This window comes from Prionailurus bengalensis, chromosome A3, assembly GCF_016509475.1.
Source record: "Prionailurus bengalensis isolate Pbe53 chromosome A3, Fcat_Pben_1.1_paternal_pri, whole genome shotgun sequence".
NCBI classification, from domain to species: domain Eukaryota; kingdom Metazoa; phylum Chordata; class Mammalia; order Carnivora; family Felidae; genus Prionailurus; species Prionailurus bengalensis.
The window spans coordinates 14,914,227-15,054,721 of NC_057354.1; the positions used below are offsets into that span (position 1 = coordinate 14,914,227).

The following is a 140,495-nucleotide window of genomic DNA, read 5'->3' on the forward strand; positions in this document are numbered from 1 at the left end:
GTGGAGCCTGCTTGAGACTCTTTCTCTCTCTCCCTCTGCCTCTGTCCCCCTCTTTCACTCTCTCTCCCTCTCTCTCTAAAAAAAAATACTTTAAAGATGTTTCTAATTAAATAATGGTTTTATTGAGCTATCGTTCACATGGCATAAAATCCACCCTTTTGAAGCATACAATTCAGTGGTTTTCGGCATATTCACAGGGTTGGGCATCCGTCGCTGCCCTCTGATTTCCGAACCTGTTCAACACCCCCCACAAGAAATCCTGTGCCCATTATCAGTTACTCCCCATCCCGTGCCCCCGCTAATCTGTTTTCTGCTTCTGTTCACCCACTCTGGATATTTCATATGAACGGAGTCATACAGGATGTGGCCTTTTCTGACTGGCTGTTTTCAAGCAGCAAACTGGTTTCACGATTCATCCACGTTGTAACATGCATCAGGGCCCCATCCCTTTTTATTGCCGACATTCACGAGCAAGTTTTTGTGCCCGTGTCTGCTTTCAGTTCCCCTGGGTATATAGCTAGGGGTGGAATTGCTGGGTCACAACGGTAACCCTGTGTTTCACTTTCTGAGGAAGAGGAAATGCCCAACGACCTCCAAAGTGGCTGCACCATTTGGCAATTTCACTGGCAACGGGCGAGCACTCCAGCTGTTCCGCACCCTTGCCTGCGCTTGTTACTGTCTGTCGTGTTCATTTCAGCCGTCCTGCAGCTAAATTCTAATGCGTGTCGAGTGGCAGCTCGTTGTGGTTTGATTTGCATTTTCCCTAATGACCGGTGGTGTTGAGCATCTTTTCATGTGCCTGTTGGCCATTTGTATGTCACCTTGGGAGAAGTGTCTATTTAAATCCTTCACTCATCTCTAGGGGTGTCTGGGTGGCTCAGTGGGTTAAGCGTCTGACTTCGGCTCAGGTCCTGATCTCACACTCGGTGAGTTCGAGCCCCACGTGGGGCTCTGTGCTGACAGCTCGCAGCCTGGAGCCTGCTTCCGCTTCTGTGTCTCCCTCTCTCTTTGGCCCTCCCCAGCTTGTGCTCTGTCTCGCTGTCTCTCAAATAAATAAACATGAAAAAAAAATTTTTTTTTAATCCTTTGCCCATTTTTAAATTGTGGTATTTGTCCCTTATGGTTAAGTTGTAAGAGTTCTTTATGTATTTTGGATACAAGTCGCTTATGAGTTGTTTTTTTTTTTTTTTCACAAAAGGAATATTTATATCACTGTCAAAAGTGGAAAAAACAGGGGACTCCTGGATGGCTCAGTCAGTCAAGCATACCACTTTTGACTTCAGCTGGGGTCATGATGCCTAGGTTCGTCAGTTTGAGCCCTGCATCGGACTCTCTGCAGTCAACTCCAAGCCTGCTTCGGATCCTCTGACTCCGTCTCTCTCTACACCTTCCCGCCTCTCTCTTTCTCTCTCTCTCTCAAAAATAAAATAAACATTAAAAATAATAAAATAAAATAGAGGCACACGTGGTCCTGTGTGGGGGTGACTGTATCGTTGGATGGTCAGGGAGGGCCTCTCTGAGGAGGTGGCCCTCAAGCGGATAGCTAGAGGGAGAGGAGGCACCAGGCATGCGAAGATCAAGGGGAAGAGAATTCTGGATGAGAGAACAAGGCGGAACTGAGTCGCATGTGACTGGAACAGAGTGGGCAAGGGGGCAATCAGACGGGATGAAGAGGGAGAGACAGACAAAAAGACCCCAGTCACGTGGGGACTTGTAAACCAGAGCAAAGAGCTTGGATTTGTTGTAAGCACAGAAAATGCCCTTTGAGACTTTTAAGCAGTGGAGTGATGTAATCTAATTAATGGGGTTTCTTTTCCAGTGTTTATTTTTTATTTTGGGAAGAGAAAGAGAGAGAGCAGGGGAGGGGCAGAGAGAGAGAAGGGGTCAGAGGAGCCGAGGTGAGCTCCGCACTGACAGCAGAGAGCCTGACGTGGGGCTCGAACTCGTGAACCGTGAGATTGTGAACCTGAGCCGAAGTTGGACGCTTCACCGACTGAGCCACCCGGGTGCCCCCTCTGATTAATGTTTTTGAAAGCCGCTCCGGTGTGGTGGATTGTTGGGGTGCAAGGCAGCAGCAGTGAGACCGGTGTGGAGGTTACGATGTGCAGTAAAGGGTGATAACGGCTCGGACCAGGGCAAGGAGCGATAAAGAGAAGCGGTATTTCAGAATATGTTTCACCAGTGACAATGACAGGTGTGGCCGACGGATTGGATGGGGCAGGCAAGCAAGAGAGGGCAGCCAAGGATGACTCCTGGGTGTTCAGCCATCTCCTCATCTCCTGCGACAGCCGGCAGGAGGGGAGGCAGAGCTGGGGGGGTACCTCAAGCCTCTAGTTTGGACTTCTCGGGAGAGACACCTGTTGACATCTAAGTGGAGACGTCAAAAGGCAGCTGGAAAATTCTGAGTCTGGAGAGACGCATCGGGGTATCACGGGTGGTGTTCACAGGACTGGATAGAGTCCCAGACAAGAAGGGGCCCCAAGCAGCTCTAGAGGGCCAGCTGCGGAGGAGGAACGGAAACGGGAGACTGGGGAGGAGCAGTCAGTGAGCAGGAGGCAACCGAGAAAGGGTGGAGTTAGAAGCCGAGAGGAGAAGGTGTTTTGAGAAGAAGGAAATGGTTGGAGAAATCTACCTTTCAAACATCGTGTTCCTGAGTTCCAAGCAGATGCAGCTGTTCGCATGGCTCTGAGTCTGAGCCTGATGTCCCCGTGGCAAGAGGTGTGAAAGACAAACCACCCCCAAACTGAGATGTCCTCCCTGGCACTGAAAGCGAACTGGGAAGTCCCCAGGGGACACCAGATCATGGTCCACCTGATGTTATCCCTCAGCTTCCCGGGGTCTCCTGCTGCACTGGGGGAACCACTTCTATGGGCAAAGGGGAGCCATGGAGGGCTGTGGATGAGGGCAGTGATGGGGTCAGATTAATGAGGGAGGAGGAGAGACTAGGCAGGAAGAGAAGGGAGGAGGGAGGAGCAGTGGCCAGGAGGGACATAGGAGGTCTGGACTAAAGCAGAGGAGACTGAGCCTAGACATCAGAGGGTCACCTGCACCCCCACACAACCCTTCAAGCCTCAGAGCATTTCCACCTTGCTTTCTGCTCACCTCAAGTCCCATGCCTCCCACCAGCAGTCTCTGACCCTCCACACCTACCCATCCATTCGCACTCTGCCCCAGACGCTACAATGCTAAAGTTTATTGAGTCCTTACTATGTGTCAGGCACTGTCCTAAGCACTTCACATGCACTACCCATTCAATCCTCACACTTCTCCATTTTACACATGAGAAAGCTGAAGCACAGAGGGGACTAGCAGGTTGCCCAACGTCACACAGTAAATGAACAGTGGGGCCGGGATTCAAACCCAGGAGCTCTGACTCAAGTCCATATTATAGCGATAGAGAAAACGGAAGCCAGTTTCCCATCCTGCAAGAAGCCCGTTGTCAGTGAGTCACCCCTTGCATACCTCCAGTGATGGGCAGTTCACCACCTCCCAGTCAGTCTGCTTTGCCGATCAGATTGATTCCTAAATCTCCCTTTTTCTATCCCTGCAATCTGTCCCCTGTAACTTCTTCTGCAGGTGATACAGCAAAAGGCTTGGGGGTGGTATGGCGGCATAAAGGTTAAAAGGAGGGCCCTGGGGGCACCTGGGCAGCTCAGTCGGTTAAGCATCTGACTTCGGCTCAGGTCATGATCTCACAATTCATGAACTCAAGCCCTGCTTCAATTAGCCCTGCTCGCTCTCTTGCTCTCTCTCTCTCCTCCCCTCTCTCTCTCTCTCTCAAAAAAAAAAAAACAACAACAAAACAAAACAAAAAAGGAGGGCCCTAAAGTCGAGTTGACCTGGATTAGTAGCTGTGCTGCCTTAAGCAAGTCCCCTCACCTCTCTGGGCACCCGTTTCTTCATTTGGGAACCTGGCTAATGATGGAACACACCTCCATGTTGTGAGCATTATGTGACGGGTGCTTAGCCTGTGGCCTGGCCCTCTGCGAGCTCTGGGCAGGTGGCAGCTCCTGGGGTGATGGTGATGTCTGCTCTGCACAGACTGTCTGTCCCCTCCTCCCCTGAGACCCCTATCCCCTGTCCTCAAGGTCCTCAGCCTCAGGCCCTGCTTAAGTTCGGCCCCTTCCCATCCCCGGGGTTCCCCCTCTGCCCAGGCTACCTAGCATGACTCAGGTGAGCCTGGCTGCACCTGCTCTCTAACCAGGTCGCCAGGAGCCCCCACCCCCTGCAGGGCCCTGCAAGCCTCCTCTCTAATTCCCCTTCCTCAATCAGCCAGCACTCTAGCGGCCTCTCCGCTGATGGCCCCTCTGTCCCCTGCCAGGCCCATGCCACCTCTAGGGCCTGGCTCACCCCACACGGCCCCCTGCATGCCCAGCCCACCAGGCTCTGTCCCTTAGTCTGTGTCTGGGCCTGCAGGCTTCTGAAGGGGCTGGAGCGTGACTGGGGCGTGTACAAACAAAGCCACCAGGAGCGTGTAGTTGTGCACGTACGTGCGCACACACACGCTAAAGAGAAATATCAACACAGAAGGGCAGGAAGCAAAGCACTTGCACGCATCCTTTTAAAAGACATCCACCCTAATGAGGAAGATACACATGGTTTTGGAGGCAAAAACACACAAATACATACCACCCAGGTGCATGCGCGCACACACTCCAGCAGGCACTCTGTCCGTTCCAGCCGATTTCAGCTCCCCCCGCCCCTCCCACCTCTTAACTCTGTGGATGGGTTAGTTAATGCCCAAGGCCCTCAGCCTGAGCCAGCACAGATAACAAGGCAAATCTCATTTCCAGAGCGAGTCTGTTTCGGGCTGTCCCCCCCCCCCCCCGCCACCTCACTCCCGTGTACCTTGGGGCGGCACTCACAACCGGCCCCCCACCAAGCTTGCAACATCAGTAGGTGCTGATGGTCTGGCTGTCTGGCCCTTCTCATCCCCCAAAGTCATCGTGCCCCTTTCTGGGAAGAGGAGGCGAAGGAGGTAAGACCGGGACAAGCTGGGGGGAGGGCTGTCCTGCCAGGTGACCCCAGCAGGGCCTCAGCCCTCATTGTTTCCCTCTGGCTAGGACTGGCCTTGCTCAGGAAGCGGATGATCGCATCCCAGCCGGCTGGCTGCGTCCACTTCCAGCCCAGTGCTCAGGGTGGATGGGGGTCCCCTGAGAGCCGGGAGCAGGAGGCAGGAAGGCACTCTGGGCTTGGCAAGTCCCTGTGTGCCCTTCAGCACTGGGCCCATCCCCTGATTCACTGGGCCTGAAGCCCAGAGGTCATGCGAGGTGTTGGGGGTGGGGGGGATGGGGCGGGGAACCAGATACTGCTGGCCAAAAGGGAGGGAAATGGGGCACCAGAGCTCTTGGGACCCGCTGCCCCAACCCTTGCCCTGTGCCAAGACTGACTTTCAGGTGAAACACACCAGTCCTGCTGTAGAAGGTGTTAAAGTACTGAGCTACTTCCAACATGTTGGCCAAGAGGTGCTGCCTCAAGCTCTCCAAGTGGCCCCACGCGCTGGTCCCTTCCCTGGCTCTCTCCTCCTTCCCAGATATGAAAGAGTCAACACTTGGCTCAGCAGGGAGCCTCCAAGGACTGGGCCCCTCCCAAGACCCTTTGATTGAGCATCAGGTGGGTAACGAAAGGTGTGGAGCGTTACCCAGGACCACTGTCCTACCCTAACTCTGTTACCCCCACCCCCTTACCCTGGACCCAATCCTTCCCCTCTCCTCCCCTGGTCTAGCTCTCCAGTTCAGTTGGTCCTGCCCCTTTCTCTGACTCTGGGAGTCTGGAAGTGTGGGTGACTTGGGACCCAATCACAAATCTGAGGGCCCCGCATCCAGCCCCATATCCTATCATGCAGGGGGGGGGGGGGCGGGGTTGAAGGAAGCGTTGGAGGCATAAATGGAACACAGCCCCCTCCCCCAGTCAAAGATTTCAAAGGGAGGAAAGTCAGCAGAGTCCTCTCTCTGGGTCTCAGCCAAGGGGGAGTGGCTGCCAATGGCCCCCCACCGGCGCCTCAGCTTCCTCTGCCACTCACACTCTTTGCCGCCCCCGCCCCCATCAGTACCTCCATCATCTATACAGATTTATTTCACGATAATTTCATTTCGTCCCTGGCTCCAGAAAGATGAATTGCCCGGCGAGGTGATTGGGGAATCTGTGTTGGGCTCATAAATTTGCTGCCCCTCTATGAAGCTCCCATGAAGTGTCCCGCACTTGGGGAGGGCGGATGGAGAGGGGTTAGTGTGACCACCGTCCATCTCTCTCCCTGCCACCTAGGGGTGAGGGGTGGCAGGAAAGCACGGGAAAGGGGGAATGCCCCCGTCTTAGAACCAGTAGGGCTCTCTCTCTCCACCTTTGTGACAAACAAGGCTATTTGTCACTTGGCTGGCAAGATGACCGGCCTCTCTCCACCCCTCACCAGCCCCCGCCACCAGGGGAGGCCTTCTCCCACTGAGCACTGGAGCTGACGGAGGGAAGCGGATCCAGAAGCAGGAGCGGCTGCCCCCTCCTCCCTCCTCTCACTGGTCGGCAGGAGGCACTGTGCTAGGACGGAGTGGGAAGCTTATTGACAGCTAGCCCCTTTCAGAAGGGAGAACACACACACACGCGCGCGCGCACACACACACACACACACACACATCTAACAAGCACGCACACACACGCAGAATAGTAGCACGCCCACACTGACACCTGCTAGAAAGATTACAAACGCAATAGCAAAATCGCAGCAGCGTGGAAGAAAGGAGCATGGGATTTGGAATCCAGGAGAGCCAGAAATTGGATACTGGGTGTCCTGTGTTCCCTTGGACCGCTAACTCAACCTTTCTGAGCCTCACCTTGATCCTCTGTAAGGATAAGTAATATTCCCTCAAAGGGTTGTCGTCAGGATCAAATGACATGATATGTGAGGGGTGCCTGGCATATAAATGGTAGGCAGAATCACGATTCCGGTGCCCGCGTGCACACACACGCACACGCACATGTGCACGCACACTCGCCTCTTTCTGCACCTCTCCATAGCCTGATTCGCCCCTCTTTCCGTTGCTGCACAGTCCCTAACTGATCTCTCCTTTCTGATCTCAAGGAACAGCCCAGAATGGTGCAGCTCAGATTCCCCTGGGAGTCTGTTCCTTCGCCTTCCTCTCCAACCCAAGCCACCTTTATCAGCCCAAGCCACACAGTCCTTCCTGCCCCCATCCTTCCTGCTCCTGGGGGTCAGGGAACTGGTGACAGGTATGGCTAGGGCTTGGGGGTCACATGGGACCAACAGGATGAGAGGACAGACGTGAATAAAGGAAAGGAAGCCACAAAGGGCACAAATTCACAAAAATTCAAAACTGCCGAGCAGAGACTCTGGTAGTGAACTAAGGTCAGAGCCAGTGGTCTTCAGTTCCCGGTCAAGTGTTAGAATCACCAGGAAGCTCTGAAAAAAATACCGATCCCTAAACTACCAGCATCACGCCCCCAGCCCACAGACACTTTATGTAATTGGTCAGGGATGAGGCCTGGGTCATTCTAGGGGTCAGGACCTGGGGCTTCGTAGCTGGGTGGGGACTGAGCCCCGGCTCTGTCCCCACGCTGGCTCTGAGCCAGGACGAACCCCTCCCCTCTCTGACCCTGTTTTCCTCACTGGAGAGGAGGAGGCTGCTGACCCACCTGCTGCGGAGAGAATGGTGGGTTTCAGGCTCCAGCACAGGGTCTGGCCCTGGTGGCGCTGGGGAGGAGAGGGGACCTTCCTGAGACCCAGCCAGTCCCCTCAGCTCTGGGCGGGGACTGAGATGTCTTGCCACCCTACCACCCACCCCCAGCCCAGCATGTCCCCCGCAGGCCCCACCTGCTGTGCCCTCCTGCCTCTCTCCTTATAACGAATTAGCTCCCTGCCTGCCTCCCTCCTTATTACGAATTAGCCTCCCTGCCTGCCTCCAGCCCCAACATTTCATCCCCAGCCCGCCTCCTCACGTTAACCCTTCCCTGGGGTCCAGGGTGACCAGGCCTGTGGTTATATTCACACAAGGTTTGCCCTCAGCTTCCCGGGGGGGGGGGGGGGACAGGAGAGGCGCTCTGTCCCTGATTGTATCCTGTCGCTCCTGCCTAATTAGTATTCCGCAGAGAGCTGGCTCCACAGGCCTCGGGATTTGTTTGCCGGCCGGCCAGTTCCCTGTCTCCCCAGTTCAGAGTGAGTAATTCTGTCCCTCCCAGGCCCATTTAAGGGAGTGAATAATTAGTTACATTCAATTAGGCCTCTCCACTGCCACTGTGGCTCCTGCCTGCCTCACTTGGGGGGACAGGCGCACTAATGAGCCAGCGCCTGTCTGACACGGGGGAGCGGGCATTAAACACCGACGATTCCCTCCACCCCTCCACCCCTCCACCCCTCCACCGGGTGAGGGCTTGGAGGGAATGGGGGGCAGGAGAGGAGAAAGGAGGGTGGGACCCTGGAGGTGAAGATGGGAGAGGAGGTGGGGCAGAATGAGGAGAGGCAAAGGGGGGAAGCAGGTAGGGACTCCAGAGGAAAAGGAAAGAGAGAAGCCGCGTAAAAGTCCCTCTACATGGCATCCTTAGGTGAATCAGGCTCAGCCCTACACGGAATCCTATGCAGCACTTAAAAAGCATGTTGCCGATCTATTATTTATCGGCATGGAGAGACGCCCACTGTATCCCTCTAGGCAAAGATGGCTGCATACAACATAGTGTACGTAATAATAGCCCAGGTTAAAAAAAATAGTTTTGGCACAGAAAACAAGTCTGGAAGGACCTGTAACTTGTGGTTGGTGGGGGTGGTGGGAAGGCTTACAGGTGGTCTTATTTTCATGTTTATTGCTTAGATGGGGGCGGTGCATTGCACAGGTATGATTTTCATAATTAGCCAAAATAACACTTGTTCGAAAGAGAACAGGGGGAGATGGAATTGCCGGGGGAAGGAAGGAGGTGGGTGGGTAGGGAGCAGGCAGACCGCGGGGAGGGGGGTAGAGGGACGGGCAGGGACTGCGGGTGGGGTGGGCAGAGCCCTGGAGGGAGGCAGAGGCTGGGAACTAGCTGGGCGCCTAAGCCCAGCGGGATGTGCCAGTCTGCAGGGAGAGAGGCAGAGAGCCCCAGGGATAGAAAGGGGGGTAGGAATGGACGAGCGGTTCCCCTCCTACTGGCCCCATCTGTCTGGGCAGAATCTGCCCAGTGACCCTGCTGAGCCCCTCCCAGAGCCCTTGTCCCTTAACGGTGCTACACCTGCTGTAGGCAGGTGCTGTAGGCTGTAGGCTCGAGGAGCCTCCCCAAGTTGTCCCCAACCCCAGCCCCCAGACTCCAGGACCACAGCACGTGGGGTTTTTTTTCTTTCTTTCTTTCTTTGTTTTTTTTACAAATTAAAACTGTATCTCCCCACCCCTGCAGGTGGCTTTGTAATTTTCTGTGTCAGAATCACTCTGGGGGAGAGAAATCCTTCGGGGCAGAGTCTTTAATAACTTCTGCTGCCCAAGGAATCCACCACAGGACCTGAAGGCTGAAGGGGAGGGTATGTGCGTGCCTGCTAGGGAGGAGGGGGGCTGGAGGGGGGGCGGGGAGGGGGTTGCTGGCAGGGGACAGGACGGGGGTGTATTACAGAATTAAAAGGACACATACACCCGGCTCAGCCCCAGTCCCAAGGCAATTGCCTCGGTCCCAGAGCTTCCATCCTTTATTCACCCGGTGGAGCCTGAGCCCCCAGGAGCCTCTCCAGCCTCCCAGCTGGGATGCAGAGGAAGAGACAAGCTGCATATGACACTTGGCCTAACTCGGTTCTGGGCCTTCCCAGGGCCTCAGTTTCCACATATATGAAACAAAGGGATTGGACACAATGTCATTCCCAGTCTCTCTTAAATTCCAATCCTCTGTGACATGCTTTCTTGGGTTCTCACTGACTTTTCCAGTTCTTGGAATTGGTAGGATTTCAGCATTGGGAGAATCCACACGGAAATCTGGATTCTCGGTGATAATCTGGATTCTCAGGAACTCCCGTTCCTGCAGGGCAGCGTTGGAGAGGACTGATGGACGCTGCCCCCCCCCCCGATAGATAGAGCCTCCCCACTCACTCGGCTATAGTCTCTGCCGTCCTGATCCCGACCTGGCCTGCCTCACTCTGTAGCTCCTGTGCAGGAGCAAAAACCAGAGGCTTTGGGTCAGCCTCATTAGGTCCAAATCCCAGCTCTAACCCTCCAGACCTTAGCACATCATTTAGCCTCTGAGCCTCATCTGTAAAATGGGTTATGAGACTGCGCGTTACGTAGGGTCGCCCTACACACTAAGACAATACATAGAAAGTTCTTAGCATTGTGCCTTAGTACGTAGTGAGCACTCGATCCTTGCACGCTCTTAGGGTCACTGTGCACAACCCTAGCTAAGGATGAGGCCACAGTGAGAATGCAGTCGATGCTTGTCAAATCGGGGAAGCAGTGGAGAGGGAGGCCTCCGCTGGGGAACGGATGAAGTTTCAGAATACAGGTTGCAGGAGGCTCAGGCCTTTGGGGCCCCAGAGAGGAAAGGCCTCTTCTCCAAAGGGAGGGTGGGATGCAGCTTGAAAGTCCACGAAAAGCGGCCGCCGGGGTCTTCGCACGTTACTTTGGCGCCACCTTCTGGCTGATACATGCCTCACACCCACCCTCCTCCAAGCGCAGGCCAGAGCCGCTCCTACAGCGGGTTGACCTTCTTCACGTATTTTTAGATTTGGCGGGGCCCTTAGAACTCCTAGGGCACCAGCCCTTCATCACACATCGGGAGGGAAAATTTCCAGAACCAGAGCGTAACTTTCCCAAGGTCACACAGAAAGTTTCTGGCTGAGCTCCATTGAGAACCCAGAACTCGCTACACTTGCCAAGAACCCCTTCCCTTTATCAGGGACTCTAAGATACACAAAATTGTGCCTTCCCACGTATGCATTCTGCTGGTTCTTAGGGGGAACCTCTCCCAGAAACAGACTCTGTGGCAAGGAAGGAATGCAGGTAGTTTATTCTGGGGTCGAACTCAAGAAGCACCAGTGGGGGAGTGGGGAAGTGAGACGGGGGGAAGGGGGGGGGAGCCAATGGCAGAGGGGCACGGGGGCTCGAGGCCTTCAGATTTGTCCCTCCCAAGGGCGAGGAGGCTGGGGCATCTACTCTCCACCTTTCATTCCTATTCAGTGGAGAGTATTCTGGGTCATCAACTCCCCTGGGTAGATCTGACCACCGCACACCTGCACCCAATACCGGGGGGAGCCCCAAGGCAATCGATCTCCAGTGTTTGTAATAGGAAACTCATGGCTCATCTGGACATAGCAATGTAGGAATGCCGAGGGAGGGGCGGTACTTCTCAAAGTGTGGTCCCTGGACCAGCAGCATTAGCGTCACCTAGGGATCTTGCTAGAAATGAACATTCCCGAGCTCCATCCAGACTTACCCCAACACTGGCCATGGGGGCCCAGCAATCTTTTAGCAAGTCAGGTTTTGATCAGGTGGTCTGACACATGTTCAAGATTGAAAACCTCTGACCCAGGAGAAAACAAAGAAGACTCAATACCATCTACTATGGGTATTATCCCCATTTGCCAGATAAGGAAACTGAGCTGGTCCGAGATGAAAATGACGTACCCAAGGTCACACAGACAGCAGGTGACAGAGGAGGGTCTCTTGCCTCTTACCACCATACTGCCACGCGCAGAAGTGAGTGACACTAGTCTTCGGACTCTAGGTAGAGAATAAGGGTGAGGTCCCAAAGCTCCCCTCCCCCCCCCCCACCCCATGACGCCACCACTTTGTTCTGCTTTCTAAACCAACCGTCTCCACCTGGTGCATCCAAATTGTTCTCAAAGCCCTTCTGGGAAGCCTGCCAAGCCAGGTGCCCCTCTCTCGGCTTGCAGCTGCCCTCAGTCTCCATCCAGGATAAGCCCTCTCCACCCCCACCCTCCAGCCAGCAGGACACACGGGAAATCCAAAAGCAGCTTTGTACTGGGGAAAAGGTTGAGATCCCTGGGTGAAAACAGCCCGGTCTCATCTTCACTGTGAATCTCTGCGCAGGGGCTTTGCGTGGCTCTTCCCTCTCCTCGTCCTACAACCTTCCTCCCCTCCCCTCCCTTCCCCTCTGCTCCCACCCCATCTGCTGCTCCTCCTGGCTAGGCTCCCCCTCAGTTGGCACAGCAGGAAAAGAGAACAGGATGGTTTATTTTTAACCTCAGATACTGCTGGGGGGTTGGGGGGGGAAGGGGGCACCATCTGACCAAGAAGCTGCAAGCTCCTGTAGCAGTCGGGAGGTCAGAAGGAGGTGGGAGGCCCAGGAGCTCCCCAGGAAGGAGCCACAGATGTAGGTTCCAGAGAGCAGGAAGATCTGGAAGCAGCAGCACAGGACAGAGAGTGGGGAGCTCTGAGTGGCATCTCTAAGAATTGCTGTGTGGCCACAGGCAAGTGGCTTCACCTCTCTGGGCTTCCATTTTCACCTCTGTTCAAGAGGGAGGGATGTGGAACCCCGGCTGCCCTCAAGGCCGTTTTTTGACGAACATAAGTAAAATGAAGACAGCGCTTTGCAAAACACAACGCCAAATGCGAGCACACATGGAAACCGCCCTGGAAGGACAGCAGCCTGGGGACATTGTTATTATCCTCAGAAAGTGCCCTAATTCTGTGAGCCTGACAGTAAGTTAAACAGCTCATGTCATCGAGCATTTCCACCCCCGTTTTCCTTTATACATGTTTGATGACTTTTTAATTACATAAGCATTGTATGAACTCACTCTCCGTTTGGGGGGGGGGGGAAGCCAATTCTTCCTTTAACCCTTCGCCAACCCTTCTTCCCCAACCCAGACATTACAACTCCTGGAACCGTGCGTTTTCTGTGTATCCTTCTGAACACTGGCTATACCTACACATACACGGGTGTGTTCTGTGCCTACACATAACCCCAGACGACATATCATGCTGTTGGGGGTGTGTGTGTTTTTAAAGAAATGCTTTCATACCCATCATTCTGCAACCTGCTTTTTTTGTTGTTGTTGTTCCACAACAGTGTTCTTGAGATCTTGTTGTATAAAATATATTACACTTTTATTTAGCCAGTCCCCTGCTGCTGGACAATTAAGTGGCTTCCAGTTGTCCACTGTCACAAACAACACCGCGACGGATATTCACGTATCCGTCTTCCTGGGCTCGTCGAAACCACCATGATACATCTCTGGCCACTGAACTCTGGGCGGGAGGATTTGGGTGGATATTCCTACACGGCCCCCCAAAAGTTTTGCCTCCGCCTTTACAAGCAAGTCGGGGGATCAGTGGGCTCCAGGGCGGGGTGGAAGGTTCTGTTTCTGCACCACAGGGGTGCAGGCCGGGGGTGCCCCCCGCACCCTCCCTCTGCAGCACCAGCAGCTCCAGGCTCTCCGGCCACGTGCCCGTTTCCCATGCCGCCACACTCCTGGGCACACACCGCCTCATACTCTCTCCTGCACCGAGATGCGGCTCTCTTTGCCGTCCTCCTGGGTGACCGGCTGGCACCCGTGTAAGGTCTCCTGCACCGGAGCAATGGGGTGGAGGGGGACAGGAAGGACCTCCAAGTCCTCCACAGGGTCCTGCGACACAGCCTTAGGCTGGAGGACCTGGGGAGCCAAGGCGGGAGGTTACCCCCGGCAATCCTGCAGAAGGGGACCCCCCCAACACGTGCGCGCGCGCGCACACGCACACACGCACACACGGAAGCCCCTTCCCCTTTCCCAAAAGGAGGGTCGGTGCTGAGTCAGTGGGTGCCTCCTGCCCCCTGCTGGCCACACAGAGCGTGTCAAGAGGCTTCCAGAGCGGGAGGCTTTGGATCCAAGGAGCAGGGGGGCTGGAGAGGGGGCCCCACCTCCTGACCGCTGACCAAGGCCACAGAGACGTGGTTCCCCACGTATCAAATGCCGGGAAGGAACAGCAAATGTCAGATTTTACCAGCGGTGCCAGGGCTGTTCTGTGGGGAGGTGAGCTCACGAGATGCCGGAATTTGGTGGTACAGGGGAGTGAACGGGAAGAGCCCTCCGGCCAGCACTGGGGGCGGGGGCATGGGGGGGGGGAGGGGTTGGTGGGGGGAGAGGAGCCAGTCCTGCCGCCTCCCCACTGGCCACAGGGGCAGACCCTGAATCAGTGTTACTGCCATAGAGGCAACAATGAATCAGGCTTTCTTTCCAGTTTGCCAAAACCCTCAGCCGGTGCCCAGGGTTGACCTACCTTATTCTCTGGCTTCCTGGTCACCTTTCCTAGAGAGAGAGAGAGAAGGAAAAAACCAAATGGGAGGGGGAGTTGGCAAAGCCAATCTCTCCCCCTTCCCTCATCACCTCCCCACCTGGGGACTCACTGATATACGCAGACACCAACAAGACAGCAAGCAGGACCACCATCGTGATGGGGATCACCACCAGGGCTCTTATCCGATCCTGGAAACCTGGAGAAATCAAGACTTCGGTGACGGCCTCCCACCCGCAGCGGCCCCCTACCCCCGTGCCTCAAGCTGCTCTGTCCCTGGCCGGACTCTCAAATCCTCCAGTGTCTGAGCTCAGCTGTATCACAGGATTCAAACAGGTGGCCCTGACAAAATGTGGCCAGTGTGACCAGCACTGAGTAGCGATACAGCTGTCTCTCCCGGCTCCCCACACGCCCCTTCCCTCCCTACTCCCTGCCCAATGCTGAGGTCCATCGACACTCATGTCTGCATTGCTGCCTTTGTTATAGAAGGATGGAGGGGAAAGTAAAGGGTTTCCTGTACCTAAGTCTCTATCCTAAATGGGAAAATGACGACAAAAAAAAAAAAAAAAGACCAAGATGCATGGCAGGAACTAGGGGAAGGCAAGTGAGACATTCACCTTGCAACAAAATTTAAGGGAACACCAAAAAAACCTCAGTAATCAAGAAGAGTAATGTTTTAATGTCATGTTTTGAAAAATCATATCAACAAGCTGTGGCCCACAGGCTGGCTGCCTGCTTTGTATTTTATTTTTATTTATTTTATTTTGTTTTTTTAACTGAGCAGGCTCCATGCCCGACATGGGGCTTGAGCTCATGACCCTGAGATCAAGAGTCACATGCTTTACCAGCTGAGCCAGCCAGGCGTCAACAGATGTCTGTTTTTTAAATAAAGTTCTGTTGGGGGTGCCTGGGTGGCTCAGTCGGTTGAGCATCTGACTTCAGCTCAGGTCATGATCTCACGGTCCATGAGTTCGAGCCCCGCGTCGGGCTCTGTGCTGACAGCTCGGAGCCTGGAGCCTGCTTTGGATTCTGGGTCTCCCTCTCTCTCTGCCCCTCCCCCGCTCATGCTCTGTCTCAAAAATAAATAAACATTGGGGCGCCTGGGTGGCGCAGTCGGTTAAGCGTCCAACTTCGGCCAGGTCATGATCTCGCGGTCCGTGAGTTCAAGCCCCACGTCGGGCTCTGGGCTGATGGCTCGGAGCCTGGAGCCTGTTTCCGATTCTGTGTCTCTCTCTCTCTCTGCCCCTCCCCCGTTCATGCTCTATCTCTCTCTGTCCCAAAAATAAATAAACGTTGAAAAAAAAAATTAAAAATAAATAAATAAATAAACAAACAAACAAACATTAAATAAAGTTTTATTAGAACCAGGGCTGGGATTAGGCTGAGGCAAGTGAGACAGGGTTGGGTCATGTTTTTATGTAAATTTTGATATTGTATTCTTTCTAGACTTGTTTTTACATTAGCTTTGTTTTTTTAAAAAAATGTATCTAACGTTATTTATCTTGATTACTGCATTTTCTGCCTGCCCACCTGCCTGCCTCGCTCACCTCACTCCAGTCCCAGCCCTGCCAAGAGGAAAGTGGGTCTGAAGAAGAAACAGAGTTTATTCTTCTTACCCCTGACTCTTTTGCTCATTAACATGACCTGCCTAGTCCCTGCAGCTATTTGGGCCTGTGGCCTGTGCTACTGTAGGCCAACCTCCTCGTTATAAAATCAAAACCAAGGCTCTGAGAGGAAACAGTGGCACGCCCACGCTGGTGTTGAAATGCAGGGTGGAGTATCTCCAAAGTGCAGGAACCCATGCCAGGCACTCCCCCCAACCAACGAAGGGAAGTGCTGTCATCAGCCCATTTCACAGATGAAGAAACTGAGGCTCAGAGTGGGGAGGGGACTTGCCCAGGCTCCACAGGTAAGTGGCAAAGCTAGGACACCTCAGTCCCAAACTGCCTCCTCTCACTTCACCTCTCTCTTTCCGCACCGGGTGTCTCTGCAACCCTGCGTCCCCTGTCAGCTCGCCACCTTCCCGGCCTGCTGCCACAGTCCCTTCTCTAAGACTCACCGCAGACGGCATCCGTCTTGTTGGTCCCCGCCTGAAGCTCCACCAGGCCTTTGGTCTCACACCTGTGCACAGACAGGTGCACGCACATGTGCACACACGGACACACAGTGAGAGAAAGAGACATTACATTTCCCCAACCGTAAGATTTCCAACCCCGGAGGGAGACCATCAAAACCAACAAGTTCAGGTTCACTGAGCACGTATTGTGTGCAATCCCCTGTGCTGGTTATTATGGGAATGACACAGATTCTGTTCTTAGGGAAGTCATGAGTGCAGAGAAAACATTATTGCGCATCTTCAAGGAGGAATAATAGGCCAAAGTTTGTCACATAGGTCAAAGTGAACTGGGAATCGTTCAGAGAAGGGGAGACAAAGCCCACAGTGGCTGGAATAGAGGGGTGATGAATTCAGTTTAAGGCAGGGCTTCTCAGCCTCAGCACTACTGACGTGTGGGGCCACATAACTCTCTGTTGTGGGACTGTCCTATGCACTGTAGGACACTCAGCAACACCCCCGGCCTCCACCCACTAGTTGCCAGTAGCAGCCCCTCCTCAGTTGTGACAACCAAAACGTCTCCAGATATTGCCAGATGTCCCCTGGGGAGAAAAATCGCTCAGTTGAGAATCTCTGGGTTAAAGGCTCGTCCAGAAAGACTTCCCTAGGGAAGGGCGATCTGAGCGGCCCTGAAGGATGTAAACTTAGAGCAGCAGAACACTCTAGCTGAAGCAGGACAATGTGATTTGAGGGATTAGGTGGGGGAGGGGGGCGTGCCAAACGGTATTAGGGAACTATGGAAAATTGGGTCTTTAGAACCAGATCACCGGTAATCAGCCATGAAGGTTTCAACTGGATTCAGCTGGGAAGTCACATCAGCACCCAACCAGACGCCCCAACAGTGAGAGGACTCACTTGGCCGGAGAGCTTGCAGGAGGAGAAATTATGGAAGAGTGGACAGCTGGGAGGCCTGCGCAGGAGTCTCAATATGGGATGATGAAGATGTGGTCGCTGGAGGGGTGGGGAGGAACGGATAGAAAAGGACACCACGAAGAAAAAAAACATCTAAAGTGGGAAAAGGGTGAGAAGCTTCAAAGAAAGCACATACATAAGAATGCTTAGGTGTCTACAAGGCACCCCTACATGTCTTTTCCTCATGCCTTGTGAGATGAAGGTCATTCCCATTCTCCAAGTGAGGGCACTGAGGCTCAGAGGGTCGCAAACTTTCTAAGCTGCAGTGAGGCTGGAACTCAGGGCTCTGATCTTATTAACCAGGGTGCCCCCAGTTATCATTCAACATTTATCGGTAAAGATTAATTGAGCACTTACTATGCATGGACACTGTCCTAGGCATAAGGAATGCATCACCGGAAGAAAAAAAAAAAAAAAAAGGCCAAGTCCCTACACTGAAGGAATCTGCAGTCTACTGGAGCAAGGCAGACAGTAAACAAATAGCAAAGTATATACGAGATGCTAGTATTTGTGTGGAAAATACGTGTTTGCATGCGTGTGCATTTATTTATTTGTACATAGACTCTCTGGCAGGACACACAGGGGGAAGAGCTGCTTCCAGGGAGGAGAACTGAGTGGCCAAGGAACAGAAACTCATCACCATAGGCTCTCTCGTGCCTTGTGTTTCATGAGCCTCTCTTACCCATTTTTTTTTTTTAATTAAATGTAAAAAATAATTGGGCAGGTGTTTAAGGGTATTCCAGGCAGGAGAGTTTGATGCAAGAGGACAAACCGCACATTGAGGGCATCGCAAGTAGCATGTGGGGAAAAGTCAGGAAATGGTGCCGCAAGTTAGGGGATCAGGTGAAGGAGTCTGCGTTTCATCCTAAAGGCACAGGGAGTCACGAAGCCTTTTAAATAGGGAGCACCGTGATTTGAAATAAACTAGAAAGCTCGCTTTGGCAAGAGGATAGAGACACAGCTGAAGAGGAGAGACCAGAGGCAGGGAGGCTGGTGAGGAGGTGAAGGCACCATCCAGACCACAGGGATGACCACAGGGATGACCACCGGAGAGAAAAGGAATCCCCAAACATTTGGAAGGCTAGATAGACAGGACCTGGTCCCTGATGTGGGCTTGGAGGTGAGGGAGGGACCACGGGACAAGTGCCCAAACACAAGTGAGTGTCTTCCCAGAGGGTGAGAGGGGCGGGCAAGTGAGTCCATTTGGTGCCTGTGGGTCAACTGCGTGGAGTTGGACCCTTGGTGGTGGCATGTTACTGTCTTGGACCCAGGAGACAGATCCAGACAATAGATGTTGATTGGGAACCACGGAGACGGATGAGATGCCCGGGGGAGGCGGGCAAAGTGACTGGGGAGCAGAGCCTAGAACAAAGGCCAAGGAAATCAGTTAGGAGGAGGAGCAGAGGAGAAGTAGAAGGAAAGCAAGAGAGGTGTCCCGGTGCCCCCAAGAAGGGAGTTCCGTGAAGATCAAGAGGTCAGCAGTATCTGTTACCGCCAAGACAGAGCAGAAAAAAAAAAAAAAAATGCTGAAAAGTGGCCTTTGGGTCAACCATGTGGACACTCTAGAAGTTCTCTATGTGCACAAGTGTGTGGACATGGGGAGCAGGGGCTGAAGGACAGGTGGCCGGGTAGAATAGAAGTAGTCCCACACCCCTCTTAGGGCAGGAAACAAGGGGTGAATCCTTGTACCTCGTCCAAGGGTGACACTTTTCCGAAGCAGATGACACATTGGAGAAGAAGCCGGCTGGGCACGGGTGGCAGATGGTATCAGAAACCCCTGTAGCTGGAAGGGAGGAGGTGGCTTTCGTCATCACAGGGGACCACCCACCCGACTCTCAAGGAAACAGGCGGACAGGAAGGGCCAGAAGAACTATCTATGTCAAGTGCTGTCCCCCAGCACAGAGCTTCCCCGACTGCTGCAGCCCCTAAGAAGCCTCCTCCCACTGCCCAACCAAGGCAGATACCCAGGGCTGGAGGCAGGACGAGAAAGGTGCCATTTCCTGCTCACCAAGCAGAGATAGCAATGCAGGGTGGCCCCTCCACCTCCGAGACCGAGCGCCCACTGCCCAATCCCTCACCGTGAGTGTCAGCTCCTCTCTCCTGCCCGCAGAGCCAATTCCCGGACAGGCCACTTACCAACCTGCTTGACTCCAAGGCCAGGGGGGCACAGGGTGTGCTGGATGCAGCTTTCACAGGCGTCGCTGGTACAGTGTAGACCTTCGTCACACGTGCAAGTGGTGTCAGTTTCTGAGGTGCCTTCCCTCTGGACCTGGAGCCCTTGGTCTGAGCAGAGATGGCAGGAAGGATGGGGACCCCTTACGAGCCATGCTTGGGGGATCTGCCCCTCACACTTCCTGCTTTTATCAGACCCTCTTCCAAGTAGGGATAGGAATCAAATTATTTAACAACCGGTACAACCCAGACTCCAACCAATCAGAACAGACCCTGGCTATTAAAAAGCAACGGCTGCACTGTCAGGAATAAGTTAGACTATCAGCCTGACTCCCCGCGCACCCCTTCCCCAGCAGCCCACGCACTGGGGTCGCAGTACTTGTGCTGGTGACAGTGTCTCTCTATGTTCCAAGTGTCTAGGAATTCGCCTTTTTTGCAAGGAAGGCATTCCGTGGAGGTGACCTCTGTGCAGTCATTCACCAGTTTCTCTCCTGGAAAACATCAGGAAATGAAGCAGCTCCAGACGGCTCAATGAGTCAAGACATTTATCAAAAACTGATCAGGCTGGGTTTTAGGGCAGGGGATTCAAAGATGACAGTCTCGGACCCTTCTAGACTTCATAGTCTGGTGGGGGACATGGGAGAGATAGGAGCCCCACTCCCGGGTAGGCAGAGAGGGGACCCAGGACATTCTGGCTGCAGGGCGGGGATGGGGAAAATCCCAGGGGTCATTTGAGACTCGAGTTTACAGTTGACACACGGGGCCTGCACCCACCAGGAAGCCAGGAAGGGTCCCGCTGTGGGGCTGGAGGGTGAGCCGCTCACCTGGCTGGCACTTATCACAGCACCGACTGTTTATCAGGTACTGGTTTTCTCTGCACGTAGTGCGTGATTCTGGGTGGACCTAAAAACAGAATTGGACGATTTGAGGGGATCTCGAAATCTCTACTGCAGCCTCTATGGCAGGAAGGTGGAAGTCAGCCAGCACAGAGGTTAGAACCGAAGTGGAAGTCCAAAGCAGAAAACTGGAGCCTGCACATTACTTGGTGTGTTTGTTTTTAACTAAACTGCCAACTGACGTGATTATAAAAGCACCCAGAGGATCGGTCTGGCATTTTACAAAGCGATTGCACTGGGACATCGCAATATTCTCGGCACTAAACAGATCTTCCTTTTGGCTTGACGCCTGAGTCTTTCCTCTTCCCAAACACCCAGGAGCACACGAGGGCTCCGGTACCTCCCCTGGCGTCCTGAGGCTGGCTAGGCAGCTGGTCCTAGGCCTGGCTGAGGCTATATTTAGCACTTGGCCGCTTCCTTCAATTCTTCTGCTCCCCACCCCTTTTCCCTCTCCAAACCCTCATCATCTGATTATCCAACCCCTCTCTCATGAAATGCCAGGACTGTGAAGCTGGAAGGGAAAAAATCCAACTTTTTTGCTTTACAAATGGTAAGGCTAAGGACCAGAGAGGTTGGGTCACCTGCCCAGGGTCACACAGTGATAGAATCTGAATAAGAACTCAGCTGTCAATACTCCCCCTCTCCGTCAACTGCACTATTTTTTACTCCATCCAGGTACCATTAATTTAAGTACATTTGTTTTATTTTTTAACCATTGTGATTTTTATTTATTTTTAAGTTTATTTATTTATTTTGAGAGAGAGAATGCGCACGCTCGTATAAGCGGGGGAGGGATAGAAGGAGGGGATGGGGAGAGAGAATCCCAAGCAGGCTCCGCACCATCAGCGCAGAGCCCGATGCAGGGCTCGTACTCACAAACCATGAGATCGTGACCTGAGCTGAACTCAAGAGTCAGACGCCCAACTGACTGGGTCACCTAGGCACCCCTTATTTTATTTCTTTTTAATGCTTATTTATTTTTGAGAGAGAGAGAGAGAGAGAGAGAGAGAGAGAGAGAGAGAACACAAGCAGGGGAGGGGCAGAGAAGAGGAGGAGACAGAGGGTCCGAAGCAGGCTCTACGTCGACAGCAGTGAGCCCAATGCAGGGCTCCGAATCACGAACCACGAGATGGTGACCTGAGTGGAAGCTGGACAGTTAACCAACTGAGCCACCCAGGTGCCCCTGCATACGTTTATTTTAAATGTGAACCTTATAGCGCTGCCATCAGAGAAGAACCAGTATCACTTCTCATAAATAAAAGGCAACCCTAAAAATAAATTCAACAGAAGCAAAACAATGTTATTAAAACCCAGCCGGTTGCTTTGCTTGCTGACCTTGGCTTTTGTTTCAAAAAGCGGGCACCTGGGTGGCCCAGTCAGTTGAGTGACTGACTCTTGATTTCGGCTCAGATCAGGGTTGTGGGATTGAGCCCCGCATGGGGTCAGCGCTGAGAGTGGAACCGGTGCTGAGCGGTAACCTGCTCAAGATTGTCTCTCCCTCTCCCTCCGCCCCTCTCCCCTGCTCGTGCTCACGCGCGCGCGCGCGCTCTCTCTCTCTCTCTCTCTCTCTCTCTCTCTCTCTCAAATAAAATAAATAAATAATTTTAAAAATAAAGAAATAAAGAAATAATAAAAAAAAGGAGGATTAGCAATCTTGACGTCATAACACTTACTAGTTATGTTGTCTCTTAGCCTCAGTTTCCGCATCTCTAAAATGGGAGTGATGCCTGCCCCACAGATTCGGTTGTGAAAATCAGAATGAATATATGTATATGGCCTGGCACGGCAGCTAGAACATAGGAGGTGCTCTTTAAAAGGCACTTTTAATTATCATATATATGTGAATATCTGTTTGGATGACTACCGCCCTGGCTAACTGGCTGGCTGTCCAGGATTCTGCCTAATTGGTGGCTCTCATTCAGTGAGAAAATTACCTACAGAAGTGAATCTTACTCCAAATGGAGAAGGAAGTATGAAGGTCTGTTGCCTCCACCACCACATCCTGTGAATGTTCTTCCTACAACCCTGTGGACTTTCCCACTAGACTCCCAGGGCAACGAAAGTCCTTTATGCCATGTTCAAATCTATGAGAAATACGGCTTCTTCTCTGAAAGTTTGTCAATCTCCAGCTCCCACTCCATAGCTCTAATCCTTCTGACAAAGCAGCTCAGGACCTAGGCTTGGGGAGGCGGGCGTGGGCATCAGGCAGACGTAGATTTACATCCAGGTTCCACCTAGCTGTGAGGACTCTGGCAAGTTCTTTCCTCTCTCTGAGCCTCCGTTTGCTCATCTGTACAATGGGAGAGTCAAAAAAAATCGGACCAAGAATGCATGTAAAGCATTTTGCTCGGAGCCTGACAGAAAGGAAAGTCTCAAAAACAGTCCCTGCTATTGTCATAGCCCAGTCTCTACCTGGTAGTGTGCTCTTGAGAAGCCCAGACCACCCTTCTTCCTGAATCCCCTGGCTCTCCCTCCAATCCTCCTACAAGAGCCCTCTTCCTCCTCTCACTAGCTCCAACACCGCCCCGCCCCCCCCCCCAACTCCCTTCTCCCTAAGAACCATTGCTTAGAGTGAAAATGAAAGTTCTGGGACAAAAGCAGCTTCCCCAACTGCTCTCTTCCCTTGCTGCTGACTCCCCTCCCCTGCGCCTCCATGGGTCTTTCCTGCCCAGACTTCATGCCAGAAACTACGGCCCTTGAAAGCAGGGGGAGGCCGGAGAGGTTGGAATGAGAGCGGCAGGTACTTGGGGGGATGCCCAGCCTCCAGAATGAGGAACTACAAAAATACATTTGAACAAAAAGTGAGTCAAGTGTGGGCCTCTGAAAATCCCGGAGATGTGCTTGGTTGGGCATAACTGAGACTTTCTGGTGCCTGGAGAAACCCCTGCTGGTCTCCTCACCCCTCCCTGGGTCCCATGAATTATTCATCTCCCCCAGGGGTCCTCTATGTCATCTTAAATTCAGGAGGCAGAGACACAGCCTTGGGTATTCCTCCTAGGTTGGATCACCTAGGATTTGGGGGTCGAGGTGGGGTGGGAGTGTTAAAAACCCCTTGCCTTCTCAAAGAAGTACCTGGGCCTCTGCACCCACCCTTGTTCCCACAAGATACCCCGCAAGAAGGCGGCCCCAGGGGGCCAGGACATGATAACCGCTCAGAGAGGCTGCCTGCCATCTGTCCACAATGTTAAAGGGACAGGAAACCTGCCAGACCCGCCCCTGCCCTTGCCCGGCCTCCCTTCTCATCTCTGAAACCCCTCAGCAGTCTCCGCGTGGCCAGCCTCTGAGGCAAACCCAGACTCCAGCCTCCCGACCAAATAAAGGCTTGAGTCTCCCAAAATCCCAACCCCGTCCACGCCGCAGGTGCACGTTTCCTGCAGTGCCCCCCCCCACCACCACGCGCCCTCTTGGGGCTACCTGGGACCCCAACCTGGGATGACACAGAAGCAGCCGGGACCCGGGGTACCTTACGCACCTTCTACCCCGTCTTCTATCCCCCAAAATCAGCTAGGAAGTTGCCTTCCCCGAAATATTGCTTCTCTTCCCATTCTCCACTCTCAAATCCCCAAATCCCCTGTCGGGTCGGAGCAGAAACTCAACTTACCGCGGTCAACACGCAGCCCCAGAGGAGACAGCGCAGAGGCAGAAGAACCATGGCGAGGTGAGTACCTAGCGGCGGAGTACGGGTGCGGGCCCTGCCAGCGTAGTAACTCCCTCGGCCCGTGCCCCACCCCACGCGCGCCCGCCCTGGAAATGGGCGGGGTCTTCGGGGACCAATCGCGGCCAGCATCGTTGGGGGAGGCGGAGCTCCTGACAACGCTGCGCGCCGGGATTTCCCCTGAAAGTTCCTAGGAGTCGAATCTCCCGGGAGAGTAGGGACTTGCTTTCGGCGAGGGGGAGGGCGCGTGGTCCCTGGAAGTGCACTTCCTCCTCGCCCCTGGGACTCAGAGGCCAAGCTGAAGAGGGCAAGGAGCTAGCAGTGTTCCCGGAGCGCGAAGGCAGAAAAGAGAGATCCCCCGCGTGCTGGGAAGAAGCCCCAGGGACACCCCCCCCCCCCCCCGCAGCCTCCGGGAATTCCGGCAGAACCGAAAGTGTCCCCACCGCGGATGCAGAGGCCTGAGGAAGTTCCCCGCATCCCAGAAACCGGGAAGGCCATAGCTGGGGTGTGGGGGAGAGGAGGGCTCCGGTGGCGTTTCAAGGAAAACAGTTTCCCAGCTTAAAGTTTCCCTCTCTTTCAAAGGAAATTCCCTCCTGTGGATGCAGCGTCCCAGCCTCCCCATCCATCCATCCATCCATCCATCCATTCATGCGTCTCCACCAGATTCTATTCCAACGCCCCCGTTCCCACCTGTCACCTGGAGACAGGCATTTGGAGTAGCACATCAGCCTTTGTGTGGGAGCGCAGGACCCCGTGAGAATCTCAGGAGACTCGGGACTCTTTCCTTCTGCAGAAACACACACACCCTTGTGCCCACATTGCCCAGGTTCTGGCCCTTCTTCAACCAGTGTTAACACGGTCTACTCAGCAGCATAGAATCCCTGAATTCTGACTGAGACTCTCCTTCTGATGGGTTGACTTCCCTTGAGCTTTGGTTGTCGCCAGTGCAACCTGAGGAGCGTGAACTAGACAGCTGGTTGTCGGGGTGACGACACTCCACGTTCTGCATTTCTGGGCCAGGCCAAAAGGCCAGGCTGCATGGAATCAGACAGGATGGGAGACGAAGGGGCTGTTAACTCCACTCTCCTGGCTCCTGCTGCAAAGGGCACCCTCCTTTCCGTCACCTCCACCACTGATTCACAGGCTTATCATCTCTCACCTGGGCTGTCCCAACAGCCTCCCTCCTTCACTAGGTACCTTTTGAGCCCCTACTATGGGCCAGGCCACTCTCAACTAACTAACCGTCCCCCACTCCCTCCTTCTCTCGTTGTTCATACTGTTGCAATTCTCTTTGCAAACCCCAGGTCTGATCTGCTCCGGGCACTTCCCTGCTGAATAACCTCTTTGGGCTCCCCATCCTCAAGATGGTCCAAACCCCTCCTCCTGACCCAGCAAGCTCTTCTCCACTCTACCCCCACCTGTCTCCCCACGCTCACTCCCTGCCATGTCCTCCCATGCACACTGGCTTCCACCATACTCTCCTTCTCCCCAAGTTCAAACGATCTTGTGTTCTTACTGTGTCTTGCTGTTTCCTTCTTTCCCCTCTCCTTCCTGGAACCAGTTTAAGTTTCACCTTCTCTTTGGTTAAACCTCCTCTTAACTTCCTGCGCCCCTTCCTTAGCCCCTTCTCCATGTTCCCACAGCATTAGCCTGCTGGACTAGAACTCCATCTGTCTGGCCCCATTGGACCGTGAGCTTCTTGAAGGCAAGGCTGACGTCATCCCAGTCCGGGGCACGTAATAGGACACCAATACATATTTGCTGAGTGAATAAATAAGTGGGTTCAGTAACTTCTCATTTGTAGTACATCCTCCATCAGGAAGGATGTGGGGGGCAGGAGATGCAAAGCTGATTGGTAGCCGCAACACATCACAAGCTGGTGGCCAGACACCGATAAGCCAGGAACGCTTGAAATCAGAGTCCAGGGGACTTCACGAAAGCCACCAAACATGCCTGGGATGAAGAGAATATTAAACTATCTTTTCCCTTTTTAACCCACTTCAAAAAGCAAACACAGCTTTAATTCCTTTGGGAGGGGGGAGGGCGTTGCTATAATAACTTCAGCCATTACTTACTCTTTATTTGCTTGATTCCAAAATTGGGCCCTTCACAAAACTGCCTTGGGAAGCAAGTACACAGAATTAAAACGTTAATTATATTATATAAAACATATCATGGTCGTAATTAAAGCTGCTTAAATTAATGTGTGGAAGAATAAATAGTAGCCTTCGGGTTGCCCCATGGGGTGAAGACCAGATAAGATAAAGGGAAGATATTTTAGTATATGCATATCCCAAGGAGACATGTGCTGTGGGGAGAGGCTAAGAGAAGGCATAGAATCCTCCTGGGCTGAGAAAAATATACTGGAAGAGGAAAGCGAGATGATTTATGGGGAGGATGGCAGTATTTCAGAGTCCTGTCAAAGAGGGGAACTATTTAGGAAGGGTTCAAAGATAGGACAAAGGACATTCCAGGAGTGGGGACCCAGGATTTTGGAATGACAAGATATGCCCTTTGCAGGAGGAGGTGGGGAGGGGGGCAGTCACGGGGCCACATGGATGGGTAAGAAGCAGGCCTGGAGGTCAAGTCCACAACATAGCCAGAATCTGGTGAGCAGATGATTCTAATATGAAAATCCCATTGTGTTGCTCTTAGGTTTGAAGCAACTCCCTAGAGCCCTCACTCCTTAAGCTCACAGGACCTCAAGGCCATGGGCTCCTTCTGCCCTCAACTTTCTGCTCCAGACTGTGCCACCACCTCTGCCGGAAAGACCTTCTCCATTCTCCTTTCATTGGATCAACCCCTTCTCATCTTTCAAGTCTCAGCTCAGGTGCTGAAGCAGAGCCCTCTGCAGCAGCCCTCTGCAAACCCGGAAAGCCCTCTGCATCAGCCACCCTGGAATGTGCACCCACCTACCTCCCCTTGCCCTCTCAGAACCCTGTGGCTGCTTACCTAAGCAAGCCTCCAGCCCTACCACACTGTATTTCAGTTATTCTGTTTACTCACGGAACCGGTATACTGAGGCGACTCGACTTGATAGGGCATAATAATGAAGCTTTCCCCCCTAATCTCTACCTTCAGCTATGCTGTGGTGAATGTCCCTTTTCCATCCCTTAATGACATCTTGGGCAGATTGCATTACTTTGGGATCACTTTCTGTTGTTAAACCTCCATCCTTGAAAGCTTTATTCTCAAACTCAATTTAAATCTCATTCTGTCTTCTCCCTTACTCATCCAAGGGTTGACTGGAGCCAGGATCCTGCCAGTTCGAATAAAGGGTGGGGGAGGGGAGCCTAGCCGGCTTGGAAACATGCCCCAGCACCCTCCCCCTTGTTGAAATTGGGAAAGGGGGAATGGGAAAAGCCCTCCACAGTAGCTCCCTCCCTGTGGGTTGACCCTGTTTCCCGGGCTAACCTGGAGTACAAGTGTTGACAAATGGTTTCTCATGGGGCACATGAGTATATCTCTGTGGGCTTCCCCATTGCACAGTCCTCTGACAGGGGGCGTCCGGCTCAGGTTTCAGCTTCCCCACCTTGCCCCGCCACCTCTGCTTCTGCCTCTGGTGGGACCCTCTTGCTCTGCAGTCAGCCTGCTCCGGTGGAACACTAGGAGCTTCGCTAACTACTACTGGGTCCACTTGACCCAGAGAAACTCAAGACGTCCTGGCCAGCGGCTCCACGGTGACCCCTCTCTCCACCTCTCTCTTCCCCTGCTCAGACAGACCCAGGGGGACATCAGCAAGTCCACTACCAAGTTGACCCCCACTGAGGAACAGCATCCCAGCATCCCCTTTTTGCAGCCACCCCTCAATCTCCAGAAGGGACTCCCAACGAAAAGGGGGAGAAAAGGGAATTGCTTTCACAATAAACACTATATTCCTCATCAAAACCAAAGAACGCCTCTCTCCCCAGTATTACTGTTTGGGCAAGGAAGAGGAAAGTGAGCTTATAGCTAGGGGATCTGAGCCATTCGTGCCCCCTTTAGTAAACCTTGCAGGCTCCATTCAGAATGCGGGTTACACAGGGCCTGTTTGCTTTGGCCGTGGGACATGGTACCAATTCCTGAGTAATGGGGAGTTCCCACTCAGTAACCTTTGGATTGGGCCATCCTTCATGCCTAACTTGATGCTTGGAGAGGACGGTCTTTGTAGCCTGAGGCCCACACAGAGCCCAGGCACATGCTAGATGCTGAGCAAGTATTTGTTGAGTGAACGTGGGACTATAAAGTAATGAGACTGTAGGGCTCCATCGCTTCTACCTGATCATTCTCACACTGTCTGGGGAGCTGCTCATCTCCCTCCACCAGAGAACCAGGCTCTCTAGCTAGGATTCCCAGGCCCAACTGTAAACACAAATCTCTCCTTTCAGCTCAGCATAGTTGGGGTGGGATTTATCAAAAGGACTATGAAACTCAGAAAAGAACCCAACCTGGGGCGCCTGGGTGGCGCAGTCGGTTAAGCGTCCGACTTCAGCCAGGTCACGATCTCGCGGTCCGGGAGTTCGAGCCCCGCGTCGGGCTCTGGGCTGATGGCTCAGAGCCTGGAGCCTGTTTCCGATTCTGTGTCTCCCTCTCTCTCTGCCCCTCCCCCGTTCATGCTCTGTCTCTCTCTGTCTCAAAAATAAATAAATAAATGTTAAAAAAAAAAAAAAAAAAAAAAAAAAAGAAAAGAACCCAACCATAAGTTAAGAAAACCTGAGAGCCAGCAAAAAAAAAAGATGGATGAACTGACAAGTTATAGACATTTTTTAGCATGATCTGGTCAAAGCCACTTACTGACTTGGCTGATCCTGATTTCCTAGACCTCGGGGTCTTGTCCTCAACCTTGTCAAGCTTTGATGTCTGGAATGTGAGATGGCTTTGGTTGGGGGAGAGGATCCAAATCCCTTACAGTGGCCTCAAGATCTTGAGTAATCTGACTTCTGATGATAGTACCTTCTACACACCCACTTGCAGGCTACACCCTAGCCATCCAGTCTTCTTGGTTCACCTCAGAGCCTTTGTCTGTGCTGTTCCCTCTGCCGGAAAGACCCCTCCTCCCACTCTTCATCTGCTGACTCTTCATCACCATTCAGATCTCCGGGCAAATGACACCCTCAGAGAGTTCTTCCCTGATAACCTGCTGCAACCCACTTCCCCACCACTGTCCTCTCTCATGGCACCTGTTCTAGTCACAGTTGTCATTGCAAGCAAGACAAGACGGAGCTGGTGAACTTAAATAGAAGAGAACATTGTTGGAGGGTGTCAGGTGGCTCATAGAACTGACAGGAAGGCTGAAGGACCAAACTCCAGCAGGAACCGCAGGAGGCAGGACATAGTCAAGACTCTGCTACAGGTCTTACAGGTCTTACAAACCAGCTCTGTGTTAGCCAACCTCCAAGATGGCCCCCAATGACCCCACCTCCTGGTCTTCACAACCTCTGTGGTCCCCACCCTCACGGTACCGAGGTTGGTCTGTGTAACCAATAGAAACAAGGGGAAATGATGGCACGTCACTTCTAAGATTAGGTCATAAAACTGAGATTTCAGGCTTCTGTGCTCTATAGAATACTCTCTCTCTCTCTCTCTCTCTCTCTCTCTCTCCCTCTCTCTCTCTCTCCCTCTCTCACCTTCCCCCTTTCCCCTTTCCCTTCCCCTCCCCCTCCTCCTCTCCTCTCTTCTTTCTTCCCTTGTCAGACCCACCTGGGAAGCCAGCTGTCCTGTCAGAAAAATGTTCAGGCAGTCTATAGAGAGGCCCACATGGTGAGGATCTGGCAATTCTGGCCATCAGCCACACAAGACGAGTGGACCCTCCAGGCCCAGTCAAGTCTCAGATAAGCGAAGCCCCAGCTGACACCTTGACTGGAGATTTGTGAGCTCATAAATGTTTCATTATTTCAAGTCGCTAAGTTTTAGGATAATTTCTTACACGGCAATAGAAATAGATAACTAACACGGTCAGTAAGTGACCCTGACCTTGAGCATCAATCCCTCGAAGTTCAGTGTCTTGGGAAGGGACATTAGAGTGGCCACACTTGGCTTACACCCCATATTCTGGCTGCCAGGGGGTGGGAAGAACTATCTGAGTCCTCCTGGCCCCTGGTGAGTCCTGCCCTTCGACGTTCCCCTCAAATAAGAAGGATGTTCCTAGGCTAAATGGTCAAAGCGGTCCACTTGCACTGCAATGTTTCGTCACATTACCACCAGCTGCAGTTCCCTGCACAGAAAGGCCTTTTTTCTCCTTTCTCCCTCCCTCCCCTCCTAATCTTGGGCACACAGCAAGGCCCCAGAACTAAAGGAAGCAGATACTCTCTTGGCCAATAGTACAGAGGAAATATCCCTCAAAAATCAAAAGTCCGAGTGTCTTAAAAATGTCAAACCCTGAGGGCAACCTCTTCTCAGTGGATTAGTGGGGGGGGGGGGGGGGGGGGGGGGGGGCGGAGAGAATAGTTTGGGAATCAGGATCAAAAGATCCAATTCTGCATCTTTTCGTATAGCCAAAGCCCAATGAATAATCAAACCATTCCTGCTCAAGATACACAAACGAAAGAGATACTTCAAAATAGACCAAAAAATTAGCTATGGTCCCATTCCAAAATTAAATCAGTTTTGTATTTGTACATGTCACCTTGATTTTTCTTTTCTGAGGATATCCTAGATAGATTTCCTGTTTTACGTTTTTCAATAGCATGGTATCATATGCATTATTTCCACTTCTGTAAATACCTGGGTTTTTTTTCTTTATCTTTACGCCCCCCCCCGCCCTTCCATAACAGCTTGATAGGTATCCTTCTACATATTTATAAATATATTTGTTCCTTCCATAAGAAAAGGAATGTTTGCCATTTTTTGGCCCTTTTCTCACTTAACTCTGTCATGGCAATCATTCCAGGTTAGCAGACACAGATCTGACACATTCTTTTTTTTTTCAACGTTTTTGTTTTTGTTTTTTGTTTTTTTAATTTATTTTTTTGGGGGGACAGAGAGAGACAGAGCATGAACGGGGGAGGGGCAGAGAGAGAGGGAGACACAGAATCGGAAACAGGCTCCAGGCTCTGAGCCATCAGCCCAGAGCCTGACGCGGGGCTCGAACTCACGCGAGATCACTCGAGATCTCGCGAGATCGTGAACTCCCGGACCGCGAGATCGTGACCTGGCTGAAGTCGGACGCTTAACCGACTGCGCCACCCAGGCGCCCCCACATTCCTTTTTTTAATAACTGGGTAACATTCTGTGATGGGGGCTTGTCACAACTGATTCAATCATTCTTCTTTTGATGTACATTCAGGCTGCATCCAGGTTTTTACTGCTGCGAAGCATGCTGTAACCACGTGTACCCATACGCTTAGGCATTTGTGCTTCTATTTCTATAGATTTCTAGAAGTGGAATTTGCAGATATGTGTATTGTAAATGGGAACAGTATTTACAAAACACTTGGGAAATGTACAAGTGTGAAGGGACCTTTGCTTTGTATGCTCTCTATCACTAGATGTTGTCATTCATTTTAATATTTGACAGTTAATGGGTGAAGAGAGAGGTCTCATGGCTTTGATTTACATTTTCTCAGTTATAATTGAAATTGAGCATCCTATCAAATGCTTACTAACCATTTGGGTTTCCTCCTTCATGAACTAACTGAATGTATCCTTTGCCCATTGTTTTACTGAATGTCTTTTTCTTAACAGTTTCATTCATTCATGTGTTCATTCAACAAATATTCATTGAGCATTTGCTATATGTCACTTTTGAGGTTATAGCATTGAATTAGATAAGTCCCAGCCCTAATGAAGAGCTGTTTGTATGATTTCAATGTTAACCCTTTACTATGTCACCCATATTTTTAACTTTTTTAATGCTTATTTATTTTTGAGAGAGACAGAGCGTGAGCAGGGGAGGGGCAGAGAGAGAGGGAGACACAGAATCCGAAGCAGGCTCCAGGCTCTGAGCTGTCAGCACAGAGCCCAGTGTGGGCCTTGAACTCACAAACCGTGAGATCATGACCTGAGCTGAAGTCTGATGCTTAACCGACTGAGCCACCCAGGCACCCCATACTGTGTCACCCATCTTGAAAATCAGCTCAGATGTCTGATTGTACCTCGAGGCTCTCCCCATAGCCGTGCTCTGGAAGACTGCTAATCTTTATAGTTTCAGATTTTATGATGTAAAATACCTAATATCAAGCACCACTAGCCGCTAGTTTGTTAGAGCAGAAAGACCACTTATACAATCCCCTAGGTAGCACCTTGCTGCTACCCCACTTTTATGTCCTCCACATTCACTCTTCCTGTCCCCCCTTCAAGCACCTGTGACCTCCTCCTGAAGGGCCTTTTAAGGCCGCCTGAGCATATTTAGCCCTTGAAGGGGGCAGGACAGAAGTGCCTGGGGGAATGCCCCTGGGAGCAGCCTTCTACCAATGACAGACAAAGAGTCAGCGAGTGAGTACCCCAGTTCCCTAGTCCCTTGAGTGGGATAACTCAGCGGTGTGTGTTCTACACTACCGCCCCGTGAAGGTTAACCCCCAGTTGTCCACGCCACAATCAGCACATGAACCTAGCCCGTAATGGCTTCCTTCCCTCCCTGTTTCACTTCCCCACACCCCCACTGATGCTTCGTGGGGTCACCTTCCAAATTACTTGCACTCAAATCCTTATCTCAGTTTCTGTTTCTGCGAGACTTCCAACTACGTAAGACCTCTTGGTTTGCAGATGAGAAACTAGCAGCAGAAGACCGTGTAGACTGATGAACAGAAATGCGGCCTCTGAAGTCAGAAGCCTGGGTGCAAAGCCTTCTTCTGCTCCTGACTGTGCCCTTGAGTACACTCTTTCCTTTTTCTTTTTTATTTATTTATTTTTGAGAGAGAGAGAGAGAGAGCACGAGTGGAGGGGCAGAGAGAGAGGGGGAGAGACAATCCCAAGCAGGCTCCACACTGTCAGCACAGAGCCTGACGCAGGGTTCAATCTCATGAACCCGTGATATCATGACCCGAACCGAAATCAAGACTCAGATGCTTCACCAGCTGAGCCACCCAGGCGCCCCCTTGAGTACATCTTTATTTTTTTTATTATGAGATTTATTGTCAAACTGGTTTCCATACAACACCCAGTGCTCATCCCAACAGGTGCCCTCCTCAATACCCATCACCCACCCACCCCTCCCTCCGAGTACATCTTTAATCTCTGGTTTCTCCTCTGTAAAATGGACCTAATAGCTCACACGGTTGTTATAAGGATTAATTAATTATGTAATTTTCTTGTAATATCCAGTAAAAAATGTTATTAATCATTAATATTAGAAATAGAACAAAACTGCATCCTAGAGAGTACAGGTAGCTCACCTAAGGTGAGACGGAATGTGGGACGCGTGTGCCATTTCAGAAGACTCTAATCCTCTACCTTCCCATTGGCCAGGGATGTTACAGCCATCGGGTTCCACTCGTCCTGGACTTTGAATGCTCCTAGACTCATGGGAGGAATTGGGTATTTATCAACACTGTCCAACAGAAACTTCTGTGCTGATGCCAACACTCCAGATCTGTATCGAATGTGAGAGCGGCTAGCAAAGCTATATGTGCCTATTAACTTGGAATATACTTAACGCAGCTAAGGCCGTGGGTATTTAATTCCATTTACTCTTAATAAATGTAAATCGTCACACATCGCTAGTTAGACAGCTCAGGTCTAGAGAATGGGGGTTGGGCAATGACAGGAAGAGTCTTCTAAGTTCTTTTCTTCTCCCCTCCTCTTCTCTCTGCTCTTCTGCCTTCTCCCGCAGCACCAGCCATTCAGCACCCCCCTCAAGGCACCCTCTGCCTTTCCCTCCTTCGTACAGGCTGGGCTCTATGAGAGGAAGCAGAAGGGACTGTGACAAGCCTTGTGCTTTCATACACCCAGCAAGGTGAGACAAGCCCCTTTGTGGTCCCCGTATTGAAAGACCAGATGAATACCTGCTATAAATAAAGCTGAATAAAGATCCTTTTCTAGATGGCTTCCATTGTTCCCTGTTCCCTTATGGTATTCACGCCGAGATAATTTCCAGCTTCTCAGACCCTCAATAGTTATAAAACATACCATTACCTCATTTTCATTTCATTAGATTTACAGGTCACAAGACCACTTTGATCCTCACCAACTTCATCTTTAATGGTTTCAAAATCATGGTTCTGTTTCAGTGTGAGGCCGACACAGAACTTCCTACTTGTGTATTCTCACATCTCCGGCTTCCCACTTTTAACTCTCTGTCTAGACAATAGTGGCTAATGGAGTTTCCCAAATGCCAGTGTGTATTTCACATCCATGAAGACGCGCCCCGTGTTGCTCTGTAACCCCACAGCATGAGCAGTAAAAGCAGTCATTTCTTTCCAAACCGTCTAATCCTGATGGATGGCATAGAAAGGTCTACCTGAGTCATATATCTGATAAACTGTCAGTTCTCCCAGGCTACATTTGCACAGCACCTTGAATTCGCTCTGCAGAGCACAGTGGAACACGTGCGCTTTGGAGCCTGACAGATGTGGGTTTGAATCCTATATTGCTTAACTGTGAGGAAAGATAACTTATTCTCTTTGAGACTCAGTTTCCCCATCTGCCAAATGAAAGAATGGGAGAATTGCTTTGCAGGATAGTGGGAGGACTAGATTTACATGGAAAGCAGGATGTTGGAGGCATTAAAAGCATGAACTCGACCACTGGTACACTGCTCTGTGACCGCAGGTAATTTACCCAATTACCCAAGCTTCAATTTTCTTCCCTACATCCCAGGGATAGTAATAATGCCTACCTCTTAAAATGCTGGGAGGATTAAATAAGGATATATATATAGAGAGAGAGAGAGAGAGTCCTCAGAGAGTGCTGACTCAAAGAAAGTGCTCACCTCTTAGAACGCCCTAAGGAGAGCTTCTCATCCCAGGTATTAACTACTTTCTTTAGAGCAGGATTCGCCTGTGTGTGTGTGTGTGTGTGTGTGTGTGTGTGTGTGTGTGTGTGTTGTGGAGTCCTCTGACCATATGGAGAAGCCTTTGGACCCTTTTTAGAAAAACATTTCTAAATGCATAAAATATGATAAATAGAGGTACAAAGAAAACCAATTATGTATATTGAAATACAGTCATCAAAATAGTAAAAAGACAAATCTGTGATGTAGCACTGAGCATCTTCATTAATGGATTACATAATAAGATCTAGTGGCAAGTCTAAAATTTCCATAATTTCAAAGCAGTGATGAGTGCAAACAATAATTCAAGACATCTGCAATAATTGTAATGTGATATGAAATATCTGTGATTTCTACTGGAGACAGTGTAGCAGGCTCTGACAGTATCACGGTTTGTTGCTTGCATTCATAAGTGAAAGAAACGCTTTGGGGCACCTGGGTGGCTCAGCTGGTTGAGCATCCGATTCTTGATTTTGGCTCAGGTCATGATCCCAGGGTTGTGGGACTGAGCTCCCATTGGGCCCCATGCTGAGCATGGAAACTGCTTAAGATTCCTTCTCTCTCTCCCTCTCTCTCCTTCTTCCCCTCTCCCCTGTTCATGCAAAAGAAAGAAAGAAAGAAAGAAAGAAAGAAAGAAAGAAAGAAAGAAAGAAAGAAAGAAAGAAAGAAAGAAAGAAAAAAGGAAGATAGAAAGGCTTCATTTTAGTCAGAGGTAAATGAAAGTAAAGAAGCAGTTTTTTCCCATCCAAGTTCATGAACCCCGGGTTAAAGCCTCTGCTTTATAAAATATCTAGCACCCCTTTATCCTCAGCTGTGGGTCCAAAGTCACAGATTAGGAGGTACTCCCCAAATTCTCCTCACATCCCATTAAATGGCCTCTGATTGGAAGAGTAATTTCAAGACAGAAGTGCACAGTTCTACACGAGTGGGCAACAGGCTGACAAACCACGACCAGCTAATGCTTATTGTGCAGTCCACGACAAGCACTAAGTGTGCTAAGTGTTTTTCGTGGGTTTTTTTTTAAATAGGCTTCATGCCCAACATGGAGCCCAATGCAGGACTTGAACTCAGGACTCTGAGATCAAGAGCTGAGATCAAGAGTTGGACGCTTAACTGACTGACCCACCCAGGCAGGTGCCCCGTAAGTGTTCTAAGTGTTTTACAGATATTGACTTACATATGTGGGTTTGAACATTCACAATAATCCTTTTAGATAGATAGATCCTATTACTATCTCTGTTTTACAAAGGAGAAAACTGAGGCACAGAGAGGTTAGGCAACATGTCCTAAGTCACACAGTGAGCAGATGGTAGAGCCAGAATTTGTACTCAAGTAGTCTGAATCCATAGTCTGTGATCCTAGCTACCAGGCTATACTGTCTCTCTATTCTAGTGGAGAGGGGGAGTACGATTTAAAGAAAATTTTATTAACCTTAAAAATAAAATAGCCAGTTATTTTACCAAAAAAAAAAAAATGAGTTTATTTGGGAACTGCAGAGGAATTTATTTGGGACATACAAGCTATGGTAAACCGAGGGTGAGTCTGGAGAACAAAATGGGGGAACATTACTCCGTGGAGAGAAAGGAGGAAGTTGGAGGGGGCTTCTCTGAACAAAATTCCCTTGGAGCAAAGCAGGAGTTCAGGGTGGTAATGGTTTCTCATTGGCTGAGTGGTGGCAGTTTCTCATTGGCTGGGCTGTTGCTGGGCAAGGAGGAAATCTTCCTTCTTCCTGTTGGGGTAGTCCAGTGGATTTCTTCCTGCCCAGGAAAGCAAAAGGATCTGCACTGGAAAGTTTGTGGGTGAGAGCTTCCCCTTGAGAGCTTCCCAACTCCACTCTAAGTGAGGTTTCCCTTTAATTACTTTCACAACCTTAAGGATGAATAGAATTAGTCAAAGAGGTGGCAGAGAAGGGAGGAGGGAGGATGGTGATGCAGGGAAAGGGTTGGGAGAGTATTTAAGTGGAGGCAACAGGAGGTACAAAGGCCCTGAGGTGGAAAGAATGTGGTGAATGTAGAGCCTGAAATGATACCAGTGGGGTTGCAGGTTGGAAAACAAGGAAGACAGTGCATAATGTGAGTCTGAATGGCAAAGTTCCAGATCATCAGGACCAGCTTTATCACTATCCCAAGGACAGTGGGGAGTGACAATAGATTTGTTGTATAAAAATATTCTAGCTATAGAAGAGAAAGAACTGGAGAGAAGAAAAGGTGAAAGCAAGGAGCCTAGTTTGGAGATAAGCAAAGAGGTGCAAGCTAGGAGTGCTGACAGCTTGAACTAGGTGGTGGTCAGGGCGGACCCATTCGAGAAACGTTAGGGGGAAGGATCTGGTGCACTGGATATGGGGACGAGGGATAACTCTGTGGCCGACTGTATTCCCTAAAGGTGGCCACAGCTTCATCTTCCACCCACAGGCTCTGCTCCCAGCGAGTCCTTGCTATTCCTCCCATTGAGTGGAGGGCCTTGAATATGACAAGCATTATGAGGCTATATGACTTCTGAGACTATGTCACAGAAGGCAATACAGCTCCTGCCTGGTTCTTTCAGCCACTCTCCCAGGGCCCTGAGCACCATGTAAGCAGCATAACTGCTCTGAGATCACCATGCTATGAGGAAGCCCAAAGTAGCCCATGCAGAGACTACATGGAAAGACCCAGAGACTATGTGGGGAGAGAAAGATGTCCAGCCAGCCTCCAGCTGCTCCAGCCCCCCCTGCTGTTCCAGCTGCAGCTACTGTCTAACTCAGAGCCACAACCACTCAACCAAGCCCTTCCCGAATTCCTGGGCCCCAGAAACTATGAACAAGAATAAAATGCTTTTTTGCTTTACATCATCAAGTTTTGAATCTGGAACATTCACCCTTCAGATTCTGCCTCTACTGACTCAGCCAGTTATCCAGTTCCAACTCTCATTCTCAGTTTGAGTAATGTGTGAGAGACCCTGAAACATGGTAAATGCCTTTTAGGTATGTTATCTCTGTAATCACCAAGCCCCATGGTGTGTACACCTGGGAGGAGAGTTTTGTTGTTGTTGCTGTTGTTATTGTTAAGTATTCTACCCTAGACTCACTGAACCAGAATCTCCAGGAAACAATGAGCCAGGACTCGACCGAACTGTCCTACTCTCTGCCATCATCCTTAACCATTTTTATAATTATTATACTTGTGTTGTATTTCTATACCCCAACATATGAAGGCAAATTTAGAGATGGATCCTTTGAGAATTTCATGTGAAGGGAGGGATTAATCAGATTGCCCTGGCAATCTGAGTAGCATAAAAGATTTATTTATCTGCTCTTTAAACATTTTCTCTCTTTAAACATTACCTGCTCTTTAAACACTCTCATAAGTATATTTCACTTGGCTCTGGAAACAAAACAACTAAATATGTGCTATCTAGAGTAATAATAATTGAAACTCTGTGAATTGTCTCCAAAAGAAAGAGATATTACAGAATCAATGAGGAGCCCTGAATTTAATCCTCCTATAAAAAGTGCTATATGATAGAGAAGAGATACAAAAATGGTTTGGAGCTGTTATTTGGTGTTGAAATAGCTTGGGGAAAGAAGGAATCTAATTTGGAATCAAAAATAACACATAATGTATGATGTGACAGCATACATCAAAATCAATGTTAATCAGATTAAATTATTAAAAGGGGAAAGATAAACCATGGTAACATTAGAAAAGGAAAATATATATTTATTAAGTTTTCTGAAGGGAGGAAAGTCAAAAGTTAAAAATGAGTCAGCAAGGCTGTGTTCCTTCTAGAGTTTCTAGGGATAAATCTGTTTTCTTGCCTTTTCCAGCTTCTAGAGGCCTCCTGCATTCCTTGTCTCAAGGCCCCATCCTCCACCTTCAAAGCCAGTAGTGTAGTAACATCTTCCTCTCTCTCTCTCTCTCTCTCTCTCTCTCTCTTTCTCCCTCACTACCCCCTGCTTTCATCATCACATCTCTGACTCTGACCGCCTACTCCCCTCTTATAAGGACCCTTGTGATGATATTGGGCCCACCTGGGTAATTCAGAATCCTCTTCCAATCTCAAGGTCCTTAACCTAATGACATCTGCAAAACACCTGTTGCCATGTAAGGGGATACACTCACAGGCTCCAGAGATTAGTACATGGACACCCTTCAGAGGTCATTACTCTGACTTCCACAGCTGTACAAAACGGTACTGACATTGATGGCTGTGTCATAGAGACTGGTCTCCCTGATGGCTGAAAGGAGTCTTAGAGCGGCTATTCCATAGTTCCCTGAGCCACTCCTTTCAACATACAACAGAACTTGTTGAGTGGGGATAGGCCCATTCTGATCCACTTTGTTGACAGAATCTTGCTCTGAGGAGCTATTAGCTCTTGTTGGGGTTCACCAGGAACTTAATATCACAACAAAGTCCCCTCCACTCCCACCCCAGTGTCCTGGGGAACAAGGACTCGTTGATCAACTCCCAGTGACATTTATTCTATTTATTCCACCTGTGAACAGAGTAGCCGATGAAAACCCAAGGGCCGCTGTTTTCTAGGGATGTCTCACAAACTGTGAACACAAACAAATCTATACAAAGACACAGACCGTGGGATCATAAGAAATCTATGAGCTGATGAACCTGCACGATGAGCTAAGCATGAATCTAAGAGCTTTGTGTATGATACTTACTACCTAATTTAACTTCACACTGACTTTATGAGGCACGTGCTATTCTTTTTTAATTTTTTTGTTTATTTATTTTTGAGAGAGAGAGAGACAGAGTGTGAGTGGAGGAGGAGCAGAGACACCAGGAGACGCAGATTCCTTAGCAGGCTCCAGGCTCTGAGCTGTCAGCACAGAGCTCGATACGGGGCTCGAACTCACCGACCGCAAGATCACCACCCTGGGTGAAGTTGGACGCTTAACCGAGTAAGCCATCCAGGCGCCCCAGAGGCACGTGCTATTATCATCCTTATTGTACAGATGAAGAAAATGAGCCATGATGAATTTTGTATTAAAGATCTAAAGACCAAGTGTATTTGTCCATAGGCATCAGGCACACCCTGCATTTGTCACAGGTGAGAAAAACTAGACAATACAATGCATCCCTGTTTCCTTCCTTCAAGCATTTACCTGTAATTACACACTCAAGTGTGATAATTCACCTATTTTCTCTTTCCACTAGGCAATAATCTCCAAGATAGAAGACATGGGTCTGCATTTGCTCATGATAGTGCTTTGAAAGTAGGTGTCTAATAAAGCATAGGGCCACCTAGTAAGTGTAAACATTCAATGAGCAAACGAGTGAAGGGATGAGCAAATGAGTGGTTGTCAGAGAAATCTGACTTCCCATAGCGTTCAAATTCCACAGCCACCGTGTTTGCTTGGCATGCACTGTTCACAAGGAGAAAAACTAGACCCTCACAGGGTGTGAGGCATTTCCTAACTAATAAAAAAGCCTACCTGATTCATATAGCAATAGCTGTGATTATAATATTTACAATCATGTGAGCAAACTCCATTCCCTCCGACAAATTATTCTGGGAGTTAAATGAACGATACAACATTTTACATGCTTCACAGTCAGCACCTACATTCCGTGAATTTTTTTTTGACGTTGAATAAATATTCCAGGAAGAAATAACTCGAAAAGAACCTGTGACTCTATCACCAGAAGCTGCCTCTTGCCAGCGAAATTAATAGGGTACACTGCCTATTTAAATGTGAATTTAAATAAAACATTTTCTCTACCTCTCTGCTGTCTTTGTTCCTTGAGATCCGGAGGTTGCAGGAGTATGTACGCTACTCTCCAATACACATATCTAACGGTGTTTCGGGTTTTGTTTCGTTTTATGAAAAACTAAATAAAGTATTTCAGGATTTAAGTGAGCCGTTTCCACAGTTAGAATGGAAGGAAGACGCTCCGAAGACTAGAAGAAAGGCGCAGCCTCTTGGGATCAGGGAACTAGGCCCGGGACCCATCCTTAGCGGGGGACGCCGTTACTAGGCAACCCCTAGCGTTCTCAACCGCCGCCCCATAGCTACTTCCTCTCTCTCATTGCTAAGGAGATCGACGCCCAACTCAGCCCTGCCGTAAACCCGCGCGCTCTTGCGACATTGCCGCGCCTGCCGCTGCGTGCGCGCCCTCTGCCCCCACTCTCCGCCCCGGCCGCCATTGCCTCGTGCCCGCGCCGGTCGGTTGGTGGCGCCTTTGTCCTACGGCGGGCAGGTGGGCTGAGGTGGAGGCGGCAGGGGCGGGCCTGAGGCGAAGGAGCGGCCGAGAGCCCGCCGCGCTGGTAGCGGTGAGTGCCGGGATGCGGTGGCCGTCTGCCGAGGCGTGGGGCTTGCGGCCGACGGTTGAGGGGGCCGGGGCCGGATGGGGAGGCTGAGGCGGGAGGGCCCGCTCGACGCGCGGCCGCGGCCGCGGCCTCGGCTTCTCTCCGGGTGCGCGCGGAGCTGCGCATGCCCGGTGCGGGGCGCGGCCTCTGGCTCCCGTCAAGCCCAGGCCCGGCCGGCCCGGGCGGCCCGTGGTGGGCTCCGGTCCGGGCGGCGCCGCACCGCGGCCGCCTCTCTGTGCGCGAACCGCCGACCGTAGTCCTCCGAGCTTCTCTGTAGGGTAGGGCTGCACACCCCGCGCCCCTTTCTCGAAACGGTGAAGTCGCTCGCCTGCGGGTCCTCAGCGAGTCGGTGGCGCAGGCGGGATTCGAACTCGGAGCGAGGCGGCCAGCCTCTCCGGGCGTTCTACGGGGCGTGCAGCGCCGTGCGGCGAACCGAGCGCTGGTCCCTGTCGCCGCCTCCTCGCCGCCCCTTGACAGCATCCTCGAGGCGCCTCCGTGTCGTGTGACGCCCCCACCCATTTTGTAACGCGGACCCCGGCCCAAAAGGACGGGGAAAGAAACTGTGCCCGAGGTTCTCGCGGAAATTAGCGACAGAGCCAGCGCCCCAAGTGTGACCCAGGGCACTCCGCTCCCGACTACCCGCCGGGGGCTTTTTTTTTTTTTTTTTTTTTTTTTTTTTTTTAAAGACGGCGCTTCCCAGATTTCAGTCTCTCGCGTTGCACCTCTACGTCCGTGTACCATCTGTACTGCTGTTTATTTCCCAAATGTTAATTTTTTCCTTTGAACTGCCTCTATTTTCCTCCTTCCTAAATACATTTGTTTAAGGTGGAAACGTAAATCCCAAACCGTATGATGGAAAGCCAGTTATTTTTCCAATGCTCATAAAAAAAAAAATAATAAATACCTGTCTATTAAAATAAACAGCGCGTCCTTGTTCCTGCTGAAATTATTGTGCGTTCCACGCTTTGGGAAACGCTGCCCTGCGAGTGTGGGGTTCATTGCGGTCCTGGCTTTCGCTCTGTGCACAGGATTTCTCTCTGAAGCCTGGCGGATTCCGTGAAATGCCCCCCAGGATCTTCGGGGGTGGTAACACGAGCAGCTTTCTCGTTGCAAACTGTTGTCGGTGTTGACCTACAAGTGGCAGTCCCACGGAGTTGCACGAAGCGTCGGCTCGAGCGCACGGGGTGTGCCGCCTCCGTTTTCTCGTTGCGTGTTGTGGTGTGGTAGCCTCCTGACCCTTTCTGCACCCGACGATGGAGCCGTTTGGGCTTTTGACGACTGTAGATGTAATGTTTTGTGTGTGAGTCGGTCTGGGTGTGAAAACTAACTTTCACGTTGCCTTTTTCCAACCCGTAAAACCCAAGCTTTTGCACTGTGGGTATTGGAGATAACGCGGCTGTTTAACATGTTTCTTCCCGTGTTCTGGTTTCTTTGTGTTTCTTTCAGCTCCTCTTGTCACCGTCCAGATGCTCTTTGAAACCTCTGGCACGATCTTTTAACCTAAAGCATAGAAACGGTAATTTTCCTTGTAGAATGTGCCGGAGAAACCGTATTTCAAGGCCCCGTGGAAAAATTTTTCCTAGGTGCAGGTTGTCCAATGTTACAGGCAGGTGAACACCATACGTTTAAGGAAGGCATTAGGCTGGGGCGCCTGGGTGGCTCAGTGGGTTGAGCGTCCGCCCTCGGCTCAGGTCACCACCTCGCAGTCTGGGAGTTCAAGCCCCGCATCGGGCTCTCCCTCCGCCCCTCCCCCACTCAGGCTCTGTCTCTCTCAAAAATGAATATACTTTAGGGGCACCTGGGTGGCTCAGTCGGTGGAGCGTCCGACTTCGGCTCAGGTCATGATCTCACGATCCGTGGGTTCGAGCCTCGCGTCGGGCTCTGTGCTGACCGCTCAGAGCCTGGAACCTGCTTCGGATTCTGGGTCCCTCTCTCTCTCTCTGCCCGTAACCCACTCTCGTTATGTCTCTGTCTCTCTCAAAAATAAATAAAACATTAAAAAAAAAAAAAGGGAAGGCATTAGGAGCTCCTTTTGATTTGCTAGGTCATATTGGTGAATTGTTGAATAAAGCTAATTAGGTCCTCCAAAGAAAGGGAGGCATTGACTGGTTAACTTATGTAAACAGCCTGTTCTGTTTGTAGTCAGTTCATAAACTTAATGTGTGAGAGAGCAGATTTACTCTAATTCATTGAAAGGAAACTCAAAAAAGTCTGTTCGGATCATTAAAGTGTTTCCTCAAGGGCTGTATTAAAAAAAAAAAAATCCATACTCCTTGGGGTTACTTTGGTATGAGCACAATGTAGTACTTACAGAAGGCCAGAGTGATTTTCTTCACATTTCTCAGCGTTGGTCCTGTGTAGAGAAGACAGGAGAACTTTTTACTCATGTCAGTTTCAGAACTTCAGCAAAAGTAGCCTCGGTCTCCCTGTGCTCAAAAGCTAAGTCCGTTGCAGAGGCTACAGGCGTGTGCTGAACAGGAGCGCCTGGTGGCTTGAAACTTCATTCTTAAGAACCGTTGCAAGCATTCCATCCCTGTGGCCTGCAGATGGCAGTGCTTTTGTATGGCTTGTTACTGCTGTGAGAATTACTGGAATTCAGTTGTGCTTTTAAGAATGAGAAACCGTTGGAGGAAATGTATTTAATATTCTCTTCAACTATCGTTGCTTCTTTGTTTTTGACTCCCCACGTAGAGAATGAAAGGTCTGTTCCTAAACTCACTATCACTCTTAGTGGTAATGAAAGCATACAACCAGCAGCACGTATGATTTACAAAGCAGGTGTACGATACCAACGCGTTTGTTCCCGCCAATCTTGTGAGATAGGTAGGCTGATGTTGTATCTTCTTTGCGTATGAGGAAATAATGACTCAGGTTAGATTTCTTGCCCAAATCACATATTTAGTAGAACATATTCAAGGTATTGTTGAAGATAAAAGATTTTGTGGTCAAGCAAAATTGGGAAATTTTGAGATAAAGAGGTTAATATGCTAAACATGGGCGCTATAGATGTCCAAGAGAGGAAAATATCATTGGTGCCTTTCTCTTGCTATCCTCCTACAAACATCTTGGGCCCTAGTGTTCTCCCAAACCTGACTACTCTTTCTGCCACACTGTTTCTTCTCTGTACCTTGTGGGTTACTAATGATTACCGTGTGTCTTTGAGACAAGTGCTTCTAAAGCTCAGTCAGCTTTTTTTGTGCCAAAAGATTTGTCCTGTCAACAGCATAGGCATTTGTGCAGACTATTTGGCTTAAGCAGAGTTAAACTCTCAAGAAGTTAAAAGGGCAGTGACCAACAGAAAATTACCCTCTATTCCACTTTCATTAATGAGAAGTGTTAATGAAAGGATCAGGGTAAGGCCACTGTCTGAAGCAGCAGCACATTAGGGAAATATGAAGTATACTGACAGCTAAATATATAATACCAGCATGCCTGCTGCTTTTTAAATGGTGGTTTTATTACCACCAGATATGAATATTTATAGGGATGGTCATTTTCATTCTTTATGCTTTCATTCTTTATCACTAAAAAAATAAGAGATAATAGGTCAGCTGGACGAATTACTTTTTTGTTAAGAAAATAATTCTCTTCAAAGAATCAGCACTTTTGCACACCATAAGACTCTTTTCCCTTTATTTCAATTCAAAACAACATTATTACTGACCTGCCTAAAGACCGACAACTTTAGGGAAAGATCAGGAAAACTTAGGTTGCATTGGAGAGCATTTATAAAGCAGTCTTATACCTTTATCTCTATAAAATATCTTGAGTGGTTCCCTGGTTTGGATCTAGAATGATTGAATTACTGAAGATTAGGTTGATCCTACAGTTAGTGGGCAAGCTTTGGAGAACTTTGAATTATGAGTAATTTGGCCTTCAGTGGATATACTTAATTATGCAGTTGGAGATTGAGATAATAATAACATGTATTTAGCATCAGAGATGATACAAGAAATTTATTTTTAAATCTCTCTTTGGAAATTATTCTTGATATCAAAAAGAAAAACTAAGAAAAACGTGATTCCGTTCAGTACAAAAACTTAAGATTATGAACTGAACCTTTTTTTGGAAAAGTTATAGTAGGACAGCATCAGAGTCACTAGAACAGCTAGTTGGAAATACATATCCGTGGATGCAGCTTGCCACCCCCTCCCCTGCTAACTGAACAGTCTCTGGAGGGGCTCTGGGGGCTACAGAATCTGCCTTTCAGAACCCACCCCTGCGGTTGTTACGTACATTAAAGGTTTGAGGACCTCTGATTTAGGCTTTAGAAAATGAGTTTTCACTGGAAATAGAAGTTTGAAGTAGATTCTAGTACTAATCTGTTCGTATCTCAGATTACTAATAGGAGTTAACAACTCTGGTTTATGGTTGTATACATTTTAAGCAAAACTGTAATTTAAAATGTTTTTTGGCTTGATAGTCTGGACTAGAGGTAATAGCAATAGTTAGAATATCTGTGCAGTTTTCAATATTATAATTCCTTCCATTCACATCAGTAGGATGATTTCACTTTCATGTGAACAAAGACAGCAGACTTACCAAGATTCCATGGTCTGCTTATTAAATTTAGGTTTGCTCCACTTTGCTTTTAGCGGTGTGGATATGAAATTCTGTGTGTGACCATTTTTCTCTTCTTGCAGAGAGATGCATTTAGATATGAAAACCAGTTGCCTCAGAAGAAGCAGGAGTTTCAGCCCCTGCCAGCAAACCAATACCAACAAGTCTAGTTGGCAGAATTTAGAGAAAACTTTAGTTGGTAGTTTGCCATTTATTAGCCAAAGAAGTGGATAATATGCTATCAAAAAGTGGCAAGCTCGAGGGGCGCCTGGGTGGCGCAGTCGGTTAAGCGTCCGACTTCAGCCAGGTCACGATCTCGCGGTCCGTGAGTTCGAGCCCTGCGTCAGGCTCTGGGCTGATGGCTCGGAGCCTGGAGCCTGTTTCCGATTCTGTGTCTCCCTCTCTCTCTGCCCCCCCCCCCCCCCCGTTCATGCTCTGTCTCTCTCTGTCCCCCAAAAAATAAATAAACATTGAAAAAAAAGTGGCAAGCTCAGTGGTTAATATTTTTCTTGCTATTTCATAACTAGGTAATAGGGAAAAGACACGTAAGTTTTCAGGGTACTTTTTAAAATGGTCAGATGAAATCGAAGAGAAGGTGTTGGTGCACACTCCTCCTTGGGGAGCAGGGGCACAGACCTTATAATTGGATACTATCTTTAGTACTATGGAAACTTGGGTTGATGATTCCATTTCCTTTGGGGATAGCTATGTGATTATGTTTACTGTTTCCAGCGGTTGTACTTTGACAGATTTTAACCATTGTCATGACATTTTCTTTGTAACAGATTATGTTCATGGGTTATTACCCCTTGAATACAGGAGTTTAAAGAGGTTTCTAAATGGAGGATCTAAGTATATGTTGTACATAAGCTAAAGGGATAAACAGAATATGGTTCTCAAATACCTGCCAAGAATCACCTGAGAAGCTTGTTCAAATACAGATTCCTAGGCTTCATCCTCAGATTCTAAAAGTTTGCGATGGGGCCTGAAAATGTGTTTAACTATCTTCTCAGGTGGTGCTGATACATCTTCAGTAAAGGAGTGCAGTGTGAAGAGTGAAAAAATGTGTATGTATACAAACGCGGAGAGGGGAGATGGGGAATTGTTTACTGGATGTAAGGAGTTGCAGTTTTATGAGATGAAAAAGTTCTGGAGATCTGTTGTACAACAGTATGAATAAACTTAATATGCTCACTTAAAAATAGTTAATATGAGGGGGGCCTAGCTGGCTCAGTCAGTAGAACCTGCTACTTTTGATCCTTAGTTCAACCCTCATGTTGGGTGTAGAGCTTGCTTTTTAAGAAAATAATAGTCAATATGATAAATTGTATATTGTGTGTTTTTTACCACATTACATTTTTTAAAAGATATTAGAAGAAAACTAAGGAAGGGTGCTTGGTTGTCCGTTTCTTCCTGAACGGTGGGTTTAACTCATTTTTGTTAGCTATTAATTACTGACTCTGGCCCTCAGTTTATTTTATATCCCTTTACTGAAGATAACCTTTTAAATATTTGCCTCGTACCTGAATAGGCAATATTTTTAAGGTGTGAGGTTTAAATACTCTTGCCTGCCCCCCCCCCTTTTAGATAATATACATACAGTAAGCCTTCATTAGTTTGGCTTCATTGAGACTCTGTTATGGTAGCTCAATTTATATAGGCCCTCTTGCCACCAATCTCTTGCTTTTCAGTAACAAAGTTTTTTGTGACCTTTTTCCGATTCTGGCTTGCATCTGTAATTCCTCTTTTCTTCCTCTTATCCCCCTACTCCCTACACTAAACTTCCTATAGTATTTCTAATTATGTTCTTCACGCCATTCCTTCACTTTTGCATGTGCCAAATGACTTCTCTCTTTCTGGTAAACTCCTATTCATCTTCCAGGACTCAGTTTAGATGTTACTTTTAGGCCATCCCTGCCCCTTACTCTTTCCAGTCTCCTCTCTGTCCTGTTCCTCTCCCCTGCGACACCCATGTACACAGAGTTAGGCCTTTATTATCTCTGCTATAAACCCATTTTAGATTATATTATGATTATCTGTATGTGTCCTGCTCTCCTTTATTAAGCAGCGAACTCCTTTAAAGCAGAGACTTTACCCTTTTTATTTCCATATGTCTAAGGCATGGTACATAGTACATAGTAGGCCTAGATGCATTTGGTGTGCTGGTTATGAACTATCCTTTCCAGTTTATTAATTTAGTTCTATAAGGATCTCTACTTGTACAGTTTAGTTGAAATTTTACCTGTGTTAAATAAACCTATACTTGAAATTTTTTGTAGCTCAGACTATTTTACTAGTTTAGATTAGCTCAATCTTTGTGAATCCAAATTAGTGAGTTTTTTTCTCTTAGCTGATGTTCTCCTTGAAGCAACATAACCAACACAGGTGGAATATCCACTTCATCAGATTCAGAGAAATCAAATGACTTGACTAACCACATCCCACACACACACACCAAGTAGAACTAGAACTCTGATATGCTGATCCCAGGCAAGTGTTCTTTCCTGAAAAGAAGTAAAAGGGGTAGGAAATTAAATGTTGGTAGAGAATGTTTGTCTGAAGTGTTGAAGTGAATAGAATATCAGTAGCAAAGCCAGAAACATTGTACAGTTGACCCTTGAACAACATGGGTTTAAACTGTGTGGCTTCTTATGTGCAAAAATTTTTTTGGTACTGTAAATGATTTCTTTCATAACATCTTTTCTCTAGCCTACTTTATGGTAAGAATACATTATATAATACATATAACATACAAAAATATGTGTTCATCAACTGTTTATATTATCGGTAAGGCTTCCGGTTACCAATAGGCTATTGTTAAGTTTTGGGGGTCCTTGGGGCTCAGTGCCCCTAACCCCTGCATTGTTCAAGGACCAACACTGGTTTGAGGTGATAGGTGGGTGTCTGGGGTACTTAAACATTGGAGTGACTAGCATAGACTGGGCCTTTTCCAGGTTCTATCAGTTTGATCCTTAGCAAGTGTTCATAATGGAAACCCTGTCTTTCCACTCCCTGTTGGGGCAGCATAGCATAATGTTTAAGCACTTTGGTGTCCGACAGACCTAGATTTGAATCCTAGCTCTGTCTCCTGATGATCATGTGACCTAAGATAAGTCATTTAATTTCTCTAAACTTCAAATTTTCTCATGCACAAAATAGAGATCATAATAGTACTTAACTCCAAGAGTTGTAGAAAGGATTGAATGAGGTAATGCACATAATGTTCTTAGTTCAGACTCTGGGACAGAGTCAGCATTCTGTAAATATAAGTTATCATTGTTTCCCCCGTTCCTATACTGAGGAATAATAATCTAATACAGTTAAAGATAGAATAATTATTTTAATTAGAGAATGAAGGAGATAATCAAATAAGAGGGAATGCATGGTTTTTAAAGTGAGCTTAAAGGGTTGATTTAGAAACCACAAGCAGAGCAGTCTCTTATCCTTAACTCATTATAGTATAACTGGTTATAATATTCCTGATGTTATACCGTCAACGTCATCTTCACAAGTATAGTTTAAATGAGAAGTGCTGTCCTTTCCTCTCCCGATTTGGGGCATTTGATGTGTGATAACCACTTTATTGTCAGTGTGATTTTCCAAGTGGCATTATCTTTATAATCATATATTTTCAATTTAGTGGTAACTGATTTTTAGGTGGTTTCAGCTAAGGCTTTGGAGAATTTTATTTCATTTGTAATCACTTGACAAAATTGTGTAGGCTTCTGGATTCTTTCAACAGCCAATGGTGGTAGTGTCACTAAGTGCAGCGATTCATACTGCACTTATTTAGCGTAGTCTTTATGGTTTTCCATTGTGATAGCTTGTGATAAAAATTGATTTTAAGGGGCACCTGGGTGATTCAGTCAGTTAAGCGTCCGACTTTGGCTCAGGTCATGATCTCACAGTTCATGGGTTCGAGCCCCACGTTGGGCTCTGTGCAGACAGCTCAGAGCCTGGAGCCTGTCTTTGGATTCTGTGTCTCCCTCTCTCTGTCCCTCCCCTGCTCTCACTGTCTTTCTCTCTCTCTCTCTCTCTCTCTCTCTCTGTCTCAGAAATTAAAAAAAAATAATAATAATTGGTTTTAAGTTGAAAGGAATTGATTTTATGATAGTACAATTAAAGGGGCACCTGGGTGGCTCAGTCGGTTGAGCGTCTGACTTCGGCTCAGGTCATGATCTTGCGGTTCATGGGTTTGAGCCCTGCGTCAGGCTCTGTGCTGACAGCTCAGAGCCTACAGCCCACCTTGGATTCTGTGTCTCCCTCTTTCTCTGCTCCTCCTTACATTCCTTCTCTCTCTCTCTCTCTCTCTCTCTCTCTCTCAAAAAAGAAAAAAAAAAATTAAAAAAAATTTTTAATAAAAAGAGCAAAGCAGCTCTTGGTGCTGTGAATGAAACATGCGTTTTTATTTATAGCATTATACAAAAACCATTGTGTGAACCTTGTCTAGCATATTAGTCTAAAATAAAATTGTACATTAGGCATTGTGTTGTTCTTTGAAAGTTCTTTAACCCAGTCTTTTGTGACTTAAAACAGCTCTGCCACTTCCTCTGTGACATCATGTTTTCTAGATTATTTTCTAATTTTTTTCCTTTTATGTAGATCCCTTCAGTTGGTGTTATTTTTCTTGTCTAAAAATCCTTACCTGAAAAGTGCTTTTAACCATTTTCAGAAAACCACTTAGAAAATATTCAGGCCAAAGTACCTCGTAGTGATGGTGATTTCCAGTGGTGCTCACATTGCTAGTATAGTTAACAAAGTATAGAGGTACCAACCAGGCCGAGGTGAAAGAGGCGCTAAGAGACTGACTTTTGATCTTACAGGCATTTGGCCAGAATGAGATAGAACAGGAGGAGAAAGAAGCATTAAAGTTTCCACTACCCTCTTGTTGGTTACATTTTCTCCCATTATGTTCCCTACCTAATGTCCAGAAAGGTGCCCAAATTGTCTTTCCTTCTTTTTTTTCTTTTCCTTTACATTAATGTCATTTCTATTTCCTTGGCATAGGACTATGTGTCTCTGAAAGGATGTAGGAAGAAAATAATCTGATTCAACTAATTAATACAAAAGCCCTCTTTCCCAGTCCCAGTATTTGCATTTTCAAAGAGAAACTTGTTCAAATGAACCTCCAGCCTCCCAGTTGATGGGTTATTAAGTTGTATAACAAAAAATTGTAAAAAAAAAAAAAAAAGTAATGGGGCAAGGGTTTTTTCCCTTGACTTTTTAAATCTTTGCTATACTGTCTGATCAGCTCCCTGAAGTTATTTGTACTTTTGTAGCTTCTCTATTCTTCCTGTATTTCTGAACTCATAGGTTTTGCAGAAGTTCTGGGTGACCATGTGTTAGGATGTTTTGTGTATTGGGATTGGTGGTGACGATAGTTTTGTTTTCATAACTCTCACTGAAACCTGCCCCCCAGCTCTCCTGTAACCTGAGCAGCCCTCTTGGGTGGCACTGAAACGATCAGAAATTTCCAGGTCTCATTTTCTCTATAACTCATCCAAGATGGAAGTATAAGGAACTCTTAAATAGCTGTGAATAACCAAACACTTGGCGTAAGGGAAAAAAGAAAATGGTCTGAGAGTTCTCTTTTTTGCAGAACATAAGTCACATCATCAAAGTATAATTGCCTTAGACTCTTCGATGAGGAGGCAAATTACAATCAAAATTATTTAAAGATACAATAATCTTGGGATGCCTGGGTGGCTCAGTAGGTTGAGCGTCCGTCCAACTCTTGATGTCAGCTCAGGTCATGATCCTGGGGTCGTGGGATTGAACCCTGCGTCAGGCTCCACACTGAGCATGGAGCCTACTTAAGATTCTCTCTCTCCCTATGCGCTTCTCCCCCGCTTGTGCATGTGCTCTCTCTAAAAACTAAAAATAAGTAAAAAACAAAAAGATAAATTATTCTTGAATTTTAAATAATATTTCAAATAATTACAAAAACTTTTCACTAACTTCAAAGTAAAATATTTACCTCCTTCAGTCTAACTGGAACCAGTTTTGCCCCAGAGGTATGTCATACATGACTGCTTTGGTCTCTGCAGTCCTATATGTAGGTGCTCACAGAACAGGATATAATTATACAATGTAATAGTCCTTTTCATATCATATGGGCAAATTATATGGCATTGATAGAAACTTCCCTACTAAAAGAGTACCCTATGTTCTGTACTCTAACATAATCAATGTTCAAGTCAATCAATGTTTAGGTGAGTTTTCTTTATTCACAACCAATTAATAATATATAGAATCCTACTGGGAGTTACAGTGTTTATTTAGGAGAAATCTTTATACCACCACCACCACCCTCAGTGTATTCCAGAGATACTCTGAAAACTACCTCAACAATCGAAGAGATTACATTTCTCTCTGAATCATAGTCACTCCATATTAAAGAGCAGACTAGGTCAGTAGGCCCTTCTAAACCTGAACTGATATTCTTCACAATTACATAGAAGAGAGTTAGGTGTTCCTTGTAAGGCCTATCATTATATAATGCGTAATTCAGATGTTCATTAACTTTGAGGGTTATAAATTGCGAAAGTGCCACTTGCCATACCAAAGCCATGATCAGAGATTATAGGCCAAGTCCTATATAGATATTATTTTCTGATTTTTTTTTATTAGTAGTTCATTTATTTCTGTTGTTGAGTAGTATTCCATTTTATAGATATAACACATTTTGATTATCCATTCACCAGTTGACCGACGTTTGAAATGTTTCCAGTTTTGAATATGTTATTATGTGTAATGCTACTATGAAAGTTTGCATATAAGTCTTTGTGTGGACACATGTTTTCATTTCTCTTGGATATATAGCTGGATGATAGCTTGTGTCTGCTTAATGAAAATGTGAGAGGCAGTTTAGGGTGGACTGTGCTTCTCTTACTGTTTAAATTTATGTTACCTTCAATTTATCAAAAGTCATTCTTCTCCTAGACATAATAGAAACTCTGACTTAAAATGGAAGTGAAGATCGTTCTCACTTGAACGGGAACTCAAAAGTTGACAAATAGCGGGGTAAAGTCTGTGCCAGACCTCTTAAATTTCTGGTTATTACTATAGTCTCTCACACCATAGGACTCTGGTTGGAATTTTTTAAATACATAATTACAATTTTAAAGCACTCTAATTATGTGAGTGCTTAATACCATTTAATGTCATTAGATACACTACTAATCACTTAATACGGAACAAGGGGAACAAAACTACACCATAGCAGGACACAGTTTTATTTCTTCATTCAACTAAAGAATGAAATTATGAATGAATTTATTCATTTTTAAGTCATATAAAAATTGGTCTGTGTTATCTTTGGACATAGATGGGTACATTTCTTTAGATACTTCATCATTTCTTTCTTATACATGGTGTTTTTATTATTCACTTCATTTTTGCAAAGCAGATTTGTATTTAGCAAGCAGGCTTTAACTGCACAAATTGGCTTTTCTAAGTAAGTTTGTACGATTCCACTGTTCTCCCTTACCTAGTTGTAAATGCCAGTCTTCTCTAATGAAAACTTCTTATGTGAAGTGTTTTGTTATCTAACCCTATTATACCAAATGCCAATTCTTATTCTTAGCTACTTATCTGTGAGGGCTATAGATGTTAACATATAATATACTTTGTTTAGGAAGAAAATTAATTTCCTACATGTCATTCTGGAAGATTCTATCTAATGGGATGCAACACAAGGCACATTAAAAGTAGGCCTGCTTCATGGGATATTGGAAGTTTTAAGACAGCAGGGTCCAGTTGTTACTTCTTTGTCACATAAAGTGGAATTATTTGCCTTTGTTCTTTTTTTTTTAAACTCTCTCCTCTTTCTCCCACTCTCCTTCCCTCAAAAAAGAATCTCAGAGCTGGCTCTCCAAGAGTTTAGAAGACAACCGTTTCCCCTTTTGGAAGGGGCAGTTGTTAAGTTTGTGACTTGGCAGAGTGTTAAGCATTGACATAACCCGTTTTATACAAACTGTGTCAGCTAGAAAACTGAGGGACGTTCCTTACGAAACCGTGACAATGTACTGCCGTAACTTAATAAAAATTGCCCAAGTGACAGTGTGTCTGCTGAATGGATTTTCTTACACCATCTGGTTGTCATTGTAGTTTTTTTGTTGTTGCTTTCATTTGAAATGTGCTGATGATTTTGTTTTTATTCCGTAGCATTGAACAGATGGGTTGATTATTCTTTTCAGATATTAATAAGGCAGCGGAAAGAAGAAATATGAATACGGCTCCATCAAGACCCAGCCCCACACGAAGGTAAAGTACCCTGAAGCAGTGAGTTACCTTGGGAGAGTTGGGCTCTGGGGAGTTAAGCCCAACTTCGTACATCAAGGGTCTTTTCTTCCCCCCAACAAATCAGAAACGCTCAAGCAAACAATAAGAACATGAACCTTGTGTGAAAGGCCTTGCTGCTTTTTTTAAACATACATCAGGAGATGCAGAGAAGCTTTGTGTTTTCGGTGACAAACCCAGCAAGTTCAGCCTGCAACATGAGTTGCAGGCAATTGGAAGAGGATAAACCTCTCTGTCCCCAGCTCACGTGTCAATGGGAGCCTCCACAGCAGGAGGAGTGCCCCGGGGTCGTTGGTGTGTGCTTTGCTGCACTGCAGCGAGCATCAGAGATTCGACTCTTCATTCCACATGGCTGCCGGTCCAGATGTTAACCCAGGTTTATGGAAAGTGCTGCTTGAGAGATTGCTGCTGTGCCTGTGCTGCACATCCCCTGTTTGCTCGCATGCTTGGGTTACTGTTCGAGGGGAAATAAAAAAGGGCAAAAAACACTCCAGCTCTCAAAAGTCTCCCTTTTTCTTAGCTTTTCTGGAAATAAAAGGCATTTCCCTAATATATTCTTTCTTCTAATATATACAAAAGAGGTTGTCCTGATGTATACCCTTGAGATATGCATTATATTGGCCCCTTCTCTCAAAGAAGGGTCTTAGTAATGTTGCCATTTACATCAAAGATACAGTCTCCAAACTAGCAGATGCAGTGTGTGCACTTTTGTGTGGATTGCAGGCAGATACGCTGTATTTCATATCTGGTGTCTCTTCATGGCCCAAATGAATACTCAGTATGGATTTTGCTTTTTCCTCTAAGTAAAAATACCAATTTTCCACAATAAACTATATACCTAAACTATATACCATGATAGACTACGTTTCCTATAATGAACTGAACACTGCTGAGTACAATGAATCCTAGTCTGCAATGTACTAGGAGCTCCACAGGTCACCCGGGATATACCCAACTCACTTACACATAACATACAGCTGTCCTTTGAGACACCTATATTTTGTTACCCACTTATAGGAAAGAATGGCTGCTGTATGTTTGGTGTATATCGTCCCACTTCGATGTGAAGGATGGGTATTTTCTACGCTAGCAGGAATAGATTATACACGACTGCTCGGCAGAGTTCAAGCAGATTGTAGCAGCAAGGTGGTGGTTTCAGTTGGATTCTTTGAACACTCTGCCGGTGCAGAGGAGTTGAATCTGACACCACAACTATAGCTACACTATAGCTGCCACGTGGATGCCCTGGCCCTCCATTAGTCTCGCTGCAGAAGTGAGCATATACATTGGCATTATGTCTGTTGTCTTGAACACCATAAGGGATGCCTGTAGCTTGCAGGTAAATACTGTGTTGGTTGATTTTGTGGGTATGTGTGAGCATCCTGAAGAACTTAAATGAATCCTGTAGAACTGCAGCAGTTGCGTATGATGTCTGCTTCCATTATGCTGCATCAGACCATACTGGAGATGTTAGGAAGTCCCATCTGTGTTCCTCATTGCCCCAGTGAACATGGACTACAGAGGGCTAAGAGTTTGCATCTGACTAACAGTCAGAAATATGGGGCTTCCATTGGAAGCTGTGGTTGCCAAGTGGCTTAAAAGGAGATAACGGTGTGTATCCACTTTCCAAGGAGCTCTGATTGTGTTTCTGGACTAGGTAGCTTACCAGAAGGAATATGAAATTGGTAACTATGTAGACCCTGACTCCACTAGTAAAATCCTCTCCACTCTTTCTTTTCCCCACAATACTTACAATCTCTAGACAATATCTGTGTGTTTTTTCAGGCAAAAAAAGAAAACAAAAAACAGACCAAAATAACAACAAAAAACCAAGACACATTGCAAAATACAGAGTAGTAGATTGATGTCATCCTGTTAATGACACTTAACCAACTGCTTTTAATATTTCCAATTGATTATAGGTATTCAACAAACATTGGTAGTGTTGGGGAAATAACCATCTCCTCTGCTTGGAATCCAGTATAGCTATTGCCAGGACATTAAGTTAAAAATGCCACTCTGTAATTTCATCTGTAATGGAAAAAACAGCTGTATGCTTTTCTTCTTTTTTTAATAACATACAAACAATGTTAGAGGGGGCCTTTTAAAACGTTCTCCCTACTAGATACATACATATGATTCTTTTAAAATCCCCCCTTCCTCAGTAACAGTTTCTAAAATGAGATTATTTGGGATATAGATAGGACAGTAGCTTCCTGCTTTTTTTTTTTTTTTTTTTTTTTTTTTTTTTTTTTTAACAATCATTAGGAGGCACAGCTAGACTAATTCAATTTCCATCAAAAGTCAGTCTTCCCCCTTGGTGCTGTGTCCCTAACTGGGTTCCTCAGCATGTTATTTAACGTGATGAAGTGTCATACTGTCATGCTTATTAATAAAGTTCAAAGAAGAAAGATGTTCGCATTTAATAAAATCTATTCTGAGCCCCATCTCAAACCTGAGCAGAGAGTCCCAGTTTTTTACCTTTAAGAATAAAAATGTAAAAACTCTAAAGCCAGGGGTGTCCGGGCGGCTCAGTCGGTTAAGCGTCCGACCTTGGCTCAGGTCATGATCTCGCAATTGGTGATTTCGAGCCCTGTGTCGGACTCTGTGCTAACAGCTCAGAGCCTGGAGCCTGCTTCAGATTCTGTGTCTGCCCCTCTCTCTGCCCCTCCCATGCTCATGCTGTCTCTCTCAATAATAAATACACATTAAAAACATTTTTTTAATAAAGAAACTCTAAAGCCAGAAAAATTGAATATTCAAAACAGAATACTAACATTTTGATCATCGTACTGATCATGTGTTGTCTCTTAAGGTGTACCAAGAGGGCAGAAATAAAATGGAATAAGTAGGCAAGATGGATGACTAGTGAGCCTGGAAGAATCTAATCGTTTCTTCAAGGGTGAACACTAGATACCACTCTTTGAGTGCATACTTCCAGTCAAAGCCTTGAAGTAATTCCAGTCTCTTGACAACAGCCAAACTACCTTCATTTGGCAACCCTAATCATTTGTGTGTCCCCTGCCATAGGGAATGCAATGTTTCCGGGGGGGGGGGGGGGGCGTGTATTTGTGGCAAATATTTCCCTTAAGTTGTACTTTTATGTCTTCGGTGTTGCTACTTTTGATAAAATAGTTTCTAAGCATGCTGGCGAGACCTTCGTAACACCTTGTTTTGCTGGACGTTAACCTTGAGTGTCAAAACACCTCCGTATCTTTGGGAGTTTTCACAGGATTGTCACCTCTTCAAACGTCTCCGTAAGCCACAGTTCTGCTGGCATTGCTCTCTGTTCAGTAATGTGCCTCCCTGATGACTCCAGCTGTCAGTGTGTAGTTCTAACAGTATTGGTCCAGCCAAGCACAGAATGGCTGCATCAGGGATCCCTGCTCCGGATCAAATTTCGGCCTGAATTCTCATCATTTAGCCCTTGGACCGCCTCATTGGACTCTTGAGCACATTGCTTAGTTACCACGTAAGTTGTCTAGCTTTGGTACTAGGCGCTGGCCTTTACCTTCTTTAAAGACTGGACCGTGATTCTGACTGTACCTCAGATGTTCTCCGTTTCTATCTTCAGCTCAACACCCTGGCAATCCAGGTCTTGGGAGCATACCCCGACACAGATGTGACCTCCAAATGAGACGCCGTATTTCCTAAATCTTCCTGCCTGGCGTAAAAAAGAGCAAATAGAACTAATTTGTGTACATCAAAAGCTCTGCAGAGAATTTTTCCCACGTATTTGTTAAGGATGTTAGGCCTGGTGCCTCTTTGGTGAAGGTGGTCCAAGATCGGTTCCTCAGAAATACCCTAGCTGTAGACAGTTTTCTTACGTGGCCCAAGGTGATTTCTGCATATCCACGGCGCTGATTCCTCTGATGACCACTTGCACTTGGGTATGAGACAGCGCTAGCTCTAGGTGAGCCTCACAAGTTAAGATACCAGGCACTAACACTTAAAGAACAGCCGTCGATTCTCAGAGCAAGTGCCACCTCCACCGACAGAAAAGTCATATTTGTGCTCGAGAAAATCACCAGTGTGCTTCCTAGGGAGAAGCGTGGACACTTAACAAAATTCGGATCTGTGAGGTGTGATACCTCATTGCACCCCATATCCTGCTGTCACCTAATGGCAAAATTCCACACAAGTCTGTTGTCTCCGTTTCTCAGTAGCACGGAGCCATCGTGGTGGGGGATCGACATCACACAGCAGCCAGCCGTTTAGATCATAATATTTGTGGACAGTATCTGTGACAGAACAGAAGTACCAAGAGCTATTGGAGAATTTTTTTTCAGGAGTAAACAAAAAACTGGCCCTCCCAAGGAAAATATTGCATTGAACAGAAAGGCGGAACGGAGATGCCAACAAAAAAGGACCGAGGTCTTTCTCCGGAATGTTCTGTGGAGCCAAGGACAAAGAACACGATCCTGGGCTTGAGGTTTCATTCTCTGGAGGAAGAAAAGCTCAAAGTCCATCGTGCTCTTCCAAGATGGTCATTTGTCGTTCTTACTCTGTAGGCTCTCAAACGCCTAGTGCTCTGCTCACCTCTTTAGTCCCCAGGAAGAGAAGCACTTCTACCAGAAGCGCATCACTTGCCACCTGAGCCATGGCTTTTCCCTTCACCCACCCTTCCCTTCCCTGTCACGTGTTTCTAAATGATATGACGATATTTCTCTCAAGGCAAAGAGCACTTGGCTTTTTTTCCCAGCTGAATAGATGAGAAATTTATAACAGTTTTAGTAGTGTTTGTCATCTGCCTTCAGTTTGTGGACTCCAGTGCTGAAACTTCTCTAACTGGTTCAGTTTAAAGGTTCGGTTTCATTTTAGCCTCTAGTGACCTGGTACCTAAGGGTACACTGCATTTGGTCTAAGTAAAACACCTCTGGTGCCATGGGATGAGATTGAGCCTTATTGGGCTCCAGAAACTTGCTTTTAACCCACTTGTTACCTAAGGTCACGCATCTTGTTCAGGGGCTTCGTCCTTGCGGCACTCTGAATCCTGCACGCTGTACCTCCCTTTTGTTAGCTGGTTCTTGTTTTGAGAAAGATGTTGGGGCCAGCAGCAGAAGCCCTTTTGTTCTGGGGAATTCTTGATTTGGGTCCTACAGTGACCCTAAAAGGTTTTTTGTTTTTGTCTCCAGAAGAACAGCTTCTGCCATACTGCTCATCTTTTGGAGAAAGGAGAAAAGCTTTGCCTTTTCATTTTAGAGAATTGTTATCTTCTCTGTTCCTATTTCCACCATTCCTTTGGTTCTTTCCACCTTGTGAATATCATCTTTTCTTCATTTTACCCAGAAGGCAATTGAGGGGGAATTAGTAGTTTTGTTGCACATGGACTTTAGATTCATTGAGGGAAAGGGAGTGCTTGCCTTCTCACACTGGAAGCGTGAGCCGAGACTTTGGGAATCTCGGGTTATGGTCAACCTCCAGGGATGGACTCTGACAGGTAAGTAAGGCACTTTAGTGGATTCAAAAGAAGGAGAGTGGTACGGCCTTTATAGTTATCCTAAGGCTGTGATAATGTGCTGTGACTCGGTGTTCTTATCCATATCCCCACCCCTCATTTCCAACACCCAAAGGCTGTGTGTGTGGTCTGTGGTCTGTCAGGTTCATGATCTCTCTCATCCCTGATTGCCAAGAACACTTGAAATCTGATTCTACCTCTAATGACTGCTTCCAACTGCTCCCCAAGGCAGGTTTATCTACCGATCATTAATCCAAAAATACTTAATGGTTGTCCCTTCCCATAGAATCTTGAGTGTTTGCCCACATTATATACTCTAGCAGATGTTATACATGTGAGGAAGATTATATGACCTAATAAAAACCAGAGTAAGAATCTTGGTCAGTCTGCACTTTAATAGGAAAACTGCTTAGTACCTCATTTAAATTCCCTGGTCTCCCATATGTTTGCTCCCACAAATCAGGAGTACTTGTGAGCCTTAAAATGTATGACAAGGACTTTTCATAGATGCAAAATTGGCATTTAAATTGGTTTTGCTGTGCCCTTGTGGATGAAGTGGAACTGAGGCTCTCTACCAAGCTGATGGCAAGGCATCATGATGGCTGCCTAGTAATGTGTAATCATGATAGATGACGGAAGTATAAACGAAACAGGATGCCTGCTCATGAGAGGCTTATAGTTCAGTTGGAAAATTCAATTCATTAAACGCTGAGCTCCGTGCTGTCGTCCTAGGGATCCAAAGACTTCAAAAGAGCTTAGTCTTTAATAGAAAAGCCATGTAAACATAATTACAGAACGGTGTGATAAGTGCAGCGACAGAAATATGTACAGGAGCAAGGTTCATTGCACATAGTCATGGAGCATTCGCTGCATATGCCAGACATTATAAACCTACATAGTGGGTTTATAGTAGAGAGTCACACTGACAGTCCTTGTCCTCATGGACTCACAGTCTGACAGCAGACGTTAAACAAGTAAATGTGTCAAATTGTGATCAGTGACAAAAACAGTGCTATGAGAAAACGTGGCCAGGATTTAAGGGCAGAAAGTAAACTTTTAGACTGTTAGAATCAGGGGTAAGAAACATTCATTGTGCTGAGACAGAGAGAATGAGTGCGGATCTGTTTTTGCTGCTCAAGTAGAGGCATCAGGAAAAGCCTTGGCTAGTTCTAGCTGAAAGGCCAATGTGGCAAGATAATGGTGAACTTGGGAGGGGAGGGGACAAGATTGGAGAAAACAGCCAAGACCATGCAGCACCTGCCCAGCCTTAGTAGAGATTTTAGATTGAATTCTGAACACTGCGGGAAACCAGTAAAAGGTTTTATGTATTTGAAAGATCACCCTAGAATAATCTGGAAAAAAGATTAGAAAAAGAGGCAAGAGCAGAAATGGGGAAATCTTTCCCCACTTTAGAAGTCTCTTGCTTTGTTAGGGAAAGATTATTATGAGTTGGCCTTTAGTGGTATTAATGAAGGTAAAGAAATGGGCAGAATTGATAATCAATTTCAGAAAAAGAATGGACAGAATTTGAAAATATGATTGGAAGAGCAGTTGGGACTTTGGAAGAGATGACATTCAGTTTCCTAGCTTGAGCAACAGTGTAGGTAGATGTGGCATTTATCGAGATGGAGAGGACTGGAGGAGGAACATATTTGTTGGGGAAGTTCAAGAGTTTAGGGCAGATTTTATGGAGGAGGTAATCCTTAAAAGTAGGTCAAACAAGAAGACATTGTTGTAAAAACGTAACTATATCAAGATGAGTAATAGAAATAGTAAGTGTTCTAAGCATTGAGCAGCCAGAAAGATCAGCAGTTACTAGGGAGATTAGAGAAGACTTCTTGGACGATTTGAGACATGAATTTGCCTGTGAGGATTGGATGATACTTGCATTAAGTGCAAGAAAAATATTCCAAGTTGAAAAATATGAACAGAAATCCTGAAGCAGATAAGAATCATATGAGTTAAGTCATAAGGACAGACCTGAGGGGGTTGAATCAGGAAATGGGGGAGGGATAATAGTTGGAAAGTCCAGATTTGTTATGGAGGGGTACACAGAAATGTGATCGTCAAGCCGTGATTGGCAACAGGTGGAAATTTGGATGGTTAATCTGATATTTATGTGTAGAATGAATTGAAATCTGGAAGATTGGTTTTTGGTTTGTGTTTTGGAAACTTGTTCGTACCGAGCATAAAAATAAGGGTTTGGATTGATGAATCCAGGGGGAATGAAAAGGAAAAATGAACAGGATTCAGGTGACTTAATGGGGATAGGAAAGAAAGAATCAACGTTAATTTTCAAAAACTTAAACCTTGGTAACTAGGAAGAATGAATCTCGGCAGAAGTGAAAAAGTCGGGAATGGGACTGAGTAAGAAATGGGTTGAATAAGAAGTTTAATTTTAGATAGGTTGAGTTTCCAGTGGAGTGGAATGTCACATGAAGGATATTGAATGAGATCAGCACAAATATGTCTGTGATTTCAAACACTGTTTAAAAAGAGGGGAGGGAACTGGGTTCTGCATTAAACTCAGATTAAGAGAGACCACTACTCAATAACTATGTTGAAAAGACAGAAGCTGAGTGTTCTCCTACTTTACTGTGTGTGTATCATATTGTACTTTTTCTTTTTTCCCTTAATTTGATTATCGTACTATATATTTTAAGTGAAGTTTTCTGTACTTCAGGGACAACTACTTTGATCACTGTTCCTTTGTATGAGATTGTGCATTTCCTCCTTTTTTCTTCATGAGTCTTGCCCCTTACTGTGTCCCTCCAACTTTCCCCCCCTTTTAAAATCTCTTTCAAACAAGTCTGGTTGGAAAAAACAGGTTCTAGGGGAAAGATGCTTTCACTCTGAAAACCTGTGGAGATGATAAACATGGTGTAAGGGATACCGAATTACTCCCTGAAACCTGACAAATACTATGACCGCAGTCAAGACATTTGGCTTTGGGTCATACGTTCTTCCTCTGATGTCCTAATCTTTTGAGATCCTGGAACCTACTAGTCTTTATTCGCTGATGAGATGGGTGACTGTCTTTAAAGTTGTAGTCATGTTCTCACTGGCTGCTGTGTTTTAGAGAAAAATGCTTGGAAAGGGTGGGGGCTTCCTCCATTAAAGAGCTGAAGGGTTGGCTACCTTCAATTTCTTTGTCTTAGCTTCTTCTTGCTACCTCCCACAGAGATCCATATGGCTTTGGAGATGGTCGAGATACAAGACGTGATCGATCCCCAATTCGAGGAAGTCCAAGGAGAGAGCCCAGGGATGGCAGAAATGGCCGGGATGCCCGGGATAGCAGAGCCATTCGAGACCCCCGAGACTTGCGGGACCACAGAGATAGCAGAGACATTCGGGATCACAGAGACAGCAGAAGTATGCGTGATGCTCGGGACATGAGGGACCTCAGAGACTTTCGTGATCTAAGAGACTCTAGGGATTTTCGGGATCACCGGGACCCCATGTATGACAGATACAGAGATATGAGAGACTCCCGAGAGCCCATGTACAGGTACATACTCGGCCATCCGCGTAGATCTTTGTTGGGGTTTTTTTGTAACAGTCTTTTTTTGTGGGTGTTCTGCTGAACTAATTGGAAACTCTGTAAGGACAGTGACTTTATCAGCCTTAGGTTTCCAGTGTCTAGCGAGTGGCAGATGTGCTCCTCAATAAATATTTGCTGAATGTGTGAATGTTCAATGAATTATGCTTAGTGAATGAATCTGAATCTCTCCCTGTAGCCTATGAAAGGTAGTATTGTGCAAATGGACAAAAAAGATGGAGTGCAAATTGTTTTGGCAGTGCAAAAACACAGGGAAGACACACACATAGCCAGTAAGTCTGTGAAAAGACTCGCCGCATCATTAGTCAACAGGGAAATGCAAATTAAAGCCACAATGAGATACCACCTCATACCTACTAGGACGGCTATGATAATTTAGTAAGGAAAACAACAAAAGAAAAGAACAAGCACTGGCGAGGTGTAGAGACTAGAAGCCTCAAACATTGTTGGTCGGAGTGTAAGATAGTATGGCCGCTGTAGAGAGCAGTTGGCAGGCGGTTCCTTAAAAAATTAAATGCGGGGCGCCTGGGTGGCGCAGTCGGTTAAGCGTCCGACTTCAGCCAGGTCACGATCTCGCGGTCCGTGAGTTCGAGCCCTGCGTCGGGCTCTGGGCTGATGGCTCAGAGCCTGGAGCCTGTTTCCGATTCTGTGTCTCCCTCTCTCTCTGCCCCTTCCCCATTCATGCTCTGTCTCTCTCTGTCCCAAAAATAAAAATAAACATTGAAAAAAAAAATTTTATAAAAAAATTAAATGCAGTAGAATTGCTCTGACCCATCAATTTCACTCTGGGTGTGTACCCAGAAGACTTGAAAAGAGGGACTCAAACAGATACTTGCATGTAAATGTGCAGAGCAGCACTCTCCACAGTGGCTGGGAGATGGACAAAACCCAAAAGTCTGTCAAAAGGTGAATGAATTAAAAAATGTGATATATCCATACAGTGGAATATTATTCAGCCATAAAATGGAAGGTAATTCTGACACCTGCTGCAACAGGGATGGACCTTGAAAACATGCTAAATGAAGTAATCCAGACAGACACAAAAGAACAAATAATGTGTGATTCCACTTACATGAAATATCTAGAGAAGACAAATTCACAGAGACAGAAAATAGATTAGAGGTTATAGGGATGGGAAGTGAAGAGTTACTGCTTAATGAGTGTTCTGCTTAGGGTGATGAGAAATTTATGTATAGATTTATATGAAATATTTGTATTTTTGTATGTATTTTAAACAACAGTTTTTTAAGAAGCACAGGCAGGGGGGATGGGAGTCCTCAAAATTAATATCAGTCATTACTGTTAGTTATTTTGCATTTCCTTTAAGCCAGAAACTATTATGAGAGCTTTCTGTACATCCTCCCAGCCATTTTGCAAGGCAGGTTAAGAGTCACAGCCACCGAACTGATAAGCAGTGAATCTCGTTTGTCTAATCCCAGAGTCCACTGCCTTACTGTGCTGTTTCCTCACAGGGGACTGGGTCTTGAAGAATTCTCTATATCTGAGTTTTGCAGGATAGGTGAGTTTTAACTTTGTGCAAATTTCTCCCACTTTTCAGGAGAGAAAGCTCTTATGACCGATACCTGCGAATGGATGACTATTGCAGGAGGAAGGACGACCCTTACTTTGACCGTTACAGAGATAGCTTTGATGGACGAGGCCCTCCAGGCCCAGAAAGTCAGTCTCGTGCAAAAGGTAAAGTAGCAGTTTATTTGTTACTGATAGAACACTTTACAAATAACCAACTGGAAAGGGACTAACGACTTGGCTAAGCAATCCACAAAAAGAAGAAATACAGATAGCCTATTAGTATGTAGGGAACATTTAGCTTGAAAATAATTTGTAAAATGCAAGATTACTATCATCTGCTTTAGTCATGTAACAAGAAGTAAATACAGAATTGTAGCAATAAGAAATGAACAAAAGATTACAGCTGGAGAGGGTTAATAAGTGCTTGCTTTTTGCCTGTTAACCAAATAACTACAACTGTCGGCACTCTCTGTGCGGCATGTGATGTGGGGTTTTTTTGTTTTATATGTAATTTTTACCTAATAGCGTCTCTTTTTTAGATAAAGACAAAATGTTTTTTCAAAGCCTGATTATTCTCAATACATCCTTAAAGATCTCGTAATTGTTTTGTAGTTGAAATAAGAGCCTCATTTTTAATTTGTAATAAAACTTCACCACGTGATTTTTTTTTTTTTTTCCGGAACAAATTAACAAATACCTGTGAATGAGAGTCTTAAATAGTTGTCCCCAAAATGCAAATTAGAATAGTAATGGAATACTATCTTTTACCTGTCAAGTTGGCAGGAATGTTTAAAAATGACAACACCCAATGTTGACCAAGATGCAGAGAATTAGCACTAGGTAATCTACCCCTGTGAAGGGATAAGTTAACAGCCTTTAGAGGGCAGTTTGGCAGTATGCAGCAGATGATGCATTTAAGTGACCATGCCCTCTAATCCAGCCATTCCATTTCAATGAATTTATAGTAATAAAAAATAATAATACTGGCTATTTTTAGGAGGTAGTCCAGAAGAGTAACTCAGACAGAGTATATGTATATTACGACCTTGGCCTACATACTTGTAGGATTTAAAGTAAGGTCTGTGGCTTATTTTTATAGAAAGGCACAGTCCATATTTCAGTTTTCCTTGTCGGTGTCTTCCAGAACGTTTGAAACGTGAGGAACGGCGTAGAGAAGAGCTTTATCGTCAGTATTTTGAGGAAATCCAGAGACGCTTTGATGCTGAGAGGCCTGTTGATTGTTCTGTGATTGTGGTCAACAAGCAGACTAAGTAAGAATCCTTCGGTTATTTCTCCTGAGTAAGGAGAATGGTCAGAAGAGAAATGAAGACTTCCTTTGGCAGCCGTACCCACCGAACTTGGGCTGTGGGTTCTAGCATTGCTCTCCTACATCGAGCCAGAGTTCTGTCAGTTGTGGCTTGACAGAAAACCCATTGCAAACTGGCTCCGCCCCAAAGGGAAATTTTTAGTTTGCCTGACTGGGAATATCAGGTATGGCCACATCCAGTGACAAACCACGTCATCAAGACTTGGTCCCTGTATTACCCTCGTTCTCACGCAAGCTTTCTACTGGAAAAGGCAGAATGGCACTAACCCTATACATCTGTCTCAGCAAAAGCCTCTGTTTCCCAGTGCTTCCATTTAAAGGCCTGGAATTGTTTCTCATTGGACTGACCTGGCTCACTGTCCCATCCTTGAACCAGCGGTGCTAAGATTCCCGATTAGCCAGGGCTGGGTCATGTGCCCCATTCCTAGAGCTACAGGTGGAATTAGGCCTGTGGAATCATGTGGACTGAGTAGGAAGGGTGCTTTCCCAAAGGAAAACCGAAGAGGGAATATATGTTGGTCATGCAAAGCAATAGATACCCCCTTCATGGAGCCACCCCGAATCCCCACCACTTCGGGAGGCACGTGTCTCTGCATTGGCCTGCCAGGCCTTCTTTATGAAGTGCCGTGATCTTGCAGAACTGTCAGGAAACCGTTCTAGCCAATCCAGAGTTCACAGTACCTCTTTGCTTGCCTCTTTTTCACATTGTTTCCTGAAGAGACCGAGCAGAGAGGCACAAGGGAGCATAGCAGCTTGCAGGCTTGGCACTGGCTATGTTCCCTTTCCCCAGGTGGTTAGTAAATAACTTCATGTGTTTTCTAGCACTTTGAGGTTAAAGAGCTAATTTCAAGGCAGAGACTAGGGAAATAGGTGTCGAGACACCAAGCAGCAGGCAGAGTTCCCAGGCTCTGGGCTGCCTTGTTTAGAGATAGATGCCACTTTTAACTGTGGATAGCTTTTTTTTTTTTCTTTCTTGACACAGGATAATAGCTGTTATTTTCTAAGCACCTATTCTGCTATCCCTTGCTAGGCGATTTACTTAAATTATTTTTAATCTTCGCAGTCATCACGTTACATGTGTGTTCATTCAGCTCATCTCTTACGTGTATGGCGAAGCTAGGTACTGGGATGCAAGTATATAGGGCCCCTTCCTGTGGTGGAGCTTACACCCTAATTGGGCAGATGACAACAAAAATGGGGGTATTGGTGATGAGCCCTATGAGAAGAAATATATCAAGGATCTAATTTAGATTGGAGAGAAGGGAATGACAAGGGAATGACATGAGTGGAGCCATATTCCTGTTTTGTTGGTAAAGAAACAAGTTGGTAAGAGGTTGAAGGATTTGCTTAAATCCTCACAATTTTGTAAGTAAATGATAAGGTTGGGATCCAGACGACTCCTAGCGTTAAAGCCCATGCTTTTTCCACTCTATTGTGCAGCACCCCAGAGACAGGTACATGCCTCAAGTCTTGGGCAGCAGGATGGTGTTCAAGGAAAGACCACTGCTCTGCAGGATCAAGAAAAAGACCTGGGTACTAAGGACTGTGCTGTTGGTAGCTTAATATGTGACCATTCTGAGCTAGGCATAACCATTCTGAACTCTGGTGTAAGGGATGGAATTGGTCTAGATCCTTGGAGCCTGAAGAGGGCACTAGGGAGACATGGGATGTGCTAAGATTTGAACTCTCCATAGGAGCACACACTGCTGGCTGAGGTGCAACAGTATACAGATTGGGAGCTGGTCAGGGAGTGCTCACTTGGATCCTGTTTGTTCCTACAGAGATTATGCTGAATCTGTGGGGCGGAAGGTACGAGACCTAGGCATGGTAGTGGACTTGATCTTCCTCAACACAGAGGTGTCACTGTCACAAGCCTTGGAGGATGTTAGCAGGGGAGGGTCTCCTTTTGCTATCGTCATCACCCAGCAACACCAGATTCACCGCTCGTGCACAGTCAACATCATGTTCGGAACCCCACAAGGTACGGAGGCCCAAGTGGGTTAGAATTCCAGAGATAGTCACTAGTCCATTAATTCTTTGATGCCCTACTGAGAAGAAGCAGGTTTGGGGCAAATGACTCGTATGTCAGCTCAAAGATGGTGGGTCCCTTTTATAAGCAGACTGGAGGAGACTTGCATAGTCACTTACTCGTCTGATATTCTTTCAGTGGATGCAGTTCTGGGTCTGCTATATGGAAAACATTATATTTAGCTCTCAGGTATACATAACGGGATGCCGGTAAATGTGTAACCACTAGTTCTGGGAAGGGGGCAGGAGGCATTGTGGTTCACAGCATTTGCTGATGGTGTAAATGCTCCCCCTATGTGTCTTGTTTCAAGCCACCAACATGCAGTCACTTCAGGGATGGTTGGGAAGAGACATGCACCATCAGCTCTCACCGTTGAGAGCAGGTGCCGGCACACCTCTGGCAGATGTGCACCGCATGGAGCGTGCTAGAACCCTTGGCTTTCATTAGACTTTGTAATAAGGGACTGGGGACACGACAGGCGACGGGACAGGACAGTCTGCAAGTGTGCTAGAGAAGTAGAGGGGGCAGGAGAGCAGGGAGGAGGCTCAGGAAGTCCTTGAAGCCCTTCCCTGAAGATGCTTTTAGTACATCGCACTCAGGATGTTAGGACTCAGCCAACCAATGGCCCTGGCCATTGCTCTTCCAGCCCAGACTGGACTTTGCCCTTTTTCCACCACATCGGAATCTCTTTGCGTGACTTGTTACCCATAACCATAAAATACATAGGGCTCTCACTAGGTCATTTGTGTCTCTGAGCAGTAGTTCTCAAGACGTGTGAGGGCATTTCTGTGACGTTCTGAGGCTTCTCACCACCCTGTAGGTCACGTTGCCCATGGGTAAGGAGAGGAGGTTATTTAGGGTCATATTTGATCTTAATGCATGACCTTTGAACTGATGAATTCAGAAACAGTAGGCCAGCTCTATCCTGAGTGTCACAGTAGAGAGCCAGACTTTACAGAAGAGCTTTTTGGCCCCCTGCAGCCTGCCTCCCATGATTATTCCCCATGTGGTCTTTTTGAATCTGTGGGAGACTGTCATGTTTCTTTGGTTTTTACTACAAGTCTGTGATCTAGGAATTCCCCCGAAGAACCAGCTCTGTGAAAGGTGTGTGTGTTCCCCACCAAAGAAATCTATTCACCTGTCTTTCCAGCCTTCGTCTCCCCCACTCTGCTCCGCATCGTAAGGCTTTTTGTCACCAGAATGGTTTTCTTGCTGGTTTGAGGTTAGAAAAGGCTTGGTAGAGTCCAGAAGTTGGGCACTCACAACTGTCACGGGAGAAAATAACTCCTGTCCTTCTCTCCTACAGAGCATCGCAACATGCCCCAGGCAGACGCCATGGTGCTGGTAGCCAGAAATTATGAGCGCTATAAGAATGAGTGCCGGGAGAAGGAGCGAGAGGAGATTGCCAGACAGGCAGCCAAGATGGCAGATGAAGCCATCCTGCAGGAAAGGGAGCGCGGAGGCCCCGAGGAAGGAGTGCGCGGGGGGCACCCTCCAGCCATCCAAAGCCTCATCAACCTACTGGCAGACAACAGGTACCTCACTGCCGAGGAGACTGACAAGATCATCAACTATCTGCGAGAGCGGAAGGAGCGCCTTATGAGGAGCAGCACCGACTCTCTGCCTGGTGAGCTACGTGGCAGGGCCGAGGTGAAGTTCTGACTCTGCATTTCTCTAACCCCCAGGCTCTGTTGGGAGGGTGGCAGGCCCAAGCTCTTTGGGGTGGGTAAGGGGAATGAGCCCGTCCCCTGGGTTCTCCCACGGGCCATCCTTGCAGATGTAATGATAACTTAACACTTGGGTACTGAATTCCAGTCCCTGTAGTTAATGTGGCGATGGGTGGGCTAAGATTGCCAGCTACCTGGTCACCGAGATGGATGCCCTTTGTTCCTTTAAGTAGTCCTCTGGGGCACCTAGGCTGTTTTTTTGGAGACAGCATATACCATGAAGTAGCTCCTTTGGGAAATTGATGTTACAGTCTGTGTACTATGTGATTGATGTGATCAGTGATTGTTGTTCTTCCCTGGCTGTTAAGCCTCCTGCCCACGGAGGGTACTTTCAACTAGATACCTCCTCCTTCTGTCTTTTAGGCCCGATTTCCCGCCAACCACTCGGGGCGACCTCGGGTGCCTCGCTGAAGACACAGCCAAGCTCCCAACCGCTCCAGAGCGGCCAAGTGCTCCCCTCTGCTACACCCACTCCAGCTGCACCCCCCACCTCCCAGCAAGAGCTTCAGGCCAAAATCCTCAGCCTCTTCAATAGTGGCACGGTTGTGGCCAATAGCAGCTCTGCATCCCCTTCAGTCGCTGCCGGAAACACCCAGAACCAGAATTTTTCCACGGCAGCGAACAGCCAGCCTCAGCAAAGATCACAGGCCTCTGGCAATCAGCCTCCAAACATTTTGGGACAGGCGGGATCTGCTCGGAACATGGGCCCCAGGCCTGGGGCTCCTTCCCAAGGGCTCTTTGGCCAGCCTTCCAGTCGCCTGGCACCTGCTAGCAACATGGCTAGCCAGAGGCCCGTGTCTTCCACAGGTATCAACTTTGACAATCCAAGTGTACAGAAGGCTCTGGACACCCTGATCCAGAGTGGCCCTGCTCTCTCCCACCTGGTTAGCCAAACTACAGCACAGGTGGGGCGGCCCCCGGCCCCGTTGGGATCCTACCAGAGGCATTACTGAGGCTAAGTCTCTCAACTGTCCCCAGTCCCCTCATCCCCTGGCCTCCTCCCACCTACTGCGTTCAAATAGAGTTATTTGGAGGATGTTCTCTGCGCCTCTCCAGGTCTACATCGAATGTTTCTACCACCTGCTCTCTCTTCTGCCCAAGGCTTTGTTGCTTATTCCTTCCAGAGTCAGAGTTTATACTGCATTTGGGGGTGTATCTTTTTTTGTTGTTTTTGGTTTTTGTTTTGTAGAAAATAAATATCTCTGGGGTCACTTGGGCAGTATAGGTGTCCGGGCTCAGTTTATATTTCATGGGTTTCTCTGGTCTCTTGTCAGCTGGATTTGGGGGTTGGGGAGAAGGAAGAAGCCACGACCCGATCGACTGAGTTTGGAACAGCATTTTCATGTCCGTCGCCACCGCCTTTGTTCATTTTGAACCTACCAAGGTTTTTTTCAGCTTCACACAGGCCGACCAGAGCTCAAGCTCCTGTCTGCAGCTGCTTCCTAGGGTTGCAGAAAGCCAGCCTGGGCTGGGTAAGCACGGTGTCCTCGTGCCCCGTTCCATGTGTATGGGGTCTGCCGGAGGATTCATAAAGCAGCTGCTCTGGAGTTTGTCTAGGAGAGTGCGTGGCGGCCACAGAAGCAGGCACTTTCCTGCCTAATCCAGGGTTGTTAGTTTGGGGTTTTCTTTCTTTCTTTTTTTCTTTCTTCTTTTCTTTCTTTTTTCTTTCTTTCTCTTTCTTTTTCTTTCTTTTCCTTCCTCCCCTTTCCTTTTTTTTCTTTTTTCTTTCCCTTTCTTTCTTCCTTTCTTTTTTTCTCTTTCTTTTCATTTCGTTGGAGGATCTCCAATGGATTGAACAGCTGCAGTCACCAGCAGTTCAATAAGAACTGTAATCTGGGCCCTGACCACTCTCACCCCCTTAACGTTTTTGTCAGCTTCTCCCTCTCCAGTGCTAGTTTCATGGAGGTTCTGAGAAAGCAACTCTAGACTCTGGCAGGGAACACCCTTTTTTTTTTCAGTGATTGTTTTGAGCTTTTGGCTCAGAAATCAGGTTCTTATTTTCATTTGGACTCTTCTGTTTCTGAGCAGCAGGAGGTAGGGACCATTTTGATGTCAGACTTTTGGTAGCTGGACATGTCCTTGATACAGGTGGTTGTTCATAACTTTTGAGCCAGAGTGAAATTATTAGAGGGAGGACTTCTGGCTGCTGCTCTCTATGGAGCCAAAGGAAGCTGCCCTCTCCCTAGGGATGGTGCTCATCAGAGCCCTGTGGGTCACAGTCTCAAGGGTCCCCTGCAGGGATGAGGGAGGGCAGGGACCTCAGCTGAGTCCTTGCCAGTGGCTGAGCAAACAGTGCTTTCAAAAACTCAAGGTCCCCGATGGCAGCGTTTTATGTTCTGACCTGTTTGTGTTCTATAGTGTTTTTTTCCTCTTTGGAATTCTGTGTTGTTAATAAGATGAGATGATTACTTTTTATTAAAATGAAAAAGTAAAGGCTGTGTTGTCTTTTTGGGGTGTGAATAACTGCAGGGGCATTCCCTCCCCAGTCAGAAGGTGAGGGCCCCTGACGGAACATTGACTGGTTTCCATCTGCCGTGACGCCTGCTCCCTCTTGTCCTCATCTGTGGTTGCGGTCAGCCCCGAAAACCTCCTCTGACCCTAGTCCTCTTCTGCCACACCTCCCCCGGTCAGAAGCTTTAACATCAGGTCAGAGCAAAAGCCTGCTGGCTAATTATGATGCTGTGTTGAACGGGCTTGTTTGTGGTGGACTCTCAGTGTGGCAGCAGGCTTGTCCGCTCACTCTGGGAAAGGGACGTTTCTGAGGAGGCCGTTTCTGGCCACTGGCCAGTGGAGCAGGGTGCTCTCCCGCTTTGATTTGGCCTCAGCTGCCACCCTGTGTTCTACCCGCTGTGTGGGGAGTTGGCAGAACCGTAGAGTCATAGAAAGTGGGCGCCTGGAAGAGCATTTAAGGGCCAGGAGCCTGGGGAAGGGGGCGAGGTCGGACCAGCACGGGCCTGACCTGGTTGTCTCAGGCAACCAGACCCTGAGGAGCAGCCCAGCCAGGGACCGTGGGTCGGGGTGTGATGAGGCAGGGCTCCTTCCGAAGAGCCACCTTGAGTTCCGCTCCTTCCCCCTCAAGGGTCCATACAGCACACCTCAGGCTGTGAAGGGTATAATAAAATTATTTTTATTGCATTTTGTGCAGACGGGAGTCTAAAAAATACAGTAAAAGCTGTAAAGCATTAAATGGGAGCGGAGGAGCATTCAACAAGAAAGGAAAGAACCAACGCGCTCCTTTCCATATTGGCACAAAGAACACAAGATCAGTACTGAGGCGGAATGCGGAATACTGAAACACACTGAAAATTAAAGGCAGGCCTAATAATAGTAATAAATAATCTTGATTTGGTTTGCAACCTCTCCTATTTACAAGGGTTTTCAACTTCATTGCATTGCCCTGCACATAGATTGGCTAAAACAAAAGCAACACTAGTTCTCACTACGAGGCTATTGAAATATTGCACTCAGAATAAAAGTCACTTGAATGGACATGAAACATCTAGCTACAATGATTGTAAAGATAATTTGATGAATGACCTGTGATAACATTCATAACAAATATTGCACATGTAGCACAGAAAACTTGGGTTTTGTTATGGGATGTTTGTCTTCTTTAACAGAAACTTTGCTCTTGCCAACCAGACATTCTGGGCCCAGATAGTGCAACTTTGGTTCCCTAATTGGTGGTGTTGATACAGCCCCTTCCCCTTCTGCCCAGGCTGCCGCTTAGCCTGGGGAGGCTCAGGCCCCCAGAAGGCTAGACCCAGCTGTGGTTCTCGGAGGTCTTTTGAAAGATGCAGGGGGGTCAGGTGGGGGGGCCTGGTGTCTTAATATTTCCAACCTTCTGGAGAGTCCATCTTGCCCCCTTATCAGAGGGCCTTGGCCTAACAGGCAGATACTGAGACCTACCTCCAGCCACACCTGACCCAGTCTATAGACGGCAACAGCTCCAGCTCTCCGCCTTGGGCTCAAAGGGAAGGAGGTGGTGAGGTCAGGAGTACTCGGTAGCCCCAGCTCTGGGAGGTGGGCAGGATGTCTAACTAGGTGCAAATGTCAGGGACCTGGAGCTGGAGGTACTGAACCCGGTCCCAGAGGGCGCTGGAACGAGCATGCAGTGCCTGTCCCCCTTAGTGACGTGCCCTGGGGGAAGGGAGCCCGCCCAATGCGCCTTCTCTAGGGATAGACGGCGCCTCCGACCGGGCTGCGTGGAGCAGAAGCGCCAAGGACTGGAGTTGGAGAAGCCAAAGAAAGGCTTTGGGTCCTGGTTGGAGGAGGGCAGAGAGGCGCTTAGAACAAAGCACATGGCGACTCCAGCCCTCCCCCAGGCCCGGGTGCCTGGGAGACGCAGCTAGAGGCCGCTGCTGGGCAGCAAGGCCCGGCCCCGGCACGCGGGAGAAGGCGGCTGGGTCCCCGAGGCCGGAGCTGCCAGCTGCCGGGTGGGGACAGGGGAGGGAACATCAGGAGCAGAGCTGGGGCCTCCCCGGTGGGTCTGGCCCCTAAACCCAAATCGCTTCCCCTCCTCCCTCGCCTGTCCCAGGGACGCAACTCCGGGGAGGGGACGCCCTCCAGCTCCCCGGTTTCAGTCTTTGGCGAGGAGCCATGGGATAGGGGGAGCAGGCGACCAGCCGACGAGGAGAGACGCCCGCTCCCCCATGAAGGCACGGGGGCGGGGCTTCCTCGGTCTCTCCGCCCCCCATCCCCTCACCACCCCCGCCCCCAGCAGCCCCTCCCCGGTCCCGGCTCCGGCTCGCGGGGAGCCGAGAGGCGGCTGCGCGCGTCTCCGCAGCCGCTGGGAGGCGGATCCAGGAAAAGCCGGGCGCTGGTCTCACCCCATCTCCAAAACGAACTTGCGGGAAGGGTCGGAAGCCGGGGGCGCGCGGGAAGGGCGAGGAGGCGAGAGCGGAGCGGGGGTGTCGAGGAGCCAGGACCACGACTCCCGCCTGGGCCGAAAGCACTTTTGCTCCCAAACTCGCGGACGTCCAGGAAAACCCAGCCTCCCGAGGCCGCCGCCTCCCCCGCGTGCCCCCAGCGGGAGAGCTCGAAGGCGGCGAGCAGAGAAGTCCGTTGCGCTTCTAGTCACAGAAATATGGGGACGTTAAAAATACACGCGATGTCTCCTGTACACTATGTATAGGCGCGGCCCCGCGCGGAGGGGCGGCGGGTCGGGCCGAGCGCGGCCTCCCCACCGCGCGCCCTCGGGCCGCCCGGGTGCCGGGCCCGCGCCGGGGCGCCGAGGAGGACCGGGCGGGGCTGGAGAGGGGACGCGGCCGCGCGGCCCGCGGGCGCTCCTCACGGCCCCGCGCCTCCGCCCTCCGCGCCTCCCCGGCCTTATTGCAGCGTCTCCTCCGGCGGGGCGAGGCCGGGCCCGCAGAGCGACGAGCCAACGGGGCGCTCGGGCTCCGGCCTCCGCGCGGGGCGGTCCCCTCCGAGTCAGCCCCGAGCGGCGTGGCCTCCGGGCTTCAGGCAGCGGGGAAAGGGGCCAGGGCGCGGGCACAGGGTCTGTATGTAAACGGTGACAGCGGCGGGGGGCGCGGCGAGGGCTCCGGGGCCGCCGGCCGGGCGCGCTCGGGCCCGGGTGGCAGGTCCTGGCTCTCAGGAGTAGATGGTGATGACCTCGCGGCCGCCGCCGCGGACCAACATCACCCGGTCCAGGTGCTCGGTGAGGACCTCGAGGAACTCCATGTCTGAGCGCCAGTCAAGGAGAAAAGCCGCGTCCCCTTCGCCCTGACGGAGTGGAGGGTCGCGATCGGGCGCCGGGGACCCCTGGGCCCGCCTCCCGGTCTGAGGTTCCTGACGCGGGAACGCCTCGGCTCTTCCCTCCCAGGACGAGGACCCCGTTGCCCCGGACGTCCGCCTCCCTCCCGCACGCCCCACTTTAGGTCCTGGATACAATTTTCGTCACCGTTGCGGTTGCGGGGAGGTCCAGGCATGTTGAGCAACACCAGCTTGGCATCCCGGGATTTCTTCACGATGACCTCGTTCAGCCGCACGGCAGTGTGCATGCGCCGCACGTTGGACTGGTTCCTGGGGGAGGCGGGAGGGGAGGCGGGCGCGTGAGCCCGAAGCCGGAGAGCAGGACCCAGTGCCCTTGCAGCCCCAGGCGCACTGGGCCGCTGGCACCGGTCAACCCCAGACCTCTCCAAGTTGGGCTGTTCAGAGACCCCAAACGGCCAGGGGCCCGCGCTGAGGGTTCGTGATAGACTGAGGAGAGCAGGGACCCTGGCCAACCCAGAAGAGAGAATTAAAAAACCCTGAAGCACTTACAAATTCTCCCACTCCCTTCAGGAAACACAAGAGAAGCAAAGAGAGGAAGAACAAGAGAGGGGTCAGAAGAAGGAGGGGCTGAGCACTTGGGCCACCATCCTCTCCCTCCCCCACCCAGTGCTCGCCGGTCCCGCTCTCCCGGCCACACCCCCTTCGCTTCTTCACGGCGCCCCTGGGAGCGCCGACCCTCGGCAATCAGCCCGACCCCAGGTCCTCGGATGGGGACGCACAGACAAGGTCTGGGCGGGGTCTTCCTACCAGGACCTCCTCTGCTCATCTGCTCTGCCAGGAGGAGCAAAGACACTGCGGGCTCACCCCAGCCCCCAGCCCCCAGCGCGCAGCCCCCAGGCCCCTACGGCTTCATGCTGAAGAAGTCCTTGATGCCCTCCGAGGAGACGGGACTGGGGCCCTTATTCTTCTCTGCCACCGACTTGTCCTTGGTCCAGGTGAGATGCACCTTCTCAGGATCGGCCTCGCCCTCCCCCTCAGGCTCCTCCCCCGGGGACGGAGAGCTGCTGGGGCAGCTGGGAGCGCTCTGGTCGTGGATGAGCTGCACCTGGGAGATGAAGGAAGGGGCAGGCAGCACGTGACTCCCTTGGCCGAGGCCAGAGGTGCGGCTCCCACCGGCTGGGGCCAAACCACCCAGGCGCACACCTCCTCTTCTGGCTTCTCCTCACTGTCACCAGCGGTCTCTTCTGGGACGTTGAGGCGGAGCCGAGTGTTGGCTGGATTCTTTCTCCGGATTGAGCCGCGAGACTCATCTGTGATACTCTGGATCTACGGAGTGACACAGGTTAGCGCCAGCTCGGCTAGGAGTCACCACCCGTGCCCTGCAAACAGCTACCTCCAGAGCTGATGTTCAGCCACGATGCACACTTCTGGGAGCCATACCAGCTGTTAAAACATTGCAAGGCTTCCATACCAAATAGCTTTTGCCCCGCTGGCCTGGCCGCTCCAACTCATCCGCAGAACCCCTGACCTCCCCACCGTCCAGCAAGCAAAGGGTTAACCCTTGGCCCAGCAGGGCTCTATCTTAGCACCGTGGTCCAGTGTCAGTTCTAATTGGTCAGTGCACATGCCGTTTTGTGTGTGTGTGTGTGTGTGTGTGTTCACTATCACCCTGGACAACATCCTTGAAGTGTTCACCTTTCCCAGCTCAAAAAGGTACCCACCACTCATTCCCCTGAAGATCCATTAACCAAATCTGAGAAATATATTATCCACACCTGGGAGACCCCCTCAACCATGGTCTGTCGCTCTCACCTACAGGATCGATTCCACAGGCAACCTGTCACCTGCCCCCCAGAGCTCTTCAGTCCCCTGCCACAGAGTTACCATCACTCATTTCACCAAGGGGTGGGCTTTCATCCCAACTCGGGGCGCTAGTGGTCCACGTTACTCACACCTGGGAGATCTTACACCCATACCCCGTGGGGGGCTCATCATCATTACCCCCTGAGAACTCATCAACCGTACCCTAGGAGGTATGCCCCCAACTGCCAACCATCAGCTATATCCCTAAATAACCATCTGTTACCCACTCTCGCAGGGTCTATCACATGATCCCCCACACTCGGAGCCCACGCCCACGAGGAATCATCATCCATACATATTTAGCTTCCACGATTCTCCCTTGGGCCCCAGAAGTCACATACAGAGGAAAATCTGTCACCCGTGCCAAAGCCCTCTGCATCCTGGCTGGCAGGCTTGGTAGGTGCCATGTACACCCCTGCTGCTAGGGAGGTGGGGTTGAAGGGAATAAGGGTGATGAGTAATGCTCTAGGGTGAAGGTCGTGCCAATGGCCAGGAGTGTGAGCCCCGGGCCATCCCTAACCTGTGCAGACCCAGAACTGGCAGCAGCTTGAGGCTCTCAGAGCCCAGCCAGGGCAACCTCACCTCGCGCTCTCGCTCATTCTTGGTTAAATGCATCTGTTTGAGGATCTGGGAACGCTGCTCCATCACCAATGTCTTCTCGTAGGTGTATGCCGAGATATCGCTTTCATGCTGTGGGCGGACAGGGATGGGGGGGCGGGGGGCAGGGTAGAGTGACAGGGGCAAGGGAGGAAAGCATGAGCTCAGGTGCAAGGCCAAGGGAAGGGAGGCGGACCCCCTTCCTTCTGCCAGCCTAGGGCTTCTCTCTCTAATGACCTAGTTTAACCAATAGCTGTGGGAGGCAAGGACGAAGCAGAGGACAATGCTCTTTGAAGACAATGCTGCTCATTCCCTCCTCAGCCCAGCACAGGACCAGGGTGTGAATGGGTGAATTAATGAACGAGCAGATTAATTAATTACCCGGGTGAATGGAGAAGGGGAAGAAATTTTAAAGGAACAAAGTGATGAATGAATACATATATGGATGAATGGGTAGTTGAGTGAATGACTACATTAATGAATACACAGAGGGATGGGTGGACGCGTAAATAAACCGAGGGCGACGGATGGATGAGAGGCCATGCGGTGTAATCGCTAGGGGCCTGGACTCTGAAGTCAGCCTGCCAGGGTTTGCATCCTGGCGCTGCCATTTGGTTGTCCTGTTGAGCAAATTACTTAACCTTTCTGTGCTTCAACTTCCTAATCTGTAAAATGAAAATGCTGATACTTGTATCTGTTTCACTGGTTGTTGTGAGAATATATATATATATATACACGGCGTGAGACAGTGCCTTACATATAATGACTTGGCTATTCTTGTAAAGAAGAGAGGGACGGATGGATGGATAGATGGGCAGACTCTTGGGTTACTCCAAGAGAGGCTAAGAGGTAGGTAAGATGGGGAAGGGATCCAGCATCATAAGCTGATCGATTTGGGGGTCGCCCTATTTGGTGCTAGGGCCAAGAGGAAAGAGGGCCGGCTAGGACTCCAGAACTTCAGGGGTGGCTGGTAGGGACTCACCATCTCCACGACCTCGACCTCCGCGGTGATACGTAAATGGTACAGAAAGGTGGTCAGGTCCTTCTTCATCTGGATGCTGTTGTCGTCCATCTGGGCCACGGTGAAGATGCGCATCTTGCACTTCCGCCAGACCTGGAGGGGTGAAGGGGACCCAGAAAAGCCCAGCCCAGACGCAGTGAGAAAATTCAAGGTCAGAACCTAGAGAGGACCCTGTCCCTCACCCTTCCCACCCACCTTCCCCCCCCCCCCCCGCCACACACACACACACACACACACACACACGCAGACCCAAAATCCTCTACCTGGGAGGCCACTCCCTACAAACCACCCCCCTCCCCCGCTTAGGTAAGAGTCCCCATTAAAGTATCGCTTGCAAGGGTGAAGCAGCGCTCTCCTTTACAAGGCAAGGACACCCGCCAGAGGAGACACACTCAGGTCCTAACATCTCAGGGGAAGGGAGGCGATCAGCCCCCCTCTTCCAGAAGCTCCCGGGGAGGGGCTCACGTGGAGGCTGGCCCTGGCCAGAGCCCACAAGCCACGCAGAGCCACGCTCGCTCACCTTGTGGTGTCGCAGCAGGAAAGGCAGCAACATGAGCATGCCTCCGTCGTGCACAATCCACCAGACGTCGATGCTGCCCTCGGAGAAGCGCTCGGGGTTCCCAGGGAACATGGAAACGTTCTTGGTGACCAGTAGGGCCAGGTGACCAGCTGTGGTTTCCCGGACCAGCTCTGGGGATGGCCAAGGAGAGGGCCAGAGGGGAGAAGAGCGACCCCGGTCCCTTCCTGCACCAAGGCTCCTGGCACCCAGCACCCCACCCCACCCCCACCTGGCCCCGGCCTTGGCCTGAGTAGTCAGAAAACCAGCATCTACGTAGGTCTCATCACTGAATTGTTGTTTGGGTTGGGGAAAGCCTCTCGACCTTGCTGGGCCTCAGTTTCCCCACCTGTCAAGTGGCAATGAGACCACCTGCCCTTCCTATCAGGAGCTCTTCCGTGCACGGCCTGGTTTATCCTCTCAACTGCCTTTAACTATGATCCACCCGGAAAGGAGCCAGAACAGCCTGGAGTCAACAGGGCAGCCTCTAGGCGCCCAGCTGTGTGATCTGGAGCAAATTCCTCCATCTCTCCGGGCCTGGGCCTCCGTTTCACACCAGTAAAGGGGAGATGACACTGCCTCGCCAGCCCACACGGGACCGCTGAGAGGATAAGAGGCTTAGAGAGGGGCTCAACTTGTCTGGCAGACAGAACACAGTCTATACATGTCCGCTATTATATTACTACCAAGGTGTCTAGTGGTCAGAGAGGGTGAGTCACTTGTGAACGATCACACAGCTAGGAAGGGCCAGAGGTGAGATTGAGACCCAGGCCTCTCTGACTTCGCAGCTGTAGCTCTTTCCGCTGCCTTCCACTGACTCTCTCTCTCGGGGCTGAGTCAGCTCCGCAGGGCCCAAGACTATCTCCCTCACACCTGAGTCCTCAGCGCCTGGCACATGGCCAGCTCTGAGCACCGACCCCCCGCATGTGCGACACCGGGAAAGAGCCCCCGGGGCCCAAGAGGGAGAGCCCACCGCCCACCACTGTCCCCGGCCCACCCAGTGTTACCAATGAAGTTCCTCCATGTCTGATGATCTTCCTTCTGCCGCCAGTTGCGGGGCCAGCCAACCAGCACGGTGTTGTGCTGCAGCCCCCCGAGGCCCCCGGACTGGATCAGATGCGACACGCCGTCACGCAGGTTGGAGGAAATCACTACCTGGCAGAAGCCTTTCACTTTCTCTGCCTCCATCAGGCGCCGGATGGACTGGGAGATGGGGGGAGGGGCGTGTCAGACAAGGACGAGCCTCAGGCCTCCCTTCCGGCTGTCTCTCCCCTTCACTGTCCCCATCTTCTCGAAGCTCAGCTCCGATCACGTCAGCCTCTGGCACCAGAATCGCGCATGGCTCCCCATCACCTAGAGCCCCATTCCTTGTGGATCCCGCAAAGCCGTCCATGACCTTAGCCCACACTTCCCGCACCCTGCCTTCGCCGGCAAGCCCTCCACCCCCACCGGGACCCTCCCCCCATTGCATATCACACCCTGCTGGCCCAACTCAAATGTCACCTTCTCAGAAACCACCCCCCACCCAGACCAGAACGGAACTGGGCTGCTGTGCGTGCCCCGACGATTTGTTTTTAACAACTTTTAAAAGTTAGCATAATGAGAAGCATTTTTAATGCGCACTCAACCTGCACTGTGAAGGTAGGGTTCTTATTAGTCTTATGTTATAGATGAGGCAATTGAGGTTCGGAGAAATTAAGCCTTCCTTAAGGCCACCCAGCTAATGGGTATGTTATTGTAGGGGTTCAACTCCAGGGCTCTGACACCATCCCCCACACTCTAAACCCCTACCCCGATGTCAAGCAGAGAGGGCTTCAACTCCTACCTCAGGCACCTCCTGGCTGTGTGACCTTGGGCAAATCGCTTAACCTCTGTGAGCCTCAGTTTGCCCATCTGTCAAATGGGGGTGGCAGCTACCTCACTGAGGAACGGGCAGAATTACAGGACATGATGTGGGTAAGGTAGCCTGCTGCTTGACAGATTGGAAGCACGCAGCACATTCTATTATTCTGATGATATGAACCCTAGTGAAGCATCTACCAACAGCAGGAAGGCTTGAGAGCCTTCTGGGTACGTTCTATCTTCCCACGAGCCTGTGAGCACCTTGAGGCCTGGGATCTGGTCTTATCCACCCCCCATCTCCCCAGGCCCAGCCCGCTGTATGGTTCCCAGCACCTTCTCACCCACTCCATATTGAAGGAAGTTGACCAGTGGAGGCCTCCAGCCCTGGGCCCTGACAGATTGGTGTGAACGGCCCAGTGAGGCAGAAACAGCAACTGTCACAAGCCATTAGGGGTACTCCTCCCCATCTCTCCTCTCCCCCCTCCGGCCCCCTCTCCTTTCTCCACAACTAGTCACAGCCCCCAGGGGAGAGAAGCCTGGATCGAAGACAGAACCCACCTGCTCAGCTACCCACCAGGTTCCAGACACGTGTTAGTGCCCCATAACACAGAAGCCAGCCGCCCCTGCCCACGCTGGCCCTGTACACTAAGAGCACAGACCGGTGCTCTTAGAAGCAGGTGACCCAGAGCCAGGGACCCAGGCTCAAATTCTGCCTGTGCTCCCAGCCAGCTCTGTGACTTTCAGCAAGCTGTCTTCCCTCTCTGGGCCTGTTTCCCCTTGTACTAAATGTGGATGCTCACACTGCCAACTTCACGCGGCGTGAGGGTCGAAAGAATCATAGATGTGAAAACGCTTTGAAAGATCTATACGTTGGCAGGGAGAAGCCTGGAGTAGGAGTCACGCAGTCCTAATTTGAGTCTGTTTTCTGTCCTTAGACAAATGACCGGACTTCTCTAAGCCTCAGTTTCCCTATCCATAAAGTGGGGCCCTTTTGGCTCTGAAGGTCTTTGGTTCTGACAATTGGATTCTAAGGAACTCACTCTCTGAGTCCTTAGATTCCTCTTCTAAGAAAGAAGAAAGAAAAGCATGAGCCACCTTTGACCCCAAAGGAGGTAAGAAGGCAAAGTGTAAAGGGTCAAGTCAAGGGACTTGTCCTTGCCCCCTTCCCACCAGGGACTCCTCTCACCTCCTCTGCCCGCTGGGCCTGGGGATGGTTGTCCAGAAAGGTGCCCTCAAGGACAGAGCCCACAATGGTCAGGCCCTTCCCTGCCTTGAGCTGGGAGGTCAGTGAGAGCAGCTGTGGATGTACCACATTCTGGTCTTGGTCCACGCGCACCAGCACCAGCAGCTGTGGCCTGAAAAGGATTCAAGATCCATTCAAAACCCACCCAACCTCTACCCACCATACGCCACGCCCCCACACACCAAAACACTGGTGAGCTTACTAGCCATCCGTCCTCTATACCCCCACCCACTTACCCATCTCGCTGTCCACCTCACTCATCCATCCACCCAGTCACCCGCCCATCCATTTTATCCTTCAGCCGCCCACTCACATCCATATTAACTTACCTATATATGCATTATTCACCTAGTTATCTAACATCCACCTGCCACCAACCATTCACACGTTCATCTATTCACCAATCACCCTCCCATACATACATACACTTAGCCATCTACTCATCTGTTTATCCATTCACTTCCTTTTTCATTTGGCCATCCCATCCATCCAACCAACCATCAGTTTAAGAGCATTCTCTGAGCACTCTGGGCGAGACCCTGTGGCAAGCATTTAAGAATTCACAAACAACGCAAAGCCCTGGTCTCTGGAAGACCCAGTTTAGTAGACATCAGCAAGTGCAAGCCAACAGTGTCCTAGTCAGAGCTCAGAGTTCAGGCCTTCCTCTCGGCAAAGTGACCTGAGGGAGGTGAGCGAGGGCTGGGCTTGCAGAGCAATCAGCTAGAAAGCAGGCGGGGCTGAGAGGTGGAGGCAAAGATTCTGCTTCCGGTTCTGCCTTCCGTGGCCTCTGAGACCTTCTCTGGTCCCTGATGTTCACACGAATAAAGTGGAGGGATTGTTCTCAATCTAGAAATTTCTAGAAGCCCCCTATAACTCTCAAAGTGAATGGGTCCACCTTTCCCAGAGCAAATGCTACACGATATTACGTTTATCTGTCTCCGTGTGTGCCTGCTCCGTGGAACTATTCACTCTCTAGGTCCCCAGAGACTGGAAAGGGGCCCGGCACAGATCATGCATTCACACATGTTTTTAAACACATGATGAGGTGAACGGGGGGATGAATGGATGGTTGCTCAGCTTGACCCCGGGTACCGCAGGTGGGAAAGGTTCAGACTAGGCTGAGCAGAGGAGGAGACATTAAGGACACACCATTGTGGCGGGAACACCACCCAGCAAACAAAACAGGTGAGGGAGAGTCAGGCCCTGCTCCCCTCCTGTCCTTCCCCTGGGCCCTCCCACGTGCTCCTGGCCACTTACCTCCAGTTCTTGGTATGTGGGGGCCCTTCCTCCAGGCGTAAGAGGGCATAGCGTGCAGCGCTGAGGGACAGGCCTCGGATCCCATCACCCCACTCTTTCTCTGCCCTGGGGACCCAAGGGGATCAACCAGAGTAGAAAGCCAGGGGTGTCAGGAAGAACCACGCACACACAAGTGGCTGCCCCAGCAGACAATGTGCAGCCATTCTGCCACCTCTTTTCTCGAAGCTTCAGCCCCTCCCTCAACTCCTGTCCCCTATCTCCCAATCCCACCCCTATCACCCTTCCCCCTCCCCTCCAGCCCCAGCCTCTCCCCACTCTAACCTCATCCCTACCCCCTTCCAGCCCTCCCCACTTCCCCGCACTTACCCGCGGTACTCGATATATTTGTAGATGAGCCCAGCAATGAGCATGGCCACCAGGGCGTAATACCAGGAGCAGATAAACATGAGGGCCAGGCAGAGGCTCATGCCCAGGAAGGAGAGTGTCCTGAACAATGGGAGGAAGACCCAGCCTCTGAGTCCCAGCAGGACTGTCACTGGTTCCCGGGGCTCAGACAACAAGGCAAGAACTGGGAGGTCTAGGGCAGCTCAGGTCTGGGGGAACTCACACCATCATCTCCAAGAGCACCATGGGAATCTGGGAGCTTCTGGGTGAATGAGCAGCCACAGACAGCGCCACTCCATGACCCCCCCCCCCAGCTCCTGAGAACACGCTGCCTTGTCCCAGTGCCTTAGACCCTGCCACACCACCCTGCCAGATGGTTTCTGAGGCACAGGTGTCTGGAGAGAGTTGTAGGCAAGATCTCCTGGGAAGAGTGTGTCCCCAGGAGGAGGTAACTGGCAAAGCAGGAGCACTGAGATGGGAGTCAGGCAGCCTGGGTTCAAGTCCAGGTCTGCCAGAGACTTTCTGGGTAACCTTGGGCCACTCCCTTCCCCTGTTTGAGCCCATTCCCTCTCCATAGACCAAGCATGGTCATTCCTGCCCTGTCTGCCCCACAGGCCTATTGTGAGGATGAAGGACCATAAAGTAAAATGATCAGAAGAGCCCCAGGCTCCACATAATAAGAATCTTCCATGCACTAAACCCTGTAACACTCACGAGGGCCCCTGAGGTCAGTGCAGTTGTCATCCCCATTTCACAGCTGAGGACACTGAGGTTTCCTCTTCTAGACTGAAAGACGTTGGGCATTGTGGGGAGGGAGGGACTATAGCCGAGACTGTTCACGACTGTGTTATATTATTTGTGGTTATAAGGTTCTCCAGAACCTTTCTCTTGCTACTTGGGCTACAAAAGCTGGAGAAATGGACTCCTTTTTTTAAATTTTGGGACCCCTAGACCTAGCGGATGGGCTAGGGTGAGGTGGAGTGGGGGTGGAGATAGGAGAGTGTTCTGTTAGGCAGGGAAGGGCACAGGGCACCCACCAGTGGTAATATCGAAAGCGTGGCCTCCAGTTGGGGGTCCTCAGCAGTGTCTGTACAGCACAGGCCAGGTTCACAAACATGTAGCACATCAGGAAGAACCTAGAACACAGAAAGGCCCCAGGAGAGGCAGAGATGCAAAGGGAGGCAGAAACAGAAAGAGAAACATAGGGAAAGAAAGGGGGGGAAAGAGGATAAGAAACCGAGGAGGTGGCCAGATCACATTCTGGAATGGGATTCAAGGGCCAGATCCCCTTTCAGCACACCCTGATGTGTGTGGGAGTGAATCTTCATATAACAAAAGACAGATTGTTACACTATTGGGTAGGCTATCCAGGGTCACAACTGGAGGATCCAGGTAGAGAGACCACCCCCCCCCAGAGCTGATGGGGAGGGCAAGAGGCCAGCACGCACATAGAGAGGATGGGGGCAACTTCGTCGAGGGATGCAATGAGGATGCCAATCTCACAGATGCAGGCCGTCAGGAGCAAGGCCCATGTTGGCTCTCCGTTGGCTTTGCCGTGGCCAAAGACCTGGGGACAGAGCAACCATCATAGAGGTCTGAGATCTTAGGCACTTCTTGTCTCTCTTGTCCAGTCTTGGGGACCAGTGCAATGGAGGCAGGAATCCCCTAACCAGTGAGGAAGTAGGGAGAGGATGCTGTATTCCTCACCCTTACCCAAGGGGAGGCCAGTCTTTGGCTGTCTCTCCCACTCTGACATTGGCACTTCAGTTAATGAAGTTCAAATGACCCCTTAAGGGGAAAAGAAGGACCTGTAGGACAGATGGAGAGGAGCTACAGGGGCCAGCAAGTGGCCATGACGGTGTGCTCCATAAATCTTTTTTTTTTTAAGCACCATGGAGAGAGCCACACTTGCCCTTTGGCTACCTCCCTGCCTGATCACTCAGCCAAAGGAGGGCTAATGGTTTCTCCCCTAAGAGCAGACAACTCTGCCCAAAGAGATGGCACTGACCATGGGCCAAATCCCAAATAAGGCACACCCATTCTTCTTATTGGTAGTGCAGAGCAGCAGGGCCCTAGGGGGCCTTGGCTCACCCGGTGGCCTCTCCGGGCAGTGGCTTGGCTGACTGGTATAATGGATGGGCTGTTCTTCCCACACTCCACCCCTCACTGACCTGCAGGAAGGGCACTATGCCATCCCGGGAGATGGCCTGCAGCAGGCGTGGGGCCCCCGTGAGGCTCTGCAGCCCAGCCCCACAGGTGGAGAAGAAGGATCCGATGACAATGACCCAAGGGGATGGCCAGGCCAGTGTTCCCACCACCAGGTTGCCATTCACAGCTTCGCCAAACCTGGAATGAAGCAGCAAGGGGACAGGAGATGCTGGGTGAGCAATGCCACCTGGATCTCCAGGGCGTGTCTCCCACACCAACCCCAGGACCAGTTGTACACCCATCACAGGACTAGGCTCTCTAGGAGCAAGGGGGGAGACAAAGCTCCTAATGTCCTGGGCATTTCTGTCTGTGTGACCTTGGGTAAGTTGCCTCAGCTATAAAATGAGAATCATTATAAACCTATCTCGTATGATTGGTGACAAGATAAAAGGAAGCAACACAGGTAAAATGCTTTGCACTATGCCTGGAACAAGACACTAATAGTGATTCTAGTAAATGGTCAATATTGTAATATGTTAAGCTGGAAAAAATCTCTTGGCTTATTAGAACTTGTGTCTCCATCTGAAAAATGGGGTTCTGGCCTCATTTATGGTAATGATATCTAATGTGAGAAGCATAGAAAAGCATTTTCTAACAGTGACACTATCTTAAATTGAATGATGCTGCCTCAGTAGGTAGAGAGAGCCCTGTGGCTGGAGTGTGCAAGCAGAGGTGTGCTCAAATGGGCTGTTGCTGAAGGACTCCAAAATCAGATGAAGGGTTTTACCGGATGGCCTGCTGAATCCCTTGCAGTTCTGTGGGAGGTCTCTGATTAATTTTTTTAATGTTGATTTATTTTTTGAGGAGGGGAGGGGCAGAGGGAGAGAGAGGGAGACACAGAATCCGAAGCAGGCTCCAGGCTCTGAGCTGTCAGCACAGAGCCCAATGTGGGGCTCGAACCCACAAACTGTGAGATCATGACCTGAGCCGAAGTCAGATGCTCAACCAACTAAACCACACAGGCACCCCAAGGTGGGGGGGGGGGTCTCTGATTAAATGAAATAAGTGGAGATTAAGTTCCCCTAAAAGCTAATAAGTATAATATATGCAAATTGCCCACTTGGCCAGGTCACTCCCCTGCTTAAAACCCTTCAGGGTTTCCTCTATTTTTTTTTTTTTTTATAAAATAAAGCTCTAATTTCCTGGTACCAAAACCCAGGCTTCCAGGACTGGCTCCAGATGCATATCCCCATTCCCCACCTTACAGAAGCCAGGATGGAGCCATGGAAACTGATTTCTGTGACAAGACCTCCTACTTTACCCTCCTAGTGGTGCGTGCCCATACCCTTCAAATGTGTAGTCTCCAGAAGCTTGAATTTCTTACAGCTATAGGCACCTATGTGTGTGTGCGCGCACACACACACACACGCACACACGCACACACTACTGTTTCTCTCCTCCACCTTTGTTCATGCTGTTCCCACCACCTAGAATGCCCTTGCCACTCCTAGTTACCTAACTGATCTCTACTCAACATTTAAAGTGAGAAAGATAAGTGGGAAAATGTGTGTAAGGCACTTCCAGCATCACCTCCTCTTCCCCAACCCTCTGAAGACTGGATTACGGCCTCCTGTGCACTACCAGAGCCCATTCCTACTGCTCTACATTTCAAGTCTGTTGTTGAGCATGGTTATCAGCCCCCAAAGAGCTCCTTCAGGACAAAAAGCATGTGTTATTTATTTTTATTCTCTCCTAGAACACTGGACAACGACCAACATATAGATATCTAAGAAATGTTAAATGGGTTAATAGATTTTAAAGCAAAAAAAAAAAAAAAAAAGGAAAGTAGCATTATCCTAAAAACAACGAGACACCATCCAAGTTTCTTGAGCTGGAGTGACAGGAGAAAGATAAAATATAAGAAGGTGAGCTTGCAAGCACTCGCCTGTGATCTCCCTCCCACAAGTCCCCTTGCACAGACTCAACACTCTCTGCGGGGTCTGTTTCCCAAAACCTGGCCCCATGCACCCACTACCCAGAACAGGATCAGCCCCAATTCCCTTACTTACTTGTCCCGCAGGACGACCCCCTCAATGCAGGCCCCAAACAGAACAACAGAACTGATGTCTGTAGCAGAGGATGAAGGAGAATCCCCAGGATGACATTCCCCTTTCTGCTCCCAGGCCAGCTGGGTGAGGCAGCAGCTTCAGCTGCCCTCCTCCCAGCCCTCCCTATCCACGGTGGTCCCAGCCCAGCAATGCAGGATACAGACAGCAGAGGTGGTGGCAATGGCCAGGATGGTGCCAGTGGGAATTGACTTCTGGGCATCCCGTAGGTCTCCAGAACGGTTAGAACCAGCCATGATCCCTGTGAATAGAGGAGCAGCTAGTACAGGGGCCACAGGAGACAAGACACAACAAGAAGAAAGGACACCAGCCTCGGAGCCAGGAAGTCTGGGATCTAGTCCTGGCATACTGACTGGTGTGAGAACTTGGGCATGGCTTCTCCTGGCCTTAATTCCCTCATCTGTGCAATGGGAACTGGATTTTGGCTCCTGCCTATGTGATGAGATTGCTGGACTAAGAAATTCCCCACATCATCATTGACTCTCTCCACCCATCACTCTCAGGCAGAGTCCTCCCTCTCTGAGCTCCCCTTCACCTGTGACTGAGGGGAAGTAGATGCCAACCAGCAGGGTGAAGTAGGAGGTCATGTCGCTGAAGACATAAGGATGGTCCATGTCGACAGGGGTGCCATCTGCCAGGCCCACCGAGGCCATCCCACGTCTCTCCACAATCACTCCCTTGGTCAGGTAGGAGCTCCAGAGGTTCTCTGTGGGGAGGAGATATGATGCTTAGGAGGAAAACCAGAAGTCAGGGTGCCAGAGCTCCAGGACCAGGAGGTGGGGTGGGCAGAAAAAGAAGGGTCAAGGTCAACCACTTCTCACTCCTTCAAGGCCTTTGCTCTATTTTATTTCCACTGACATTCCCTAAGCTCCTGCTTTGGGCCAGGCCATGTGCAGAGGCTTTGCACATGAATCACATCTAGTCCTTGCCCTCAAATAGTCCAGTCTAGTGGGGTAAAAAGACACAGAAAGACCTATCTCAGACTGATTCAATATGTCTCAAACTGGTCTCACTGGCCAGCCACCTCACAACCAGCTCCTTTTTTGTATCCCTTATCTCAGTAAATGGCACCATCATTAATTCAGACAGCTTTACATTGCCCTCAACTGTTCCCTTTCCCCATATCTGTTTCAAAACCATCTCCAATTTCTGTCTATTATCCCTTCTAAATATTTCTCAAATATGCCCCTCCTCTCCTTTTCAGGATTTCCTCACTTCAGCCTTATTGACATTTGGGGCCAGATAATCCTTTGTTGTGGAGGGCTGTCCTACAGCACTGTAGAATGTTTAGCAAAATACTGGTTTCAATGCATTAGATGTCAGTAACAACCATCTAGTTGCGATGGCCAAAAATGTCTCCAGACATTGCTATATGCCTCCTGGGGGGCAAAACAGCCCTGGGGGAGAACCAGTGCTCCACTCCCATGGACATCACTCGATTACTCTTGATCAGAAAACTATCATCTGTCACCTGAACTCAGCATCAGCCTCCTCCTGGACTCCCTGTTCTCTCTCCCTTTACCTCATCCATATTAACAGCCAAAAAGAACCTTTAGAAATAACACTGACCATGTCCATCCCTTATTTGAAACCCTTTCATGGCCCCCATTGCCCTCAGGACATGGTTCAAACATTTCAATATGGCTTCCAAGGCCTGCCACAATCTGGCTTATGCCACCCTCTCCAACATCATTTCTTGCCCCTCCTTCCTTTGTACTTTATGCCCCAGTCATACCAAATTATCTGTGGTTGGAAGGACACAATATGCTCTTCTCTGTCTGCATGTTTTCAGGCAAGCTGTTCTTCTGCCTTAATTCCTTTACCCCCCTAGTATAACTCAAAATCTCTTATTTTTCCTTCAAAACCCTCCTCAGATGAGTCTAGGAAGCCTTGTCTTGCCCCTTTATACACACGACCACTCCCTCCCCTGAGAGGTCTCTGTTCATTGAAGGCACATCAACTCATGTTGTAATTTATTTGCTTATGCATCTGTGTCCACCATTGGACTCCTTGAAGCCAAGGACTGTGACTTATTTATATCATGTTCCTGGTGCTTAGCACAGTGCTAGACACCACGGAGATGATTAGTGGTGAATACTTGTTTAAACTGATGACTTTCTTTCCTACTAGGTAGTAAGATATTGAAGGCTCCCTTTCATCTCTATTCCTCCAAGACGCCAAGGAAAGATGGCCCAGAGTAGGTGCTCAATTAAAACTGATTGAGTTTAAGTGAATCCCAAGTAGAGTTCCTTAATCCTGACTGTTTAACCCACAATCCCTGTAGTGTTCCCTGGACACCAGCCTTCTTCCCTCCCCCCAGACCTTTGATGAGGCCACTGGCAGCGCCAGGGATGCCCTGGATCTCCGTGACATTGTTTCGGGTGAAGTACTCATCACAGGTGGCGTTGAGGAAACGGGAGGAACAGAAAAGGCCCCAGAGCCGTGTGGTCACCGTCTCATTTCCTTCCCAAGCCAGCTTGGCACAGACATCAAAGCCATGGCGAGATAGTGTGCGGTTCCCCAGGAGGCAGATCCTAGGGAGAGCAACAAGGGAGGAAGATGGGGGAGGGACATAACCTTGCCTTGGCTTCACAATAGAACCACCAGGGGAGCTCTAAAAAACACAGATCTCAGGGCCCCATATCCAGAGATCCTGATTTAATTGGGATGGAGCCCAGAATCGGTGTTTTTTTTTTTCAAAGCTCCCCCAAGTGATTTTAATATGCAGCCACAGCAAAGAACCACGACTTTAGCACAATGCTATGTTTCAGAACCATGGACAGCAGTCTCTGTGTGCAGTCCTGGGCGGTGGGATTTAAAGGAATCTGTCCTCAAGAAAGAGGCAGGACCCACAAAGATTTGAGACTCTAGACCCTCTCTTCTGTGACCTTTCCCCCAACAGAGAAGGTATCCAATACTAATAAGGTGCCCTATTCCAGGAAGTTGTCTCCTGCCAGGAAATGCTTCTCTAACAGAATCATCTGTTCAGAAATAATCCCACTTGGTTCTTCCCAATTCTGCTCCACCAGCAAGCAATTGACCCTCACAAGGGAAACTCTGCCCACCTCCAGAAACATTATCCCACCCTGTAGAGATTTCCCCCAAACAAGGAGAGATTTTACTTCCCAACGGAGGTTGCTCTAAATCCACAAGGACTCAGATTCTGAGAGATGAGGAGAGGGAGGTTGGCAGAGACTGGCATCGCAGACCCTGAAACCTAACCAGGGAGGAGGAGGACGATGCCTTAGACTCAGAGCAACAGCACTTACGGGAAGTTGGGTGGGTCGAAGGCAGATTTGATGACCCCAGCATAGATGGCCAGGATGGAGAGGATGACACAACCCAGGAAGACAAGGGCAAACTTGTTGACATACTTGACGCCCACAAATACCACAGTGGCCATGCAAGTGAGCACACAGGTGCCATACACACGCATATTGTTCAACATGGCTGCTGCCTCCCCACTGGCATCTTCTGCCTTAAAAATGGCCATAGCTGGGAAGAGGTAAGCCTGTGGAAAGGGGGCAAGGAGGTCAGGTGAGTGACACAGCAAGAACCAGCTAAGAATCACCCCCAAGGATATAACCTGACGTGCAGGAAGAGCTTTGGAAAATACTTGCTCATCACGGTATATTTACAGTAGTATGAGACTGGAAATGACATCCAATGATAGGAGTAAATGTGATCATTTTTATTCCTACGGCATATTTGTATTTTCTAAAATTTTTAGACTGAATGTTGGTATGTTTATATTCTTAAAAAAGTTATTTTCGCTTATAAATGATATTACAAAGGGAGTTTCTAGTTACTTAGGGAAATCTATGGAGTCTATTTTACAAGGACAGAATACAATTTCACATGGTAAAAAAAAAAAAAAAAAGAAGGAAATACACCAAAATGTTAATGGTGATTTTCTTCAGGCAGTTGTTATTTCCTTTTTTACATTCTTTGATATTTTTCCAATTTTGTGCATTGAGCAGAATTGCTTTGAGCCGAGACCCACATCACTAGGCTCTCCTTCAAACACTGCCCAGCACCCTGATTTCTTCTCATCAGTCACTACTCCTAACATGTCTCTTACTCAGCTCCCTCACATCCTTCTTCTCTTTTGCAACCCATTGGTCATCAGTCCTGCACAATTAACATTCACAGAGAAATCAGCACAGTCCCAGGCACATGGTAGGCAATCACCAGATATAGCTATTGTGTGACATTACTTTAATTATTGCTACCACTATTAACTCTTATCGACCCACCTCTGCCACTTGGTAGCTGAGTGACCTTGAGCAAGTCATGTCACCTCTCTGAGCTTCTCATTTGTAAAATGGGCATAATAATACTTAATCCTTGTGAGGATTCGAGATAATGACTGTAAAGCAATTGGAACTCTGCTGAGAGCACAGTGGGTGCCTGATGAACGACAGCTGTTCACGTTACGTAATTACTGTATCTTGTCTCCCCAACTAGACTGAATTTTTTAAAGACAGAACCACATCTGATTTCCTTTTGGCCTCACTGAGTGGCTTGGACCTCTCCCTAGGAGGTGTCCAGGGAGCATTGGTTAACTGATTGACAGCCTGGGGCCCCACACCTCCTCCTCAGCCCCTCTCACCAGCAGGATTTCGATGGTGCCCAGGATGTACATGGCCCCAGCAAATGTAGTGCCCAGGTAGAAGCAGAGGCCAACGGCGCCCCCAAACTCTGGGCCCAGAGACCTGGAAATCATGTAGTAGGAGCCGCCAGCTGCAGAAAGAACCTAGTGTCAGTGAGAAGCTCAAGGGGCACTGGGCTGCCACTGGGGGTGAGGGGGCTCCAGGACAGAGGTGGGAAAGGGGTTGTTCTGTGCCTCATGTCTTAACAGGCTACAGCCCTCGAATGGTGGGAGACTCAGCCAGCCACTCTGAGTGGATTTTGCAGCACTAATTACCACGTTGCTAATTACCCCTCTAAGGAGGTCATGGCTCAGAAAAATAGGATGACGGAGAGGAGGGTCTCAGGCAAATGGAGATCTTGCATTGCCCTGTTCAACTCCATCAACTGCCTCCCTCCCTCGTCCCCCTTAATACCACTGTCCCCACCTACCCCACAAACATCATAGACCAGCCCCCAGGTCTTCAATATTGCCTCTCTTGGTCCTGATGACCCCAAAGCCTATGGCTCTGTCCTTCCTTCCAACTATCTGGGCCCCCTCCTGACCAACCAGACCCCTTTCCCCTCCAAGAAGCCCCATCACATACCAGGTACAACACCATTGGTTGCGATTGCACTCATGGAGATGGCCGTGAGCATTGTCTGCAAGGAGAGAGATCATCAGAGTGGCAGCTAGGGCAGGGGCCGCAGTGCCCTGGGTCAGTGCCAAACCTTATACCCCATAAACACCTGCCAAACCCACAAGTCCTTGCTGAGCTTCTCTCTGGTCCTGTTCCAACTTCTACCCCTGCCAAGTCCTTCTGGTCAAGAAAATCTCTTATTCACCATGCACATGGAGGAAGCACAAGCTATAGCATCAGAGAGCTCTGGAAATCCCAGCTTGGCCTCTGACCAGCTGTCTGATCTGGGACAAGTCACTTCACTTGTCTAAGCCTCAGTTTCTTCATCTATGAAATAGGTGTACTGTATTCCTGCCTAAATGCTTAAGCTGAATCTGGTCATGAGGAGATATCTGACCAACCCAGATCAAGGGACATCATACAAACTAACTGCTCCATACTCTTCAAAAGTGTCAATGTCATGCAAGACAAAGAAAGAGCAGCTGTTACAGATTAAGGGAGGCTAAAATCATGATATCATAAATGAGTATAAACGTGATCTTGAATTTTCTTCAGTTAGTGAGGACATGATTGGCAAAATCTGAATAAGGCCTGCAGATAAAACATTATTAATGTGTTACTATTAAGACATTATTAACGTATCAGTGTTAGTTTCCTGCCTCTGATCATTGTACTGTGGTTACATAAGGGAATGTCCTCATTTTTAGTAAACACACACTGAAGGATTTAGGATAAAGAGGCATCATGTCTGCAACTTGCTCTCAAATTCAGGGGAAAAAAGGTACTTACAGAGAGGATGGAATAAATACAATAACGTTAACATTTGGGAGTCTGGTGGAAGGGATATTCTATTCCTGCAAATTTTCTGTATGTCTGAAATTTTGTGAAAACAAAAACTTAAAAAGAAATAAAATAGGCGTTCTACCGTCAGTAGCGGCCACCTCACATGCAGAGGTGGCTCAAGGGTCATGTGTGAAGAAATGTAAACATGATGAGAAGTAGGTGTTCCGTGAATATTTGATTTTCTAGGGAGGATGGAAAGGATTCTATTACAAGCTGTTTGTGACACATAATCCCATTTTTTGTGAGTCTGGGCCTACAAAAATGTTAACCACTGGGGTTTTCTAGGTGAATTTTATTTCCTTCTGCACACCTATCTTTTTCGTCAATGAATCTGCATTACTTGTGTAATTATACACGCACCCATTCACACACACACACGATCCAGGCAAAACCTGGTTAGTGGCTATCAGGGGACCAGCTTGTGAGATGCAGGAAGGACCAATCAGACCTGATTTACTCTCAAAGATCATACGCAGTGATTCCTACAAAACACTCAGGTCTCGTGCTGCCCCTTCCCCTCCCCCACCCCAGGTCCCTGGTCTGCCACAACGGTCAGGAGAGGGGGAGGTGTCACTCACACAGGAGCAGCAGATGAAGACCATGCAGAAGGCCTCCATGATGCCTGCGATGCCCACCACCCAAGTGAGCCTCAGGAAGAGGATGACACCAAAGATGTTCTGCAGGCATGGTAGGTACACACCCATGAAGGTGCCCATGCGTGGGGCCTGCCGGGGAAGCCAGTGTCAGTTTCTGCAGCCCGTAGTCACTATGAACACCCAGACCCCTCCTCCCCCCTATTTTCAATCCCCCACTCCCTTCCCTTCTCCGTCCCCATCCCTTCATCCCTCTTTCCTCTGGTCTTTACCCTCCCTCCCCTCTCCTCCCTCCACCTCTATCCCTTCCTCACCCTCAGCCCCAACTCCTATCCCTCTGCCTCCATCATCCACCCCTTCAACTGACTCTCTTTTGTCCCCCCACCCTTTGTCCCCTCCACCCCTTCTTCCTCCCCCATCCCTTTTCCCCCCAAGGCCCTCACCTGCACTGGCTTCTTTTTTCCACCCTCATTGTTTTCTGCCTCTTCATGCTCCCTACTTCCCTGGGGCAGGTTGGTGTAGTTGGCCAGGCCACTGAGCAGGGAGGACACCATGGGGCTGGTGTCCATCTCCTCCTGTGGAGGTGGGGGTGGTAGAGTTAGGACACAAGGGCCCAGGAAAGGAGAGGCGAGCTACATAGTAGGAGGCAGAGAGAGATGGGGGGGAGGAAAGCAAACCATTGGGGGTGGGATGAGATGAGGAAGGAAGAGGAAAAAGCACAGAGAACAAGGAAAGTGGATGTGGGATAAGGAGAGGGAGTAGCAGGGGTAAAGGGAAAGAGAAGGAAGTGGAGAGGAGGACACTGTCCCTGCGGGAGGGAGAGAGGGAGAGAGGGAGGGAGTGGCGGATGAATGGGGTGTCACACAAACTAGCAACCCACCTCAAACAGGGCCATATTCTTGCCATCATACTCCCTTCCCTTCTCTGTGTCAGTGCTGTTGATGAAGGGGCTGCTCTCCTTGGGGTTGCCATCACCTGAGAAGGCAGAGGAGTCAGGGGTCTGGCACCAATGGGTTGCCATCCTTCTGCCTGGGCATCCAGCTATGTGGCCCCTTTGACTCTCTGAACCTCAGTTTGCACATTGGAAAAACGGAGCTAACAGTAATGCCCCCCCCTTGTAGAATTTTAGTTGACAGGATGTGTAAAGAGCCTAGTGCATTCCCTGGCACGTAGTAGGTTTTTAATGAAGATGTGAGTGCTTCCTTGCCCTTGGGGGGGTCCTTCTTCATTCACTAGGTCACTCTAGACTCTCCAGGTGCCCCTCCTCAACCATAACTGGGACCACGCTGGTGTTCTGGGGTGAAAGCATGCTCTTTCCCAGAGACAAAGGCAGAGAATACTAAAGCCTGAGGACCAAAGGATACTTTACCTCTTGGAGAAGTGACCCATGTGGCATCCCCTATGCCCCTCATGCATCTTCAGTCAACACATATTTACTGGATCTCTACCATGTGCCAAAATCAGCATGGGAGGGAGAGGGAGTAAAACACACACGAAGACACCATCTCTGCCCTCAGGGAAACCACAGGCAGAAGAGATAAAACAGTATTCATGAATTTCCAACCCAGAGTGGTAAATTCTGTGATAGGAGATGAATAAGGGACTGTGGGAATACAGGAGAGGCATTCAGCCCAGCCTGGGAGGTCACGGAAGGCTTCCCAGAGGAAGTGACAAGTAGGCTGAGAACTGAAGGATGAGTAAGAGCTACGCTGGGAGGGAGGCGGGAGGGTGTTCCAGGCAGAGAGAACTGCAGAACAGCATGTTCGATGGCCCAGAGGGAAGAGTGAAGAGAGTGGGTCAGAGATGCTGAAAGAAGCCTGATCTGGCTGGAGTCTGAAGAAGGGACATGGAGGGAGGGGCTGAAAGGTGGAGAGTGACCTATGAAAAGATGAGCCTCAGAAGGTGTAGACTCAGTCCTTAAATGATTAGCAGGCCATGTTAAAGATTTTGGACTTCATCCAGAGGACAATGGGAAGTCATTGAAGAGTTTCAGCCAAAGAGGTGCCATGAACAGCCTTGTGTTTTAGAGCAATCACTCTGGCCTTTAGATGGAGAATTTCATCTAAAGAAAGTTTGAGACTTTCAGTAATCCAGGCAAGGGCTGAGGATGACCCAGGCCAGAGCAATGCAGGACAATGGACAGACCCAAGAATTATTGGCACATATTTTTATGCCAGATGTTTGGGGACATGAGAAGGAGAAACCTAGGATAATGTCTGGGGTTTCTAGCATAGGTCAATGAGTGGGTGATGGTGCTATTTAATAGATGTGGGAAGGGCAGAGACTGGGGGTGGGTAAGAAGCTGAATTTGACTGAGGGAAAGGCAGTATAGGACACTCAAGTGAATACGTCCAGAAGGCTCTTGGATATACAGAGCCTGGGCCCCAGAAGAAAGGCTTGGCAGGAGAAGGAGATGAGGGTAACCCATGACAATGTGTGGAGGAAATGTGTGAAACCATGAATCTGGATGAGATCACCCAAGGAGGAAGTCTTTTGGGCCCCTAGCAGAGGTCCTTTCAAAGAGACATAGGAGACCCCCATAGGCACTTTCCCTTGGCTTCAGCCATCACCCTTTCTCAGCTCAAGGGCTGAATCCCAGGAGCAGACATCTGGAGAAAGTCCCCAATAACAAATCCCAAATGAACCTGAGGCCCTACATATTCTGAATTTCCTGTCCCCTGGTCTCCTGTCATGTCTTTCTCCACCTCCATCTTCCCAATCCTCCCCCGTTTTTCTCCTCCCTACCTCCTGGAAATCTTCCTTAGTCACCCAGCCAGGGTCCACCCCTAGAGCATGACCTGTTACAAATCCAGTCTCATCCTGACTCAAAGTTGTGGAAGGGGGAAGCGATGCCTCACCAGCTCAAGGGACACCCACCACCTTCTCCTGCCACCACCTCCACCTCATCGATCAAGCCAGGAGCTCCTGGTCCCTAAACAGGGAGCCACCATCAGCTCGTTCTTCTCCTCACATATCTGAGTGCCTGGAAATAGCAGATCTGTCCTCCCAGTGAGAACCTGGCACATAATAGATGCTAAGGCGGGGGGGGGGGGGGGGGGGTGGGGTGGAAAAAGTCTTTCTCAGGAGGAAAAAGTATTTGGAGATAAATTCCCCCCGGCTTCCTTCCTGACCCCCAGGATCTCAGAAGAGCTGCCCGGGGCCAGAGAACAGGAGAAATAAAAGAGAAGTGGGTTCCTCCTCCTTTTAAAAATGCCGACAAGATGCTTCATCAACACACTGGGTTGTGGGAACAAGAAGGGTCCAGGGGGATAACAAATTTCTTGGAAAAGGGCTGGGGGGGGGGGGTCAAGATTTAGGCTCCAGTCCCAGCTTCACTGGCCGTGCCGACATGTTCGGCAAGTCCCTTAAACTCTCTAAGCCTCAGTTTCCTCCTTTGCAAAGGGAAAATAATTGTGCTTAACTCACAGGGCTGTTTTGAGGCTGAAGGGAATAACGCCTATTGGGTGTGCCTAGCACATAAGCGTAACTATTGCTGCTATTACAAGTACAATTATTATTCATGTTCGTGGTGCCCCACCCAGCCCGGCCTCCGCATCCCACACCTCTCCCCAAGCCGGAAGATTCAGGGGCCCTGCCTCCTGTGGGACTGGGTACCTCTCCCCGCCGCGTCAGCTCCGCGCCGGGACTACAGGCCACGAGAGCCCCTCCCCTCTACTTTTCCCGCCCCCTCCCAAGCCCCTCCTCCTTCCTGGGGTCCCAGGGAACGCGCCGGGCCGCGAGGGGGTCGTCCTGGCCCGAGACCCGGCTCTAGGGAGTCCCGCGCCGGTCTCCATGGCGACCGCGCGGGCAGAGAGCGCAGCGCCGAGCCGAGGCGGCCACGCGCCCGCAGCCGCTTATGTAACGCGACGCGCTGCGCGGAGCCAGACTCGGGGCCGTTTCCCAGCTAGGAGATGAGGGCCTGGGAGAGGGCGGCTCGATAGGCTGGTCCTGGGTCCCGCCCTTCCACCTGCCATCTGGACGGGATGCCAGGCCGCCGGCCTCCTCTGCCGGGGGGCTGATTTCGTCCCCTCCCTGGAACGGCGGGCGCACTGGTCGAGGGGAGAGGGGTGAGCTTCAGGAGTTTTCAGAGGAGCAGGGGGAACTGCGAAGGGGGAACTCGCCCCGAATCCCCAGAGCCAGGACGCAGGCTGCCGGGTAGCGGCGAGTGGCGCGCGCGCGAGAGGCAGGGCCAGACTGAGGCTGAGCCCTCTCCGCCTGGCCCCCGCCCCCGCCCCCGCCCCCTGGGAGCTCTCAGCCCGAATCGGCTTTCAATTAAGCTGCGGCGGCCAGAGCTCCCGGGGAGGAAACAGGCGAGCGGCGAGGGCTAAGGAGCCTCCCCCGGGGGCCTGGGGCCAGGCCTGGGGGAATCCCCAAGCCAGATTGGGGTGGGGGAGGGCGTCAGACCCCAAGGGGATAGGAGGCGTGGGCGCCAGACACAGTATCCTTGGGGTCTTCCTTAGTCCGGATGAACCCTCCTGCTCAGGCTAGTCCCACTTCCCTGAGGTCAGCACCTCGCATTCCCAGGTCCTCCCCTACATCCCCAAGAACCTAAAATCAGAGATGGCAGAGGCTCTCAATCTGATAGTCCCTCTTCCCTCAAGTCCAGCAGGTCCTTAGAGCCCCCTACCATCACCTTCAGGCATCGCCGGGAGGCCTTATCTTTCTGGGACCCCAAACTCCTGACCAGGTCCTGGACCCTACACATAGAGAGAAAGTCTCCAGATGGACCTGCTACACTCAGAGTCTAGTAACTAATGGGGAGGGGGTAGAACGGAAGGGAGCTTTTAGCTTGACTCCTGTTCCACACACATAGATAGATGCCTCTTTTCTAGGCCTCCGGAGACCCCATGGAAACCCCAAGGCCCAGTAAGGCAGGAATCTCAGGATAGAGAAATCAGGGCTGGGGGATAGGACCATACCCCGTATCTGGGGGGAGCAGAGATTCTCTCTCAGCCTGAGTCCCTGTCTTCAGAATGGAGGTATCTGAAGGGGATCCCAGATGGAAATGACACCCCCCCCCCACACACACACACTCGTTCCCGGGGCACCGCGTCGGGATGCCTGGATCTGTCGCAGACTCGACTTTGCCAAACCCTCTTCCCCCGGAGCCTTAAGCCTGCTGGGGAGGGGGTCGGCTACGGGATGAGGTAACCCCAGGGTCACCCGGGAGATGGATGAACTAGCTGGCTAGCTGGTGGTTCTGACCTCTGTATACCACTCAACGTCAGGAAGGAAAAGAGGGTCTCAGACAAAGAATTGGGGACCCTGGTGCCCACAGCCTTCCCAAGCGGCCACTTGGCTCTGACTTGGATCCAGGATCCGGAAGACTTCAAGTCTAGGCTGCCAATCCCTGGAAGACCTCGCTCTTTCAGTCCTTGGGGCTCTTTGGTCATCCCCCGGGGAGGTCTGCAAGAATCTCAGCCCAGAGGGTCAAGCAATGCCCAGGGGACCGTTTGAAAGCGCGGAGCGCAGACAGCCGGAGCGGGAGGCGCGTTAGTGCGCAAGGGACGCAGCGCCGCTGGAGGGTGGGGGGTGGGGGCGGCTGACAGCCGTGATGGATGGCTGAGACCGCTGGGGGGCGGCGGGGGGCCTGGGAGCCCGAGGGGGTGGCTGGCCCGAAGACCTCAGAGCGGGGAAACTGTGGAGGAGGGCGGCAGAAAGCAGGAGCGGCGAAAGGACCTGCTTCAAGCCCCCGAGCTCCTAGCGAGTCTCCGCACCCACCGCAGCGCGTCCGCAGTGTCCGCGCCGCGGCGGCGCCGGGGATTCAGCTGCTGGGACCCCATTCCTGAGGCCTCGCTGGGGAAGCTAGCAGAGCAGACTAGAAAACCTCCCCCTTGCCCCGCCCTGGAAACCTCACTGCCATCCCAGTGTACCGAGAGAGGAAGGGGAAAGAGGGAAGAAAGGAGGGTGATCTTGCTTCCCGTCCTGAATAGGAACCCATGGGTATGCGAGAGGGAGAGGGAGATTCCGCAAAGTAGAGCTGAAAATCTCCGGAGGAGGTACGCTTCAGTCTGAGGTCGGACCTCCGGCAGCTTTGGGGGAGGGGGGCCCCCGATTGCACCAAGTGTCCCCTTAAGGAGACACCACAGCCCGGACGGGGGCTGTCATATGGTTCCAACCCCCCATGGGTACCTTCCCCCCACCTTTCAGTTGAAAGTCTCAGAGCGAGGGACTGCAGCAGACTGCACCCCCCCCCACCCCCTCCCCGCGTCGCCGGTCAACGCTCTGCGCCAGGACGCCGGGGTCCCTTCTTGAGGAAAGGAACCCTTCCTCCCGCCCGTCGAGGTCCACGTCAGCCCATTCTAGCTCTTCCATCCCCTTCCCACCGCCTCCCCCGCTTAGCTAACCCACGTCTGCCCCCGGACCGTGGGCACTGGCAACCCCCTCGGCCCCCAGCCCTGCCACGGGCGCGGCGCATTCCAGCACCTTGGACAGCGCCTGGCGCATTCCAATGGAGTAGGGCTCCAGGCCGCCGTGGGCGCCCACCGCCCAGGTCAGTCCCAGCCTCTTCTCTGAAGGAGGCGGCCCCCGCTCTGCCTCTAACCCTAGAGCTGCCTCCTCTCCTCGTCGCCCCCTCCCTCGCCGCCCCCGGGCCGCTGCTTACCGGGGTTGGCTCCCCCATCGCCGTCCTCGCAGTCCGTCAGGTTGTTTAGCATGGTGGCGGCGCGGCGCCGGGCCCGGGGATGGCTGCTCCGCCTCGCCCGCGCCCCTCTGCCCGCCTTCGCCGCTCGCTCGCTCGCTCTAGCTCTCTCTCGCTCTCCGCTCCACGGAGGAAGAAGCTGCAGTGCCCGCCCGCCCGGCGCACACACACTCGCACACGGACACACGCTCACACCCGCGCGCGCCCCCTCTCAGCGGCGGCGCTGCTCACCTCATCCCGTATGCAGGAGGCGTGAGCCACTGGCGGGGTTTTGGGGGGGAGCGCGAGAGGGAGGAAGAAGAGAAGACGAGGGGAGGGCAGAGCGCGGCTGGAGGCCCCCTCGCACGAAAACTGGGGGCTCGTACGGGTGGGATGGAGGGGGTGCTGCGGGGGACGGGGGCCTCGCCTCCCACGAGCAGACGCAGCTCCGCCCGCCCCCCACTCCCCGGCGCAGGCGGGGCCGGCACGTGGGCAGGTGCCATCCCGCGCCCTAAAAATAACGGCAGGGAACTAGGTCGCGGCCGCGGGGAGGCGGCCCCGCAGCGGCTGCCTGGCTAGGGGTCTGGGGTGACCCCTAGGGGGAAGGCGAGGAGTACTGATGCGGCGGGGGTGGGGCGCCATGGAATACGGGTCTCTGGGGATCCTGCCTGCAGAGCTGGGGAGGCCAGCCCTGAAGAAGAGTGGAGAACCAGACCCTTTCCCAAATCGCTGGTCAAGAGGTTGGAACTTGGGGTGTGTTGAGGCCAGAGCCCTTAGTTGAAGCCCTGTGCTGCCCCCAGGGGTTCAGGGTCACTGGGCTGAGCTGTCTGGCTCATTCTGTCTTAAAATGGGAGGAGTGGAACCTGAGGCGTTGCAGTGAACCCTCTCATTGTGTTTAGACTGCATCCCAGCATCTCACCCCCAAGACAAATCCCAGGAGTCCAAGGCAGGGACCCTCTGACTACAGAATGACCCTGGGAACGAGATGTGATGAGGAGGAGAGAAGGCAGCGGTAAGGTTCTAGGGATCTCGGACTCCCCACTAGGATGGTACAGCCTCCAGGGAGGGCAAACTGGTAGGAGGCAGGCCAGGGACAGAGTGGGGGAGGGAGGAATGAGGCCGTCAGTCGGTTTGGGACCAGATTTTCTCCTGGGGCAGGAGTGTCTAATCCCCTAATCCAGGATTGCTTTCTGAGGATTCCAGAGCCAGCATGCTCTCTGTGTTCCTCCCCCTCCCCTGACACCAGTCCTCCAGAAGCTTGATTGGGACCTCTCACAACCCCTAGAATCCAGACCTGAGCCAGTGGTGGAGACATCTCAGGAAGAAGCATCCCAGGTTTGGACCGTTTGTGTCTCCAGAAGATCTAAACACCCAAAGGGGAGAGCAGGTTAAGGGGAAATTATTTTCAGACTCACCCTAACCCCCAGCACTAGCCCTCTAAATTCCAGGAGAGTCCCAGGGCTGGAGAGGATCACATCAATCATCTTATCTAATAGACAGCTTTCACCTTATGGACTGAAAAAAAAAAAAAAAAAAAAAAAGCTAAGGCCCAAAGAGGAGAAATTACTGCCTATGGACACTACGCCAGTGAATGGCAGGATTCGGTCTAAAATCCAGTTTGCTTTATTCCAATTTAGGAGTCTTCTTCAACATAATTTCTTTTAAAATTGGTCCTGCCTCCAATAGAAGGGACAAAGATACATTCGAACCAAACTGCTCAGCCGTCTCCGATCCTTGGCTACTAAAAAGGGAACAGGGATCAGTCTGAAATGAGCTGTCTCCTTTCTCTTGTGGTCAGGCTTCAGAGGTGCAGGACTGAAGTACCCCTTGCAACTGGAGGTAGGCCCAAAAGATCTCCAAGGGTCCTAAAAAGCCATCCACATGACTGGAGACCCCATTCAAGGGCACGGCTTTTCAGAGTCACGGACAGGGCCTGCTGTTCAGAGTCCTTGTACACATCTGTCAGTGGCTTCAGATCAGGTTGATCAGAGTTTTTGGCAGCTGACAGAAAGGGGCTTCTGAGGGATCCACCAATAAGGTGTCACTGCCACTGGGTTTTGTGGATGCTGGAAGGACTTGTTAGGATGGAGAGCTAGCTATTCAGACAAGGTCTAAGAATTGGTTTTCTTGGCTTTCCCAGGGAGAAAACCACAAAAAAGGTGAGATGGGTTTGGCGTGGTGGCAGGGGTTAAAAGGACAGCAGGTGGATAACAGTGTTCAAGAATTCGTAAACACTCCACTACATACACACCCCACCATCACCACCACGAGCAGCAGCATCGTGGTTTTCCACTACTCTGTAGGGACAGGTAACATAGCAAAATGTGTAGCATGTTTGTCCGAGAAGTACTGTGAAATAAATTAAAGGCTGAGATTTTTTTTCTCCAGCAATCTCAGATCTGGGACGTTACCCTGGATCTGTTTCCATTCGTTTGTGGTCCAGAGCCCTGGCCACTCAGGGACTAAGCCCACCCACAGGAGGAACCTAGATCCCAGGGGAGTATAGGTGAAGGCAGAAGTGATACCTCTTCCCCCGGATACCCCCTCCGCCCACCCTCACCAGAGCTTCTATCTCACAGGACATCTGGGATTCAAGAGATAGTGATGTTCTCCTGCCGTCTGCCCCCAAATTCTGTGTATCCCTGGGGAAAATTAAGTTGCTCTTTCTGGGCTTTAGTATCTCCATCTGCAAAATGAAAGGGTGAGGCCACATAAATCCAAGGGACTTCTTCCCACTCTGAAACCTCTTAGTGCCCACTCCATTTATCTCAGACTAAAGCCATGAAGCCCTTCCTATGGAGCCCAGACCAAGTAAGGAGACAGACCCAAGGGGAGACCCTGCCCCTTCAGTTCACACCCCCTGCCTCTGAAGGAGACTGATACCTATTCTGGCCTCAGGCCAACCCTCTGCCACGAGACTTTGAGAAAACACATTGCAGGCATCTTCTGCACTGCCAGCCTGGCCTTGGCCGGTAAGGTCACCAGTAAGGTGACCCTCAGCCCTGAGCCCCAGGAACATGGCCGTCAGCTTAGCATCTCATCTCCACCCAGAGCCCTAGGAAGATTCCCCTAGGGCTAGGGGATGCTCTCATTAAACCCACACAAGATGCTAGAGCTAGGAAGGGTCCTGTTTCTGAATTTGAAAGCTCTAAAGTTCAAGGCCCCCCGCCCCACCTTATGCTTCTCACAGAGAAACAAATTTCACAGAAGCTGCCTGAGTGTCAGGATGTGGGAACTGGATGAGACTTTATAAGTTATTTTTGACCACCCCTCATTTACGGGGAAATTAAAGCCTCGAAGCGGAAAGGTACAAATTTTCTTCATGGGGTGAACGTGTGGCAGACTGGGGACTAGAATCCAGCTCCCTGACCTCTAGGCCAGGGCTCCATCCGGGGAACCAGAATAGGAGGCCATTTGGAGGAAGCTGGAGCCACCTGACTGGATTTTCTTGCCACACGAGGCAGGCATAGCGTTCCTCTTTATGGCTTAATCCCTGTGCATCCTTATCTGCATATCATTACCCCCATGACCTAAGCCACCCACCCCAGCTTTGGCCTCCTGGAGCCAAGGCTCCGAACTCCCTCTTTCACTCTTCTCTCCCCAAACTACATGCCGGTCCTCCAGACCCAAAACCCTCTCAGTGAATTGATGAGTCCAGCGCATAGCACACCCCACACACACAGGGCTCGCCGCAGAGCACGTCAACCACCATCGTCTCCGTGGCAACCAGGGGCTTAATTAACAGGCTGCAGCCCTGTCACCATGGCAATGGCACCCCAACAGCCCCCTATTCCCCTACAGATTCAACCCGTCTTCCCTCTTTCTCAATCTGGACCCCCTCCTCACTGCACCCACCACCCCCACCCCCACCCCACCTGGAGAGCTGGTGCCCAGCAGATCGCTCTGGTTCATTGAGAAGAGGGGAGGGGAGATGAGGGGGATGAGAGAGAGAGAGAGAGAGAGAGAGAGAGAGCAGCCCGTCACCATGGCAACTGCAGCCCCGTTCATAACCAGTTTGTTGCCATGGAGATTCCCAGGGCTCACCTTGGGCTGAGGTACTGGGCTGTAAGGTTCTGAGTCCTGGCTTGAGGAAGGGGTGACTGCACAACAACCTGAACAGGCTGGAGATCTCCGGATCATATATTTATACCAATAACTCAGTGTCATTCCTCCCAATTTACAGATAGAGAGACTGAAATATGAGGTTTGGGTATGGGAGAGGCAGAGAACCTCACCCTTCTAGATCATCAAAGAATCCTAGCATTTTTAGGGCTAGAATGACCCTCAGATAGCTTCCTGTTCAAATCTTTTTTACTACAGATGAGGAAGTTGAGGCCCAGACAGGGAAGCAACGTGCCCAAGGCCACAGCACAGAGGCTGAGCTAGTGTGTGGATGGGCTGTACCGTGGTCTACCCCCTAGCATAAGGCGGCTCCTTGTCACTCATGGGAACACATCTCAACTCCCGTTAGCCTTAACCCGGGCCCAGGGTTCTTTCCAGTACCCTGTCTCCCTCCACCAGAAACTGAGGCACAGTGGGAAGTGGTATAAAAGGGTGGGGAAATAGTTCAGAGTTGTAACAACTGGCCCTGGGTCCACTTCTAGCCAGCCAAGTCACCGTCAATCTCCCCATGGTACCAATGAGGCAAATGAGGTATGGGGGCTGCAGCTGAGGGTTAGTGGTGGATTCAAGGATCAGCCTCTGATTTGCTGCTGTCACCCCTCTAAGCTATGTTCCCACTATAGCTGATCCTCCGGCAGCAGGAGGCACTTCCGGGGACAAACTCCACTCGCTTGGTCCAGAGTTAAAGACAACGCTCGTACACAAGTGACCTGCCAAGCGTCTCCCAACCCTACTCTACCTTCCACATGCTGCCATCTGTCCCCGTGGGCCTGGGTGAGGAGAAGAGGTGGGGAAAACATCTCCTTGGGGCCAGAGGTGAACACGAGAACAGCTGTGGGAAAGATATCACCAGATTTTGGGTTCTCCTACGGAGTCCTTTTCTACTTCCCCATGCAGTAACCTAGCAAGGAGGAGGTGCTGGACGCTGTCTCGGGGCCAAAGAGGTTAAAAGTCACCCAAAGCATTCCCAAGATGAAACTTCTAATAATCTCATACACACAGGTACCCACTCCACAGACAAACACGGAAATACATCAACATGCCCATCAACACCCCGGAATACAGTGACACATATAAGCTCTGACTCACTGACCGCCCCACAGGTCATCAGAGCTCGCGTGGGATGCTCCTCCCTCAAGACGCACAAAGACACACACACACACACCACCTCTGCCACGAACGTACAGCATTCCAGATTCACATCCAGTTTGCACACATACCTGCACACCTGAAACTGAGAGCCATATTTTACTTCAACATTCAGGAGCTTGGAAATGGGAATGGGAAGACCGATCAATCACCTTGGAATGAGAGAGAGGGCCATCTTATTCTCAGGCCAGGGGATGGGAAATGGGAGGAGAGGAGAGCAAGAGGAGGAGAAACGGAAGCTTCCAGACACTCCCCTCTCGTCTGATAAACATTAAGCACCTACTAAGTGCCAGGCTGTGGGCTTGGAACTCAGAACACAAAGATAAAAGGATATGGTCGCTGCTTTTGAGTTGTAGGAGACATACAAGTAAATAACTTGCATCCACTGGGACACGTGCTCTAATGGTACAGTGGGTGGGCAGGAGAGGAATGACTGCCTTTGCCTGGAAGCAAGGGAAAGTGAAAGGGGTTTTCAGGAGCGGTTAAATGAGCCATAACCCATAGAGTGAGTAGGAGTTTCCCAGCTAATGGAGGTGGGAAGATGAACACGGACAGGTATGCCCGGGAGCAAATGAGGAAAAGAGTTCAAATATGGACTATGGGTTTGGCCTTTATCCTAAAAGCGATGGGGAGCTTGTGTGGAGGATGATTAGGACAGGATTGGAGGCAGGCAGACCAGTGAGGAGGCTGTGGCCGTGGCTGAGGCCTTGGGAGAAATGATGGAGGTTTGTACAGGGTGATGGTGACAGGAAGAGAGATGGGGACAGATTCAGGATCAGTTGGGGGGGAGGGGTAGGCAGGATGTGAGGACCAATTAGATCTGGTGGGAAAAGAAAAGGAGGCATTGAGAATAGCTCCTGGAGTTCTGACTTTTAAAATTATAAGGATGGAAAGGACATTCATGAAAATAAGAAAGGCTACAGACAGTTGACAGAAAATATGAAGAATGGAGGGACCCCAAGAAATCCAAATGGTCATGTCCAGGAGGCGGTTGGTTCAGGGGCTGGAGCCCTGAGGAAATCCAGGCCTCCGTTTGGTCATCTACACAACGAGGGGGTTCGCTAAAGAAGCTCCTAAAGGGCCCCCTCCAGGGTGGTTGGTGCTTAGTTTTACTGCAGTCCTGGTGAGCTCACCTGCGGCTCAGCAGCGACCCCTGGCGGCCCGGGGAGGCTCTTCCTCCTCCCCGTGCTGGGGCCACTCCAAGCCGATTCGCTGCGTTTCTTCCAGACCTGAGGGGCTCAGAGCCAGGAAGGGGACCCCTGACAAGTGCCCCCTGGGGAGGAGGCTGTGAGAGCATCCAGGGTGCTAATTCTTCATTGATAGCTAGAAGGATCCTTCCCCTCTCCTCTTCTGTACCCTGGGTGTAACTTCCATTACCAGACAACAGCAATAGGTCCTCGAAGAAGACGCCCCCAATCTAGCCTGAGCTTGTTCCACCCAACCCTCTTCTGGGGCTGGAGCAGAGGGACTTAAATGGGTCCCCAAGGGTCGGGACTGGAGACCCCACAGAATTCTCCCAAGATCTAACGGCCCAAAAGTAACTTCTCTTTCTTCCATCTCCTTCCCGGGATCCCCAGGCGCTGTCCCCTCCAGGGAAGCCGAGGATTGGAAGATCCTCCAGGCACCAATCACCTGCCTAGCCGGCACCGGCCTCAGCGACCCGGACTCATTTTACCTCCCGCCCTCGACCCCACCCCAATCCTCCTGGCACAACCCATTCCCTCTGGCCCCGCCCTTTTCTGCCCCCAAACAGAAATATCCTGCTTCCTCCCATTGCCTCTGGACCTACCCCTTAATCATACCGCCCTCCTCTTTCTCTGGTTTCACCTTCTCTTCTCCGGTCCCGCCCCTTACCCGAAATGACCCCGCCCCTTTGGTGCCCTCCAGTTCAGCCCCCTTTGGACTCTAGTCCCTCCAACGCAAGATCCGCCCCTTCGCCTATAGCCCCACCCTCTTCCCTGTGACCCCGCCCACCTCGAATCTGGCCCCTCTCCTCACCATTTCCCATCCAGCCTCCTTCCCTCCCCTCTAGGTCCCCGCTCCTCTCCCATCTCTGGCCCTAGGCTGAGACCACCCCACTGTCAAATCCCTGGCCCTGCCCCTTCCAACAGAAGACCCGCCCACCTAGGCCCCGCCCCTTCTCTCGCCCCGCCCCCACGCCGCCAGGCCCCGCCCCCTGCGGCCTCTACCTTTGGCGTCTTCCCCTGAGAGGTGGCGGAGATCGGCTGCCGAATGCAGTTGGGACTCTAAGTCAGGGGTCCCGGCGGGCGCCGCGGAGGGCAGTGAGGTGACAGTGAACCTGCGGCTCATGGTGCGGAAAGGAGCCGGGCGGCGGCGGTACGGGCCCAGATCGCACAAGTGGCTGCAGCCCGGCTCCAGCAGACAGAAAGAGCGGATTCCCCCCCGTCCACCGCCCCCCACCGGGCGCGGCGCCGCGCAGGGTCCTAGTGCCCGCTGTGCTGAGCCTCTGAATGTAGCCATTTCGCTTCAAGTCCATGGGCTCTCAGTTCCGGGAAGCGCCTGAGGATCCCACCCGCAGCTGAGAGCTGTCCCTACACCGAGGGCCCCAGTGTGTGGCTCCAGGAGCCCGGGCCCACCTCTGCTGGGGTCTCCTAAACACCTGGGTTTTATTCACTCATTCATTCACTCAACACATCTTGAGAGCTTTCCTGTGTTTCAGGCAACGGTACTAGGCACTGGGGATACAGACTGAGATTGACTGGCTTTCTGCCCTCTTGTGGCTTAATTCTTTTTTTTTTTTTTTAAGTTTATTTATTTTGAGAGAGAGAGAGAGACAGCGCGCGTAAGGGAGAGTCAGAGAGGGAGAGAGAGAACCCCAAGCAGTCTCTGGGCTGCCAGCGCAGAGCCCAACTAGGGCCCAAACCCACGAAACCGCGAGATCATCACCTGAGCGGAAAACAAGAATCTGAGGCTTACCCCACTGAGCCACCCAGGCGCCCATCATGTGGCTGAATTCTAATGAGGAGTGAGGGAAGAAAGATTGTAAGTGAGCAAAAGCATAGACAAGATAATTTAAGATTATGGTACATGTTAAGGAGAAAAAAATAGTGCCCAGGGTTAATGACTAGGGGGAAGGACTACTTTAGAAGGTGATCTAAGAAGATCCCTTAGAAGATGTGATATTTGAGCTGAAACCTCACTGATGAGAAGGAACCAGCTATGCAAAGATCTGGGGGAAGAGCGCTCCAGCAGAGAAGATAGAAAGTGGAAAGACCCTGGGCCGAAAATAAGCCTGAACCATTCAGGGAGCAGCAAGAAAGCCAGCGTGTCTGGAACAGATAGAACGGAGGCTGGAGTGATAGGAGATGAAGGAGGGGAGGAGGGCAGATCCTGTGTTCTCTTGAAAGTTTAAGGGAGGAGCCCAGATTCCTTTGTAATTTACAAGAGAAGCCATTGGAAGTTTTTGAGCAAAGGAATGATGTGATCTGACTTCTACGTTGACAGGATCACTCTGGCTGTTGCCCAAAGACTCAACTAAAGAAGGGCAGGAGTGGGAACTGGGAGTCCAGTTCGGAGGCTCCTGCAGACCCCCACGTGAGAGGCGATGAAAGCCTCGCTAGAGTGGTGGCACGTATCCTATTCAAGATACGTTTTGGAAATAAAACCTACAGACCCCGTTGCTGAATTGGACGTTGCCTGGGACGTTGCATGGACGGAAACTGTTATGGATCACTGGTGAGAGTACAGATGAGCAGAACCACTTTGGGAAATTGTTTGGCCATACATCCTAAAGCGGAACACGCGCATACCTATCTTCCCAGCAATTCTACCCCCAAGTATGTGCCCTGGCAAAGCACTTGTATGAATAAGTAAGATTTAACACATTTGAATACACAATATCTTACTTCTCGTTATGCAATTTCTCGACACATTTCTAATTGCATCATTAATCGCTGTACTAGGTAAACTAAGTAATGCCCCAAAGAAATGGCTGCCCCTGGTCACCAAAAGACATTTACAAGAACGTTTATAGTGGCATTATTCCTAAGAGCCTCAAATTGGGCTATTAACGAAATGTCCAGTAACCATAAAACGGATAAATAAAATGGGCAAATAAAAAAATAAATGGATAAAAAACATAGCACAACATCCTTATGGTAGAAAACCATACAGCAGCGTGAATGAACAACCTATAATTCACAAACAATATAGACGAATGATCGCAAATGTAACCTTGAGCATAAGAAGCCAGACACAAGAGTACATACCACAAAACACTATTTAAATAAAGTAAGAACTAGTCAAACTCTATGTAAGCTCGTAGAACAATGGTGGTAACCCTTGGTGTGGAGGAGTAGCGATGGCAAGGGGGAATGACAGGGGCTCGCGCGGTGCTGCTGACGTTTTGTTTCTTGATCTGGATGTCTGTTACACAGTTGTGTTCAGTATGTGAAAGTGTATATTGAAATGTACCCTTATGACACGTGGACTTGTCCGTATGTTTACTGTATTAGAGCCATGGTTCTCAACATGGTAGTGTTGCCCATTAAGGAACGCCTGCAATGTTCAGAGACATGTTTGATCGTCACAACTGGAGAGGGGTGTTACTGAACATCAAGTGGGTAGATGCCCCTTGTGGCATCCAGGCTTGCCCTAAGTCGGCCACACGCTCCCCATCTCCTCCCTGCACATCACATCTCCACACCCCCACATTGGGACATGAGGTGGGGAGATGTGGACTGACCCTGAGTGGGTCTGCCATCTGTCCACGATCCCACGACCTCCTGGAGGAAGACACCAAACAGCCTATAGCGTTCCCCATAATCCCAAAAAAAAAAAAAAAAATCTGACCCCAAATGTCAAGAGTGCCCGGGCTGAGAAACTTACTAGAATGAGGAGTTTAACAGATACCTAGATTTTAGGACCGACCTGAAAGCAGGTGATGTCTTTATCAAGGTAGTGATGACTAACACAGAGGCATGTTCAGAAGGTGGAGCCAAAGAGTTCAGTTGGACCCGTTAGGTTGAGAAGACTGTCAGGCACCTAAGGAGCATGCGGAGTCAGCCCTTGAACATAGGAATCTGGAGTTCAGGGTAGAGGTTAAAGCTAGGGATATAAACTTGAGAGTCTTTAGGAGAGAGATACAAAGCTGTAGGGCTGGGCGAGATCACAGGCAATGAGTGTACACAGAGAAGTCCAAGGATTGAGTGCAGGGGCGTGCTGTCATCTAGAGGTCACAAAGAGGAAAATCCACCAGTGAGGTTGGGAGGAGAGCCAGGAAGGGGTGACCCAGAAATTGAGTGAAGAAAAATTTCAGGAACAAGGGCATTACCAACTGTGTCGAACGAGCTGAGAGATGCGTAGGATGAGCACAGAGTGCCCGTGGCACCTGGCTACAGGAAACGCATAGGTGGCTTTGAAAGGAAAGATTTCAGAGGTGTGCGAGTCAGGCTGGAAAGGGTGGCAGAGGGAATGGAAATTGAGGAAGTGGAGACTGTGAGTGGAGACTGTACTTGGGGAAGTTTTACTGTGGGTGGGGGCGAGAGGTAGAGAAATGGAACTGTATTGAGAGAGAGAGAGAGAGAGAGAGAGAGGTTCAGAGGGGCTTTAAACAAGCCTTCTGAGGGAATGTCTGTATGCCCATGGGAATGGGTCATTTCTCAGTAAGAAATGGATGAGGTGAGGGGGCGCCTGGCTGGCCCAGTCGATAGAAGATACAACGCTTGATTTCAGGGTTGTAAGTTCAAGCCCCACGTTGGGTATAGAGACTATTGAAAAATAAAATCTTAAAAAAAATGGATGAGGTGGGTGTGAGTCCACCCAAAGGAATCTCAGGAGGACGCTGCCACTTGGGCCCAAGTTCGGAAGGCAATCCAATCTGAACAAGCCCATCGCCTCCACTCACCTGCCCCAACCCTTCAGTTCAGTCCCTCTCTGTCCTGTGGCATCCTCAGCCTGGCACTCCGACCTTCTCTCATCTAGTCCAGACCAACGTTCCTACCTCAACCGTTCCAGAATCCTCTCTGCTCCCCTCTCGTCTACCCCCTAAAACCACACACAAGAGTTCTGAGCCATTTGTACTTCCCCCAAACGCCCCCCCACTTTTTCTCCTCTCCCAGCATTTGCCCCAAGAGCCTACAGTCACATCCCACTGTGGCCGCCCACTGGCTCTGGGACTTCAGGTGGGTTGTGTAATTCTGTGTGCCTCAGTTTCTTCATTTGTACAACGGGGGGAGGGGGACGGGCAATAATACCTATAAGGTAAGGGTAGTACCTGTCTGCTAGGGTTGTTTTAAGGATTAGCTCTGTCGACACACATCGAGCATATGGAACCTTATCTGGCAGAGTCAGTGTGCCCGGGGTGAATACCACCATCATGTCTGTGATCCATATTTCACTTATCCCCCGCCTGACCTCGGCACACTGAGGTTTTGCCAGGTTCTCACTACTGGGACCATGCTGCAATGTCCTTCTATCTGCCGTTTCGTGCACACGTGTGTGAGAGTTAGAGTAGGCCCATTTTTAGGTGTAATGGTTTGTGGTAGATTACCCTGTAAGAGGACAGTTCTACCTGCACGGGAAGAAACTCTTGCTCAAGCTTCCAGATTCAGTTCAAGTTCAGACGTCACCTTGGCTGAGGAACGTTCCCCGCCTTCAGCCACAACATACAGAATCACAGAGAGGCACCATTATTCTGGAATAGAGGACCACACGTCGCACACTCTCCAAGGGTGATCCCACCCCCACCCCGCAAAGAATCATCCTGGTAACTGAGTGGGACTCTCTGGGGACAGAGCCTGGAGTCTGCATTTTAAGCAAGTCCTGAGGGCACTCATGGACCTGCCGCTGGAGGACCCTGAGAGGTCCTTGAGGAGAGAAACATAGTCCAACTCATCTCTCCTTCCCCAGGGCCCGGCACACAGCCTGGCTCCATGCAGGGGCTCAATAAATGTTTGATGAATGAATAATAGGTTGGCCATTTCCCCAGCTGTAAAATAGGAGTAATCACATTATATCTTCCTAATAGGAAGGATGAATGTTAATATTTATGAAGTGCTTAAAACACTACCTGGCACACAGGAGGCGCCCCATCAGTTACATACACACATGCACGCATACATACGTAAAGAAATCTGCTCCTCAAGGTTAAAGAATTCAAGTTTATTAAAAACATTCCCACAAAAGAGGAGGGTGGGAAGAGAGGGGCCCAGCCCACCTCGCCTCCTCCTTGTCCTCCAGAACAGACCCACCAGTTTGTATCCGGCAAACTGGCTCCTTCCCCATTGGGATGGTCCCCAGAGGACCCACTCTGCAGTGCTGAAGCAGGATGGGAACCCCTAATCCTCGGGGCACTGCAGGAGGTCAAAGGTCACGTAGCCCACCTGGTCCACCTGGTTCACCTCATTCCGAGAACTCACACGCCAATAGAAGCGGTCCTGGCAGAAGTAAGCTTTCTCTGCAGGGGAAAGACAAGCCCAAGAGGGGTGATTCCAACCCTCCCACAAACACACACAGAGACAGGAGCAAGATCTCTACAATCGTCCCTCTTGCCCTTTCTAGATCTTTCATACGATGCCTCCATCTCCCCCACAGAGATGCCGGAGGGCAGAAAACCTCCATGTCCAAAGCACCGCCACAGAGCCTGGCACACAGCACGTGCTCAGAACAATTCACTCAACGTTCATTCATTCATTCATTCATTTCATCAAATATTTATAGCGCTAAGCACTGTTATACAGCAGAGAGAAAAAATGCAGGCATGATCTCAGTTCTGCTGCTGTTTACACTCTAGTGGGGTAAGAGAGACGATTAACAAGCAAACACTTAATAAATGAGGCTGTGGCAACGTAGAAAGCTATGAAGGAAATAAAAGCAAGTCAGTGAATACAGAACGAGGGTCAGAGACGGCCTCTTTGAAAAGGTAGCCTAAGTACTGAGACCCGAAGGGCAAAAGGGAGGCAGCCCAGTGACAGTCTGAGGGAAAACCTCCAGGCAGAGGGACCAGCTGGCACAGAGGCCCTAAGCTCGGTGTGACCTTGACTTTGCTGTGTTTGGAGCAGCCAGAGGCCGGTGTGGGTGGTGTGGAGCCGAGGAAATGACAGGAGAGTGTTAGGAGGGTCTGAGGAGCAGATCGGATCCCCATAGTTTTCTTTTGTTTGTTTGTTTTTACCTTGGAATGGGTCTGGAGTCTCCCCGCAAGACCATGGCCCTCTACTCCTAACCACTCCCTACTCCTAGAGAATATCGTAATGGTACTGAACAACCAGTATGGCTTGAACCAGGGTGTTTGCAAGGGAGATGGTGAGAAGTGAACATTCTGGTAATGGAGTCAACAGAACTTGTCAGTTGATTGCATGTGAGCGGTGCGAAAGACAAGGAAAACCCCAGCTAGCGTCACCATTTTACAGACGAGGAAACAGGTTCTGTGAGCAGCAGTGACTGGCCCAAAGACGCAGAGTAATGAAGTGCCTTTTTATCACTGTATCTCCAGCGTCAACTCAATGCCTGGCATATTATAACACTTGATAAGTATTGTCTAATAGAGGAATGAGCCTCCATGCAAACCACTGTTCTGTACTGGGGGGGGGGGGGGGGGGGGGGAGGAGGCGGTAAACTTCCAGCTGGGGGGTGGGGTGGGTAGGAAATCTGGGTTCTAATTCTGTGTCCCTTTATGATCTGGGAAAGGTCCCTGCCTCTATGGGGAATGTACCTGTGCTGGAGCATTTGCCTCAATCTCCAGGGGATTTTTTTTTTTTCTCCCTCAGAATTTGACTAATCACTGAGGCAGGCAAGTGTGGGAAGTGTCCCGGGGAGGGACCTGACCCCCATCAGCAGCCCTCACCTTGGTACTGAAAGATGTCGTGCGTGTTCAAGGGCACGCCGGGGAATATCTGCTCCACCTGGCCGGCGCTCTTGGGATCCACGGTCTGCGTCTTCACGTCGAACCTGCAGGAAGGCGGTGAAGAGACAGGTGCTGAGCCGGAGGGCGGGCGGAAGGCGCCCGGGGTCCCCCTGCCGGCGGTCGCCGAGACTCTCACCTCCAGAAGCGCTGCCTGCTGAAGAGCAGCACCTTACCCCCGCTGCGCGGGAGGGCCCCAGTGATTTGGGCCACCTCCGGGCCCAGGCCCAGCTTGTCCAGACGCCTCGGGCCGAGCACCGACGCTCCTGTGTACACCCAAACCTGGCGCCCTGCGGGGGAGGAGAGCCACATCGGTGTGGGGGCAGGGAGTGGCCACACATTGTCCTTGAATGTCAAGAGGAAGAACCCAGCGAGACCTTTCCGCGCTCGACCTGCCGGCAATCTGGGTGCCCAAGGAGCAGAACCCACCGCTCCGTCGTCGGACGGTGCACGAGGACGGTGAAGAGCTGCTCAATTGCACCCGCCAGAAGGGGGCGCCTGTTCCTAATCCGCATGAAACGTTTCACGGATTTTACTCGATCTGCGGGTCTTCCTAGATCCGCAAGGATGAGGAGGGCGGGGGCGGGGGAGGAGAAAGGAGGAAACTAACCAGAGAAGAAGAAAGTCTTCTTGGTCAGCGGGTCCTCAAAGGCGGAGTCCAGCTTGCGGGGCAACGCAGGCCACTTGTTGGTGATAAGGAAGGGGCCCCGCACCCGGCGTCCTGGGTTCTCAGAGAACTGCCAGTACTTCCTGGGAATGAGAGAAGGGACCAGCGGGCCACTGAACTTTGAACCGAAGGCCAGTGGGTGGAGAGGAACAGGCAGGGCCCTCCTCTGAGTCCCCTCCCTCAGCCACATATCCCTGCCCCCTCACCCATCCTTGAAGAAATGCAGAAGATTCCCGATCTCCGCAACAGCGTCGAAAATGTTCACGTTGCACACATCTTCTGCTGGATCCAAAGACACTGTAGGGGCCTCAGAAGGGCCAGCAGTGGGGGGACCCGTGGGGCCAGCTGAAGGGGGGCCTGTGGGGCCAGCAGTGGGGCGCTCTGGGGGGCGGGTGGTGGGAGGCCCCGTAGTGCAGACCGTGGGCTGGGATTCAGGTGTGGTGGTGGTTGGAGGCCGTGGTTCAGGTTCAGGGCGAGGACCTAAAGAGAGACGCTGGATGAGACCTTCTATTGCTACATACACCTGGGCTGGTGGAACGTATGTTCCCCAAAACGCATCAGTGAGGCCCCTGGCACTCACTGTCTTCACTCTAGATGTTGGAGCCTACCTTCCCCCAATCACAGGCTGGCTTTTTTTTTCATATATTCACCTTCCATTCCGATCATGCTTATCTAATCCCTGGGCTATGTCAGGTCCGGGCCAGGCCCTATGAACACAAGACATGGAGGAGCTCTCCCCCTCTCCAGGCTAGTGGGAAAGAACTGGGTTTTGAGCACTCAAACCGAGTGGCAAACTTAGTGCTAAGAGCTTTATAAAATTACATTAGCTCATTTGACTTAATAAAAAAATCAAATAGATTCTTTAATATTCCCATTTTTAAAATGAGGGAATAATACTAATGATCATAGTGATGATAACAATACAAATATTAAACACTTACACGGTGCTTACTATATGTCAGACAATACTGGAACTCACTTAAACCTCTTCACAACCCAATGAGGCAGGTAACATAATTAGCCCCATTTCACAGGTGAGAAAATTGAGGGGTGAAGTCACGTACCACAGGTCACCTAGCCTGGAAGTGGCTGCACTGGCTTTTGAAACCACATCTGTCTCACTCTAGAATCTGGGCTCTTTATCATCTTCTCCAAGCACTGACCCGACAGCAATTGGACCCACTGACCCCAGGCTCTTCCGCAGATAAATGTTGAGGGGTCCCCACTTCGCTGATCCCCATTTCCCCATTCTCGGTACAAGAGCAAAGGCACCGCCCTTGCTTCCATCCCTGCCCAATAACCTCACCGTACAGATGCTGGATGCCTTTCACGTCGTCCTCATGCAGGGGGGGGCCCTCCGTGAAGCTGTACATGGGGTACATGAGTGCCTCTGGCACCGATGAGTGATCTAAACCCAGAGCATGGCCGAATTCATGGGCTGCCACAAGGAACAAGCTGTATCCTGGAGGGAAAAGGGACCTTGAGATGTGAGCCCAGCCGAGCTCCCAGCCCTGGCCATCCCTCCCCCAACACTGCTGCCCCCAACCTTGGAACCCTGACCACCTTGGTCCGGGCAGAAGCCCCACTTCTTGTCTCTGTCGAAGTTCGAGGTGGTGGCGCACCAGAGGTGCCCATCTCCGCGGCCCTCCCTGGTGCATGTTGAGTACTCCTTGCCCAGGAAGATGAAGGGAAAGACACACAGCTCCCCAGCGGAGTTGCCACCGGTCACTGTAGAGTCAGCTGGAGAGACAAAGGGTGCTGGGTGAACCAGCTGAGTGGGCCCAATAAGGGGCCAGAGGCTGGTGGAACAGGAGCTAGATAATCCTGGTGTCCTATTTTATTTATTTACTTACTAATTTATTTATGAGAGAGAGAGAGAGAGAGAGAGAGAGAACGCGCGCGCGCACGAGTGGGGGAGGGGCAGAGGGGGTGGGAGAGCGAGTGTGAGAGAGAGAGTGAATCTTAAGCAAGCTCCATGCCCAGCTGGGGCTTGGAGGCCATGGGGTTCCATCCCATGACCCTGGGATCATGACCTGAGACAAAATGAAGTCGGCTGCTCAGCCGACTGAGTAACCCGGGCGCGCCCCCTGGTGTCCTTTTTATAAAAGCCTAGGGTGCTGGGGGCACAGCTGAGACCCGGCTAGGCTGGTGGGCAGGGCCTGGGGACCTGAGACTAAGGGAGAGGAAGCTGTCTGCGCCGAAAGGCCAAGGCACAGGGATGCGGCGGGGCGGGGGCAAGTGGAAGTCAGGGGGAGGGGCCGTGATCGCGGGCGGAGACACGGTGATCCTGAGGACCAACGAAGAGTGGAGAGACACGCTGACGGGTGGGGGAGCCACGTTTCGGGGACCAGTGCGGAACGAGGGGCGAGGCTGAGTCTGGCAGGCGGGGCAGAGGTACCTCGGGTTGGGCAGAACCCATAGAGCTTGTCCTGGTCGTAGTTGGCCGTAGTGGCGCACCAGCGGTAGCCGTCTGAGCGACCCTCGGTGGTGCAGGCGGAGTAGGAGCGGCCCTCGAAGGTGAACGGAAACACGCAGGGCTTGCCTCCTCCGTTGCCGTCCTGGGTGTAGAGTCCTGAGGAAGCCCATACAATTACGGGGAGGGGAGGACGGGGGGCGGGGGGAGGATGTCACGAGTTTATCGACCCAGAGACCATCGGTTGTGCTCCATTCCTCCTCTCCCCGTTTCACAGATGAGAAACTGGGCCCAGAAAACAGGAGGGTCACTTGCAGGCCACACAGCGCTAGTGGCCGAGCCGGGATTAAAACCTAGGACCCTCGAGGGTGGTGGGAGCCCCTCACCCCCGTCGCGACCCCGCACTCACTCTCGCTGGGGCAGAAGCCGAACCGGCGGTCGGTGTCGTAGTCGGCGGTGGTGCTGCACCAGAGCATGTCGTCGGAGCGGCCGTCCGTGGTGCAGGCCGAGTAGGAGCGGCCCTCGAAGGTGAAAGGGAAGTGGCAGGCGGCGCCACCTGCGTTTCCGAAGTAGGTGGGAACCACTGCAGGAGAAGGGGCACCGGGTCAGGGCGGCTGGCGATGGGCGTGAGAAGAGAAGGGAATGCGAACCGGGGCGGCTCGGGCTCTCACCTACGCCCTTGCCCAGAGACCACAATTCCTCATCGTCGAAGTGGGCGTCTCCCTGAATGCCTGGGCCGGGAGGAAAGGCGTGTGCCAGGAGCCCGTCTTTCCCATCGAAGGGGTACCCATCTCCGTGCTCTAGAGAAGCAGGTGCAGGAGGAGGGGTTGGCCGAGAGCAGTCGTGCAGACCGTGCGCTGCCCTGAGCGTGGGCTGAGGTCCCGCCTACAGCAGCTGTCCGAGCCCTGCGTCCCCGCGCTGCGCCGTGTCGGGCAGGAGGGGGCGCATAAAGCCAGAGGCGGCCAGGGCTGCAGGGACAGGCGAGACCAAGCGGCGTCCAGTGCCCGCTCTCCTCTCTCCGTGGCCCTCCCTCCGCTGTCCCCGTCCGAGACCCTCCCGGCCTCCCCCTTCTCGCTTTCTCACCCCTGACACCAAACTGGATGACGATGTCTGCCTCGAGGCCATACACGCGCGTGAAGGTGAGCGGCGTCACTGCGCTCCAGGCCGCGAAGGCGCGGGCAAAGGCGTCGTCGATCACGTCGCGCGGCAAGTCTTCCGAGTAGTTCTGGATCCTACAGGTGAAAGGCGAGAGGGTAGAGGTCCGAAGTGAGTCCGGAGCCAGGGCGGTAGCGACACCCGGTGTCTCAGCGACTTCAGCAAGCACGATGTTCCCTGCGTTCCACATTTTCACCTACAAGGTACTTTCAGACGCATTTTTCTCTTGGGACACTCACAGGGGCCCTAGCAGGAAGACTCAGATTGCCAGGCCCACTTCCCTGAAGGGAAAACAGAGGGCTCAGAGGCGGAGCCACCTGCCCCAGGCTGCACATCGAAACCTAGGGGTCTGTCTGAGGGACGAATTCGCCGCCGCTGGCCTGGGGTCTGGCCCTCCCGTCCCCCTCCCCCACCTTCTCTGGGGCCCTGCCGCGCACCAGTACGTGATGTTGTGGTGATGCCACTTGAGGTCACCCTCAAAGGTCTGGAATTTGCCCAGGTCTGGGACGCCGCAGCGGGGGGTTCGTATGGCCTCCAGGGTGGTTCTGTCCAGTTCGCCAGTCTCAGGCAGAGCCAGGCGCCTCTGGAGAAGCCGCAGTCCCCGACTCAGGGACTGCTGGTCGTCGCTTATCTCCGCCACATGAGTATAGCCATAGCGATACAGATATTCCTGTGGATGGAAGGGCAGAGATACTCCAGAGCCCTGACTCTTACCCGGCCCTAACGGGCCAGGATTCCATCCTCCAGGCACTCGGGGACTATCAGCTCTCCAGGACTTGGTACCCTGGATACCAGTGCTTATGCCCACCCACTAACTCCCTCCCCTGTAGACATCCTCATCTCCTTCCCACCCCTGTATGCCCCTGGCCCAGCCTACCTCAGGGCCTCCTAGCCTTTACCCCTGTTCACCCCACTCCAGAACCCTCCAAAGCATCATCACCCCCATCATGTCCCATTACCCACCTAGGAAACCCTTATTAGCCATTCCTGGCCATCACCCGTCCAGAGCCTCCACAGGACCCCTGAGGGCCTGATCCCAGATACCTCTGTCCTCCAGGCATGACCATCACCCTCAACTTGCCCGATAGAATCTCCTCTGAAGCCTCACGCCCTCCCTGAGACTCCTGGCCAGCCCTCCCTAACTACATGCAGGGGTATTAGCCTACCTCTGCCAGCTGCCTGTCAGTGAGATTAGTTCGCACATCTCCTGGGAAGACGACAACGGTGGGCTTGCGTGGTCTGGGAGCGGCGTTGCAGCAGCCCAGCACCAGGAGCGCCAGGACCAGGGGCTGCCTGGGGCTCATGGTGAGGGTGGCGGTGTCTAGGTGCAGCTGTCCTTGTGGGGGCTTTAGGCAGGCGCTATTAACTGAATCAGTAACCCCGCCCCTCCCTGCCAGGCGGGGGCTGACTCAGGGGATGAGGTGTGTTTGGGGGGGGCAGCCCCAGCATGAGCAGGCAAACAAAGGGCTTACACCACCTCCTCCTGTCCCCACTGCCCACAGTCCCATTGCCAAGTCAGGCAGGACCCCAGACCCACAGGAAACCACAGGCCCGCAGGGGAAGGGTTGGGTTTTGCAAAATGCAGAGCTTAGGAGAACTGAATGAAAGCAAGGAAGGGAGGCTGGAGGGCTCCCTGAGCTCTGTGCCTGAAAGCCCCAAGCGGTCAGCCTAAGGGAAGGGGATGAGAGATTCCCCGAGGCCTCTTCCTGAACCCAGAGATTTCCCCCTTCCCAGTCACACCCCATCTATGGGCCCCTCCCCACACTGCTAGGCTCTGTCCTCTCCTCCCTTGAAGCCTTTCTCAAGGGGGACGGTGGGGGGCTTCCTCTCCCTGCCTCACCTAGGGACGGAAGGAGCAGCAGGAATTGGGGAATTGCGGGATTCCCCCAGGGCACCCCCACCCACCCACCCACCCAGCCGTCTTCCACAGGCTGAGTCTTTCAGGACAGTAAAGGGGGAAGTTTAGGGCATCTGGAAGCCAGCACACAGGCCTCACTCTCTTCCTTCAGGGCCTAGGGCAAATGTCCTACCACTCTGAATTTGTTTCCTCAGCTATAAAAAAGGACCCTTTGTCCTTAAATTGATGGAGGATAAAATGAGATCAAATACCTACAGTGCTTACTCCAGTGTATGGTGCAATTTCTCAAGAATGGCCATGGTTGCTTTTAATGACCTGGGCGAAGATGGTGATTCCAACTTGGAATCAGGAGACTCCAAGGGTCTTGGGTTCTAATCTGCCATGTGAGCTACAGCAAATGTCTTCCTCTCTCTGGGTTTTGGATTCTTCAACTACAAAATGGTGGAGAGGGGACGATCTTGGGGAACCTTCAGTTCTCCAGCCCTTCTCCAGGAGCCCAAGCTGTAGCCCCGGTTATCACCCCTGTGCCTCCCTCCCTCTCTTCTTCCCAGCCAGCCCTGGTGGGGAAGGATCTGTGTTTGCCTTCCGGGAGGAATCCCTTGGGAAGGGCAACACTAGCCATCCAATAAGCTGGGTTTAAAGGGCTCACTACGTGCCACGCACTTTCTGTGCTTGTCGAATAAATGAATCTTCGAGACGAGGACATTTCGCTTCCCTTCTAGAAAAGCTGAAGCTCTAGAGTTCACTAATTAATGGGCATCCACTTTAGATCTGGTGTTCAGTCCCCGCTCTGCCATTTCCCAGTTGTGTCGCCTTGGGCAAGTCACTTCACCTCCAAGCCATAATAATAATAATACATTTCTTGAGATTCACTGCGTAGACTACTGTGAGAAGTTGCTTGTAAGCATCTCATTCCACCATCTGCGAGGTAGATTTAATGAGTACCCTCTCCTATTTTTAGAGGAGGACACTGAGGCTCAGAGCAGTTAAGGAACTCACCTATGACCACACAGAGAGTTAATTCGCAGAACCAGGATTCAAGCCTAAGGCTGCCTGGTTCTGAAGTCTTTCATATTTATCACCATTTACAGGGAACCAACATGGCCAGGGGAGGCAGGGAGGAAGAAGAGACCTCAAACCCGGCACCTTCTCCCCTAATTCCCTGCACCCACAGAAGAACAGGGAGCAGGCTCACGCCTTTGGGGAACCGGAGGCTAGGACAGGGGACCCAGGGGAACTATATTCCAGATTTGAGAGTTCAAGGTCATTGAGCAATATCATTTTAGAGATGGAAACAAAGAGACCCTCCAATCCAGGGGTCTTCACCTGGTGGCAGACGCAAGCTTTAGGCGAATCCACGAACCACCCCCAACTTACCATCAATTGTACAAAATATGTCATATCTATGTACGTATGTCACGTTTCTCAAACTTAACACTATTGACATTTGGGGCCCAATAATTCTTTGTTTTGAGGGTCTGTCCCGTGCATCGTGGGATGTTTCATAGCCTCCTCAGCCTCTACCCACTAGATGCCAGTGGCACCTCCCCCTGCCAGTTGTGACAACCAGAAATGTTGCCAAACATTGCCAAATGTCCCCTGGGTGGGTGGGAGGGGCAAAACCACTGCCAGTTGAGAACCACTGATGTACGTTGATTTTTTTTTTTTATATAAAGAGTTCAAAACGTTTATCATATACTCAAACCGTTGATGATGATCCTCAAGTCTGTAAAGACCATTTACTCAAGTATTTGTTGAGTTTTTATGGGCCAAACATTGTGCTAAGAATTTGGGAATACGGTAGTGACCAAGATAGCTTTGTCACTGTGCTAGTGGAACAGAGTCCAGTACGGGAGAAATTGAATGAATAAGTAATTACCAGAGAGACAACCGTCACAAGAGGGAAGTGTACCAATCTACTCCAACTACCTCCATTATGCAGATGAGGAAACTGCGGGCCCAGAGTAGAGAACTGACCTCTCCTAGGTACTAGAGCAAGCCGGGGGACAGCATGGGTGGGACAGTAAGGAGTGGCAGCTATGAGCCTGCCCTCTGGAGCCAGGCTACTTAAGTTCCAATCTCAGCTCTGGCACCAACTTGCTGTGTGAGCTGGGTAATTGACATAACCTGTCAGTGCCTCAGTTTCCCCATCTGTAAAACAGGGGTGATCATAGTGCTTGCCTCATGGAGTTGTAAGGATCAAATGAGTTAACAGGTACAAAGTCTCTGGCACAGGGAATAAGTGCTTGCTGCTACTTTAATTCTGATGGCCTCTAGGCAGCTGGCTGTTTTGACCAAATTGTTGGGGGGGGGCGGGGAGACAGGAAGAGGGCACCTAGCCAGGAACCTCTGGCTTGATTCCTGGAGTTAATCCAAACAAGACCCCTCCTTTTCTCACCCTCCTCCCAGCTTCCTCCTTTATCCCCTGGCTCCCCAGCCCCCATCAAGAGGAACTTGGAAGAGCTTGGCTTTCAACACGGCAATGGCAGGAAGCGGTTCTGGTTACCACATCCCCTTCCCCACTTCCCTCAGCCCCTCCTTCCAATACCACAAGTTTAGCCAAGGCCCTGGGAGAGGAGGAGGCAGAGAGCAGGATATTCTTCCAGGTGGGCACCCCTTGACCCTGACCAGGGTCATAGCTTGGACGCTAAGCCCCTCCTTCAGGTGGAGACCCCATAAGATGGGGAGGGGGCTGACCCCGGAGCCCTGAGTCACCAGCTGGATGACACAGCCCTGCGGGCTGCCCTTAGTAACACCAGGCCCCCAGACTGGGGTCAGCCTCACGAGGGGAGGAACCTCTCCCCTGATTTAGGATGGGGAATTCCAACCCTGTTCCTCCCGAACCTGCCAGAGAAGGGAGGGGCGGCCAGGCCTGAGATGCCCTGGCAGGAAATGAGAAAGACATTTCTGTCTGGGATGAAGCAGAAAGGTGTGGGTATACTGTAAGACACTGCCCCAGGGATAGAGCATCACCCAAGCACCCGCCCCCACCCACACTAGCCCCAGGTAGTGGCAATCACCAGGTCGATTCTCAGAGGCCTTAATAATAATCTCATGCCTCCCCCTTCTCTCTCTTTAGCTCCTCCAAAAGGAAGCCATATAGTGTAGCCCTCAGAATCAGACCTCCTGGGTTCAAATTCCAGCTCCCACTACATCTGGCTGTGTGACCTTAGGCAAGTCACTTTGCCTGTCTGTGCCTCCATGGCCTCATCGGTGAAATGAGGGAGGACAGTCCTCACCCAAAAGGTTGTGGTGGGGATCAAGTGGTAGTGTACATTGTGAGTTTTTAGCACACGGTAGGTACACACACCAAAAGTAACGTTAGCCGTCATGATTCTGCTATTTTAATGCTCTCTCTGCTAAGAATTAGGATTCACAAACCTCTTTCACTGGTGAGGAACCCATGAGGCACAGGGAGTTGCCAGGTCCACACAACCAGCCAGGAGCAGGCCTGGGATTCGACCCAGACCTGGCACCAGCACCCTGTTCTTTCCACCACATTCGACATGTGCTAACCACCTCGGTGGGCATCCATTTCCGTAGTCCACGCACAATCCACTTAACTCTTTCTCCAGCGCTGTCACGTACCTTATTACCTCTGATTCGTATCCAATGGCAGAACTTCTTACCCTTTTATTTGAGTCTGAGCTTTCACAGGAGGCAGAGACTGTGGCCCATTTTCAAGGTGGCAGACTCGAGGCCCAGAGAAGTGCTTCAGGTTGCTCATGGTCACACAGCCGGTGAGTGACAGAGCTCCTGCCCAGCCCTTCTGACTCCAAATCCCGTGCTAAGATCAGGTCACTGGATCTGACAAGAAGGAAGTCAGTGGGGGAAGCAGCCTGGAGGCGGGGTGGGGTCCCCAGAAGTCAAGCTGGAGGGATCAACAGAGAGAATGGGTGTGGGATATTTGGCTGGGTTCTGTGGGGAGAAAAATGGGGGGATAAAAAGGAAAATAAAATATTAAGCGGGGCTGGACAGGGCAGAGAACAGTCTAAGGGAGGTTCCGTTACAGTGAGAGGTTTGTGTCTATAAGAGGGGATGTGCCGGTTGACCGGGAAAGAGACTGGGCCTGGGACCAGTTCCCTTGACATTGTATCACCCACTGCTATGCATGGGTTCCCAGCAAAGCAGGTGCAGCCCCAAAATACACATTTAAAAGATTCTTTGTTTGTTGGGTTGGTATTTTATTTTTTTTATTTTTTTTTTCAACGTTTTTATTTATTTTTGGGACAGAGAGAGCCAGAGCATGAACGAGGGAGGGGCAGAGAGAGAGGGAGACACAGAATCGGAAACAGGCTCCAGGCTCTGAGCCATCAGCCCAGAGCCTGACGCCGGGCTTGAACTCACGGACCGCAAGATCGTGACCTGGCTGAAGTCGGACGCTTAACCGACTGCGCCACCCAGGCGCCCCGGTTGGGTTGGTATTTTAAATTAAGACTCTGTTTTTTAAGGGGCACATGGGCGGCTCAGACGGTTGAGCATCCGACTTCGGTTCAGGTCATGATCTCACGGTTTGTAAGTCTGAGCCCCGCATCGGGCTCTCTGCTGTCCTCGCAGAGCCCGCTTCAGATCCTCTGTCCCCCTCTCTTTACCCCTCCCCGCCTTGCGCTGTCCCAATAAATAAATATTTTTTTAAAAAGACTCTATTTTTTAGGGCAGCTTTACTAGCTATACAGCAAAATTGAGAAGAAAGCCCAGAGTGTTCCCGCATGCCCCGTGTCCCCACACAGGCAGAGCTGCCCCATCATCAACATCCCCCACCAGAGTGGGACATTTGGTATGACCCGTCAACCTGCATTGACATAGCGCAAGGCCTCACTGCGTATGTTCCGTGGGTTTGGGCAAATGCAGCATGACGTGCCCCCATCACCGTGCTATCATACTGAGTAGTTTCGCTGCCCTAAAAATCGTCTGTGCTTCGCTTATTCATCGCTCCCTGTCACAAAGACTGTTGTCGATATTTGGGGAAAAAATCCTTACAGTAGCCAGCATGGGAAAAGTCGGATCTTCAGGGGATTTCCTTATATAGTCATTTCAGGGTTTGGCGTTGTTTTGTTTTGAATGACATATGGGGAAGGGCACCATATTCTCAGGGGTAGCAGCCCCTAAAGGTCTAAATCTGGTCCTGTTCACAATGGGTAGGGGGTTGAGGAAAGCCTTACTCCTTGGAAATCCCAGGTTAAACATTCAGTGGTCGAACATTCATCCAGGGAGCTGAGGGGGGCGGGGGGGACACCTGGATGGCTCAGTCAGTTAAGCATCGGATTCTTGGTTTCAGCTCAGGTCATGATGTCACAGTTTCCTGGGTTCGAGCCCCCTGTCGGGCTCTGCACTGACAGTGCAGAGCCTGCTTGGGATTCTCTCCCCCTCTCTCTGCCCCTCCCCTGCTTGCGCGTGCTCTCTCTCTCTCTCTCAAAATGCATAAATAAAACTTAAAAAAAAAATGAACCCTAGGGTAAACATCCAGTCGGTCCTGGCCTGATGAATCGAGAGCCTTGGGACCAGAGTAGGAGGGAGAAGTCCACACTGCGCACAGGACAACTGGTGACTTCACTGTCCCTTTCCCAAACCTGCGCTGAGCCCCTCCTCTTGGCCAGGCGTACTTTCTCATGCATCTTCTAGTTCCATGGTTCTCCCAGTGTAGTCCCCGGACCAGCAGCATCAGCACCACCGGGAATTTGGTCGAAATGCAGATGGTCCGCTGCTCCCACCTCAGAACTACTGAATCAGCACCTCTGGGTGGGACCCAGCAATGTTTGCTCTAACAAGCCTGCCATGTGGTTCTGATGCGGGCTCAAGTGTGAAACCTCTGCTTTACAGCTGCATCCCCCTGCTGACAGGAGGGGCTTTAGAGCCATTTCCAGATGAGGAAACTGAAGCTCAGAGAGAAAAAGCCACTCGCCCCGAGGTCACACAGTTAGTACTAAAATTAGCCTTTCTGACTGTGAAGTTGATGCTTCCCACAGCACTATGAGGACTAATGACTTCAAATATTTAACAACCAGGACCCCAACGGATCAGACTGATTCCATCCGAGGAACTTCAAGAGGCCCCTCATTGGAGGGGGGTGGGGGAAAGGGGGGTGACTATTATTAACACTTTTGTTCCTGGATCTGCAGTTCTAGGAGTCTGGGAGAAGGGGCTGCTAGCTAGGGCTCTGGGGCATTTAGAAGGCTCAGAGTATAGGACCTGTTACCAATGTGTACGCAAGGAAATGTTTCAATATTTTAACAACTTGTGCTTACCAGCTGAACACCAGCCCTAAGGGTAGTTTGCTTCCCAAGAGAGGTTCCTGAAACTTGCATATCGGGTAGAGGGCCTGGAGCTACACAGCCCAAAAGAGAACATAGGTTCTCATAACAAACGTCTTATGAGAGTACCTGTTCAACTGTGCTTCTCAAATTTGGCTGTTCATTGTGGAGTCTCCGGGGATTTTCTTTTGAATAATGATGCCTAGGTTTCATCCCCTAGAGATTCTGACTGAATTGGTCTGGGTCGTGGCCTGGGCATCGTTGTGGGTTTATTTGTTTTTGTATTTTTTTAAAGGACCCGTGACTCAGGATTGAAAACAATCCTATACGGGTTCCCTGAAGCCTGTAAGAGACTCCAGACTAAGAACCCCTGGTTTGTACCAGTATTTCCCAAGGCTGTGGACTTAAAAAAAAAAAAAAAGTACAGATTCTGAAGAGATTCGGATTCAGTAATCAGTGGGGCCCAGAACTGGGTGTTAGCAAGCTCCCCTGGTTTAGAAATCAGTGACAGGGGCAGCCCCTGCAGGCCATGGTAACTGAGAGAGGCTCAGAGATTCTACCCCCCCACCCCCCCAGCCCACCCGCAACGTAGTTGAAGCAACCAAGAACATTTTGCCAGGAAGTATCCAGAACCAATTTCCGCAGCTCTTCCTTCCCCTGTGCTGCAGAGACATTGCTTCAAAGAACACGCTCTGAAACAGCCTAAGACACCCTCCCCGGGGAGCCCTTTCCTGGCTGCACCTCAGCAGAGCCCCAGGCCTGCTCTGATTGCCTTTCTTTCCCATTAATCCTGGGACACCCTCATTTAGATGTGATCTGCATACATTTGCATATCGAGCTCCAGGGGCCCCCTTCCTCCTCCAACGCCCAACCCTGTGGCTTGTTGGGGGCGGGGGGAAGGGAGGAGAGAAATAAAACTAATGAATTCGCGAAGCCTGCCGAGATGTGTTTGAACCCCTTGCCGCGCTGGGACTTTGATACACCTGAAGCCGGGTTGCCGGGTTGAAGGGCCGATAGCACGGGCTCAGCGTGGATGCAGCAGGAAGGCAGACGCAGGAGGCCTCCCGAGGTGTAGCACCAGCGGTTGGGGCCCAGCTCCTGATGAGAGGCAATGCGGGATTTCTCCAATGGGAAAAAGACGAGAGCAGCAGTAGAGGCTTTCGGAGAGGGGGGGGGGGGGGGGGTAGGTGAGATTCCTTCCCAGCTTCAGAAGAACCCAGGTTGAGGGCTCAGTCGGTTAAGCGTCAGACTTCCACTCAGGTCATGATTTCAGGGTTCGTGAGTTCGAGCCCTGCATCGGGCTCTGTGCTGACAGCTCGGAGCCTGGGGCCTGCTTCGGATTCTGCGTCTCCCTCCCTCTCTCTCTCCCTGCCCCTTGCCCACTCACACAGTGTCCTCATCTTTATAACGGGAGCAATAATCTGATTACGCAGTGATGAGAGCCACCCCGGACCGAATGTCTTTTCCAGACCCCTTTGGAGGCTGGGAAGGAATCTGCCAACGGGTGCAAGCGGAGGGGGTGCCAGGAGCCCTCAAGTCCTCACGGGCTGTCCCTGCAGCATGGTTCCGCCCTGCTCACAGCTGGCCAGCTTCCTTTGCCTCTGGCTCACTTTCCTAGTCTGGTCTTGAGCCTTCACATCACTGCTGGGAGCCTCCAGAATCCTTTTCAGTCCCTTCCCTTCCCTTCCCTTCCCTTCCCTTCCCTTCCCTTCCCTTCCCTCCCTCCCCTCCCCTCCCCTCCCCTCCCTTCCCTTTCATTTTTTTAAGGTAGACCCAACCAGTTTTGCCTGCTTGCAGCCAAGGCCCCCAGTTGACACAAGGACCATTCTGTTCCTTCTCCTCCACCCTCCTGAGTGTCTGGTTCTGATGCGCTTCTCTCCAGCCCCGCTCCTCCCCCCAGGCTCCCTTCCCTGCTTCTATGCCATTCATAGCACTCTTTCCTCCCTGGTCTTCCCAATTTCCCAACCATCTGTATATAATCCTATAGTGTGCCCCCCCCCCCCATCTCCCGTGTCATCCAAACAGGTGACAAACTGTATAATTCTCTTAAATCCATCCGTCTGTATTCATCTACTCGGGGGCCATAACAAAGTACCACAGACTCGCGGGGCGGGGGGGGGGGGGGGCGCGGCTTACACAACAGACCCTTTTGGGTTTTTTAAGTTTATTTAATTTGAGAGAGCCTAGGAGGAGCTGAGAGAGAAGGAGAGAGAAAATCCCAGGCAGGCTCCACGCTGTCAGCACAGAGCCCAATGCAGCGCTCGAACTCATGAACCATGAGATCATGACCTGAGCTGACACCAAGAGTTGGATACTTAACCAGCTGAGCCCCCCAGGGACATCCTGGTCAAGACCAGGGTGTCGACGGGGTTGGTTTCTGCTATGGCCTCTCTCCTTGGCTTGTAGACGGCAGTCTTCGTGTCTTTGCACGTGGTCCCCTCTCTGAACAACCGTGTGTCCTAATTTTTCCTCTTATAAGACACCAGTCATATTGGATTGGCATCCACCCTAAAGACCTTGTTTTAACTTAATTACCTCTTTAAAGACCCTGTCTCCAAATACAGGCACATTCTGAGGTCCTAGGAGTTGGGACTTCAACATATGAATGGGGGGGGGCACACTTCAGCCCAGAGCACCCTCCACCCTCTGCGTGGAGGTACCATTTCCTACCTGGTAGTGCTATAGCTCAGTCCCCTAGTCCCCGGCATCCACACCCCAGATTCAGCTTCTTGCTCAGCCCTCAGAAAGCTTCCATGCCCCCCAGTGTCTCCAGAATAAAGACTAAACTCCTTAGCCTGGCAGCCAAGGCCTCCTTGTACCCTCAGCACTGTGACCAGGAAAAATGACAACACCGTCTAGCGCCTTGCTTTTCAAAGTGTAATTCTTGGACCTACAGCTTCAGCATCACACGGGGGCTTGTTAGAAATGCAGAATGTGGGGCGTCCAGGTGGCTCAGTTGGTTAAGAGTTCCGCTCTTAATTTCGGCTCAGGTCATGATCTCTTGGTTTGTGAGCTGAATCCCCACATCAGGCTCTGTGCTGACAGTGCTGAGCCTGCTTAGGATTCTCTGTCTCCCCTCTCTCTATGCCCCTATCCTGCTTGCACATGTGCGCTCTCTCTCTCAACATAAATAAATAAACTTTAGAAAATTAAAAAAAAAGACTTATGCTCTTGATTTTGGCTCAGATCGTGATCTCGCAGTTCGTGGGTTCCAGCCCCACGTTGGGCTCTGTGCTGACATCACAAAGCCTGCTTGGGATTCTCTCTCTCTCCCTCTCTCTCTTCTCCGTTCCTGCTTGAGCGCTCTCTCTCTCTCTCAAAATAAAAAAAGAAAAAGAAAAAAGAAAAGAAAAGAAAAGAAAAGAAAAGAAAAGAAAAGAAAAGAAATGCAGAAACTTAGGCCAGGCCCCAGACCTGCTGAATCAGAATCTGCATCACCTGAACAGACCCCAGGTGATCTGTATGCACACAGAAGCTGGAAAGGTGACAGGCACCAATGGTATCCAGAGAGGGACTCACAGGAGTGGGACCTGTCATCACCTGGTTGGGTCAGAAACTTGACTTTGTCCTGACAGAACCATCCGATTCACAGGAGTTGGGGCTGCACAGCAGATGACAATTCTGAACAAACGAATGAACTTGACTTCCCAGGGCTATTAGGAATGCCTAACTCACAAGTATGAACAAATGGAAAGGTTGCTGGGGATGGCCCCCCGATGGGAAAGGCAAGGTTCTCATCTCTCATTCCCATTCAGTAAACATTTATTGGGCCCTGCTGAGTGCTGGGCTGGGTGCTGGGCATCAGGCAGGCATATGGAATGAAAGGAAATGTGAGTTTTGTCCTGTAGGTGCTCACAAACCAGGAAGGGAGACAGATCACAAAGACATGCATTCAATTACCAGCATACACCCAGGGGGGCACCCACCCACCTCCTCCACTCCTCCTACTTCATTCTTAGAAGGCATCACGCTCTGGCCCCTGGACCTTTGCACTTTCCACCACCCCATTCTGCCTCAACCCTTCCACACCTCCCCTCTGTGCCCCCCTCTTGTGTCCGGCTAAATCTTATTCATCTTTTAGATTTCAGCTGAGATATCATTTCTTCCAAGAAAGTACTGCTGATTACTCCAACCTGGGAAGTGGGGTTCTTCTGTGCTCTCATGACTGCCCTCACTCCACCACTTCCCTTGCTGTGGCATTTTTCATAATTCAGAGTGAATTTCCTGTTTATTCATCTATCTCTCCCCACAGGCTGAGATGGTTACGAGGACAGGACCTTTATCCACTGTGTTCACTATATTCGCAAGTGTTTCTTAAGCACAGAAAAATAATAGTCATGCTAGTCAGCTTTTTTTTAACTCATACTATCCTAAGGCACTGTCCTAAGTAGTTATATGTATTAACTCATTTAATCCTCACAGCTACTCAGTGAGCGGGTGCTATTATTTTTCCCGTTTCACAGATGAAGAAATAGAGACAACAGAGAAGTTAAGTAGCTCACCTAAGGAAACACAGCTATGAAGTGGCAAAGTAGGGGTTCAAACCCAAGCAGTCTGGCTCCAGAGTCTGCATATTGGAAGAGGGGGTGATTAACTCTTTTTTAAAATGTTTATTTATTTATTTTGAGAGACAGAAAGGGAGCACGTATGAGCAGGGGAGGGCAGAGAGGGAGAGAGAGAGAGAATCTCAGGCAGGCTCCACACTCAGCGCAGAGCCCAACTCAGGCTTGAGCGCACGAACCTCAGCCAAAATCAAAAGGCAGATGCTTAACTGACTGAGCCTGCCAGGCGCCCAAGGGGGTAATTGATTCTATGGAGAAGTCAGAAGTCAGGGAATGCTTCAGAAACAACACCTGAGCCAGATTTTGAAGACTGCATAGGAGTTTGCCATGTTGGAAAGGAGCGGGGGATTTCAGACTTGATAACCTCCAATTTGTCAAGGCAACAGCATTTTCCCCAAGGGCAAAGGGAAGGAAATTGAACGGTGCTGCAGATCCTGGCCTACGAGGCTTAGACAGAGTGACTGCCTTAGCGTCCAGTTTCAGCCTGAGTCATGCATGAGTGGGGCGAGGCAGGTTACACACACCCTGGGGCTCTGGTCCTTCGGTCCCTGCGTGGGTGAGACGTACACTCCCCTCCCCTCTTGCTCAGAGACTCAAGGCTCCCTCCTGAATTGTGCCCCCGTTCCTCACAGGGATTGGCTCACCACCTCGGAAGGAAGGTCCCGGCAAGCGCACCTCTGGGCAGATGCAGGCCCAGCACAGATCTGGAGTCTGTAAGAAGAACCGAGGAGTTTCCCCAAAAACCCCACGCAGGCTGTCCTCAGCCTGACCTAACAAACCCTGGGATCCTCTTCTGGCTCAGGAGTCTCCCAACTTTTAAAGGCCCAGAACACTTTTAGGCAACTGGATCTCAAGAAATCCCCAGTATATAAGACAGATGAAGAGGTGTTCTTCTGCTTCCCACCTCTGTTGACCATGTCCCTCGCAAGGACCCCAAGGCCTGATCTAGCCCAGCCACTTCTTTTTACTGTTAGGAAAACTGAGGCTGGAGGAGGGAAGAAGTTTGCCAAGAACAAGAACGCAGGACAAGTCAGGGCCAGCACCCAGACGGGAACTTGGGTCTCCTGAATCGGACCAGCACTCTTCTCGGCAAACAGCACCTTCTCTCCTGTCCTCTCGGTCGTGGCCTCTCGAATACAACTGGAGGACTTTACCCCTACCTTCATTCCTCCTACCCAATCAGTCAGTCAGTCAGCAGGCGTTTACCAGGCTCCTTCTAAGTTTCGGGCACTGAGCCGGGCCCCTCACCTCAGTGAGTGACGGAGTGATGTGTGTAAGACAAACACATTCGCAGACATTTACGATCCCCTCTGATAGAGCCACAGTGGAGACCACGCATCCTTTATTCTCAGGGCCTGGTACAAAGTAGGTGCTCAATAAACATGTTTGGAGGGGCGCCTGGGTGGCTCAGTCGGTTAAGCGTCCGACTTCGGCTCAGGTCATGATCTCACGGTTCATGGGTTTGACCCCCGTGTCGGGCTCTGTGCTGACAGCTCCGAGCCTGGAGCCCGTTTCGGATTCTGTGTCTCCTCCTCTCTCTGCCCCTCCCCCGCTCATGCTCTGTCTGTCTCTCTCTCTCTCAAAAATAAATAAACATTAAAAAAAATTTAAATCAATGTGTGTGGAGCACAGAGGAAGAAGTGACGTGGGGACCAGTGGGCCGACGGGAAGGAGGGCCAAGTGACACTTCAGAGCCCCTCCCTCTCCCTCTCTGACCCCCCACCACTCAGCACCTCGGATGTCTCTAACTGTCTGTAACGTGACAGTGATGACCGGCTAAAGACAGGAATACTCAGACCCAGACCTTGCCTGAGCTCCCAGCTTTGTATACTGGCTGGTCTAGACCCAGGCTGTCCGACCCCTATGGTCACGAGGCCCATGTGCCTGTTTCAATTTAAATTAATTAAAATTACATAAAAGGTAAAATTCAGTTCCCCAGTCTGACTAGCCACACTTCCAGTGCTCAAAGGCCACATGTGGCTAGCGGCGACCCCACCAAATGGTGCAGGTTAAAGGTCACTGGCATCATCACAGAAAGTTCCCCTGAACTGTGCTGCTAGTCTCTAGCAGCAACTGGCAGATTTTGAATGTCAAGGACCAGTCCATGTTCAAAAATATTTGGGAAAGGACACAAGATTGGCAACTCTTTGGGGCACCTGGCTGGCTCAGTCCGTAGAGCATGGAACTTTTGATATCGCGGTCATGACTTTGAACTCCATATTGAGTGTAGACATTACTTAAAAAAAAATTGCCAGAAAAATTTTCATTTTGCCAGAAAAATTTAAATGCAGTAATAATGATTTAAATTTTTTTAATCTTTATTTTTGAGAGAGACAGAGTGTGAGTAGGGGAGGAACAGAGACAGGGAGACACAGAGTCTGAAGCAGGCTGCAGGCTCTGAGCTGTCAGCACAGAGCCCGATGCAGGGCTCGAACCCATGAACCGTGAGATCATGACCTGAGCTGAAGCTGGACGCTTAACCGACTGAGCCACCCAGGTGCCCCAGTAATGATTTAAAAAAGAAGAAGAAGAGGGGCACCTGAGTGGCTCAGTCAGTTAAGTGATGGGCCTTGGCTCAGGTCATGATCTCATGGTCCATGAGTTCCAGCCCCGCATCAGGCTCTGTGCTGACAGCTCAGAGCCTGGAGCCTGTTTCGGATTCTGTCTCCTCTCTCTGGAGGATTCTGTCTGTCCCTCCCCCACTCAACTCTGTCTCTCTCTCTCTCTCAAAAAATAAACATTAAAAAAATTAAAAGAAGAAGGAGAAGGAGAAGAAGATGGCTACTAGAAGTAATATGAAATTGTGTACTGGGTCCTAGGCTTAAATAGCCCATATTAAGGGATATTCATGGAATAATTGGAGAAATTTGAATTTAGATTTTATATTGGATAATTGTACTGTGGTTGTGTAGACGATGGTCTATATTCTTCAGTGATTGAGGTGGAGGATTTAGGGGTGAAATATGAACATGTCTGCAACTAACTCCCTTGTGATTCAGGAAAAAAGTATTATGTATATTTATAAAAATATAAACAGGGGTGCCTGGGTGGTGCAGTCGCTTAAGCGTCCGACTTCAGCCAGGTCACGATCTCGCGGTCCGTGAGTTCGAGCCCGGCGTCAGGCTCTGGGCTGATGGCTCAGAGCCTGGAGCCTGTTTCCGATTCTGTGTCTCCCTCTCTCTCTGCCCCTCCCCCGTTCATGCTCTGTCTCTCTCTGTCCCAAAAATAAGTAAAAAACGTTGAAAAAAAAAATTAAAAAAAATAAAAAACAGAGGGGCGCCTGGGTGGTTCAGTTGGTTTCCAACTCTTGATTTCAGCTCAGGTCATGATCTCATGGTTCGTGAGTTTGAGCCCCTTGGGATTCTCTCTCTCCCTCTCTCTTTGCCCCTCCCCTGCTCATGCACACACACTCTCTCAAAATAATATTAAATATATATATGTATATGTAGTGGCTCAGTTGGTTAAGCAGCTGACTTCTGGCTCAGGTCATGATCTGGTGATTCGTAAGTTCAAACCCTGCATCAGTCTCTGCAGTATGGAGCCTCCTTAGGATTCTCTCGCTCTCCCTCTCTCTCTGCCCCTGCCCAGCCCACGTGCACATTCTCTCTCTCAAAATAAATAAACATTAAAACAAATTTAAAAATATATAAATATAAACATAAATGAACATAAATCTAAACATAGAAGGAGCAAATGTGTCAATATATTAACAACTGGTGAATCTAACAAAAACAAAAAATAAATAAAACAAAAAACAAACAAAAACCTGGTGAATCGAGATGAAGATTACAGGAGTGCTCACTGTACTATTCCTGAAACTTTTCTGAAAGTTTAAGAATCTTTTGAAATAAAAAGTTGGGGGAGGGGAATCAGAAGTCAAGACAGTGGTTCCTCTGCTGCCGGGGAAAGAGACAAGGAGCCTTGAAGGCCTGGCTGATGCCCTAGTGCTTGACATGGAACATTGGTTACATGTTGGTAGTGGGTTACGTTGTATCCCTCCCCCCCCCAAAAAAAAGCTATATCCATCTGAATCTGTGAATGTGAGCTTATGTGGAAAAAGGGTTTTTGCAGATGTAACTGAGTTAAGGATTTTGAGAGGAGGTCATTCTGGATGAGGGTGCACCCAAATCCAATGACTGGTGTCCTTATGAGATCTTCCCAGAGACACAGAGAAGAAGGCCACGTGAAGACGGAGGCAGAGGTTGGAGGGATGCGGCCACAAGCCAAAGAACTCCTGGAACCACCAGAGGCTGGAAGAGTCAAGGAACGATTCTCCCCCAGAGCCTCCAGAGGGAGCACGGCCCAGATGACGCCTAGATTTCAGACTTCTGGCCTCCAAAACCAAGAAATAAATTTCTGTTTGTGGTCATCTGTCAGAGCAGCTCTAGGACACTAACATGGGCGTATTCACTCCATGAAAATTCATCAAGCTGTATACACCTAAGATTTGTGCACATTTCCCTATGTGCGTTATACTCCTTTAAAATTTTACTTAGGGGCGCCTGGGTGGCTCAGTCGGTTGAGCGTTGGACTCTTGATTTCGGCTCAGGTCATGATCCCAGGGTCATGGGATCAAGCCTAATGTCAGGCTCTGTGGTGAGTGTGGAGCCTGCTTAAGATCCTCTCTCTCTCTCTCTCTCTTTCCCTCTGCCCCTCTCCCCACCTCATGCACTCTCTCTTTAAAATAAAAAAAATTAAAAAAAAAATTTACTTAAGAATGACTACTATCAGCATTCACTTATCTAAAAATTTTAAAAGAAAAATTTTCGTAAGGACATAATCTCAAAAGAGAAGATGGACCCTTAAAATGAAATTAAACTTTATGACACTATTTTTCTTCATTTTCCTAAGAATCTGCAAACATATCTCATCACAGATAAGCACCAGCTACAGACGGACTGCATCAGAATCACCGGGGGGGCTTTAAACAATCCAGAATCCCAGACAGAGGTCACCGAGAAAGGATAGGGAGTCCAGAAATAGACTTGAATACATGTGGGAATTTAGTATATGCTAAAGGTGGCATTTCAAATTAGTGGGGGAAGACAGATTACTCAATATGGTGTTGGTTCAACTGGCTAGCCACTTGGAAAAAAATAAAGCTGTATCTCTACCTCATTCCAATCTACCAAAATAAATTCCAGATGGATGAAAATGTTAATTAAGAAAAAAAAAAACCCATCCTAAAAGGACTACAAGAGAATGTGAGGCGTTTTCCTTTTATAATCTGGAGGTAGGAATTGCCTTTAACAAACATTTACTGAATTCTTATTCTCTAACTTTGTGCTTGGTGCTAAGAGATGGGTGGGAACAAGGGTGCTTGGCCTCCAGGAGCTCATCATACTACTGAGGGTGATCTAAATCCCTGGTGCCCAGGTTTTAAGATTTCACTAAGCATTAACAATCTTTAAATTCTTTGCTTTTTAATAATCTTAGAGTGAGGAAAGCATTTCTACGCACAATACAAAAATCACAAATTTGTTACAAAAAAAAGGTTAATAAAGTGTACTACAGAAAAACAAATGGCCAAAAACACAAAAACAGAAACAAAACAAAACAAAAACAAATGGCCCTGAGGGCAGGGGAATGAAGATAGATTGCTTAATGGGTATGAGGTTTTCTTTTGGGGGGATAAAAATATTTTGGAACTGGATAGAGGTGGTGGTTGCACAACATCAGATTTCAGATTTCCGGCCTCCAAAACCAACATTATGAATGTACTAAATAGTACTGAATTGCAAACTTTTAAATGATTGATATTATGTTATGTGAATTTCACTTCAATTAAAACGATAAATAGAAATGCAGTTTTTAAAGTCAACTTAAAAACTCCAAATGCCTCACTGGGAAAAAATTTTTGCAATACAAAGGGGATACAAAAAATTCATTTCCCTAATATACAAAGAGTTCTTACAAATCAATAAGACAAAGATAAACAATCCAGTGTTGCTGAGGGCATGGAATAACAGACAACCTCATATATGTCATTGGTAAGAATGTAAATTGGTGGGAACTTCTGGGAATGTAATTTTGAAATACTGTAATTTATTTATTTATTTATTTATTTATTTATGTTTATTTATTTTTGAGACAGAGAGAGACAGAGTGCAAGTGGGGGAGGGGCAGAGAGAGAGAGAGGGAGACACAGAATCCGAAACAGGCTCCAGGCTCTGAGCTGTCAGCACAGAGCCCGATGCAGGGCTCGAACCCACGAACCGTGAGATCATGACCTGAGCCAAAGTCGGATGCTTAACCGACTGAGCCACCCAGGTGCCCCTGAAACACTGTAATTTAAGTGGACATAACTTTTGGCCCAGCAATTTCACTGCTGAGATTTTTTTTTTTTTTTTAACGAATATCCTTACACAAGAGTTCATTGTATTATCCTTGCAACTCAAGGGGCCATCCAGGTTCAAAGGTGTTTTTTGCTTCACTGTTCATAAGAACAAACAAATGAATATAAGTGGCCATTGGTAGGGAACTGGTTAAATATGGCGCATCCACTGGGTAGTGAATCTTCTTTCGTCATTGAAAAGAAAAAGATGGGGGCGCCTGGGTGGCGCAGTAGGTTAGGTGTCCTACTCTTAGTTTCTGCTCGGGTCATGATCTTGCGGTTTCATGGGTGGGAGCCCCACATCTGGCTCTTTGTGGCCGGGTGTAGAGCCTGTTTGAGATACTCTGTCTCCCTCTATCTCTGCCCCTCCCCCACTGGCACTGTCTCTGTCTCTCTCAAAATAAATCAATAAACTTAGGGAAAAAAAAGAAGAAGTTGTATCTATATGTTCTTGTGGAAAATTATCCAACACAAGAACTTTATTTTTTTTTTAATTTTTTTTTTTTAACATTTATTTATTTTTGAGACAGAGAGAGCATGAACAGGCGAGGGTCAGAGAAAGAGGGAGACACAGAATCTGAAACAGGCTCCAGGTTCTGAGCTGTCAGCACAGAGCCCGACGCGGGGCTCGAACCCACGGACCGTGAGATCATGACCTGAGCTGAAGTGGGACACTTAACCAACTGAGCCACCCAGGCGCCTCTATATATTATTTTTGAAGTTTAATTTTTTTAAATTATGAAATAGCTTAGGCATAGGAAAAGTATGGATAAAAATGAAACAAACTCAGGTTTCCCCCACCTGATTAAGTAATTTAACATGACGGACACAATTTGAAGATCCCTGTGCATTTCTCTATGACCCACCCCCTTCTCTTTCCCTAAAAGTAGCACCATTCTGAATTTGGTTTTATCAGACATGTGTGTTTTTATTCCTATGCCTTGAAATTCTTTTTAAAACTTCCATACCTATCAGTAAAAAACATACTGTTTTGTATATCTTTGTATATACTTTTTTGGTATATTTTGTATATAAATAACGTTAAGTTTTGCAGTATCGCTCTTAGACCCGGGCAAGTCAGGTCTTGGGTCCAGAGCTTTATGGGGGTCTCCCTCTGGCTCTTCTGTGTCTGTGCCCCTCTCCATGGGACGGGGGGCCAAGGGAATGCACACATGTCACGCCTCTGAGCCTCTGTGACAGGACACTCAGGGTACACAGGACCCCAGGACTCCCAGTGAGATAGCCTCCAGGACTTTTTCCAGGATCCCTCCTCTTGAAGGTGGGCCATCTACCTGAATGTGCACCCTTAGACCAGAGGGGTGGCCAAGGGCCAAATGTTTGGGAAGGGGTGGGGTGGGGGGGCAAAAGGAGTGGAGCTTGGGCTGGAGTGCGCAACACACGGCAGGGTG

At 50.1% G+C, this 140,495-nt stretch overlaps 4 protein-coding genes and 1 long non-coding RNA gene across 10 annotated transcripts; 1 reads left to right on the forward strand and 4 right to left on the reverse strand.

Moving 5' to 3' along the window:
* Positions 1-13,003: 13,003 nt before the first annotated feature.
* Positions 13,004-24,012, reverse strand: CD40 (CD40 molecule). Its single transcript, XM_043553809.1, has 9 exons — positions 23,884-24,012; positions 20,211-20,289; positions 19,752-19,877; positions 19,351-19,497; positions 18,904-18,997; positions 16,249-16,310; positions 14,302-14,388; positions 14,175-14,203; positions 13,004-13,570 (listed from the first exon to the last, which is right to left on the reverse strand). The coding sequence occupies exons 1-9, from the start codon at positions 23,932-23,934 to the stop codon at positions 13,406-13,408; spliced, it is 840 nt and encodes a 279-aa protein (XP_043409744.1). The 5' UTR covers positions 23,935-24,012; the 3' UTR covers positions 13,004-13,405.
* A 12,314-nt stretch (positions 24,013-36,326) lies between these two features.
* Positions 36,327-40,845, reverse strand: LOC122467324. Its single transcript, XR_006292893.1, has 2 exons — positions 40,561-40,845; positions 36,327-36,600 (listed from the first exon to the last, which is right to left on the reverse strand). It is a non-coding gene; the product is annotated as an uncharacterized LOC122467324 (long non-coding RNA).
* A 109-nt stretch (positions 40,846-40,954) lies between these two features.
* Positions 40,955-72,071, forward strand: NCOA5 (nuclear receptor coactivator 5). 3 transcript variants are annotated; one of them, XM_043553816.1, is made up of 8 exons: positions 40,955-41,111; positions 53,906-53,972; positions 62,648-62,974; positions 64,584-64,720; positions 65,700-65,826; positions 67,664-67,863; positions 69,218-69,561; positions 70,002-72,071. In XM_043553816.1, exons 2-8 carry the CDS (start codon positions 53,935-53,937, stop codon positions 70,047-70,049), a joined length of 1,221 nt encoding a protein of 406 aa, XP_043409751.1. In that variant the 5' UTR covers positions 40,955-41,111; positions 53,906-53,934; the 3' UTR covers positions 70,050-72,071. The 3 variants fall into 3 exon arrangements, with proteins under 3 accessions (XP_043409751.1, XP_043409749.1, XP_043409750.1); XM_043553814.1 differs by having other exon boundaries at positions 40,957-41,111; positions 69,218-69,538; XM_043553815.1 differs by lacking the exon at positions 53,906-53,972 and having other exon boundaries at positions 40,997-41,111; positions 69,218-69,538.
* A 673-nt stretch (positions 72,072-72,744) lies between these two features.
* Positions 72,745-109,346, reverse strand: SLC12A5 (solute carrier family 12 member 5). 4 transcript variants are annotated; one of them, XM_043553810.1, is made up of 26 exons: positions 109,176-109,346; positions 95,977-96,071; positions 95,540-95,671; positions 95,082-95,228; positions 93,628-93,682; positions 93,003-93,133; positions 91,660-91,901; positions 90,713-90,924; positions 88,926-89,096; positions 88,533-88,631; positions 88,334-88,391; positions 86,288-86,462; positions 85,565-85,683; positions 85,154-85,252; positions 84,099-84,218; positions 83,733-83,837; positions 82,419-82,587; positions 80,398-80,593; positions 79,355-79,524; positions 78,796-78,927; positions 77,799-77,906; positions 76,557-76,679; positions 76,259-76,458; positions 75,903-75,917; positions 75,529-75,662; positions 72,745-75,322 (listed from the first exon to the last, which is right to left on the reverse strand). In XM_043553810.1, the coding sequence occupies exons 1-26, from the start codon at positions 109,294-109,296 to the stop codon at positions 75,231-75,233; spliced, it is 3,420 nt and encodes a 1,139-aa protein (XP_043409745.1). In that variant the 5' UTR covers positions 109,297-109,346; the 3' UTR covers positions 72,745-75,230. The 4 variants fall into 4 exon arrangements, with proteins under 4 accessions (XP_043409745.1, XP_043409747.1, XP_043409746.1 ...); XM_043553812.1 differs by lacking the exon at positions 109,176-109,346 and adding an exon at positions 101,968-102,137; XM_043553811.1 differs by lacking the exon at positions 109,176-109,346 and adding an exon at positions 101,701-101,961.
* Positions 109,347-114,089: 4,743 nt separating this feature from the next.
* MMP9 (matrix metallopeptidase 9) lies at positions 114,090-121,646 on the reverse strand. The gene is made up of 13 exons (XM_043553817.1): positions 121,248-121,646; positions 120,519-120,751; positions 120,010-120,158; positions 119,598-119,726; positions 119,336-119,509; positions 118,912-119,085; positions 118,077-118,253; positions 117,820-117,975; positions 116,720-116,993; positions 116,457-116,596; positions 115,986-116,136; positions 115,790-115,893; positions 114,090-114,403 (listed from the first exon to the last, which is right to left on the reverse strand). The coding sequence occupies exons 1-13, from the start codon at positions 121,383-121,385 to the stop codon at positions 114,285-114,287; spliced, it is 2,118 nt and encodes a 705-aa protein (XP_043409752.1). The 5' UTR covers positions 121,386-121,646; the 3' UTR covers positions 114,090-114,284.
* Between the last annotated feature and the right edge of the window lie 18,849 nt (positions 121,647-140,495).

What these genes read in the sequence shown, in the direction of transcription:
- CD40 (XM_043553809.1), bottom strand. Translation starts at nt 23,934, where the DNA reads ATGGTTCTTCTGCCTCTGCGCTGTCTCCTCTGGGGCTGCGTGTTGACC. An exon ending in GGGGCTGCGTGTTGACCGCG is followed by an intron (nt 20,290 to 23,883) that starts GTAAGTTGAGTT and finishes TTCTGTTTTTAG; the next exon opens with GTCCACCCAGAATCACGCAC. An exon ending in CCAGGAAGCCAGAGAATAAG is followed by an intron (nt 13,571 to 14,174) that starts GTAGGTCAACCC and finishes TTGGCTCCCCAG; the next exon opens with GTCCTCCAGCCTAAGGCTGT.
- NCOA5 (XM_043553814.1), top strand. Translation starts at nt 53,935, where the DNA reads ATGAATACGGCTCCATCAAGACCCAGCCCCACACGAAG. An exon ending in AGACCCAGCCCCACACGAAG is followed by an intron (nt 53,973 to 62,647) that starts GTAAAGTACCCT and finishes TACCTCCCACAG; the next exon opens with AGATCCATATGGCTTTGGAG. An exon ending in CATGTTCGGAACCCCACAAG is followed by an intron (nt 67,864 to 69,217) that starts GTACGGAGGCCC and finishes TCTCTCCTACAG; the next exon opens with AGCATCGCAACATGCCCCAG.
- MMP9 (XM_043553817.1), bottom strand. Translation starts at nt 121,385, where the DNA reads ATGAGCCCCAGGCAGCCCCTGGTCCTGGCGCTCCTGGTGCTGGGCTGC. An exon ending in CACCACAACATCACGTACTG is followed by an intron (nt 120,159 to 120,518) that starts GTGCGCGGCAGG and finishes TTTCACCTGTAG; the next exon opens with GATCCAGAACTACTCGGAAG. An exon ending in GAAGACTTTCTTCTTCTCTG is followed by an intron (nt 116,137 to 116,456) that starts GTTAGTTTCCTC and finishes CCTCCCCCGCAG; the next exon opens with GGCGCCAGGTTTGGGTGTAC.
- SLC12A5 (XM_043553810.1), bottom strand. Translation starts at nt 109,296, where the DNA reads ATGAGCCGCAGGTTCACTGTCACCTCACTGCCCTCCGCGGCGCCCGCC. An exon ending in GTTGCCCCCATCCTCTCTAT is followed by an intron (nt 85,253 to 85,564) that starts GTGCGTGCTGGC and finishes TCTGTGTTCTAG; the next exon opens with GTTCTTCCTGATGTGCTACA. An exon ending in AAATATATCGAGTACCGCGG is followed by an intron (nt 83,838 to 84,098) that starts GTAAGTGCGGGG and finishes TTGGGTCCCCAG; the next exon opens with GGCAGAGAAAGAGTGGGGTG.